This window comes from Carassius carassius, chromosome 40 (assembly GCF_963082965.1).
Source record: "Carassius carassius chromosome 40, fCarCar2.1, whole genome shotgun sequence".
NCBI lineage: Eukaryota > Metazoa > Chordata > Actinopteri > Cypriniformes > Cyprinidae > Carassius > Carassius carassius.
Genome location: NC_081794.1, coordinates 19,203,571 through 19,305,439, shown reverse-complemented (window position 1 = coordinate 19,305,439; position 101,869 = coordinate 19,203,571). Strand labels below are relative to the sequence as shown.

At 38.1% G+C, this 101,869-nt stretch overlaps 1 protein-coding gene across 1 annotated transcript; it reads right to left on the bottom strand.

Moving 5' to 3' along the window:
- Window positions 1-37,486: 37,486 nt before the first annotated feature.
- On the bottom strand, window positions 37,487-101,397 carry tbkbp1 (TBK1 binding protein 1). The gene is made up of 10 exons (XM_059532390.1): window positions 101,168-101,397; window positions 64,283-64,524; window positions 60,012-60,137; window positions 58,169-58,273; window positions 57,376-57,520; window positions 54,965-55,164; window positions 54,122-54,183; window positions 43,605-43,720; window positions 39,526-40,310; window positions 37,487-38,313 (listed from the first exon to the last, which is right to left on the bottom strand). Exons 2-10 carry the CDS (start codon window positions 64,505-64,507, stop codon window positions 38,182-38,184), a joined length of 1,896 nt encoding a protein of 631 aa, XP_059388373.1. The 5' UTR covers window positions 64,508-64,524; window positions 101,168-101,397; the 3' UTR covers window positions 37,487-38,181.
- Between the last annotated feature and the right edge of the window lie 472 nt (window positions 101,398-101,869).

Genomic DNA, 101,869 nt, shown 5'->3' with positions numbered 1-101,869 from the left:
ACTGTTATAAATATGAGTGTGCAATAACAACCTGTATTTCTGTTATTGTGTAGTGTAATTTAAAGTGAATGAAACATAAAATAAACATTAAAATACACTGAACAGTTGTGATAATAATTGTAGCTGAGCACGTCTGTCTCTGGCTCAGTGCCAGTCAAAGCGGGAAAGCAGTGAAAGCTAAAGTTTGAAATTTTGAATTTAGCAGTTGATCACGTGATTTACTGAACGTTCTAATCACACCGGTGTGATCGTACGCTCCAGGGACCAGCCAAGACTGATCACACCGGTGTGATCGTACGTGTCAAAGGGTTAAAAAACATTATTTGAAAGAATATGTAGTGGCTTAATTTTATTCGATTATATATAAAAATACAATTAAATTAAAAAAAACAATAAAATCACACTTATTGTCTTGTTAAATATTTTTTTTTATTGTATGAGCAATTTACAGTTTAAAAATGTTTTAGTTTTCTCACTTTACTTGTAATGTGAAAATGTTAGTCTTGTGTTGACAGTCTTTTTTCGACTTTATTAGATCAGTTGCACTGAAATCACACTGTACATATCATTTGCACAAAATAGTGTGCATTCATAGAAAAGTGTGAAATAGTAAACAAAGAAAATCACAATTCCCCATTCAGCCAACATTCAACCAAATATAACACCCACACACACACACACACACACACACACACACACACCCACACACACACACACACACACACACACACACACACACACACACACACACACACACACACACACACACACACACACACACACACACACACACACACACACACACTTACTCAGTGTCCCCCAGTGTAGGTATGACACAATTGCCTTTCCACACTGTCATTTCTCTAATTCAACTTCCTGTGTCTCTCCTAGCAAGGTGAACTCACAAGGTCAGCAGCTAAACTCATTGGTGTTGACACCCCAGATGATAGCGTATTGTCCCCAGTGACATGTCCACAAGGCCGAGCGGTTATACTCTCCACCTGCCCTGTGGGGGATGACAGGTACCTTTTACTGTAGGCCTTAGTTAAGCTGATCTCCCACAGGCGATGTTCACCACGACTGTTTGGAAGACAAATGGTACGCACAAACACACCTCATCTATTGTATCAGCAATTAAATAAATCACACTTCACATGCAACACGCTGCCTGGCAGCCTTTTAAGCATTTACGCAGCGGCTTTGAATGCCACGCATTCTCAAATCTAGTTGGCGCAGTTGTCACAGATGTATGGCAGTTCTCTGTTCACAGTATGTGGGAGGAGAGATTTTATATTAGCTCAGCTCTTCTTTGGAGCAGTTTCTGTATGTAGCTCTATATGTAAAAGCTGCATTTTTATTGCAGCAATAATTATTCATTTCTTCTTTTCTGTGCGTTGGTGTTCACTCAGTAACACTGTTATCTATTGTACAAGGCGTAAACGATTGCAGCAGAATTTTATGAGGTCATATTCATCTCTGTGGTCAGAGTGACAGATGTACGATGTGATCCGACTTCCTTTTAGATTTGGTGAGATATGTTTGGTTTTGAAAGTCAAGCTCTCCTAAAATCATGTCTTTTCAGTTGATGATCAATCAGAGAGTGATGTGAAAGATTGCTGGATTTCTTAATCACACTTCTCCATGCTGCAGTTTCATGGGTTGAGAGTTTTCATGTGGTGGGTTAGTGTAATGAGATGTTATTCTGACTCATCCTGTGCTAATGTTTTATCTATACTTTTGAGATTTTCCATCAGTAACGATGATCTGTTAAGTAATATAACTTACATGCTACATGCAGCTGTGTTAGTTTCAGTGCGTGCTCTCTCTTTCCACAACAGCGTATGACTCTTGTCTCAGTGTTATGGAGGAAGGAGGAGGACATAAGGGCTAGTTGAAGGCCCCACGGAAACCTGAGCGTGCCTAATGCTCTGATGTTCTCAGACCATGCCTGCCCTCCGTCAGTCATGATATGTGGTACCCTTGTTGTCAAAGCAGCTCTTGTAAAATGTCAAATCTCACTTCCTTTTCCTATTTACTTCATTTTGAACTTTACTCTATTTTTTTTACAACAAATAATTAACATTGCAAGCCTAAATGTGCCTGTTTTATTTTGTAATTTCATTGTCTTCAAATAAAAAAAATGCTTTTTCTATTTTGTTTTTATTTATTTATTTATTTTTTTGGACAGCAAAGAACACACATTTTGTTTATTAAATGATCTATTCTTAGTGTACTTTAGAAATGTAAATTATGACTGTTGCCATTATGCACACTGATATTCAAAAGTGTTTCAAAATGATAAATGTGGATTTAAAAACATTAGCATTATCTATTTTGGACTATCCTTTTAAAATAAGTAACCATTGAATTTCATATCGCTGAATAAACCTAAAAAAGACATGAATCAATTTGTTTCAGATTATTAAGACTTCTGGATTTACTCACAATATCCACTTCTAATTAGGCAATCTCTTGGTGATCCTCAAAAAAATGGTTGCTCATCAGGACCCCAACGGGAAGTAAATGAAATATTTTCAAGCTTGAGCTTTGCATCCTACCACTAATTCATTTTGTAATATTTATGTTTAAATGCCTTCGTTCTTGCAGTATGACACATCAGCATAATAGAAAGAGGAATTTCCCTATTAATAAGCATATAATTAGTTCAAACTTGACTTTTGTGTTTTGCTGCTGTGTCAAAATAGTCCTATGGTGTGACATACTTCTATTTTTAAAAGATTCATTGTCACATCGTAGGACTATTTAAATGAACTAGTAAAAAAAAAAATGGTGACCATTTGCAACATCTAAAGTACACACAAATATGTACATTTTCACTTAATCTTGTTTAAAAAAAATAATTCCATATAATTTCATTAGCAATATCACACTATACACTTTCAGATAGTGATACTTTAATATATGATTTTATCATGAACTCCAAAGAGAATACATAGTTTGACTGGTGTTCATTGAATACAGGGAGCTGGATGAGGACATGAGTATAACATGTCTAATAATCACTGTGTGAATAGCTCTGATTAGAGAGACTTAGCAGCATATGTTTCTTCAAGTCAGCCCTTACACTAGGCCTTCCTGTCAGGCACGGGGACCTAATTAACGCAACATATGTTTGTTTGAAACCCCACTTTGGGTGTGAAAGAAGGCTTTTGGGAGGCACCACCTACAGGGGCTGTGAACGCGGGCAGGGGGGTCGTTGGAAAGGCGGCAGAATTAAAAGGTGTAGAGAGAGAGCATTAGAGGAGTGAGAGACAGACAACTAGAGTGAAGGAGAAGAAGAGAGCGGAGAAGGTAGCACTTAGTGCTCTGCGGAATTCTCACTCAATATCACATGATCTCCTGCAGAAGTGCAAATGTATTGCACTGCAACCCTAGAAACAAACAAGCTGCCACTTCCTTCGTTTATAATTAGCTGGTAATCAATGCTGAGTCTCTTGGAAAGGGGAGAAGACTTGTCAATGTCCATAAGGTGTTTCAATCAGCAGTTTTGCGATTTATGTCCTTAAGTCTTCCAGGACATGTGTGGTGGATCGTTGCATTAAAAATGAGAGTTGAGACCTACTTTTTTAACATAACAATAAAGACGGCCTCATCCATCAAAAGGGATTTTCCATGTGCACATTCATTTTTGAATGCGCATCTGTTCTTGTTTTGGGGTTGGCATTCTCCAACCAGCCTCTGAACCCTGTGTCACCTCCATAAACACAGTGACCGAGTGCAAGCTTGAGGCGCTAAGTTGTACATGGTTAAACATGGAGGGGAGAGACCCACATGGAGACGTATCCAGGGCTCCAGACATGACCTTTCCTACTGCAAGTCTTCTTGAAGATAAAAAAAAGCAGAGAATTCAATACTTTATGTGTGTGTGTGTGTGTGTGTGTGTATCAGTTCTAAACGTCAAGAACAGATTATTATTTTAGTTGCTTAAAAAATTTAAATAAATAATAAATAAAAATAAAGTAAAATTTATTTTATTCTATTTATATTCTATAATGAAAAAATAAAATGATCTCTTTCTCTCTCTGTCTGTGTATACAGTACGTGTTATACTATTTATAATTTTTTTTCTTATGTTTTGATGAAAAAAAAAATAATTTTTGTGCAAACTATGGCTACTTTTGTGTGCATTTTCTTTATTGTGAATGATTAAATGTTATTTGTCTTCATAATTTTTTTTTTTATCTAAAATTGAAATGCAGTAACTTTATTTAAATTTAAATAAATATTAATAATTCAATACCTTAAAATGATTTTTTTCTCTCTAGTACAGTAACTTTCTTTAAAATGAATTCTTCCTCCTACACATGCAGGCTACTGAATGATGTTAAGCAATAGCCAAATAGCTGTTTAGAGAGCTTTTATCCAGCATTTATTCAATCTGGCTCTACTTCACTCAAGATTCTGTTAGATTATAAAAGTAAAATATATTTTCAAATGCAAATTGCACTGACTTAAAGGAATTGACTGCACATTTTCATGTCATTTAAGCATTTCATCAGGAATGTTGCTCCAGTGAATGATGGGAAATACTTAGCACACCCTGAACATGTAGAGCTGTAGTCTGGCCTGAGAAGGTGAGGAGGGGTCCTGCAGACGAAATGCCAAGCTTATCTATTCTTCAGACAGTTTAGGGTCTGCGTTTGACAGAAGAAGACAGCTGTGTTCTCCCGCATTCCTCTGGCTTTCTTCGCAGGCCCCAAATGCCCCCCCCCCCCACCAAAGCATGGGTTCTTCTTATTGGCCAAAGAACCGTACAATCTGCTTTCCACTCCATCACTCCTTAATGTCAGAAACGGGCCCCCCACTGCCGCCCACTTGGCAAACATTAAGAAATCATCACCACTGTCATGTCTACTGTCAGACAGGGGTCATCGCATGTAATGCAGAATCAGCAGCCTCTTGGGAATCGACCAGCAGGGCCACTTGGAGAAAGCTGACTCTTAAAGATGTTAAAAACTGCATAAGAGATCTAATGTGCCCCACTGCGTCTCCTCTGACTGAAATCTTGAATGAGCAATAGTGTGTCTCTGTCTGTATCTGTTGGCTCGTAGCCAGGAAAAAGTATGTGGACCAGTGTCAAGTCTCATTTGCGTTGGTGAGCCGTGACAGCCATAAATCACTGCAAAAGCCCATTAAATCCACTTTTGTATATGGACTGTAACAAGGCAATATGAGCAGGAAGAGTTTTGTATCTTAATACATGCTGGGAGGGAGTGACAGGAGGGAAGCAGGACATAGAGATAGTGTGGAAAAAGACAGAGCAGAAATGGATTGTTGCTGGGCAATGTGCAAGCAAACGTAGGGAAGGACAGAACTAAAGGCACATAAAAAGTGGAAACTGGGCAGTCTGATTAATACAAGCTCTTAGGCAAATAAAACAGATTGGTTTTCAAAAAAAAAAAAAAAAACAGATACTCCTGATGCAGCTTTCCTATCATTCAGTTAACATTTAATCATTTTCCACCTCATGATAGTCACTCATAACATTTTTTCAATAAAATATATATTTTTTATACCCGAGGAACACACACACACACACACACACACAAACAAGGCTAACGCATCTGGTTTCTTGGCATTTTCTTCTCATCACCTATTTACTTCACTTAATGAAATATATTATCATCAATGTGACTATATTAATATTGTATTGCATAATATTATGCATATTGCACTTATTGTAAAGTTTTTTAAAAAATATATTAATTTCACATAATATGCATATACAATATACATATAGGAAGATTTACTTGGCTAGCAGCTGAGTGGACAACACGGATGGTGAGCTGAAGTGAAATACATCTCACTCTCTCTGCTTTGACAGGCTTGTGACAGGTTAAAGGGAAGTCGTAAATGGAATGAAAAATTCACAGGAATGATTTGACCGATAAAGACAGTTTACTGTAAATTGACAGACATTTTCATAGCTATTTGTTTGTTGTATAGACAAAGGCTATTAAAGAGTATGGCTGCAAGAATTTATGTTAAAAAATATTCCATTAAAAAAATCCATCCCTTTTTAAATGTTATAATAATTTACACATGATATAAGGTTTAAGACTTTCGGCTCACAAATCTCAGAATGTGAAAAAGTACAAATATCAATGTAATGTTACTGTGTAAATAAAGCATTTAAAAAAATGTTTACCCCTAAAATCATTACAAATTTTGACAGATTTATGAGCAACTGAGGGTGGCAGCGGTTGTTGTTTTCCTGTTGTGACACTGGACTTTAGTTTCAGTGTAGCTTCTGAATACTGACCTTTGATGGTGACACACTTGGCACAGGTTTGAAGCCTGCCACATTTGGACTGGATCAGAAACACTTTGGCAGGGTGGGTGCAGGATATTTAGTCCACATCCAGGAAGGATCACTGTGGGAAAACGGACCTTCAGAGAGCACACAGATGCATTTAGGGGCTTAGAAAAAGGGAGCATATCCTGTAACGAAACATGTGTTGTCTTCTATTCTTTCTCTTCTGCCTTTTCTTTGAGTTGCTTTTGTGATTTGTTCAACACATTATTTAGTCTTGCTGTATCTCTGAGTTAGTCTACAATTATATTTAATTATACATATTCAATTGAATTTTACTTAAACATACATATGTATCCAGAAGTGTGATAAATCAGACAAAACCTATAAAAATGTAATTTTGGGGATGTTATACAAATAAATAAAATTGTTGTAAAAAGTTTTTTTTTTTTATAATTGTCAAGATTTTTTTGGGTTAGGTTATAACATTTATAAATAGTTATATATTAAACAATAGAAGTATACAGATTCTTCCCATTTAAATATGCACAGGGATGCATTTTGAAATTGTAAACGACATGAAGGTGAGTAATTAATCACCTAATTTAATTTTTTTGGTTGAATCATCCCTTTAAGCGAATATTGCTAACTAGTGAAAAGTTGAGTTGAGGAATACCAAGCTGAACAAATAAGTTATTGATTTTGAATCTCTACCCAAGTAAATGCTGAAAAAAACAATAAATACATAAATATGCATAATAAAAACAATAAACAATTGATTAAATATATATACAAACATATGCGAAATAATACCATTCACAAAAAGTTTCAAAGTTTCTTTAATCTCTTTATTCTTTCTTTGCTGGAGGGCCTGATTCTTAAATTACTGTAATAATCTTCCAATTGATTGAATGATTGACAGACTAAGACATGCATAATGATGAATGACTTAATTTAGGGATGGTGAGCAAATGCAGTGATGGACAGGTGCCCTTTCTGCCTGTGAAGCCATATAAAGTGCAAAGGACTTAGGCATAAAGACCGGGGCAGGACGTTCATGATGGCGTATGCTTGGAGTGCGAAGGCAAATGCGTGTACGAGGGGGTGTGTTACTCAGTTCACCCTCCAGGATTTGGCCTTGGTCACTCCTGCTTTTAAGCTGTGGCATGAAGCAGACATTGATGTGTATGTGTGTGTGTGTGGGCGTGCATAATTTACAGTATTTGTGTGCCTGTGAGTGGCAGCAGGAAGAGCGGGCTCAGCTTAAGGGTGGCCGACACCAGTGCTAAGAGGCTGGGGGTGGTGGGTGTCATGGAGGCTTTAAGCGGCCTTTCATGTGACAACAGCTTGCCAACCAGAGGTCTTGCCTGAGCTGTCTTCTATTTCCAATTCATCCGGTTTTATCAGTACCAATCATTTGAATCATTTATTTTTAGTGGGATATGGTCTCTGCGCTGCTTCCTCGGGCAATGGCTCGCAGCGGCCTGCTAATGAGTGTCAATCTGCTGGCTTTGGCAAATTTATGACAGACACCTCGTATGACAAACGCAGGGCTACAGTCAACATGCATCATTCCTTCTGACACAGAGCTGAGCTGCGGTGTCATGCTCCCTCAGACGCTCTAAAAGAGTGTTTTCGCTTTTGTTGTGAGGATATTTATGTGAAGCGTGTTGAGGTCAGACCGTATTTTGGATTCCTTGTGTCAGAATGTACTTTCGAAGTTGAAAGTGAATGTTTATCAGACGGTCTGTTGAAGTGTTTTTGTAGAGAGCGACTTGATGTTTTATAAAACTCAGTCACATATTCTAGGTCATATGGCCTTGAGAGTTATCAGAAACTTATGAAGATGGTTAGAACTTTGATCCTACTTCATGTTGAACTGATCAGTAATCAATTAATCAAACTGACAAAACGGCTGCACTACTGCTTATTCTACAAACTTTTTTTTTGCAAATGATAGACAGGTAAGCAAACATAATGCTTGTTGCATTGCACTGTTGCAGGCTGCATCAGTCCTTCTACTTACATTTGATAACTTGCAAACCTTTGTTTTCCAGATATATCGAACAATCAAATGTCTCTGTGGACTGTCTATGTGCTATCATGCATACATGCGTGAGATATTAAACTCTTTGATATCTCGATGTTCGGTTTAACCTTAAAGGCTAATTTTCAGCCGTAAATTAGTCCCTGGTGTCACAGAGACGAACCCCGTGATTCCATCTGCTGGCCAGTAGAGGGCACCCTCACCTGAATACTGACACACACGCATCCACCCATTAATTTATACTGACTACACTACATTTCCCACAAGCCCCGTCCTTGGACTCTGATCACCATCACAGGTGCAAACCATCAGGACTAGTGAATATAAGCTGGACTATCACTTCAGTTCAACGCGAAGTCTTGATTTGCTGTGTCTGTCATTTCTGAGCGTTATTACCCGGTTTTGTTTTCCTGTTGCTTATCCTGTCTGATATATTTTACGTACCTTTGCTGCCTACCTACCGACCCTTGCTTGTTTACTGGATATTGATTCTCTGCTATCCCTACGTTGTGGATATTGCTGTTACCGATCATTGCCTGTACGACTACGAGTTTCTGAATAAAGCCTGCAAATGGATCTCATGTCGAGTTCTGGGTCATTATAGAAGACTTCGCCAACACGAGATCCAGCAGCTTATGAAGGTCTTCATACCACCATGGCGGCCCAAGCCAGTCAGATCGCTGCTAACCAGTTTCAGCTGAGTCGACTGACGTCTATCACCAAGAAACTCGTCAAAGCCGTTCAGAGTCTTAATACAGCTCCCGCGGCCACACCAACGGCGGAAGCCTCCGCCATTGCCCACGCTGCAGGGACGCCATCCCATGTGAATCCCCGTCTCACTTTCCCGGAGAAATTCAACGGTGACGCCAGCAAATGTAAGGGGTTCCTACTACAATGCTCATTGTTTTTTGAACAGCAGCCCACGCTGTATTCTACTGATACCGGGAAGATCGCCTTTGTTTGTTCTCTGCTGACTGAGAAAGCACTGGAATGGATTACAACTGTATGGGGCTCCGATGGATCTGCATTCTCTTCCTTTCATGACTTCCTACAACAGTTCAGAGCAGTATTCGATCATCCTAAGGAGGGAAAAGGAGCTGGAGATCGCTTATTGGAATTATCTCAAGGCAGAATGACAGCGGCTGATTATGCCCTACGATTTCGCACACTGGCGGCACAGACCAACTGGGTGAACGACACGTTAAAGGTACTCTTTCGCAAGGGTCTGAATTATGATCTTCAAGCTGAGCTAGCATGCAGAGACGAGGGCAGAGACCTTAATAGCTTCATTGAACTTACCATTTCCATTGACAATCTGCAACGTGCCCGACGATCCAGTTTTTGTCACACTGACCACCCAGTTTTCATGCCGTATAATGAACCTACTGAACCCATGCAGATTAATACTTACCATCTGTCTGTTGAGGAGAGAGATCGACGCATCTCTAATAGACTATGCATGTACTGTGGCTTACCTGGCCATCAACGTAACAACTGCCCTACTCGTGCATCTACCTCCTCACAACGCTCGGTGAGTACTCCTCTCACTTCCATGTGTGATACACAGTGTGTAAGCATTCCAGTTGAATTATGGATGAACGATAAACAAATCATTACCTCTGCTTTACTCGATTCTGGGGCTGCTGGCAATTTCATTTCTGAGGAGTTTGCTAAGAAATATGGCATTCGACTGATTTCATGCTCTACCTCCCTCTCAGTGGAGACAATAGATGGCCGACCACTGGGTTCTGGATCCATCACTCACCTCACTCGCAAACTATTGATGGCGGCTGGTTTACTTCACAAGGAGAGGATTCAATTCTACGTTCTCCCCACATCTCACACTCCCGTGATTCTTGGACTACCCTGGTTACATCTGCATAATCAACAGATTTCCTGGAGAGAGGGCCAAATTGTGAGATGGAGCAATCATTGTCAACAGAACTGTCTTTCTCTGGTCAAACCCATTCCTGTCTGTTCCGTGTCACTCTCTCCAGCACGAGAGCCCATTCTTGACCTTCCAGAGGAATATGCTGATCTTATAGAGGCTTTCAGTAAGGAGCAAGCCAACACCTTACCTCCCCACCGTAAAAATGACTGTGCAATCGATCTTCTGCCAGGGCATTCTCCTCCAAAGGGTCGCATCTTCCCATTGTCTCAACCTGAGTCCGAAGCCATGAAGGATTACATCAATGAAGAACTCCAGAAAGGTTTCATCAGACCATCCACAATCCCCTGCTTCATCCGGGTTCTTTTTCGTGAAGAAGAAGGATGGTGGTCTCCACCCTTGCATTGATTATCGTGGACTAAACGAAATAACTGTTAAATTCAGATACCCACTTCCGCTGGTTCCTTCAGCCCTTGAACAGCTCCGCACTGCCCAGTACTACACCAAGCTGGATCTGAGGTGTGCATATAATCTCATTCGCATTACATTCGGAACATAATCAGTCCTGGAGGGGTGGCCATGGATGAAAGGAAGGTCAACGCTGTTCTTAACTGGCCTGAGCCCGCAACCCTCAAGGAATTACAGCGATTTCTAGGATTCGCTAACTTCTACAGAAGATTAATCCGAAACTTCAGTACGGTTGTCACCCCACTTACTTCAATGGTCAAGAGAGGAACTCACCGACTACAATGGTCCGAGCCCACTCACAACGCATTTCAAACCCTGAAGCAACGATTCAGCAACGCGCCCATCCTCTGCCACCCTGACCCCTCATTACCTTTCGTTGTCGAGGTTGACGCATCAAACACAGGTATTGGAGCTATCCTGTCCAACGTCCAGACCCCGCCGCGAAGCTTCATCCCTGTGCCTTTTATTCAAGGAAGCTCAATTCAGCGGAACGCAATTACAGTGTCGGGGACCGGGAACTCCTTGCCATGAAGGCAGCCTTCGAGGAGTGAAGGCACTGGCTAGAGGGATCCACTCACCCGTTTACAGTACTGACAGATCATAAGAACCTGGAATACTTACACAACACCAAATGCCTTAACCCTCGCCAAGCTAGATGGTCCTTGTTCTTCACCCGATTCGACTTCGCTGTAACTTATCGACCCGGCTCCAAGAACACCAAGGCGGATGCACTCTCACATCAGTTCGAGGAGGAGGACATTTCAATAGATCCAGAACCCATTCTACCTTTTCATGTAGTAGTTGCCTCCATTCAATGGGACAACATGACTCTGCTTCAACAATACAGAGAGCAAAACGAAACCCCAGTGGCCTGTCCAGTCGACAGAATCTTCGTCCCTGAACATCTTCGTGATCAAGTCATCAGTCAAGTTCACTGCCATCCATCATCCGGTCACCCAGGTATCACAGCCACCATTGATCAGCTGGAGAACCGCTTCTGGTGGGAAGCACTACACAAGGACACAGCCAACTACGTACAGCAGTGCAACAACTGTTCCATAAATAAATCATCCAAGCAATCTCCCGCCGGCCTCCTTCAACCACTCCCCATTCCACAACGACCCTGGTCTCACATTGCCATAGACTTCATTACGGATCTTCCCAATTCACAAGGCCACGCTACCATACTTACCATCATTGATCGATTCTCCAAGGCTTGCAGACTCATTCCACTACCCAAATTACCCACAGCTCTCCAGACTGCAGAATATCTTTGCAATTGGGTCTTTCGGTTATATGGCTTACCCGAGGACATCGTGTCAGACCCAGGACCTCAATTCACCTCTCAATTATGGTCAGCCTTCTTCAAAGCCCTGAACGTCAATGTCAGCCTCACCTCTGGTTATCATCCCCAGGCCAACGGACAAGTGGAGAGGCTCAACCAAGAATTGAACCGCTTCCTTAGAACCTACTGCAATCAGAATCAGGACGATTGGGCTAGATACTTACTATGGGCAGAATATGCTCAGAACTCCCTTCTCAAACCCACCACTGTTCTGACTCCCTTTAAATGTGTCCTGGGATTCCAACCACCAATGTTCCCATGGTCAGGGGATCCAACGGACGTGCCGGCTGTGAACGATTGGATGGCGCGCAGTGAGGAGGTTTGGAATCAGGCTCATGTTCAGCTTCAACACGCTGTTCGAAGGCAAAAGGAGCAAGCGGACCGCAGAAGGCGCCCAGGTCCCAACTACCAGCCGGGTCAATGGGTGTGGCTATCAACACGGGACCTCCGTCTCCGGCTTCCATGCCGCAAACTGAGTCCAAGGTACGTGGGTCCATTCCAGATTACCAGACAATTAACCCCAGTTTCCTTCTGGCTAGCACTTCCTAACACGGAGACGATAAGGCGGAGACGTTTATTAAAAGTAAACACAATAATATAACATCAGAAAAATCTCTCTCTCTCTCTCTCTCTCTCTCTCTGTACATACATACATACATTAAATTCACACTCATTAAAATACACAAAAAGCATATTATTTTTGTAAATTTGTTATTATGTAATAAATGTTTTATAATTATTATTATTAACATTAACTGTCATTAATTGCACAGCAAAACATGGCTGATGAAACCAGATCCCTTTTGCTTACAGGAGATGCTTTCCATTATTTGTCATTCTAAAGAACAACAACACACATTTACAGTTTGTAGGAATCACAGACCTTATAATTTTGTTTCATAATTTGGTATTTCTATTATCCTCTTGTTAAAACATGGCATCAACCTTTTTCACATTTGGGCAAACTTCGACAGCAGTGAATGAGAAAATACCCCAAAAATATTTACATTTTTTGCATTCCTATTATCTCATAACGGCAGTCAGAAGAGAGAACAATGCCAAATTTATCATCCCTCCCATAGATGCTGCATTAGAAAAACCCTTGCATTAGTATTAGCTAGTTTTTTCATAATTTGATGCAAAGGTAATATAATACAAAGTTTAGTGTTATAAATGTACATACATAAAAAAAAAAAAACTAAGGATTTATGATGCTGAATGCGTCATAACTGTCTTGTTCATGTATGTTGTACTCATACATAGATATTTAGGTTGCCACTACTAAACGCATAACCTTCTTCTCTAATTAAAGTAGAAACGCCACCGAATCATCACGTAACACTATGCATGTGTGTCTCTGTGTATATTTTGACCCTAGTGCACCTGAACAGCTGTGTCTGTGTCAGAGACTGCTCGGCCACAAGTGGACAGATACATTTTGTCCGTTTACGTATCCTTGTTCCCGGGGTTCTTGGGAGAGTTCAATTTTCTAGTAACTCAGCAGACGTCACAGAGCTATTCTGGCCGGCCAGTTGTGACAGCCGGCCAGCAACAGCAATGCCAGGGCACGAATGCAGCTGGGGGGAGGGTGGATGCCGTTCAGAGGAAGTGGAGAAGAGGGCTCTCCCATTTCACAAGGGGTGGGGGGCAGCAGTTTGGGAGAAGGAGTGTAGCACTGGCTCTCTGGAGAGACGAGGAAGAAAGGGAACAGGCACAGGAAGAGGGGCGGGCAAGGTATTTGGGTTTGGTGCCAGCCGAGCCAGGCCTCTGGCATGCTGCATTCCTAAAGATCAACACGACGGTGTTTCCTTTCAGCTCCCCTGCCTGCTAACCCCTTCAGCTACTCTGCTTTACAACACACAAACACACATGCTTGCCTTTCTTGTCTCGTAAGCAAGCCTAATTAAGGTTGTAATAGTGCTGTGGCCAATTTTCCATAGACGTCTTAGTGCGTGTTATAATCAATAACCACCACGTACACACATTTATGACATTTTTAGAGGGTTATTTTTAGTGCCCTTATAAAATGCATGAAATAAAACTAAGAAACAAGTTAAGGTATATGTGTCAAATTCAGTATTTTGTATTTTTCATAATTTTGTTTATTGTTGATTATATGATCATGGCGAAGAGAAAGCTCTGATCATGTATTTCTTGCAATGTAGGGTTAAGGAGGTTAAAATGCTTGCTGCTGGCAGACTGTTGGCAGCGGGTGTAAATTAAGAGGGTCAAGACCCTGTTAAGGGATCCTACAGGGTAGTGATGAGTACAGGCGTACTGGGTCAATATTCAGTGCTGAAGCTTGATTTGTCAAGTCAACTGGTAAGGTTTTACTTTAGTATTACTCTGTAGAGCAATCTTTACCAAGAACTCCATTGTTGTTCATAAGAATAAAGGTAATGCAATCATGGTATTGTATTGCTGATGGATGAATACTGAGAAGAAATATCAGACAGAATGACCTTTGATGTCACACGTATTGCAGGTTTGACCATCATAGGAAATACTGTCTATAAGACTCAGCCTGCTACAAAGTGTTTTGTTATGAATAATAATAATAGTTAAAATAATTTAAATTTTAGTATAATAGTATAATTAGATTATTGTCATCATATTATTAGGATTATAAAACTTATATATACAAACCTTTTTGCAAAACTAAACTTGTACAACCCGAATTCTGGAAAAGTTGGGACGTTTTTTAAATTTTAATAAAATGAAAACTAAAAGACTTTCAAATCACATGAGCCAATATTTTATTCACAATAGAACATAGATAACATAGCAAATGTTTAAACTGAGAAAGTTTACAATTTTATGCACAAAATGAGCTCATTTCAATTTTGATTTCTGCTACAGGTCTCAAAATAGTTGGGACGGGGCATGTTTACCATGGTGTAGCATCTCCTTTTCTTTTCAAAACAGTTTGAAGACGTCTGGGCATTGAGGCTATGAGTTGCTGGAGTTTTGCTGTTGGAATTTGGTCCCATTCTTGCCTTATATAGATTTCCAGCTGCTGAAGAGTTCGTGGTCATCTTTGACGTATTTTTCGTTTAATGATGCGCCAAATGTTCTCTATAGGTGAAAGATCTGGACTGCAGGCAGGCCAGGTTAGCACCCGGACTCTTCTACGACGAAGCCATGCTGTTGTTATAGCTGGAGTATGTGGTTTTGCATTGTCCTGCTGAAATAAACAAGGCCTTCCCTGAAATAGACGTTGTTTGGAGGGAAGCATATGTTGCTCTAAAACCTTTATATACCTTTCAGCATTCATAGAGTCTTCCAAAACATAACTCCCGAAGACCACGGGCATCCAATAAATGTCTCCGGCCTTGTCCCTTACGCACAGAGATTTCTCCAGTTTCTCTGAATCTTTTGATGATGTTATGCACTGTAGATGATGAGATTTGCAAAGCCTTTGCAATTTGACGTTGAGGAACATTGTTTTTAAAGTTTTCCACAATTTTTTTACGCAGTCTTTCACAGATTGGAGAGCCTCTGCCCATCTTTACTTCTGAGAGACTCTGCTTCTCTAAGACAAAGCTTTTATAGCTAATCATGTTACAGACCTGATATCAATTAACTTAATTAATCACTAGATGTTCTCCCAGCTGAATCTTTTCAAAACTGCTTGCTTTTTTAGCCATTTGTTGCCCCCGTGCCAACTTTTTTGAGACCTGTAGCAGGCATTACATTTTAAATGAGCTAATTAAGTGGATAAAAGTGTAAAATTTCTGAGTTTAAACATTTGCTACGTTATCTATGTTCTATTGTGAATAAAATATTGGCTCATGTGATTTGAAATTCCTTTAGTTTTCATTTTATTAAAATTTAAAAAACGTCCCAACTTTTCCGGAATTCGGGTTGTAAATTAAAATGTAATATATAGTTATATTGTTAAATAATAATAATACAAATGGATAAATATTTCTTCTTTTACTTTATAATGACTCCTAAAATGTGATATATGGGGTGTCATTTTGATAAAAAAAAATATATATACATAAATGAGAAAATGCAGGAACCATGAAGGTTTCCTCAAATAGGTTGCCTCATTATTTTATTCAGTATTTCCATTCTTTTTCTCAATATACTGTAGGCATTAAAACAAATCCATCATTTAAGAGTTTAGATTAAAGAACCAAGCAATTCAGAGATTAATCATATTACAGATGTTATCTTGAAGTAAAAAAAATAAATAAATAAAAAGTTTGAAACCCCTAAATATAATCTGTTATTTTGTCTCATAAAGCATTATGAACTATATTACACTGAATAAATGTTGGTGCAGAAACAGTTTTGACTGATTCTGCAAATAATTACAAGTAACCGCAAGTAATACATCAAATTAAATATGAAATTCTGAAGTGTAGACTATGGAAGTTCTTGTAAAACAGTTTTATTTACAACTTTTAATAAAAATACTTTTTATAGTGTACAACATAAATCAATTAATGGTACAACACTGATTATACATATAAAACATACATTATATAATTATGAAAGAAAAAAGAGTTTATAAGTTATATATTAAAGCATTTTGCAGCCTACCATATTCCTAGGTCAGAAGTTTCTGGAGAAATCAGTCCATTAGCAATTAAAAGATCCATTGGAGGTTAACAAGATGTAAAACAAACAAAAACAAATGGATTATTATGAAAGTAAATGTCAGTTATGTGTATGAGGCCTAATCACACTTGATGAGCTTATCAGTCTAATTAAGTGTTCTGTTGCTGCTTTGACGTGACATATTTACAGATCCTCATGGGAAATCTGAAGGAGGTGTGTTTTGCAGCACCTCAGATGTACAGCACACCTGAAGAAGGCGCTGGCAGGGAGTCTTTATCCTTCTGCTTAACACGCGGCAGCTGTGCTGTGGGAAGGTGAGGAAAGACTGTGCTAATTTGAGGGCTGTTAGTTTGCTTGAGACCAGACTGCTAGCTCCATGCATGTTCACAGACAGTGCTGACAAGTGCATGAGTGAATCTGATGTCTTGCTTATGATGAGCATGATTTTTCTATACCACAATACCAGTCAGAAATTGGGACACACATGGCTGAATTTTTTTTTTTTTCATAAAGTCTGTAATTAGTTTAGCTGGATATATGAAATATTTTTCAAAATATGTTATTAACTGTACAAATCTCTTAAAAAAAGGTGAGAAAAAAGTAATGTTTAGAATGATAATGTTAATAAAAAAATAATAATGATTAATTTTACTTTTATATGAATTTATTGTTATAATGATTTACAAATCATTTTGGAAGTTTAACCTGCCACAGGATCTGCTGAAACAGTTCTACTCCACCATCATCGAATCCATCCTCTGCACTTCAGTAACTGTCTGGTTCAGCTCAGCTTCTAAATCTGACCTCAGAAGACTACAGAGGGTAGTCCGGACTGCTGAGCGAATCATCGGTTCAACTCTCCTATCTATTCAAGAACTGTACTTATCCAGAGTGAGCAAAAGGGCTGTTAAAATCACTCTGGACCCCTCACATCCAGCACACTCCCTCTTTGAACTGTTGCCATCTGGTCGACGGTACAGAGCACTGAGCCCCAGAACGACCAGACACAGGAATAGTTTCTTCCCTCAGGCAATCCATCTTATGAACAGCTGATACACACTGAACACACTGAACACACTACACTTTATATTTATATACACATATACTTAATTTATCTAACACACATACTTAGTATACACTTACATTTTGCACATAATATACATGTACATACATAACTGCATTTTTGTAATATACCTGCCTACAATTGTCAATTTGTATATTGTTATTCCTTATCTACTTATTTGTATTTTTTGTATTTTTATATTCTTTTATTATGTGTTTTATGTTCTGTCGCTGTCATTCTGTTGTACTGGGGAGCTTCTGTCACGAAAACAAATTCCTCGTATGTGTAAACATACCTGGCAATAAAGCTCATTCTGATTCTGATTCTGATTCTGACAAATGTCTTTACAAACCTGAAAATTTAAATTATTATTATTTTAATTATTATACATTTACATTTCTTTGCAAAACTTTTTGCATGTTTTTTGTGTGCAAAAAATGACATTAATAATAATAATAATAATAATAATAATACATATTTCTTCTTATACTTCTTATATCTTATTTTAAATGTCAAATTAGACACAATGTAATTCTTATACTTTCATGTGTGTTATTTTATAGTTTTAAATGACTTTACTGTTATTCTAAAGTGTGGAAAATCATAATATTCAAGAGTAGGGATGTCATTTTGAATTGTCGGTATAGGAGTGTGTGTGTGTGTGTGTGTGTGTGTGTGTGTGTGTGTGTGAATGGGGTGGGGTACCTGTCATTTATTTATTTTTGACAAAAATGGTCACATTATGGGGACCAAATATCTTCACAAGGATAGTAAAACCAGTAAATTTTGATGTCGATGGGACATTTTTTAGGTCTTCATAAAGAATCAAATTTATAAATCATACAGAATGAAGTTTTTTGAAAATCTAAAATTTCCTGTGAGGGATAGGTTTAGGTGTAGGGCGATAGAAAATACGCCATTATGCCTATGGAATGTCTAAAAAATGGAAATATGTGTGTGTGTGTGTTTGTGAGTTTGTGTGTGGTCATTATTTTAAAGTGCACTTTTCAGTGTGTGCCACATTAATTCCGTTGTGCTTTCTTTAGTGAGAAACCTACGTGTCTGTGTCATGTAATGTTGTACTAATCTTGCAGTGTGTGTTTTGATATGTGTGTGTCTTTGTGCTTGTGTGTCTGTATGTGTCAGATTCCTGTCCGTGTGTTTGTGAGTGTACATGTTCTTGCTTTTGTGTGTTTGTTTCTGTCGGCTCAGGTTATGTTGATGCTGAATGCCCACTCCTCGAGGGACTGCAGGCCTGCAGGGTGGTCTTTCTCTCATCAGCAGCATTAGGGTCCGGTGCATGATGGGTGCTGACCCCTGGGAGGGCCATAACCAACCTAAGCTCTCCTCCTGTCACTAGCGCTCACACCCTGGCACCACTCACTCATGCTGTGTGTTACATACACGACAAGCAAGATCTTTTTAAAGCTGTTCTGAAAGTTGCTCCATAAGCTAGTTCAATAAAGGTGAAAAGATGAAAGAGATCTGTATGTTGTGAACAGAAAAGTCCTTATAAAATATCTTTGTAGGGTATCATTGGTAAAAGGCCTTTTTGAATTATTTTCTTCTATACTGAATAGCAACAGAAACCACTGCTATACTTCCTAAACACCTGTTTGTCACCATGCATCGTGAAATTGTCCTGATTGAGGTTGATTTCTGAGGTAATTCTGTCTGAGGTGATTTTGTCTTGGCGTCAGTAATATGTTAAGCAAGAAAGCATTAAATTGATCAAACCTTTATAAAAACCTTTATAAAGTTACAAAAAAAGTCATATTTCAATTCAAATGTGTTCATTAGAACTTTTTATTCATGGTTCTGACTCGAAACTGATATCACAGAATTGCACTACAACTCAGATCCCCCAATACACACAGAAATGAAGTATTTGCATTTGAACATATCTTTTTGATGATTTCAGAGGAATTTATTTCATTTTGTGCAAAAAAACATACATGCTCTAATGAATCGTCTGCAGTAATGACAGAAATTAAGTTCCTCTTTTTCTTTTTTCACATTAACCTTATTAATCTCTCAACGACAGGCTGTTTATTTCGAATCTTGATTTTAAAGATTCTGAATCTTTTTGGACCAAAGATTTTGAGAGGATTTCAATACCTGCTCTTGGGCCAAAGGTGAGACTGAGGCCTGATGGCAGATTGACCATTACAATGGAGCCGACATTAAGGCAAGGAAAGCCTGGAAATGTGAAGTGACAAAGGGTGCCCTTTGTGTGTGAACTGATGGGGTGGAGGGCTGACAAGGTGCTCCCTCTAGGGGTTAACCCTCCAGTCCGGAGCAACTGCTAAATCTAGGTCAGAAAAAAAGAGGGGGAGGGTGTTACATGCATGAATGTTGGAGAGCACAGAGGGACATGTTGAGGAAACAGTGATGAAGATGAGGGCGAGTAGAACACAGAGCAAACGTTAAGCATTTGCATTACCTTAAAAAAGACACAGGTAGGTTGTATGGTGTGCAGGAGGAGCAGATGCTAAAGGTCAATCGGTGGAGGAGGGTTAAACCTAACCCTTTATGGCACATTTATTTACTAATACACTAAATATACATAAATTGATATCGCTATAAATTCTAAAGCCTAAATTACTTCGCAGTGGGTGTGCAATACCCACTGCAGCTCCGCTATATAGCTCCATATAAAGCATCTCAGTTCATACTGAGAAAACAGATGAAGCAGGAGACAAAACAATACCACTATTAGTTTAAGGGCTCTATTTGGCATCATCAGTTATGGCAGAACACTAGAGGAAGCCACAGCTGGGTTCCTCCGCACGCAGAGACAGTCATCTGGCTCTCGCTGCTCTGTTACATTGGCTCTAATAGGAACACGTACTAACAGTCTTCTTCTCACATTAATCACGCAGGTTTCATGAGCTGGGGACATGAAGGGGAAAATTAGTTAACCAATATACTTAAATTAATGGTTCACCTAAAAATGAAAAATGTATGTTTTTGAAAATAAATTATATTTTGTGTGCCACATAAATAATTACTGCAGGTTTGGAATTAAACTAGAAAAATAATTTTTGAGCTAACTGTTTCTTTAAATGATCAGCATGATATGTATTTAAAGGAACAGTCTACCTAAAAATTTAAATTATGCATATTTCATTTGACTTCCATGTTACTCATTCGTCTTCGTGGCATTCGTCTTTCAATGGCACGGATATTATAAGGTATTACAAGGTATTATCACATATACTAAATCTCTTGAAACTTGAAATCTCAGCAATTTTTCTTGAGGGCAAAAGATTTCCTTAAGCAGATTTTGCATTGGGTTCAAGTTGGCCACATTAATTTGCAGTGGTAACAAACAGAAAGCTGATTGCGTCAAAAGTTTCTTGTGAGTTGTGCTTCAGACACCTCTATTGACAATAGACAACGGAATTTTTTTTTTTTTTGCACAAGGATGCACCATTGGCACCTTAAGGCTGCACCCTTAGGTAGTGAGACATTCTGAAAAATGTATCACAACTTGAAACCAGTAAAGTTTGCATGCAAATTCTTGTAAGCAAGGGAAAACTATGAGAATTAGGGTGGATATTCCGTCTTTAAGTAAATAACGACTTCAGTTTGAATTGGTTTCATACACAAAACTGAATTGCATGAGAAACATTTATGAGAAACAGCATTTACTGTGACGTAAGCTGCTCTGATAACACATTATTATAAGAAGCACATGTGTGAATGAACACTCTTCACTCTAAGAGCCCCATTGTTGCATTGAAAATTAATTTTTAGTCTCATTATCAATTCACAAACTGCCATTTGGAAAACTCTACTTTAAATCATATATACATACTGTGCTGTTTATGTACAGCTAGCTTGTTGAAAGTGAGAACTTTAGTGTCGTCAACAGGTTCTTCCAAGTCTTCTGTTGCCAAGAGGTCACAAACTCCAGGACTGATGCATTTTGGTCTCTGTTCAGGGCATTTCATTTTGATGGTGATTGTTGTTGTGGTTTACCTCTTGGTATTTTGTTCACTACACTCTCCACTAGCATTTTAGCACAAACTGACCCTTACATTCTATTAATTAAAATTAGCATCTATCCCCTTAGCACTGACTTGTTACGTCAGATAAAATCAACTTTGTATCAGCAGGCCTGAGGGTCTCAGGCCCTAACGAGCCTAAGATCCTAATTAGGGACAGAAAAACTGAAGGGGAGCGGGGAGGGGGGTAGAGGGCCAGAGAGGGTCCTGCTGGGATGAGCATAGCCACGGGGCTCACGGTATTTATACTTCACGCACCTATGGTACACATGGTGTGGATGAGACCAGAATGGAACTGGACCCAGGCAGCGCCTCACACCCCAGCCATCACAACCACTATCAGTCCAGATGGGAGGATGGAGAGGGAGAACAAGATAGAAAGCGAGAGGGGAAGATAACGATGGGAGGACATATAAGATGAGAACAAAAGACAAAACACTGGGGACAGAGAGGAAGTGAGAGAAACATAAAGAGAGAAATATAGACAAACTGAACACATAGACCAAAGGTTGCGGTGTGGAATAGAATAAAGTGTCTATTGATATCAATGTGGCAGGGACAGACGAAACAAACTTTTGAGTTCTTTCCTTCATTTGTGGTGTGTTCATACATTTACATGCATGTACAATATGTATATGTTCTATTCTTGTTTGATTAATAATAATAATAAATACTACCCATAAAAAGTTTGTTTTGCTGCATTTGAAGGAAGTTTCCTATGCTATGTTATTCCTATATATATATTTACAATAAGTTTATATTATAAATGTCATTCCTGTGATTCCTGCAAAGCTAAATATTCTAGTATTCATCATGATATGATTCTTCAGAAGTCATTATTGAAATCAAATAAATACTGAAAACAGTGTTGCTTTTTAGCTTGTTATTTTTCCTGAATTTAATGAATAGAAAGTTAAAAAACTGATTTTTTTGTGTCAATGTAAGAGTCACTTTTTATCAATTTATTGTTTTGTTGCTGAATAAAAATGAAAATGTATTTATTTATTTTTTCTTGGGGATTTTGTAATAATTAAATAAATAAAAAATCTGCCTTGTTTGCCATTCGTTTGGTTACAGCAGCATCTAATTTCTCTGTGTATCCCTATCTGTGACTGTGACTGAGGCCTTTAATGTGTTCTTGTCATTTAATCTTTTTATATGTGCATGTGAGTGTTAACTCTGAATATGACAAATCCTTTTGCCCCAGTTAAATGGCTCTCGGCTCAGGCAGTAGGATAGCTGCTGAAGTGGGTTCTTCCAACAGGAGTAGACAGGCCAGATGAAGTGGGGAATATGAGCCTAGGACCCGAAAAGACATGTGTCAGTAACACAGGGGCTGACATGGTCCGACACCCTCTGGTCCAGTAGATGTTAAGCCTCTATGAAGGCCTCAACCTGAATGAATGCGGCTGGATCGAGGGTGAGGCTGACATTGCAGCTGAAAGCAGACATCTCCAGATCTGCCCTGCTGGTGTCTTCTGACTCAATCGGGCAGGAAGCACAAAAGTGGCATGGTTTGGTGTGGAAGTGTATATTCAGAGGAAGGAAATCTGATGTTTAAATCACCTAATTTCTTATGAACTCTCGCACCCTTCACCAACAGCCTTTTTTTTTGGCAGACTTTAATTGTCTTTCCTGTTTCATTTCATATCACTCCTTCCTGCCCTTGCACCCATTGTGACTCATTCTGTCCTGTGTTATGAATTTTTTGCTGTTGCGTTAATTTTTGTTGTTTATCTTATTATCTAATTAAACACAGTGTTCATTACAAAGAAAATTTTCAGCATGACAATTAAATTCAAAATATCTTCCATTACAGTAACATTCCATAATGATCAATGTAAAAAAAAAAAAATAGAAAAATAAATAGAAAAAAAATATCACTCTCACATGCTGCTGTTATTTCTAAATTATTTTTCAACACATTTTAACTCAATTATTAACCATTTTAATTGTTTTATATATATATATATATATATATATATATATATATATATATATATATATATATATATATATATATATATAAAGTACATAAATAAAAAATAAATAACGGTTATTTGGACTTTTTTTCTCACAATTCTGATTTACATTTTGCATGTAATCTGTAATCTTGCAATCTGACTTTTATCTCACAATTCAGACCTGTCTTCTTTTATATCCAAGTAGTGAGGACAAAAAGTCTAAACATTTTTGACTATCCCTTTTTTATATAAATCCAGTGGCAGAAACAAGCTTCTATAAATAGCACATTACATAATTAACATTCTTTAAAAACATGATAATCATCTTATCTTTTAATGGGTGGGGGGGGGGGGGGCTTAAAGAAAAACTGATTTTTCCAGTTGGATGTTTGGAATGAGGAGGTTATAGTTTAAAAGTTATTGTTGATTAACAGTTATTGTATGCATTAATTAAAGAACGATTAGTTAATTGTTTTTATTTGTTGCCTGATCGATTGTATAATGTGTAATGACAGAGATGGAACATTGCCTGTTCATTCAGTCATTTTGAAGTTTCACTCGTCAATAAACAACTATGGAAAGTGGGGGAAGACACACTGGGGGGTTGCCATCATTCTAGAGAGCCCCCTTGGGTGGAGGTGGAGAAAAAATACCTTTTGTGGTGACAGAACCTGCACAACAACACATCCTTCACCCTCTTGCTCAGTGTTCCGATCACACCCACAGTTACAGTTAACAGCTGACCAGCACCACGTTTATATAGGTCAATTCAAACCAACCAGCAGATTAGAGATATTAAAGTTTTATAAAATCTATCTATCTATCTATCTATCTATCTATCTATCTATCTATCTATCTATCTATCTATCTATCTATCTATCTATCTATCTATCTATCTATCTATCTATCTATCTATCTATCTATCTATCTATCTATCTTTAAATATATTGAATTAAATATAGGATGTACACACACTAAAATAATACTATTTCTTGTTTTCTTTTTTCAAAATTTGTACATTTTTCTTATAAGTAGGGTTTGCATTATGGTTCATTTGTTATTGGTCATTTCATTTAATTTAATTTTAGTTTGCTTAAATACTTCCAAATAAATAGCTATGTAAATGGTATGTGTGTGTGTGTGTGTGTGTGTCTGGCCTGTATTACTGCCTGAATGACTGCTATAGGACCTCCTGTTTGCCAGCCAGATCTCTGAATATAAGTGCTCTAATTGCTCAGAAAATTACATCCAATGCTGATTGCAAGTGACATGGCCTGGCAGTACAGTGACATTGTGATGCCTCCTATCTTCCCTCCCTCTGTTTCTCCTCTGCTTCTCCAGATCCCTCTCCTACACCGTGTCATTCCCTGGTGACCGCAGCAATGCCCCTGGTGACCGCCTGCTGCCCTCTTCTTGTTGAAGCTGTCGAGTGCTGAGATGTCCCAAAGTTCAATCTTGTCATGTTCAGGCATCGCTTTCTGCCACCCTCTATCCATCAACCGAGCTGTTTGTGAACCATTATGATATGTGTGTGTCTGTGTGTAAGCACATTTATGTGTATGCGATGCGCTCACTGCTCCTTCATTCCTGAACACATAGTCCCAGCTGCTTCACCCACCTGATTTTTTTACTTGCATATCTGTGTGAATGGATTTTAAACATTGAATGTGTCCAGTAAGGGTTGATTTAATTGATTCAGTTCATCCCAATTGTACCCTGAAATTGACCCTCTCAACCCTGTAGGGATATTTAGGTGGATTTATGTGGATTGTGTTGTGTTCTTGTCTCTATGGAGGTTTTACGTGCGTGTGTTTCTGCGCCAGCCCCTGCGGGCTGGGACGTGTCACCCCTTTGTCTCGTCACTGCTAATATGAACTTGAGCATCCAGGCGTGGAGCTGTGACAGATCGGCAGACAGCCCTGCCCCCTCACACTTCCGCTCCCAGCATCCCTGCTACCTATCTAGCTCGCTTAATCTTAAATTAATTTCAGGTCAAAAACCAACCGATCCCTGGCACCAGGCTATGATACCTCACCTGCCCACTGGGGATCACTGGAAGGAAGTGTAACATCAAATTAACAAAATAACACATGACAAGCGTGGGGATTATTTACAGCTGCGAGTCGCTTTATCACCACGTATGGCTCCATTTTTTGATCTTTTAGAGAGTCTGCGTGTACCACGATGTGATTAATAAACAAACCTGTGAATCACATGTGTGGTGCTGTCAGCAAACGCAAAATATTTGTGGCCTTTTAAAGTGACTCCCGATGCGTTAGGTCAAATGGTGTTGGAAGATGATGTTATTTGACGTTTTTACCACTCTTGACCTTTCCAGTAAAATTACGGGAGATCTGCTGAGTGTTTCTGCTCAGATCAGGTCTTGCATGCTGAGTTCAGGGTTGCTAACCTCACTGGCTGGTACTTAACATTTTCACACCACTGACTCAAACACCATGAACTCTGATTTGTAGTACATAGACCTTAAAAGTGCTATAGCATTTTCACACAATAATTTATGTGTGAAATATTTGCAGAAGTAAATCAACAGAACTCAATTTAAAGTTTTCTATGTTATTATGTTTTTATTTGGCAAAAAAAATAAAAAAAATAAGGATCAACAGTAAAATTTTTAATATGGAGGCCACGTGTAAAATAGTTCCAATTACTGTTTAATCAAGGCTGTGATTAGTTAAATCATGACCACGATTAAATCAAAATTTAAACAACAGATTGAATCAGTACAGCACAGCCATGATCATGACATGTCACATTGACCTCTTAACTAAATTCAAAGAATAAACTTATAGTGTATTTCCATAATATTTATTTATTTTACATTTATTGAGTATTTACTATTTAAAAAACATAAACCAACAAACAAACAAACAAAACAATACAGTATGACAAGATATATAGTATATGGATGTCCGTATGTGAAAAAAATTGTACTGACTGATATTGTACTGATAAATTGTATTAAAATTTCATAGAAATGTAAAAGAAACCAATCCCTTTTATAGGGATTGTAATGTAATGTAATTACAATGTAATCCCATTTCTATATCACTAGAACCTTATAATTTGATTGTACTGAAATTGTTTGTAGGAATTAATCCCGTTTTGATTTTTATGTTTGTGTGTGTGTGCGTTTAAAGCTGCCTGACTGGGAAGTTAATGTCAAGCTGATGTGGAGTGACAGTGGGCGCCCTGTCTGCCAGGCCCAGAGTGCGGGCCACCATATTGCCTGGCTCCCCAGGGAGGACAGATCAGCATGCCAGCCTTGCCAGAAAGTGCTAATAGGCGCAACACGTCTTACTTTCACACATTAAGGCAAGCAAAGGGTGACAGATCGGAGCTGTGATACTGCCGCATGGAAAAAAGGTCTGCGCCACCCGTTTGCCATGCGGCAACAGCTAATGATGAGCGCTGCTAAACTGTGCTACATGTCTGCCAAAAACTGAGCTGAAATGCATCCTGACAGATACCGCCGCGACACCGGTCACAAGAACAAATGAAGCCAACTTACAAAAACACCTGGCTGATTGCTAAAAGTTTTTTAAATTAGAGAAATGTTAGAGAAGAATATGTAATAGTTCAGTCTGCAACACTGTTTTTTTTCAGTCATGACTTGGGACTGTGAGTCAGTCTTCCTGTTAGTGGAAACAAACTCATGGTCACACTAACTCTAACTCTATGCATACTAGTGTGTCACCAACAAGAAAAGGGGGTTTGTGAAAAAACCACAGAGCTTGCAATGTGTCACCGCAAAGCCTAATGAAAACACTATGGTTTCCACAGATATTGATTTCATCTATGGACCAGACCTCTAATCTGCTTCAGAAACCAACATTTTAGATTAAGAAAATGTGCAGCTGACATGTTAATGTGATAGGATGTTTGTTTCTTGTTGTGTGATTTGTGGATATATAAGTAATATGCAAATAAGAGGCATGCATGCTACAATATATATGTCTTTGATGAGGTCATATTGTTGGCAGAAAAATGGGGTCACCTGGGTAAAGGTTTGAGCATGAGGAGGTTTCTTTTATACAAGTGCATTGTGCAACATTTCCGGTGTTAGATGTGCAGAAAGTGATTTTCTTATTCAGTGTTTTTGTCTTGTTTTCCAGTACAAATATCTTATATATACTTGAGAAGCAAAATGATGTCAGGTATTTTGGAAAACAAAATGAAAATGTAGTACAAGATGTACACAGAATATTTTGTCGTTTATTTTGAGCAAACCAGGAAATGGCCGGAAATCTTTAAACACCCCTCTCGCCACTGATGTGTTTAGTTGTATAATTGAGGTCAAAGGAACATCAGTCATGGATGAATAACTGATCCTGAAAATAATTGACTCACTTATCAATAACAGATGCCTGGTCATCAACGCTACACATTATTTTATTCTATATATTTTTTTTGTTAACATTTCTTACCTCACAGGCCAGGCCAGAAATGCAGAGAAGAGTGACTTGGCTTCATCTCAGTGTAAAACACTACAAAAAACATCCTTACAAACACTACACTGTTGCCCTTTCCTTTCCCATTGCCCCCCTCTTGCCCCTATCCGTCCCTCTCGCCCAGGCCCTCACTGTGCTTGCTGAAGCGTTATGTTGTAAGTGTGGTAGTGCATGTCCCGTCATCAATAGGAGTGAGTTACACAGGTCAGCAGTTCAAAAGCAGGTCACAACTTCATGCTCCACGTTGATGTCTCGCTCTGCTCTGATTGGCTCATTGCACAAACAGATTGACTTCTGCTTCTCACTGTTTGATCCATGCTCTGTTTGATCCTGGGGTGTACTATCAAAATCATTTTGTTTTAAATGCAAGAAATATGGGCACTTACAGGGGAAATCCAATGTACTGTTGTTTGAATAGTATAAGAATAATGCTACCAATTACATATTTGGTGTTTCAATTGTTTTGTTGTTCATAAATGCTTATAAAGGCTGTAAGGAACCATTTGATGGCAAGTTCCATTATGACAAGTATACAACAATATGATCTATCTATCTATCTATCTATCTATCTATCTATCTATCTATCTATCTATCTATCTATCTATCTATCTATCTATCTATCTATCTATCTATCTATCTATCTATCTATCTATCTATCTATCTATCTATCTATCTATCTATCTATACTCCTTGGAGTAAAGTGTTACATATGGATGATGAAAGAGCTTGTTCTTGTGATCTTCCTGGCCATCTAGTGGAAAATATGGGATACACAGGGTTACAGAAGCAAATGGGATAACGCATGAGATGTTGTATGTTGCTAACTTAAACTATTTGGCTAGTTAAACTGCATGGTATAAAGGAAACAGATAGTTGCATAGTGATATTGTTAGATAGCATGCAGTCAGTTTATTTTTGACCAGGGTTGCCAGGTCAAAGCTCAACGGCAAAACAAAACATGCAACATATTTTATAGTTCCTGTTATGCATTTTCAAATTTGCTTTTCTTTTTAGGCCTACTGTATAGTGTAAGTAGCACTGAATGAAACACAAAGCTTTTTGAATACCCTTATGGCACTGGGGTGCTACTCTTTCAAAATGTCTTTGTAACTTATTTAGCCCATTCTAGTAACTTACAGGTGCATATTTGTACTTAGAGTTTATGGACAGTACCTTCTGATAAGGTGGCACCCCAGTGACAGCTGTTGTGTGTTTTTTTTTTCTGAGAGTGATGTCCTGAGATGAAACAGTACAAAACTGTCACTGGGGTGGTACACTTTAAAAAGTTAGTATATACACTTTAGGTACTAATATGCACTTTTAAAGTACTAATATGTACATTTAAGTTATTAATATGTAGCATTTAGGGGTGTACCTTTTAGATTTTGTTAAAAAGGATTTGATTATCAAGCAAGAAAATCAAAGTTTGAGTTCAAAACCTGAAGGGATTCATACATGGAAGTTATAATGGTTTCATCATTATAGCCCCCATTACTAGCAGGTGCATATAATCAATCATACAGCATGCACTTTTTGTGTACCTTTCCTGTTCCATTATGACAATATGCCTGGGCCCTCATTTATCAATGGTGCTTACGGACAGATTTGTGCGTAGTGAGTGCGTAAGAACAATTTCATGCAAAGTGTAGGATTCACCAAGTTGTACTTATACGTAGAAATGTGTGTAAATATAAGCACACCTCTTAGCATGCTTACGCAGATAATCTAGTGGTAGAATAGCGACACTACACATAAAAAGCATTTAAGAGTGTCACAGTAAGCATTAAGCAATCCACATATGTCCTGTGTTTCCTTTAAAACACTCAATTTATAATTAGTCTAGTTTTAAACACGATGCTTAAAGGCACAATATGTAATTTTTCTGCTTTAAAAATAGCAGATATCACTATATCTATGTTATATATATTTTTTTGTTGTGTACTTACATTATCCCGACAGTTTCCACGAACTTTAAAATCCGGAGAAAATTATAGTTTAATTAGAAGACACGGCACGTTTCTTTATTTCCGTTTTGTCGCCCGTCTATGGCGTCATATAAACTTTGACCCCTCTAGTTTATCTAACTTCCTGCGGAACCGCCAAATACAAAGGTGAACAGAAGCAAAGACGAGACAAAGAAGAAAAAGTACTAGCTAGCCTTGGTCGAGACTATTATATTTTATATTTATATTGTTTATATTCGTATTTATACCTCAATCAATAACTTAGTTATGGATCATGATTATGCTTTGCCTGCACGTTCTGTGAAGCGCAAGCGTACGGGTGAAATAAATGACCTGAGAAGGTTTTGGGACGAAGAAGAAATGAGACACGGGTAAATATTGGAGTTGCATTTCCAAGATAGAGAGAGCTTCGTGACAAGCTGAAACTAAAGAGAGATGCTTGCATTCTAATAAACAGGTATGCATCCATTCAGCTAACTATATCTATCCATATATTTTGTGAAACGATGATGTCTTGTGTAAAACGCAGACGGACTAGCTCTCATGTAGAGTATAATGTAAATCTACATGTGTTCTATATCTAGCTGGATAAAGTAGCTTCAAATGCAGTTCACTATCTTGTTCGATATCATAGTATAAACGTAGCCTAATTATAATTATTAACGAAAGGCAACCGTGTTTTTTTTAACATATATTACTACTAGCTAGATGGAATATTGATTTGATAGGGGTCTGATAATTCATATATCTCTCCGTTGGAAAATACGTGATTGTCAAAATACTAAGGCTGGTGACACACTGGCTGCGTGGCGTCTCTGCTGCGTTCCAGAAGCGTGGCGCGCTGCTGCTGCTGTAGGTGACATAGAGGGAGACCGCCGACAGACCAGGCTCTTGTCTTCATGACAACAATATCTATACTTCATGTTGAACATAAATATAAAGCCTACTGATAAAGGACACCGTCAACAGTATTGACGGCAAAATAGACTTATGTTTGACAGGTGCAATATTTGAAAATCGATAATTATTTATTTATTTTTTAAATTACATTTGTATCTGAATTTATGTCAACCTATAGACTTTCAAACATCAAAATGTCATGAATTGTGTACAAAATTACATATAAACATATTTTCCTATTATATTTTGCCTGGAAACGCTTCCAACACGCGTGCGTGTCGCGTGAAAAATAGGCGTCGGTTCTATTTCTAGCATGCACACGTTTTCCGCGCGGCTCGAGCCGCGCCTGAGACACGCGTCTCACGCAGGCAGTCTGCAAGCTCTAACCTATTAACATGGGAGCCGAATTAAAAACTGACACGCCACGCAGCTGAGACGCTTGTGCCACGCATCCAGTGTGTCGCCGGCCTCAGTTAAAATGAGTGAGGAATGTGGGGAGCGACAGAGCGCGTGTTCCAATGAACAACAACTCCCATGAGCCTACGCTCTTTCCCGACGTCATCAAAGTACGTCTCATGTTATTGTTTTGATTGAGTGACCCCTGGTGGCCAAAAATTCCATACTGCACGTTTAATTGGTGTCAAACCCTATAAAAGACAGATGTGAAATATATTTGTCTCAGTGCAATGGCTTAGCTTGCGTTATTGGAAGACTTGGCAAACAATGCGCTCCGCTGATCTGCTTGGCGAGAGCACAGAGTGGCTTCTAAGTAGGTACCGCTTTCCCAAAAATGTACTGCTGGATTTGTGTCGTGATTTAGGACCAGTGTTGGAGAGAGAAACAACTCGCTCGAAAGCCATTCCCGTGCACATCCAACTCCTGTCCACCCTTGGATTTTTAGCTACTGGCACATTTCAGCGTGAGGTTGGAGACATATGTGGTATATCCCAGCCATCAGTGAGTAGGATCATGCCGGCAGTGTTGGATGCAATTATTTCCTTGGGCCCAACCTACATCCAGTTCCCTTATCGAAATCCTCAACAAGACAAACAAAACGGGACTTTCATGCCATTGCTAGATTCCCAAACATAATTGGAGCTATAGACTGCACCCACATCGCCATAAAAGCACCATCAACCATCGAATTTAATTATGTAAATAGAAAAGGGTTTCATTCTGTTAACGTGCAAATAATTTGTGATGCAAATTTGTTGTTATTAAACATCGTTGCGCGGTGGCCTGGGGGAACACACGACTCGTTCGTTCTGCAGAATAGCTCTGTGAGTGTGCGTCCCCAAGAAGGCACTGTTGAGGATGGCTGGCTCATTGGTGAATTTAAGGCTACAACATGTTTAAAATGCTAGTGTAGGGCTATGTACAATTACTTAAAACTATTTCATCATTAGGTGATCAAGGTTGCCCGCTGAAGCCATGGCTAATGACCCCCCTAACCAACCCGAGGACCGAGCAGGAACAGGCGTACAACCGTGCCCATGCGCGCTCAAGGAGCACAGTTGAGCGCGCAATAGGCCTGCTGAAAGGACGATGGCTGTGTCTGTCAAGCACGGGAGGGACACTGCAGTATCAGCCAGAAAAAGCATGCAAAATCATAATGGCTTGCAGTGTGCTACACAACTTGGCCATCAGACAGGGCATCCCTCTGCAGGAACCCCCAAGACCAGACGGCCCTATGCCCGATGCAGTGCCCCTGCCACCTCCTAATGCCGCTGGCATTCAGACAAGACAGAGGATCATACAGACATTTTAGGTAAGTCTGGCCATTGGTCGAGTGCAGAAACATTACAGCGATTTCATTTTGTGTTTTGCAGCTTCTTGGAAACAAATATCTGAAATCACATTAGTCAGCGGTTTATGGTTTATTAGCAATTGTATTTGCGCAAGAGGCAATCTGTTTCAGAGACTCGTTGATTTGAATCAATACATTCGTTATGTTGCCCAGTTGATCCTTTAGGTCATTAATGGATTTTGTTGTTTCCTCTTGATTTTGTAGCACCGCCTCACTCAGCACTCTTGGCGCACGGCGCATGGAAGGGGCAATGGATGGGCCCGGCTCCTCAAGCTCCTCAGGCATAACGGATGTCGCTATTAAGGAAACACATGTTCACATTAATTTGAGTTTATCCTATGAATGATTTCATTAAAAGTTTACAAATTGAAATAAAATGTATGCAAAGACAATATCCTATTCCAGTTGGTTTATTTTACCTTCACTTTGGGTGTTAGATGGCCCGGTTTGTTCTCTCGCAAGAGCATCAGTGTCACCATCCTTAGTAATCCCGGACAGAGCTGTGTCTCCGATGATGCAGGCTATGCGGTTGTCCAATGGGGAAAGTTCCGTTGTTGTCGGTCCTCCTCCAGTTGCGCACATTTCTCGTCTGTGTGCTGTGACACGATTTTTAGCCAATACTTTAATATCAAACCATTTTTTTTTTTTTTCTGGGACAGTTCTCTCCTCAGACGCAACGGAATTAACTGCATTGGTGACATTCTCCCATGCAGCATTTTTTCTTTTATTTGTAATTCCTCCTGCAGTGAATGAACTAAACAATATCTGTTGGTTGGATTCAACTTCATTTACAAGTATCTCTAATTCTGTGTTTGTGAAGTTCCTCTTCTTTGCTCTCTTTGCCATATTATTGCAGTGAGGAAAAAACACAATCAGGTAATTTTTAAAGGGAAGTGTTGTCACCATATATGGTTAATTGGAGGCGTTTCCGAATGCTAATGACCATGAATGTGAACGAGCATGGTACTTACGCACATGTGGTATTTATCAACAATGATTGCTTACTCATGTGCGTAAGAACTGCGTGCGCATGTTTGATAAATGCGGATTTTCTTGTACTTAGGCACATTCTAAATTTCATTCGTTGGACAAAATATAGAACCTTTTCTACGCACTGTTGATAAATGAGGGCCCTGGACATAGAAGTGATATTCATAAAGAAAATATTTACTGGCGTGAAAGAAATTGACTGTTCAGCAAAAAACCCAAACATGAACAGCAATGAATGAATTGGGATTAATTTAGACGCTGACTGTGATTCAAGGACCTCACTGAAACCTTTGTGTTTTTAAAAGGGGCAAATCACCTCAGCCGTTTTCCAACATCTGTTGGAAAATCTTCCCAGATACAGCAGCAAAGATAGGACCAACTCATTAGTAACTCCAGTGGTTTTGGAATTAAATGTTCAACAAGCACGTATTGATGTGGTTTTTGGATTCCACATATTTTAGGTCATGAAAAGTGTGCGCATATGTTGATTTTTTTTTTAATCCATAGAGATACTAATGTATATATACGCCAAGCCACCTTCACAAAACGTTTCAGGATTTATCCAATTGTTAACGTTTGAGAACTTTAGTTATTTCGTGTAGGGCCATAAGAAAAGTGTGAAGATGACGGCAGCAGCACATCAGAAAATATCTATTTGTGTTAACCACTAACGCTGAACTCTTATCGTGGTCTATCAAGTTGTTTCTGTTTTTTCCCATGAACGTCAGAGAAAAGGTGAAAAATGGCTATGAATGTTTTTTTTTAACAATATATTTTCCCCACTGTTCTCAACAGTTAATATTAAAGATTTAGGCATAAATATTGGCAACAAAATTTTAAAACTATTTAAGGCAATCTTATCAACTTCCCCAAATCAATGAACACATTACAGTTTGTACTTACAGTAATGTTTGAAATTAATTATAATTCATAAATCAACTTGGCTTTGATTTCCCTTTGGGATTAAATTTTAATTAGTCTCTCTAAAACCTACATTTGACCCATATCTGCGGAAATGTTTGAGGTGGAGGCATTTTCCTGTGTGATGTGTGTTTGTGTGAGTCTGTCAAGAAAGAAAAAGAAAGAGAGAGAGCGAGAAAAAAGAGAAGAGGAGAAAGAAAAGAGAGAGTACTGAGCTCTTCACGGAGAGCATGTGGTTTTGAGCGGATGGGCGGGCCATCCTGTGAACTTGAGAGAAGTGCATCTCTCACTGAGTGTATACATGTGATAGAGAAATGACACAAAGGGTCGGAAGTGGGGTGGGGGAATTAGGGGATAACAGATGAGAGTTTTAAAACAGCACTTTTGTCAAAACCAACTATTGTTGCTATAAGTTGAATGAATTGAGAGAGAGAGAGAGAGAGAGAGAGAGACATCTATTATAAGAGATCATCATAAAACATACTTTTGATCAAATCAATAAAAAGAAAAATCAAAATGCCCCAACCTTTTTGAACCCTAAGATTTTATGTTTTTTTTTTTAAATAATTATCTTCTCACCAAGCAGAAATTAACGTTACAAATTATGTTAAAAAATTGACATGTTAGAAAATATTTCTATTTGATACCTGATTATACTGACTGTGATCCAATTTAACTCTTTTCGCTGTGCTAAAATTTTTACTTTATATGATTTGGTATTTGTGGTAAAAAAAAATGACCAGCCTTTTTTTTTTTTTTTTACCATCATTGTTATATTATTACCAAATCTTGGATTCAGTGTTCTTATCAACTTATTATGCATTTCTTCTCAATGCTTATTGATTGTAAGCCTCATTGATCTCTCCTTATGCACCTCCGATTTTGAGTGAAAGCATAATTAGTGTATAATTTTAGCAATATTCACCAAATCAGACAAATTGACACCATATCAGTGCATGTTCCAGTTTATTTCATAATATTTACAGAATATTTTTTGACACATTATGCATTCATTTTCAATGTCTTTTTTTCTTTCTTTAAAGTATACCTTGTTGGTATAACACAATCTTTCTACCCCTTTAGCATTCTCTTGGCTCTTCAACAGATCTGGTGAATTCTCTCATGGTCCCAGTGGAGGTTAGTTGTCTATGGTCAAGGAGCCATATTCACAAAGCTTTATCCCCTGAGTTATATCACAAATAAATCATACACCAAAATACAGGGCAAAAGAGAGACCACATACTATGAGCATCCAGAAAAGTTTGTTAATTTGCCTTTGCATGAGAAAAAAACACTGTCTTGAGGAGCAAGGTAACAGCAAAAGCTCTTTACTGTAAATAACTCCTGAGCGAATCTTAGTGAATAGTGGCTGAAGTTTTACTTTGCCTCTACTCTGCTAAGGGTACAAGACAAGATATTATATATATATATATATATATATATATATATATATATATATATATATATATATATATATATATTTATATATTTATTTATTTATATGTGGAAACTTGTGGGTGATGAGCAGAAATGGACTGTCCTTACACTAGCTGCATCTCTGCACACTATTCATTGAAAATGCTGTTCCACATGTTTCAGTCGCACCATATTTCAGGGTAATGTTCTTAAGTGGTACTTGGTCATCATGTGTAAAGAAATGAAAAACAAGCAAGCTGTGTCTTTGGTTGTATTGATGGCATTTCAGTTTATCCACACTTGTATTTCATGGTATGGAATAGTGACATCATAGACGATTTGTATATTTACAACATCCGGGATGGTATTTTCCAGAATTTTAGCAATTACCACATAAAATTAAATGACCATTTGAATGAAACCTCCCCCCAGTTATTTGACAGACAGCATATAGCTTCTTATTTTGTACTTCGCTATATTTGGCTTCTTAATTTTGCACATGTGCACCGGCGATGACTTCTTTGTGCTACTTTCTCATTTTAGTTCCTCTGTATTTGGGTTAGTCGCAGAGCCAGTGCCCTCGTTTTTACACAGTTTGCAGCATCAGGGAAAGTGGCAAGAAAGAAGTCTTTATAACATAGTATAAGTTACACCTGGAAGAATAGGGAATAGGAAGATAATTAAACACACTCAAATTGTTGCTGTATGGATCACAGCAATACAGAACATTGAATTAGCAGTTCCAGCAGTTTTCTCTTAATCTTCAGCAATCCATTTGCTCTTATCCAAGCTTGAAAAATGCATATCTATATTATATAGGTTAATACATATAATTGGCTTTAAATACAGGTATACATTTACAGTACATTAAAAACGTTTGAACTCATAAAACAGATTGCGCATTGTGATGTGATCAGATGAACACATATATTTTGTTAAAGCTAAAGTAATTACATCAAAAAACAATCCACTAAGTGTACTATGGAAATCACAGTATTACTGTCTTAAGAAACAACAGTAACTGGTGTTTTGTCAGTGGTTGGCTAAACTGTTATGTTATATATGTTATGTTATGTATATTCTGAGAGAAAATTCTTTAAGAATATTTTAAATTATATGTAATACTTAAAAAAAATCTTCGGTCACACTTTATTTTAGGGTCCAATACTATTAAATAACCATTAACTATGACTTTTGCCTCAATTAACTCCTTATTTGCTGCTTATTAATAGTTTATAAGGTAGTTTAGGGTATTGGGTAGGATTATGGATGTCATGCATTATATGTACTTTATAAGCACTAATAAACAGCTAATATGTTAATAATAGACATGCTAATAAGCAACTAGTTATTAGTGTGAATTGGACCCTATACTAAAGTGTTACCAAATCTTCCCTTTTTTTACAGCCAAACACCCCGGAAGACAAACAAAATAGATGTGATTGTGAATTTACAGATAATTACAAAGAATTCAGTTTTGTTAAAGGGAAATCCTGCCAAACTAAGATATATTTAAGGATATTCAAGACCCTGGAGTATTAAAAAATAAATTATTTCTATAAGGTTTTACCTTTTTGCCTCAGTGTTAAACTGGATATTAAGTACTTATATAAAGTGCTAAAATTCAAATGATGCAACCATTGGCCATTATGTCTAATATTCCCTCATACTCATCCTGTATAGCACCCTCATAACTACTCAGTTCTCCAAAAATGGTCACAAAGCCCATTCATAATCGTGGGAACTGTAGTTGAACTGTAGCTGAAATGAGAGCCTTAATATTGCAATATGCTCCGTCAGTTTGATTTAGTGTGTTTGTAATTGCTGATAAACAGTGTTTAAAATAGAACATTAAAATTGTTCAAGAAATGTTTGATGAAAAGAAGCGATATATAGAGATATAAGCCATTCATGACACATTTGAGTTTTGCAGGTAATCACAGATCTCCGTTTCACTTATCAAATCGGGAGACTGGCCACAGGTGCATCGCCTACATTCTGTCTGAAGGCACCCGGCTAAAAATAGCAGGAGCAAAGAATGAATATAACTGTGGAACAACAGAAGGTCATGGCGTGGCTGTGGGTGTCAGATCTTGCTGTTCTCCAGGTGCGAGTCAATGTGCTTGATCAAGGCATCATCAGGGTAACCAATAGGGAAGATTAGCTGGCACAGCGGGCAGCTCCTGACGTCACCCTCCTCCTCTGTCTCCATCCACAGCTGTGAAGAGCACAGTGATTTGTTTGAAAGCCATAATGTTTAAAATCCACATTTTAAAATCTAAAAGATGCAATAAATGTGAAATGTGTATCTTTTCTTTTTCTAGCTTGTTTGTCACAGAGAGCTATATGTAAGTCATGTGAATATTTCTCTGTAAACACTGTGTCTCCATGGTGCTTTCAAAATATTTGTATTTGTTAGAGCAGCCAGACACTGCAATGGTAGCTTAACCAATGGCTTGAGTTTGGGGACGGGGTTATCTGTTTGTACAGCCAATAGCAGACCATGGTTGTGCATTAGAAATCTCCCTTTCAATTCATAAGTTCTCATTTAAATTTAATTGGCCAAACTCTACAGTGAGTTGAATTAGGAATGCAGGATGTGGATTTTAAATTAATTAATTGTTATTCCTCCCTGGTCTACAAATTTATATTAAACACAAAAAGGTATATGTAAATTAAGAAACAAATTTAGGTGACATTTCAAACTTTAAGCCTTTTAAATATTAAGGCATGGCTTTGGCAAACCTTTCTTTTTTGTTGTTAAAATGCTGCACAAGTTTGAAGAATCCAGTCTGAAAACATTACATTTTAATTCCGTTCGGTGACACAAATGGTGTAGAAATTACACACTTCACCTTTGTCACTATATATTCTCAACATAGGTTCATTGGAAAAATGTGCCTCTACCTACATTTCTGCAAAATGCCAAAAACATAGCTATTTATACAGTTCAATGCATTTTCTAGCTCAAATGAACACTAGTGGTGGTAAAACACAAACAACTTTTACTCCTTTTCTTTTTTATGATTACAGGGTATGATTTTCAATTAATTTCATCTTTATTATCTAGAATTTCTAGAACACCATATTATGATCTCAAAACACTTTTACAATAATGCATGATTTGTAAACTGATATATATTTTGACATTACCAACACATGAATTTTTGATGTAGTAAACTTGCTTGGTAGCTCACCAGGTACAGCATTGCACTTTCAATAAGGTGTGTTTGGGGTACAAGTCAGATTTATGTTAGTTTGTTTTGGATAAAACTGAACATGCTTTTACTGCCACTTACTATACATTCTACTTTTAAAGTGTTAAGTAACGAGCCAAAAGCCACATAACATTTTGCAGAAATGACATCACAGGCATATTTCCAATATGTTATTAGGTTATTCTGGCCACTGAATGTGATTTTCTACTCACATTGATGGATGGCCAAGACTGGGCATGCTCTGCGTGCAGGTATCCAGGTGGGTGACAGCTTAAGGTGTTGGGACGGGAAGGAATGGGGAAAGCGGAACAAGAGGCAGGGCCTCTGGAGCTTGATGAGGGGCTCGACACCCCCAGTGTTCGCGGAGGACTAATGGGATGAGGGCAGGACCACTCCTCTTCATCCTCTGAGGACTGTGGAGGCTGTGGGGATGAATGCAGAGGTGCTGGGCTGGGCTGAGGCTCAAAATGCAAGTGGGTCACATCCGAGTGGTGGAAAGACAGCTCCCTGGACAGCCGTGGAGATTCAGCCAAACCCCCATCACCTCCAACCCCAGACTGAGAGCCCTGTCTTTGAACTAACATGTGCTGGCTTCCTCCATGTTGCTGTTGTTGCTGCTGCTGTTGCTGCTGTTTCTTGTGGTAGCTGTCAACATATGGTCGAGGTTTCGGCAAAGTGGATACCGGGTCCAGAGTGAACCGTGGGGGCCGTTGATAAGCCGATGGATCCGCTACTTCAGAGTAACTGCGTCTTCCCTGGAAACTGGCCCTCAAGTGGTGGGAAGTGGGCCTGCAGGAATAGGATGCGGGGCCATCGCTGAGCTCAGGCAGAGGTGAGCGACGATGCATGTCTGGAGAGAGACGCTGCAGCACTGGTGAGCGCCGCTGGGGAACAGGCGAATGGCGCTGTTGTATGGGAGAATGGCGCTGTTGGATTGGGGAATGGCGCTGCGGAACAGGAGAATGCCTCTGGTGAGGGACAGGAGAGTGACGCTGAACTAGAAAATAAACACAGGACATTTAAAAAGAGAAAAAAAATTATCAGCAGAATGAACATTAGACATTAGTTTATATAAGCACACTGAATAAATGCTTGAGATCAGTGTTAATCTTGTCAAAAGAATTACTGATGATATCGCTCTTTAAAGTCAGCCTCATATATTAATCATAAATCATATTCATAACTCAAACTGCTGGTCAGAGGACAGACTTCTCTGTGGTGATGTATGTTGGGCTTTTTCCTCATTTAGTGCACTTAAACTCTGCCCCTGCAAGCTCACATTCATCTACCAGTAATTTTTCAAAATCCAATCAGCAACCAATAAATACACATTTTTCTTTATAATCAATCTGTTAGATTTGGATGTATGTCACAACATAGAAGAATAATCTGTTTCAGATTCAGAAGTACTAATTAGAATGAACAAATTCCATAAGTATATTTATGAGGCTCTGTAGATAGTAAATTTAACAAGATTTTTTTCATCTATTAGTAACGAAAACAAGACAAAAAAGCATTATTACGATATTTATAAAAATTACATTTGAAATACTGTTGATTAAAAATATGACATCATAAGATATTAAAATGCTTTGATATATACATACAGTAGACACACCATCTGCACAATATCATGCGTAAGTGAACTAATTTATGAGTTAGTCATAAAAGTGTAAGTCAGTGAATTTGCTCTATGTAAAACATGGGTCTTGGGTAAAGACATGAGGTTTCTGTTAAATTGATATGGATAAATTCATATATAATATATCTGAATATTTTATTTCATTGAATGTAGCATAGTTCATTTTATTACCGGAAGGATATCTTAAAAGGCGGTGTAAAGAACACAGTCCCTAATGGACAGATAGATTTTTGTAATGACTTCCTCTTTCCTCTCACATTTCCTCTTTGAGATATTTTTGTTTTGTTTTCCTGTGCATTCACCCCAGCACCTGTAGTAGACTACTGCTACAGTACACCACTTTCTGACTAGCAATGGGCACACAAGATCCTGTACAGAAGATGCATGTGTCTCTCAATAATAAGTCTAACGTGCATAGCTGAGCTTCCTGCAATCGTGAGATTGCAATCAGCTATTTAGAGAAATCAGTCCTTCTATCTATGAATCAGTAGGGGTTTTTTTCCCCTCCATCTCCGCTTCTGCTTTTTGGTCTGGTTTCCTATATCAAATGGGTTGTGTGGTTAAGAGCAGAGGTGCTAAAAAGATAAGGGGGGAGTTGTTTATGTTCTCAAACTTTTAAGAGACACTCGACGTGAGAGGTGATCAGAACATGTCAGCAAAAACATTCCTTGGAATTTAACCAGACAGCAAACAAGCATGCAGTGCTAAAAAAAGTGCCAGTTCACCCACCTACTTTGCTGAATTTTTATGAGTTTGACAAATTGGCTGAATTACAAAAGAGGTTTATTAAGGTATGAAAATATGATTATTACTTAAACCAGGTCTTCATTACACTACATGGCAAAATGTATGAGCATCAGTAAATTTAGGCGTTGACAGTGAACGTTCCAACTCATCCCAAAGGATCCATTTGAAATGGGCTTTATCAAATATTTGGAGCTTGTACCTAATTAAGCCAGTTCTATAGAACTCTGTTCTATAGAACTCTGTAAACTGCCTGTGACAAAGCCACATTAAATAAAGTCACTTAGCTCTTTTACCTATACAAACTGGTGATTAGTAGATGTCTACATAGAGATATAGTGTATGTCCATGACTCTGTAAAGTGTTATTATAGTTGTTCAAATATATACAGCTGTGGCCAAAAGTTTTGAGAACGACACAAATATTAATTTTCACTAAGTCTGCTGCCTCAGTTTTCATGATGGCAATATGCACATACTCCAGAATGTTATGAAGAGTGATCGGATGAATTGCAAAGTCCCTCTTCACCATGAAAATGAACTTAATCCCCAAAACATATACAATGTATTACAGCCTTCCCACAAAGGACCAGCTGACATCATGTCAGTGATTCTCTTATTAACACAGGTGAGAGTGTTGATGAGGACAAGGCTAGAGATCGCTCTGTCATGCTGACTGAGTTAGAATGACAGACTGGAAGCTGTAAAAGGAGGTTGGTGCTTGAAATCATTGTTCTTCCTCTGTTAACTATGGTTTCCTGCAAGGGAACATGTGCAGTTATCATTGTTTTGCAAAAAAAAAACAAAAGGATTAACAGGCAAGGATAATGCTGCTAAAATATTTGCACCTAAACCATTTATCATTTATCAGATCATCAAGAACTTCAAGGGTAGAGGTTCAGTTGCTGTGAAGAAGGATTCGGGGCACACAAGAAAGTCCAGAAAGTACCAGGACTGTCTCCTAAAGTTAATTCAGCTGTGGGATCGGGGCAGTTTTTGATGGCCTGGTGTCAAGAAGGGCAGCAAAGAACCCACTTCTCTCTAGGAAAAACATCAGGGACAGGCTGATATTATGCAAAAGGAACAGGGATTGGATTGCTGAAGACTGGTGTAAATCATTTTCTCTGATGAATCCCCTTTCTGATTGTTTGGGCCATCTGGAATAAAGCTTGTCCGGAGAAGAAAAGGTGAGCGCTTCCAGCATGCCACCAGTAAAGCATCCTGAGACCATTCATGTATGGGGGTTTCTTCCCAGCCAAGGGAGTGGGCTCACTCACAATTTTGCCTAAGAACACAGCCATGAATAAAGAATGGTACAAAAACATCCTCCGAGAGCAACTTCTCCCAACCATCAAAGAACAGCTTTGTGATGAACAATGCCTTTTTCAGCATGCTGGAGCACCTTGCCATAAGGCAAAAGTGATAACTAACTAGCTCGGGGAACAAAACATCAAAATTTTGGGTCCATCGCCCAAAACTCCCCAGACCTTAATCCCATTGAGAACTTGTGGTCAATCTTCAAGAAGTGGGTGGACAAACAAAACCCCACAAATTCCGAGCAAACTCCAAGCATTGATTATGCAAGAATGGGCTGCCATCAGTCAGGATGTGGCCCAGAAATTGAATGGCAACATGCCAGGGTGAATTGCAGGGGTTTCTTGAAAAAGAAGGGTCAATACTGCAAGTCTTTGCATAAACTTTTTGTAATTGTAAATAAAAGCATTTGACACTTAGGAAATTCTTGTAATTATACTTCAGTAAACCATACAGTAGTAATATCTCATTAAAAGATCTAAAAACACTGTAGCAGCAGACTTTTTGAATATTTGTGTCATTCTCAAATCACAGCTGTGTCTCTAAATGAATGTATAAAATTGATGACATATTGAGATCCTTGTCCTCCTACCTGGGCTTGCTGGCTCCTGTGAGGCTTTTCGCAATATCTCTGTCTGTTTCGAGGTCAGGGCCTGTAGCTTGCCCAACTCCTCTATTAGTTCAGTATAGGCCAAAGCCAGATTTACTCTGTAGAGAGAGCAAGAGAAAGAGAGAGAATGAGAATGGTGTGAGAAAAAGAGACAGAGGGAACCGTTTTAGTCTCATAACCACCTTAGCTTTGGATCGTGAGTACTTTAAGTAACTGTCATGACCATTTCATTCTTTCTATTTAAAAGAAAAATGTTTGCAGTGGCACACAGATTCACAAAACTAGGTACCAGATGTAATTAACATCATGCTATTACAAAATGCTGATCAGCTAAGATGTAACTGCACTTCATCTACGTATACAGCATGTTAACACATAATTGTATAACTGACAATGGCAAGAAAATTATCACCACTTTTTCCTTAGTACTTAACTGCAACATTTAAAAGCAATAATAAGAAGCATGTACTGTAACAATGGTTGACAATTTGTTTATGACACAGTTGGTAACACTATTTAACTGTGATACAGTATGTGTCGCTCCACCAGTGAGAACATAACGCATGACTGGCGCGGAGAAGAAAACAGCGTAGTTTCAAATCATCTGACTCTGCAGTCACTCACCATGGCAACAGAATTTCTAAAAAGCCTAAGTCATCACAAAAATTGGCAAGTGATTTCCTACATAGCTCTGCAAGTCTTTCGCAGCACTCTGCTGTGTCTTTCTACACACATAATACAGTAACTTCAACACATAATCAAATTTAACGCCCATGTTTTTATTTATGTATATGATACCTAGTCATGTATTAAGCCAGCGGTTCTCAATTGCAGACCTCGCGCCCCACTGCTCTGCACATTTTGAACGTTTCTCTTAGCGCTTCAGACATTTGTTCTATTCGAACATAAGTGCCCTGCGAAGTGGACATCACAGGATATTCAGCCATGATTCCAGTTCGAAGTGAACGTAGCTATATGTTCCAATCAAAGTGCATTGAAGTGTGCAAGACGTGAATTTAAATTGTATTGATTTACAGAGGTATATGATGTCACAGTTGTCCATGTTTAAAGACGCTGCACAGCACAAATCAGTGAATGAATGTTTCGATGTGAGGTAAACTTCAACAGATTTCCCCTGCTCAGGGAGTAGGGAGCAATGAACAATTAGAACACAGTTCATGCACGGAGTTCATTTCTAACGAGCTGATTATCTGAATCAGGTGTGTTAACAAAGAGAAACGTGCAAAATATGCAGAACAGTGGGGCGCGAGGACTGGAATTGAAAACCGCTGTATTAAGCCATCATTCTTTCATTATCAATAATAAAATAAAGCAGTGTGATTTAATGACTGTGCATTATCTCTCACTTAACTCACAACCTTCCTTCCATTAATACTCATTAATTTTAAACAAAAAAATTGATCAGATTGTGTCTTGGTTTTATCTAGCTTGCTCAAAAAATACAAAATTCAAATGCACATCAATCACAAAAGTCTGACACATTTATGATAACCATCAAAAAGTAAGTTTTATGGTAAAACAAGCCAGCTAACTTAGATGCAAAGAAACAGAAACTATGTCATCAGATGGCCTTTATCTGATTATACACAGACCAAATTCACAAAAATCTTCAGTGCTTTATTATAAAAAGACTCATATTTTTTGAGATGGTGTTAGATATACCAGGAGAGACATTTCAGTTTTACACTTCAGCAGGCACGTGTGACCGATCACTTTTTTGACGTGTACATTGGCATGAATTTGACAACCACAGATAAGTATATATAGTATAAGCAGTATAAACATCATGCTGTTAAATGAATTTCAAGTCAACACCATTATGAGTGTCATTTTTTTAAAAATATTTTTAAAAGTAAATGTAAAACAGTTCCCTGCAAAAAAAAAAAAAAAAAAAAAAAGGTAAAAGCTTTAAAGGTCAACTACCATTTTGACTATATAATATTACCAGTATGTTTACAGCACATTTTGATTATTTGCAAATGGCAATAATGACTAAATATAAAAAAAAGCATCATGAACACAAGAAGGGGCCAAAACGAATGAAGAAGTTCACTGCATTTTAATAAGACGAGTTAAATGAGTCATCCGCCACCAGAGTGGTCTGGTGCAAGGTCACATCTTGTCAATTTACTCTCTCAGTTAGTGGAGGATTTAGCTCTCTGCCTCTTTCTCATTCCCACACACATGCACACACACACATACATGCGCAAATTACCATATGGGCCAAAGAAATCTGCTTTAGCTGAGAGAACCAACAGCACATGTGCATAATCTTGCCTTCTATCTGTTTATATTGAGACTATACTTAATACCGAAGAACAAACTAACATCAATATAGAAAAAGTACTGGATCTTTAGTCTTAACCTTTATATTCGTAGACCAAAGATCAAAAGAAACCACAGGCCAAGCAGTGTTAACCAGTTTGCTCCACCAGTGATCTGCTAAGTTGTTTTCTGTTGCTGGCCAATGAGTCATAGCATTGGATATTCTTACCATTGTGCTAAGTGTGTCCTTCATTTGGCCCTCTGGGCTCCTGAGCATCCACAGTCAGGCTCAAGCAGCCATGTGTTCATTGATAATGAGTTGTCTTTCTCCTCAGTCATTATCGACGCATGAGCTACAACTCATCTGTCCAAGTGGCATCCTCATTTGATAGACACTATCTATCAAAGAGGTATTTACAGCAGATTTAGATGATGTGTGACACTTTTTTTTTTCTCACCTTCTCACATGCTTGCTTTTTCACACACACACACTTGCATGCACAGTATGAATCTTAGGAAATGGCCTATGAATGCATCACCTTTTGGACTGTTCAGTGAAACATTATCTGAATGTGTGAACATCCTCCTATTAACATAAATGAAATGAAGCAACAGTAGTGTTGCCTGAATATCCTGTCTCTGTCTGTCTGTCTCAAACTCACATATGTGTGTGTATACATTGAAAGGTAAAATCAAAGCTCTTAAAGTATGAAAAAATGATTTTGTTTAGCATCTGCAGAACTATTGAGCACAAAAAAAAGAAAATGTAAAAAAAAAAAAAAATGAGTGGGAGGATATGTGTGTGTGTGTGTGTGTGTGTGTGTGTGTATTTGTGTGCTTTTTATCTGAATATTGATGATGATTCTAGTGTGGGAGGGTATGTGGGCTGCTTGAGCGATGTCTGACCTTTGTGCTGAAACTAGTATCTATGATATTCGTCTTCTTTATGCAAACAAATGTTGGCTGTATGAATTTATCTTCTATTTTTCAGCAAAACTTTAATCTAAAGCAGCCAAATAACTTAATCAGCACAGCCCACACTGCAGATAATAAATACTATGTAATCAGAAAGAAATAAGTACTTTTTGCCACATAGTATTATTATAAACATACTTCTCAACCCTTCAAATCAGTATGTTTGGGTGGTAGGCGGCTGCATATATGAAAATAAAACACCTAACCCTAAAAAAATTCTAACAAAAGGTTTCTCCGCTGTTTTTTGTAGTATTAGGTGTCCTTAATAACATACTAAAAGTTTACCAAAGTTTGACCACTAGAAAGGTGTAATTTTCAAGATGGTGTCCAAGATGGGCAGGGAGCCCTTAAAATATCCTAACTCCTTCATTATTCGACTTAGTCAAGTAATCTTGGTGTCTAACCCCATGTTTTCTGGGTCTATGAATCTAAATTGCACTGACATAATTACATACTTATGAAATACATGATTTTGTTAGAATACTGTAAGGTTTTATCATTGTTTGGGGTGAACCAGAGATGTATGTCATGTCATGTAACTCCTACTCAGTACCTGTTTTTTTGCTAAAACACAGACTTAACATTTGATGTAAAAGTTATTGCACCCAAAAGTAACTTAAATTGGAGTTGTATAACTTTGATCATAACTTTGATCATAAACAACCCTTTATTAGCCCCAACAGAGGCCTGTGTGTGAAACCTCTAAAATGGTCACTCATTTCAATTTTAATAAGGTAATACATATGTAATGCATCCTCTATAGATGTTTTTGAGTATAAAGGTGGCATTAAACTAAACCCAACAAAACTAAATTCACAATTTTCAGCAATTCAGAAGATGGTAAAATAGAATTTGATATTGCTTGACTCATTGTAATGTTGTTGGCAGCACAGTGTATATTATTTTGCTCAAACAAAATTCATCCTTGACTACTTTAAAAAAAAGTTCTTTATTTTTAGTAATTTGATTCAAAAAAGTAAACTTTTGTATATAGAAATGTTTCAATTGTTTTTTGTTTTAATTCTGTTTGTTACGACTTACAGCTAAGGAAAATAAAAAAAACAGTATCTCAAAAAATTTGAATATTCCATTTTGAGCTTGATTAGTTTTATTAATTATGAGTATAAATACTGGGTACCTCCTGAGCTAGTTCAGAACATGCAACCACAATTATGGGAAAGATGACTGACTTGACAGTTGTCCAGAAGACAATCATCAGCATCCTCCACAAGGAGAGTAAGCCACAGTAGGTCATTGCTGAAAGGACTAGCTGTTCACAGATATATATAATATATATATATATATATATATATATATATATATATATATAATAAATATATTTTGATACAGCTGTTACAGTGCTGTATCAAAAATATATTTATAGAAAGTTGACTGGAAGGAAAAAAGTGTGGTAGGAAAAGGTGCACAAGCAACAGGGATGACCACAGACTTGAAAAGATTGTCAGGAAAAGCAGATTCAAGAACTTGGGAGAGCTTCACAAAGAGTGGACTGAAGCCGGAGTCAGCGCATCAAGAGTCATCACGCTCAGACATCTTCAAGAAAAGTGCTACAGCTGTCACATTCCTGGAACCAAGCCACTCCTGAACCAGAAACATCATCAGAAGCATTTCACCTAGAGTAAGGAGGAAAAGAACTGGACCGCTGCTCAGTGGTTCACAGCCCTCTTTTCAGATGAAAGTAAATTTTGCATTTAATTTTGAAATCAAGGTCTGGAGGAAGACTGGAGAGGCACAGAATCCAAAGTCCAGTGTGAAGTTTCTGAAGTCAGTGATGATTTGAGTGCCGTTATATCTGGTGGTGTTGGTCCATTATGTTTTATCAAGTCCAAAGTCAATGCAGCCATCTACCAGGAGATTTTGTAGCACTTTATGCTTCCATCTGCTGACAATCTTAATGGAGATGCAGGTTTAATTTTACAGCAGGAATTTAGCATCTATGTCAGGGATCTAGGAGGGAGGACCCAATTGCAGTGTGAGGTAATACGTTTTTATTGACAAAACAGACTGATACAAGAGGGTAGTGAAGTGAACAATAGATACCACAGAAAAACAGTAAACAGGAACAGCTAGGGGAGGCCATTGGGAAAGCTTCAGGAAACAATTGGCAGAATACTTGGCAACAGAGGGGGCAGCAAAACCAGGCTGATGGAGAAGACCACACAAGGCACCATAGAGCAGAGCTCAGGCACTTGTTGACCACTGACTCTGAAACAGACCAAGTGCCAGGTAGGTAGAAGCAGGGCAGGACACACAGGGACAGGTCAGAAACTCGAACAAAAACAAAATTAAACTCAAGACAAGGAAAGATATAAGCCAATGAACTAATAAAAGGTTAAGTAACAAAATAATAAATTACCAATTTAACCAACTTAGAATAAATCAATCAAAACCAAGAATCAAAACTAGAAAAACGAAATAAATATTACAAATAAAAGCCAAAAGCAAGAACAAACTAATTACTAAAATAAGGAGCAAGACAAAATCATAGAACTACAAAGACTAGACAAGGGCTCAAGACCAACCAGACATGGACACATATTCAGACAGAGAGAGAGGGGGTGAGAATGACCACAGACCAGCAAACACAAAAGGGTAAGGGGCACTATAAATAGGGAGGAATATACATGAGGGACAGGTGAGCACAATAAGACTAACCTGGCTAACAAGAGGGTGTGGTCGAAAGGAAACAAGGAGGAGGGGCTAAAGGAGCACATGGCCGAGAAAACAATTAACAAGGCCATGTGCTGACACTAGACACAAGAAACAAAACATAAAACAAAGTGACAGTGCAAAACCCTGACAACCTACCCACAGTGCCAAAACCACTTCCAAGTGATTTGCTGACCATGATATTACTGTGCTTGATTGGCAAGCCAACTCACCTGACCTGAACCTCACAGAGAATCTATGGGGTATTGTGAAGAGGAAGATAAGTAACATCTGAAGGCCGCTATCAAAGCAACCTGCAGTGCCACAGACAGTAATTGCAAAAGGAGCCCCAACCAAGTATTGAGGGCAGGCTCTAAGATGGTTTAGATCCTACCTGTCCGATCGCTACCATTTTGTTTACTTAAATGGGGTGTCATCTCATTTATCATCAGTAAAATATGGAGTGCCACAAGGATCCGTCCTAGGTCCCCTTCTATTTTCAATATACATGTTGCCCCTTGGTAATATTATTAGAAAATACGGAATTAGTTTCCACTGTTATGCTGATGATACTCAGCTATATATCTCAACGAGACCAGATGAAACTTCCCAATTATCTAAGCTAACAGAGTGTGTTAAAAATGTAAAAGATTGGATGACAAATAATTTTCTCCAAATAAATTCGGATAAGACAGAGATATTAATTATTGGACCAAAAAACACCACACAGAATCTTGTAGATTACAATCTGCAACTAGACGGATGTACTGTTACTTCCTCTACAGTCAGAAATCTGGGTGTTATATTAGACAGCAATTTGTCTTTTGAAAATCATATTTCCAATGTTACAAAAACTGCATTCTTCCATCTTAGAAACATTGCCAAGCTACGAAACATGTTATCTGTTTCTGATGCAGAAAAGCTAGCTCATGCATTCATGACCTCTAGACTGGACTATTGTAATGCACTTCTAGGTGGTTGTCCTGCTTCGTCAATAAACAAGCTACAGGTAGTCCAAAATGCAGCAGCTAGAGTCCTTACCAGGTCAAGAAAATATGATCATATTACCCCAATTTTACAGTCTCTGCACTGGCTACCTATTAAGTTCCGTATCAGTTACAAATTATCATTACTTACCTATAAGGCCCTAAATGGTTTAGCTCCTGCATACCTAACTAGCCTTCTACCACGCTACAACCCATCACGCACCCTAAGGTCACAAAACGCTGGACTTTTGGTAGTTCCTAGGATAGCAAAGTCCACTAAAGGAGGTAGAGCTTTCTCACATTTGGCTCCCAAACTCTGGAATAGCCTTCCTGATAATGTTCGGGGTTCAGACACACTCTCTCTGTTTAAATCTAGATTAAAAACACATCTCTTTCGCCAAGCATACGAATAATGTATCTTTTAAATTGTGAGTGTAGTTGCATCTGATCAAATGTGCATTTTTATTCTTTAGCTAGGGGTTAAACTAATTTTACTTTGTTGGATCAGCAGCTATGCTAATGATGTCTCTATTTTGTTTCTATCCCGTGGTAACTAGGATTTACACAAGCTCCAGTCTGGATCCAGAACACCTGAGAAGACATGATGTTGACCCTCAGAGGACCCCAGATGATCCTAACCTTGAATCAACAAACAGAACTAACAATTATTGCTACATGTGTGACTGCATCATATAATAACTATTAATTAATAATATTGATAGTTCATCGTCTAGCTGACTACGTCTTGTATTATTATTATTATTTTTTTTTTTTTCTAAAATCCTGTCAAACGTGCACAAACTACTAGCTACTACTAAATATTGTAGAAACATAATTTTCTGTAAAGTTGCTTTGTAACGATTTGTATTGTAAAAAGCGCTATACAAATAAACTTGAATTGAATTGAATTGAATTGAGTGCATAATTAAACCTACTTTGGAGATCTTGAACAGTTCTGTTTTGTAAATCTTTTTTTGATTGATCTTTGAGAAAATATTCAAATTTTTTGAGATACTGAAGCTGCAAGTCGTAACCATCAGAACTTAAAACAAAAAACTCTTTAAATATTTCAGTTTGTGTGCAATGAATCTAGAATATAAAAAAGTTAGCTTTTTTAAATTAAATTACAAAAAAATAAAGAACTTTTCCTTAATATTCTATTTTTTTTTTTTACATGAACCTGTACTTAAGGGAAATTGTACATATTTATACCATAAATATGCTTGTAACCAACTGCTTTAATATATAATTGGACTTGTAATCACTTATCTATCATGCAAATATGCTAATTAGAATATTACATGGCCAAAACATGTATCAGGCACCAATATTTCTGGTCTAGGAGGAATACAAAGGAGTAATGGTCATTTTAAGAACCTGGCGGCTGCCATTTTGAAAACGGGGCCTTTCTTGGAGTCAAACTTTAGTAAACTTTTAGTATGTTTTTAAGTACATTTGATACTACTGTAAACCACTGAGAAACCTTTTGTTAGAATTTTTTTGGGGTCAAGACATATTTGCAGCTGACTATGGTACCACTTTAGAATATTGTTCCATAGTTAATAAATAATTGCTTAAGAACAAATGACTAATGCACTGTTAACATTCTATTAACTATATTAATTAACAAGAAACTCTGATGATTTAGTAAGTAATAGCGCTCAGTTCAAAGTGGTAGTTTACTATTAGTTAATCAGTAACTACTATTTTTTTCATAGATCCTGAAGAACTATTATATACAGGTTCATAAATAATGTGAATTATGCATCATGTACAATTAATCCTAAAGTAAAGATCATGATAACGCTCTAGTAATGACTTGCGTTACCACATTCAGCAAAAGGAATTATCCAGAAAGATACAAAACCCCTAATCACGACAATTTTAGTCATAACAAGAGAGTCATCATGTTATTCATTTTAGAATACTGATCCAAATAATTAGTAATTCCTTTTTAAGACTTTGGTAATATTTGAGTCATTACAAGTCAGTTACCATGACCTTCAGTTTAGAATTAATGATATATTATGCATTATTCATAACAATTATGGACTTGTATACAGACCGGCATTCTTAGTTCTAAGGGAGGTATGTAAAAAACAGTAGTTACTAATTAGATAATAGTGAACTGCCATATTCAACTAATCACTATTTCTTATCAATTCATTAATACAAGTTTCCTGTTAGTTACTAGAGTGTTAATACTGCATTACTTATTTGTATCTGTGTAGTTATTCATTAATGACGGAACAGTATTCTAAAGTATTACCGTTTGTGTAAATAATGCACTTTTAAGGAAATGCTGTCTGATATCAAACCAAACAACTTAATGAAAGTCAGATACATGCTAAATGTTAGCATCTCAAGGAAAGCCCTTTTTGCATGCATAGATAGATAGATAGATAGATATACACACACACAAACACACACACACACACACACACACGTATATGTAATATATATTACACACATATATATATATATATATATATATATATATATATATATATATATATGTGTGTAATATATATATATATATATAAATATATATATATATATATATATATATATATATATATATATATATATATATATATATTCCACTGAAGTGACACTCTCGGGTTTATGGTTGACAAGTTGGGACAACACCTTTTTACACACAGAGACTGCTAAGTCAATTTAACTGACAAGGCTTTAGCTAGTTTTCCATCCAATAATTTTACATCTAAATGTTTAGATGATGGAAATGCCATGCATCAATACAGTTTCTCGAGTGTTGATGACTCAATCATGATTTAAAATCAAGACTTTACACTGATGCTGACTGCAGTAGGTCAACATACAGGTTAATTGTACATGATTAACACCAAAAGGTTGCCATTAAAATTGATATGATCTGTGCTCTTTTAGTTAAGAAAAAGAATATAACATCTACATACAGTATGTGAAGCAATTAGCGATACAAATTTCAGTTAAAATAAACCTGAACACCGTGGAGATAATCTTTTGCCTTTTCTTTAGAATCAGTGTATGAAAATGAAAAACCTTTTCCCCAATAACCCCCCCCCCATCAGAAAACAAGACAAAAACATCAAAAACTACCAGCATAAGAATGTCTGAGTAACTGCATATTAGGTTTTGGCCGTTTTCTGTTAAATCACGACTTTTACAAGAACCAGTTCAAACAGAGGGGGAGTAGAGTGTGAAACTGTGAGGTACAAAAGAGAAGTAGGCATTACTTATGACCTTCTTTTCCAAGAATCCCCATTTGACTTCAACACAGGTAGCTTTCAGTTAACCTGTATTCTCTTTAGTGTCATTTTAAGAGAACACTTTAGACCACTTCTGTGAGAGAGAATACTTTAGACCACTTCTGTGAGACTAGAGATCTGGAGGCTTGCCAATAGCTATACTGCCCTCTACTGGAAAATATTCATTGCCCACACATCCAAAGGAAATTAGCCATGCAACTTCAGCAAATTCTACAGAAGCAAAATTTAATCAAACAGATTTACAAAAGCAATAACTTAAAAGTTAATACGCACAGCTGTTAAGATTTAAATCAATGAAACAGACACTTACTGTTCATCTCCAACTTTCTTTATCCACTCCACATCACACTGTCCACATGTGGAACTCACATCCTGTGCAAAAGAGCACCATGTCATGCTTCATACTTTCTGTATATTATTCATATGCAATCAGAGTTATGTGTGAACCTACACACCCTTTTAAAAGTTTGGAGAATTGTATTGTTTTTGAAATGTCTTAATGCCACATTTATTGGACCAAAAATTCAGTCAAGACATTATGGAATGATTACAAATTTAAAATAATATCTTTTTTTATATAATTTAAATTGCAATGTATTCATGTGATGGCAAAGCTGAATCTTCAACTGCCATTACTTCAGTCTTCAGTGTCACGTGATCCTTCAGAAATTATTCTTAAATGCTGATTTGGTGCTCAAGAAGCATTTCTTATTGAAAAATAAATTGCCTTCTTAATATTTTTGTGCAATTTAACAAACCCTTGCTAAAAATTTAATTAATTTTAATACATTAGCTTCAAGCAAGCTAACTAATTAACTAACAAACTAACTCTTAGAGATCCTAAACCTTTAAATTGTAGTATATATGGCTTGAAAGCTTAAACCTAAAGCCTTAGGCAAGAAAGATCACATCACAGCTGGATTTGAAACAAATTCAAAGACAAAATTAATTTGCTATGCCATAAAAGTACAAATATTTTTAAATGTTTTATTACTTATCGCATTTTCCCCCTCTGAATCAGAGAGTAGTTGAGACAAAACTGTCAGTTACAGTATATATCAGAGTCTAAGAGACTTGACTTCAAGCAACAATCGATTTTTCCAATGTGTAGTTCCTATTTGAGTCTTTACGCATGTTTGTGTTTGTTACTGACCCTCTGTCTCTGGTTGCTTTGCAATTCTCTCAGTTCTTCCCGTAACCTCTCACATTCAGTTTTTAGCTCCTCTTCCCTCTGACACGCCCCCTGAGCCTCGTGCCGAGCCCCCTCAAGCTCCGCCTCTAGACGCTGCAGTTTGAGGTCAGAGAGGGTGTCCAGACTTCGGGAGCTCTGTAAGGTCATGGGGCAGTCTAGCACTAGAGATATAGGATGGTTATTTTGAGCAGACAAGTCAAACATAAATAAAAATCAATGTTCGTTCAGTAAGGATAGCAGAATTGCACATTAAAAGGTTAAAATTAACTCCCCACCTTTTCAAAATTTAAGTGGAGTTTTAAGTGGAGACAGAAATTGACGATAATGTTAGAGGAATATCAATATATTTCTGGTGTTCCTCAAACATCCTGTCATACGAGGCTGCAGACAAATTGTCCAACAGCATGTCTTTGAAGCAACAGATCTGATCTCATCTGTCAAACAGACCAACAAATATCTTATTTGTGTTTCTTTATGTTACATAATGGGAAATTCTCTCCTTCATCAGCCGAAGGGAACAGACCCCAACTTACAAATGTCTGGACAGGAGGTTTGGTGGCCGCCTCAGGGCCAACATTGTTAACAGGGCTGAAATCCAACCTAAAGTCCCCCTACACATGTCCTTTACTCCATGTAGCTTTGAAACCTTGACGATGGAGAATGCAAGATGGAAATTCTTTCCTGTCAGAGCGTCCTGCTCCTCACCCCCGGCGTGGGCATGGTGATTCAGCAGCTCATAGAAAAGCCGTCCTTGAGCCAGCAGCTATTGTGACAGTTCAGCAATAAGCAAGCTGAAAACACACATCCCTGCACGCCTACATCTCACACCAAAACCGCAGTGAAATGATTTTTATTCTTCTTTTTTCATATTTGCATGTAATATTTGTATTCATGATCGCACACAAAATTGACATCATTCTGGTATTATTTTCTGACAGGCTAACAGAACATCTCTGTTATGTAATTTACATAAATACATAATTTGCTTGAGTTCTCTGGGATTATTTGATTCCTGTTGAGAGCTTTGGAGTTTGACTGAAACATTTTAGATCCCGGAAAGGGGTCACAGGAGTAAAGGTGTGACCTTCTCACAAATATGATTTCCGTTTAGTTACATAGTCTGTTTGTGGTGAGAGTCTTTTCTGAGCCTCAGAGACAGTGAAAGGAAAGAGAGAAAGGATGTGGGAAATGGGGTAAAATGAGAGAGAGATGCAACACAACACTGTCATCGGGGGAAAAACAAAGAGGACCGCCGCTTGGCCCTGTTTGAAGTCCTTCATAGGAGAGGTGCTCTTTGAAAAAAAAACAAAATTAAGCTTGATTGAAAACTGGATAAAAAATGTGATGCATACAAAATGAAAAAGGACACTTCAAAGACTCCAATATACAATCTTTTTTGTTGGAGTGAAATACAAATGAAGGAGGCACATAAAATGACGAATAATGAATGTGGCTGTATGCTAATAAACAACCCTCACTTTGTTGCAGAGTATTTTCTTTTCCCCAAACATGCTAGTTAATTTTATTAGACTAAAATTTACTGACTTTGCTCATACAGGATATACTTGTACATTTTCCCCACCTTGTTACACTTGTTACACAGTTAAAACTTAGCAGCCTAAACATTGCTTATAAATTTCCCATTTTACTATATATTTATATACAGTATACAGTACACAGTAAGGTAAATTATAATTGCCTTATATAATATTATGCAAAGTAATTCAAAATGCTTTACACTGGTAAGCTACAGCCAAACAAAAAAGGCTATTTTCTATTATGGGGCAGTGGGACTGAGATTTTTGTTTGATTTTGAGTTGATTTCCAAGTCATATGACTCATATGACATATGACTTTTTTTTTCCGCGGGCCATATTTCATCTTTGTGGTGTGCTGTTTGTTGTGCAGTGTATATGGTGTAACAAGAGAATATTAACCTCACCCGACTGTCAATTGGATATATACATTTCTGACATGTCCCACATTTATTTCAAATGTGCAGTATGGGTACAACTCTAAATTATTCAGTTTATAAAATTAGTCTGAAAAAAATCCCCATTTAAACTTATGTTTACAAACCTAATCCAAATCATATCCATATGTGATACGTGACTCTGAACAAACTTCAGATCGTTTTTCGTTTTTTTTGTCATTCAGGATGTGAAACAACTGTAAGATCATGCAAAGTGCTATAATGTCTGAATGCACTCACTTTTGTTTCACTCTGTCTTGTATAGTGACCTATGTGACAATAACTAACTGTGCAGTGAATGAGTCAGCGGCAGAGGTTTCAGGCACACATCCAAGGGTTCTAGGCCACTGAGTGATTTATAAATGAACACCTGCATGCATACAGACAAAACAAGACTTACTATGAGAGTCAGGGTTGTGTAGTTGCAGATACTGCATGTCTTTATTGTGTAGCTGTGTGTTGAGTTTGTGCAGTGAGCTCTCCCTCTGCCTCAGAGCTGCCTCTAAACTGTGGATCCGCTCAACATGTTTCTCCACCAGAGACGTCTGAGCCCGGAAAAGAGCAAGAGAAGAAAGAGACAAGAATAGAGGGAGAGTGAAAGGGAAAGAGAGATGGGCACAAAAGTAAAAGATTATAAAATATTAAAAATGAAACACCAAGAGAAAGAACAGAGAGTAAGGCAGGCGATGAGGGACTGATCAAAAGATACACAAGGGCAAAGAGGCCATTCCTTCACCATGCAGATTTTTCCGGCATTCGTGTCCATGAGGATTTTTTTGTCAGCAATAAGAGATGAGAACGTGTAGATGTAACAGCTGATAGCTCGCTGAGTGTTTCAGAGAGGCGAACGGCACAGATGCTCAAACGCTTGCATCATGCAATTTTCAAAAACTCCAAATACATTCAAAGCCATTTGAGACCCGTGTTTAAAACTGAGGATGCAAATGCGCATATATGATTACAGATATCCAGCATCATCCACTTATATGAGGGCTTGGCTGGGTAATATAAGAGCCCAATTACATTCACACAGCCCCGTTAGGACGTACGAGAGTACAAGAGTAATCAAATGGACACCTGGTTGGATTAAAGCCTGAAGCACATGGAGAGGCTAATTATCGCAACTGCCCATCCGCTCGGCAGCCAAACTTAGCATGGATGTGGTGAAATGAATGTTTTAGGAGAGTTCTCACCATCTTGTCGAGGTCTCGCTGAAGGCTGGACTTCTCCATGTGGATTTTCTCATAAGCCTGAATGACATCTTCAAGCTGCTCCTCTCGCTCCTTGCCCTTCTGAAGCTGGAGAACACAAACACTCCTATCATTAAAAGGACTTTCCTTTGGCTTAATGGCTTTATACACACCTGATGATATTTAAAAATCTCGAATTCTCACAGACATTTTTTTGCATTTTTACATTTTACATTAGTTTGTATAGACTCTTGAATTATAATAACAGTTGAGATGTCCTCTGTATAATGACAAGCTGGTGTAATATAAAAATATATGAAAAACATTTGTGAGTAATTTCTTTTCATATTACTTTTTACTGGCTTGTATATTACTGTTAAGGATTTTCTATCTTTCCAGTACGCCACTTATATCAGTTCTACTGATAGATGTCTGGTTCTAGACATATGACCTAAATCTCAGTCCTTTATTAACTCCTATCAGATGAGATGTACTGTAGTGCCAAATCAAGATGTTTCCGGACCCTTTAAAATATAATTACATAATAACAGGACTCAGGTAAGGAAAAAATTATTTTGCCTTAGTCAGCCAGTAGTTCTGAGTGATGCATTTATATTTTTAGCAATTTATTTTATATTTACTATCAATATTTTTTTCAGATATTTAGACATGAATGAAAAATAACATTATAAAAAAATAAAGTAATAAACAATTAATATAAAATAATTTTTTAATAAAACATTTTACTTTAAAATGTGCTATTATTGCGATTTCAATAAAACTTCTGATAACAAAGATGGTTTCTAAATTAGCAACAGAAAACGAAACAATTTTGTTTTTAAGATCAACAAAATGTAAAAGTAGAGCATCCAAAGGGCAAGTGACTGTTCTGTAAACTGTTCATGTTACATACAAGTTTCACTCTTTGACAAATTGCTTGTCTCTTGAAACCGACATGGTGTGAGAGAGAATAAAAACATTATTTTGTTCTACCTTATATATAAAAATAATAAAGTGAAACGTATGCACTCGTGTTGTTCCCTGCACCTTCATTTTAATACAAACACACATAAGCATCTACTTCAATTATAACACACCTCTTTGCAGTGATCCTTTGGTTCCACAGATAATAGTAGCTTATTTTCAGAAAAAAATAACACATCAGGGTATTTACTTTCAATAGCGCTGCATTAGATCTCAGCAATTCCTCATGACTGCAAAGCTCTGGGTGTTGGAAAAAAATTGGAAGAATGAAACACAAGAAGACACAACTCGAGAAGGAGGGCCACAGTCAAATGAGGAGAGTGGGGAAGAATAAGGAACGTACACACAAAGTACCAAACGTCAGCAAAAGCGAGGGAGGTGTGGGAGAGAGAAGAACAGATGACAAAGAGAAATCTGGCTCTTCGACGGAGGGAAGGCTGCTGGGTGACTATGGAAACACATAGCAAGCATCATTAATTAATGAGACGCTTCACCAGGCAATGAGCCAAGAGATGCAGAGAGAGAGTATGATCTTCCCATGTACACTCCAGATCACAGCCAGTCGGGAGAGACGATTGAGAGCCGGCTTCAGGCGCGCAAAAACGAACGCTCATTCGTGGTCTAGATTACATAAGGCCTTTTGTCATGAATGGCCGGGCATCTGAAGTTGTCCTTCATTACCCTACTAATCGTATTACCACTCTAATCTTTCCATTTTTTGATGTATAAATTACATGGCGTAATCCAGATTTACAATACAATATAGCCAAGTCACAATATAACAGGCAGTTGTAATTGTGAAATTAGCAAAATATCAGACGAAATACAGTTCAGAAAGAGGTGGGTGTGTGTGTCCTCTCACCTCGAGGGTCAGCATGTTGACTCTCTGTTGCAGACTGCCATTCTCTGACTGGAGCAGCGCTGTGTCTTTGGGCTCAAAGGAGCAGTAGGAGTTCCTGTCATCTCCAAACTCGCTTATCATGGGAAACTGTACACACACATTTGCAAAAAAAGTGACACAGGGGTCATCACATGCACAAACAGCCATTGCATAGAATAGTTTATGGATATAATACAAATTGGGCCATTTTTGGAGCAAGAAATGTCACATTTACTAACAACCGGCAATCTGATTAAACAGGGCACTGTCTGGACTGGTTTAAAACTGTGAGTATTTAAATGAAGTCGTTGCCATTCTTTTCAACACAAAAATGCAAATGAGGTTTACAGATTATTCACCAAATTCACCAAAGTTAAAGTTGTACAGAGAGCAGTTGGTAAACAATTTTAAAACAGATGTTTGTGAAAAATCTCTTGCAGTTCTAATCTGGAAAAAAATGGTGTAGGGTTTCCTTTTTCACTTAGAAATTGTTGTTAAATTTCACAAATAATTACAATGAAACTGAAAGTAACACATTGAATTAAACATGAAATTTTGAAGTATAAAGACCAAAAAAGTATTTTCTAAAATGTACTCCAATCATTTTTTATTAACAACTTCAAAAAGAAATTTTTTAACAGTGTAAAAGAATCGAGAAAGGCTTCATAATTGGATATATAATTATGATACAATGGATAGTAATAGTGTGGTCAAGTTCTCACATCCCCACTTTCCTGCCTATACTTTATTTTCCAATGAAAATAAAGGTAAAAAATAATAAAATCAAATACAAAATGAAATCAAATCAAAGGTACACTTTTATTTCTACAAATATATATATATATATAAATATAGCTTTTATTTAGCAAGAATGCATTTAATTGACATAATAGACATAATAATTTTACAACATATTTATATTTGAAATAATGTTTTCATTTTCAAAAGTGACACAAATGTTACCACCATTGATGATTATTAGAAATGTTTCTTGACCACCAAAGCAAATTTCTGAAGGATCGTTTAACACTGAAGACTGGGATAATGACTGCTTATAATTCAGGAATAAATTACATTCAAAAGTTACTTTAAAATGTGATAAAATCACAGGATCACTGTATTTAGTGAGTAATTTAGTATTTAGTTTTTACCCTCAAATGACCTAGAGAGCAATATATGAATATCCATTCAAAAACATATATACAGCCAGTATTAGTTGTGTGTTTTAGGTAGTTGCCAAAATATATAAGTAATTTGAGGGTTTTATTAGTCAGTTGGTATCAAACAGTCCTTTGCATTTAGAGTGGTCTGCTCTTGTAGGCTAAAAGTTCAGCTCCTACATCATCTTCTACTCCACTACTGGCATCAATAGACGCTGTGTGCTTTGATGTGCAGGATCTCATATATTTTTACTCCTACAAGCTTTAAGAGCTGTGTGCATTAGTTCCCCACGTTTAGCTCTTTACTAGGCAGTGAGCCACGCTGAACTCAGAACCCTGGAGGCGCTCTCTCTCGCCTTCTGCAAAAACAGCTGTTCTTCAGAGGCTAGCTGTCATGGTGTGTATACATGCATATGTTTGGGCAGAGCCAAACCAAAAAGCTTTAAAGATATCCAATTTGGAGCAACTTCTACCTGCAGTTCCCCAGAGGCCTGGGAGCAGCCCAATCTACCTAGCTGTACTCAAAAATCACATCAAATGAACCAGAGTTTTGTACGTTTATTTACATAGCACTTTTCACGATATATATTGTTCCATCATGTCCAACATCAAATTTTATTTATATATTTCAATATTTCTAATATTGGTAGATGATACCAAAATATCATGCATATAGTGTTTTCATGCTCAATCATTGCTGTCAATTCTGAGCACTGATTATTTTTGTAAAAAAATACTCAATAATGTTTAAAGAATAATAGAGATGTGATCTACTTTCCTTACAATCGTCTGATCTAAAGAGCATCAGGAGCATCTTGTTTTGTGTGGATAAGTGGCTTTGTGAGTTTTCGTGTGAGAGCCTGACATGGTAATTATAGAGAGCATGCATACTTGTTTATGTACTGCTCGGCTCACGTGTCAGCTGGGCTATAAATAAAGCTCTTCAATACATGAATGAGGCACAGCTCTTAATGAGTGCTGTCCAGCCACAGTATTAAGCTGGTGAACACTCATAGATGGCCATTTTCACATGGAAATGGCAAAGAAACTCTATAATAGTTCAATAAAACATTTGGCCTTCACTCTTAAAAATAAAGGTGCTTAAAAGGTTCTTCACTGCAATGCCATAGACAAACCATTCAGTCATCTTTTTCTTACCTTTTTATAATCTGAAGAACCTTCTTAAACCACAAAGAACCTTTTGTGTAACAGAAATGTCCGTCAGATGTAAAAAGGTTCTTATAGGATAAAATGTTCTTCTATGTATGGCATTGGGAAGCACCATTATTGAGGGTTTACCAGAATCAATGGCATATTATAATAATAATTTCCAGATTTTTATTTTATTTTTGAAAGTAGTCTCTTATGCTCACTAAGGTTGCATTTATTTGATCTAACATACAGTAAAACAGTTATATTGTGAAATATTCCCATTTTTAATTTTCAGTTTTCTATTTAAATAGATTAAAATATAATTTATTTATGTGATGGCAAAGCTGAATGTTCTAGTTTTCAGTGTCACATGTTTCTTGAGGAGTAAATCAGCATATTACAATAATTTCTGAATACTCAAAATGAAATTGTGTTGCTTTAAAGTTTTTTGGAAATCATTTATTTTTTAGGATTTTTAAATGAATAGAAACAACATAATTGAAATATATTTTTTTAAATTATTGCTTTATGCTTTTTCTCATTGCAATTCTCTGCTGTGTGCTAGATATCCATATTGTTGCTTGCTATGTGCGTCCACTCTGCTCTACTCTAATTAAATGCCCTATATAGTAGGTCTGTGACCATGTCACTGTCTCTGCATTAATGTGAGTTGAGGCAGCGAGGAGCAGGAGAAAGGGTTCGGGGCTAACAAGGATGTCTACATCCCATTTCTTACCTGGATAATTATGTCATATATATATATATATAAAAAAAAAAACTACACTTGTATACTAACAACTACAGGTTAGTTTAATAGGTTGTGACATTTGAAAATGAGTCATTTTGTTATTTTAATAAGCTTAATTACTATTTTATTTACAAGTTTACAAGACCAGATTAAAACTCTAGGATGTTTTTCATCCTGGAAATAAGCTGATAGTTTTAAACAAAGAAAGTTACATAATAGTGATTTAAGATTCTGCCCTATTTCTAGGTCACTAATCAAAAGTTCTTTGTGCTTCCACTGAAGCACAAGATGCTTTGTAGATCATTTTCAAAATTAAGCTGGATAACATGATCATCAGGCTTTACACAAAGTGCTGCAGTCATATAAAATAATTGCTGCTGAATTTTGTAGCATTTTCAGAAATGGTGTTTTAAGGAAATTCTGTCATTAATTACTCACCCTCATGTTGTTCCAAACCCGTAAAACCTTTGCTCATCTTCGGCACACATATTAATATATTTTTGAGATGAAATCTGAGAGCTTTCTGACTGACAGCAATGCAACGTTCAAATCCCAGAAAGGTAGTAAGGACGTCGTTAAAATAGTCTAACCTGCCTTTCCCACAATCCCCACCAGCTAAATTTAAACACATTCATCAAAGACGGTGGTTGGAGACATATATGCATGAGGTGAACATTTTCTTGATCATTATTTACTGGTTAACTCAGACAGCTAGAGTGACACTGAACCTTTTTCCTGTGGAATCTTGGGAGAGCTAATGTCATAGAAAATGACAAAATGAAATTTTTGGAATTTGGACCCCAATGTATAATTGAATGATTTTAGAATATGTGGCTTCCATGGATGATATGTTTATAAAGTATGAGAGAAATTAGCTATAGAAGAGACTAGTAATGTTAGACACTTTATAAAGATATATTGTACAGTATAAAGGGTGTATAAAGATATATTGTACAACAGTAAAAGGTAAAAACTTATTTTTTTTGAAGTTGTTGAATTATTGGAGTACTGGAATCATAAAGTGTTTCAATCTACTTAAAAACACTTTTAAATAAATGTGTTACTTGCCATTTCGTTGTACATTTTTCTTTTTTAATTTGCTGCAATTTTTCAGGGAACTGATCTACCCACACTGGCAGAAGTCCCGCCAATGACCACTGACATCTGTTGCAGCATCTAAGACTGTTTTGTACCTTTATCTCGTAAATCTTGAGTTTTCTTTTGATGTCTGCATTTTCTCGCTCGAGGCCTGCCAGTCGGGTCTTAATGTCCTGGTAGGCGCTGATGAGGGCGAAGTGGGAGGCAGAGTACATGTCTTCTGATAAGGGAGAGTTCGACCAGCCCACCCCACAGCCATCTTCTTTAAGACCTTCGTTACCCCCCAGCAAGCCCAACTGGCCCCCGAAGAGAGACTCCATGACCCCTGATACTCAACCTGTGAGATGCGAGAGAGAAAGAGAAAGGTTGTTTATTTGAATCAAACATGTGAGCTAATCAGCTTTGGGAGATGCACTCTTTCATCTTGAACATTATTTTTCACTTCTTCAATGGTTTTGTTGTCGTGCACAAGCTCCACTTCACTGCACTCAGGACAATTATTTTCTTTCGCAACTTACGCTTCTTCTCATTAGTATTGACATCCACACCACAGTCTGTTTGTACAAACCACCAAACTGCACCAGACAAAAACCAAAGGCCAGGGAGGTTTTCTTTTTCTCACCTACGTGTTCTTTATCTTCCCTGGACATGCTTGGTCTTTTGGTTACACTGTGGACTGACCACAGTCATTAAGACAGTATAAATTATTCAGGAAGACAAAGGCTTGAGATATTCGAAAGAGTGGAGCTGCATGACCTGATTCAAGTACACGCTGTGCTGCTAAGAGAATGACTTCACCGTCTAGCAACAGTCCCTGAGATCACCTGTATCACTGCCATTTCCTAAAATCTCTTACAGGGTCAGCGAATTTTGTTAATAGAGCATTCTGATGAGATTAAATGTACTGGAGAGAAAAATATGCGCTGCACAAATCTGCTATCAGTTTCATTGTTTATTGATAGGGTACATATAAACGGTGTTCCCAAACCCAATGAGCTGCCTAGCTGTCTTCTTCTTAGGCAGCATCTTAACTGAAATGAAACCTCATAAGTGACAGATTTGGAGCGCTCTATATAGGAGGACCTCTGTGCGTCATATAAATAGTGCTCCTCATACAAACCACACAGGAGACATGACTCATAATTGATTGCAATAGTTTGCTGTTAGCATGTTGCTAAGCTAACAATCCAATACATAGCTTAAGCAAATATTATACAGTATATACTTAAAATTGTATTTGGCCCATTTTTTGTTAGACCGAAATAAATAAATATAGATATAACGTTCATTCTTTTCATGTATTGATTATGTACAGTAGCACGAATATAGTTTAAGCTATTTCCAGATAACATCACTTTGGACCAATATTAAGTTTATGGACAGCCATGTTTGTAGAAGTGTAGCTTTATTACTCCACTGTGTGCTGCCTTCATGCTCTTCAGTCCCCAGAGCCCACTGTCCACACCATGACCAATCGCTCCACTGCTATCACCAACACTCATTCACAACATACAGCACTGCCTCAACAACAAGGCAAGAACACAAACGAATAGATAATATGGAGTAAGCAGAAAAAAACCTAACATCTTCACTGTAAACTGGGTTTCGTAAGATGATATGGATATGCATGCAGCATCAGGTTGGCAATCTGATACAGCACGGAGGTGTGAGGAGATTTTACTGCACACAAAATGAGTCAGATGCTCCTTACTTAGTGAGCTATTTTTGATCACTTGCGTACCAATGCTCAAAAACGTACTAAAAACCTTGGACCTCTTCCTGGGTGTTCTCTCGGTTCTACGCTCTCTCTTTGTCTTCATCCATCAGGGTAATCCAGAAAAACACCCACTCACACCGATACATTTGCTCAGGCATGGTTAAGCAGCATGGCCATGGGGGGGGGGGGGGTAGTAGATTGCTGTTCTGATGAAGGTGTGAATGTGTGTAGGTGGAAGAATATCACTTTAGAGACATTCCAACCCGTGTGTTCTCACCCAGGGTTCTCTCTATGTTAATAAGGAGATGCAGCACAATGTACTTATCTTGTAACATCATTCTTATTGCAAACATCTTGAAAGGTCATGCAGATATATTTATTTCTCTGATTATGAAGTTGCTTGATTATCATAGTTAAAAAATGTTTGGCTTTAGCTCAGCGGCCAGAAATGTGTAAACTTGGTCAATCCCTGTCAAATTCTAACGGATGAATTGTTATGAAAATGTCAATTTGGCTCTTTTTCATACAATAAAAATGCCATTCACTGGCTCTCAAGTTGAGCTGAAATTTGCATAATGTATAAAAATAAATATGCAATACACATATTCGGTATTAAATATAAAATCTTCTATAATATAATATACAGGGGTGCACATACATTTTTTAGCTTGGTTCTCATATGAGAACCTGGAGATTTGGTTTGGTCCTCACATGGCAGGCCACATGGTGTGACACATCAAATATAACTATACAAAATAAATTAATAATAGTGATAATATTATTGCACTTTATTTTTTTTTATTAATAAAATAATAAACTAAATAATAAACTGTGATATAATAATAAGGGAGTATTAAATACAAATACAATTATTTTATAGTAAACTTAAAAATAAAATCCTAATATTTTTATTGTTATTATTATTATTATTATTTTAATTTGAATTTTAATTATTATTTTTAAATTTAAATATTTATTGAAATATTTTTCATTTTCATTTTATTTTGGCAGATTGCTGGCAAGTGGTGACGTGGCATAAAGCCAAGTATGCTGGCCCATACTCAGAATTCATGCTCTGCATTTAACCCATCCAAAGTGTACACACCTGGAGCAGTGGGCAGCCATTTATGCTGCAGCACCCAGAGAGCAGTTGGGGGTTCAGTGCCTTGCTCAAGGGCACCTCAGTAGTGGTATTGCCAGCCCGAGACTCAAACCTACAACCTTTGTCAAACTCTCTAACCACTAGGCCACAACTTCTCCCAAATCAGTGAATCATGTGCCTGCAACATATTGACAAGCGTGCTGCTCTGACACAAACATACAGCCATCCCAGCCTCAGTGAAAACAAGAATTTAATTATAGGGATTAAAACACGGCTATGACAATTTGTTAGGGCTCAAAACCCTGGCAAGGTGCAAGAGAAAACCGACAAACGGGACATTCTTTGCATGGCTAGCTCACTAGACATCTATCATCCCATCTTACTCCGTCTCACCTATTGTCTTGCTCTCATCTGCACCTAATTTTGCGAACACTTACACTCTGCGCACACATATTATGATTTCCACAGCTCTCCTCCCTGCCTCATTAGAGCAATTACCACAGGAAGTCATTTGTTACCTGGGGCCTAGATGGCACTGGCACAGAAACGGACACACACACACAGATTTCTACAGAAATATTTTCAGCACCTCATTCGCAGCTCATCTATGGTGACCAGGAGGTGACATGTTTGGTTCACTTAGTTTTGTCATGCCTATGTCATAACTGGTGGGAACGTGAAAATATGTTGTGGCCACAAAATATTAATTAATGGGAATGTCATATTAACTCGTTGGAACGTGACCACAAGATCATTTTGTCAAGGTAACGACATCCTTGTGTCGTGGCCTGGAGATACTGTGTTGAGGGAACCACATCCATTTCTCATGGCCACGACTTCTTATGTTGAGGGAACAACATATTTCTTTTCATGGCCATGAGTTTAATGTTTAAACAAATCTGCGTGACCATAGCAACCCCAGGATGATCAAAGAAGGTTTTTAATAACATTAAACATTTAATTTAATATTTGTATATTATTATTATTATTATTAAATACATTAGGGCTATATTTTTATATTTATTGTACATGCTTATTCATGCTTATTTCAATTAGTTTATCGCTTTGTCTAGTTAACATTTTGTACAATTATGCTAGTATTTGCTAGCCTACCATATATTTAGCAAATAAACACCTGACAATTATGCCAACAAAATTTTGACTTTATGATTGTATTTATGCCCATGAGTAAAGATAAATGAGCGTGTTGTGTTTACATTTACAAATGAATCTACGTTAATGATTAGTTCCTCAACAAATCACTACAGTGTTTAAAATTATGGTCTATTAATTATCAGGAATAAAATGAAATATATGTTACATATAAACTACGTTCCAGCAAAAAATTCCAGTCAGTATAATCAAAGCCTATTTTGGCATGTCTAGCATTTAAAGTAGGCTATTATTTACAAAAGTATTCAGAACATTAAGTAAAGAGATTGAAACAAAGGGAAAAATTAATTAAATTAAAAAATTAAAATTAATATCAAAATATAACACCAATAATAATAGGTTAATAATAATAATAATAATAATATACAAAAATTACGGAGAAAAGACTATCAGTTAATGGACTTACAAGACTGTTGGATGGATAAAAATGTTTTCTTGTAGACCTATTTTATATTATGCACTTTACAGTATGTACCTGTAACATTTATTCATGATAAACTTCATTTGAATGCTGACTATCGCACTTAATACAGTCCGGTAACCAAGACCAATGGTGCCACGGTGTCTGGGTTGTGTTCCCTGGGTTTCCACTAGGTGTCCTCCTTTTCCACGGTGTCTATCATATTATCACTTCCTGTCTCCTTATTTGGTCACCTTCCTCCTTGTTTAGTTAATTGATTGTTCCCCACCTGTCTCCTGTTTTCCCATTATCCTTTTGTGTATTTATACCTGGTCTGTCTGAGTCTTTGTCACGGAGTCCTTGTTGTATGCGTGATACTTCCCTGAGTCTGCCCTGTCTGTATGTTCTTGTTATGTTTATTGGATATTCTGGTTTTGACCCTGCCTGGACTGTTTACCCCTTTTGGATTGCCCCTCAATAAACCTCGTACCTGCATTTGCTTCTCTCCCTTGTTTCTTGTATCAGCGTACGTGACAAATGGTTAATATAATAGCTGAATAATGGAATAATTTCTATAATAAAAAAATCTAATAATGTCTTAATTCAAAATAAAATATTAATGAATCTATCTCTGATAATCCTGGGTTATGGTCACACAGGTTTCTTTACACATTAAACTCATGGCCACAAGAAAAATATGTCATTCACTCAACATAAGAAGCTGTAGCAGAAATGACTCGAACCAGACAAATTAAAGAGTCGATCAGGGCTGTGGTTGAAACACGAGCCGAATTCCTCAGTAAGGCAACAGGAAGTCTTAAAACATTCTGTGCCACAAGTCCCAAGCAAGATAACCAACCAACCAACACTTTCACAGAACAGCTTTCAACATTAACACCACTAGAACAATTATTGACAATTTCAATTCGGAGAAGAGATTTGTCAAATTTGTTGTTCGTAATTGATAGGCAACGCCGACATCACGTGTAAACCCATGAGAGTACTACACAAGATCTTTTGACTTCCCCCACCTAGCAGAACCAGACTGAAATTCCTAAGGGGGAGGGGCCTTTGAACCTCTGGTCTCCACAGAAATCTTTGTCATGAGAATGGCAAAGAAACTGTCTTTTCTACATATATATGGACCAAAATGAACTCAAAAAGACTTATAAATGAATATCAGTCCATCGCTTCACTCCATATTCATTTATATGTAACCCACACATTTGACTATCATGTTATAATCACTTATTGTGTATGTCTTTTAATAACTATGGGATAGCTTAAGGATACCTATTCATGTCTAGTATCTATGTAATCGAATCTGCTTGCTTGAAATAGTCCTGACCATCAGTTATTTGTCAAATGTATCATATTCTTGTTATAGGAATCATGTCCAAAATTAGACCCTGCAAGAGCGGGAAAATTCGGACCACATGCTTGGTAAGATAACATATGATTTATGATACCCCCGAGCCAAGACAATATCTGATTGGTCAAGGCAACATTTGAGGTGTGGCCAACAGGCCAGTTTAAATACTCAGGACACCATAAAATCTTGCTTTTTAGTTGTTAGCTTTGCTTCTGCTACTAGTCATGCCTGCTTTTAGTTTTTAGCTATGCTTCTGCTATTAGTCATGCCGGCTTTTAGTTTTAGCTCTGCTTTTGCTATCAGTCATGCCAGCTTTTAGCTTTGCTTCTTAGCTTTAGCTTTTAGCCATGCTGTTTGTCATCACTGTTCTTTGAGCGCGGTTCCAGCGTGCTTCAGCCTGCACGCCTGCTGCTACTTAGCCACGATGAGAAGAAACACCACCTAGTCTCGTCAAACTTTACTTTTTTCTTTTCCGTTTGAGAGTTTCGTGTTCTGAGTTAAGTTTTGTAACGCCGTCTGACCTCGCCTGCCCGTTCAACTTCAACCAGCCACACAACTCTGCATCTTCAGCCAACGCCCAACCATGGGCTTCCCAAGACGTCACTTCAACGACTACTGAACTTCCAGCCAATCAGCGACATCGGGGGAACCCCATTTCAACGACAACTTTACACAGGCAATGTACCTTCAGACATTTGTACTGGTGTATCTAATATAATTTTAACCTCATTGAGGAAATCAATGCGATGGTTAATTAAGTGATTGATGGTTGTTCATGTCTGTGCAATTTAACGTATTGCTGTGAACTTGGGATTCCACATTTCCATTCTCTTAAACTCATCTTTCCCTAACTTTCGAGCTTCCTGCAACTTGTGTGAATGTGTGCGTGTGTGCGTTTATGTGTTAGATTAGTTTATATGTCTTAGATTTATCTATAAAGTCTTATTCATATTGAAAAGAGAAGTATCTTGTGTTTTGTGCTTATAAGTTAATGTCTTAAACTGCCGATCTTGCTACTGTGCTAATTGATAGTGTTTTCACTATAGTTTGGATATTAATATCCAGCGCAGATTTGATGTTAAACGGCTCGTTCAGTGAATCACAGGGCGTCTCAGTGATCAGCCGTGAAACAGTGATTCTGTTCAAATTCCCTTTAAAATCTTAAATGATTCCCTTTGAGCTAAATTGACCTGTTTCCCTTACAAAGCCATGTCCACGATAAATGAATGTCATTGCCTCGACAAAATGAGCACGTGGCCATGACATATCACGTTCCCACGAGTTAATATGATGTTCCCACAAATTAATATATTTAGTGGCCACGACATATTATCACATTGCCACAAATTATTATTTCATGGCCATGACAAAACTAAGTAAACCGAACATGTCACCTCCCAGTCACCGTATTTATCATTATTAAATGAGAAAAAATATTTATTTAAAGCTCTGTTGTGAATTATGTCACACTACTGCAATCCCAGACTCAGTGGCAATTAATTAATTAATACCAGAATTTTTATGTAAATACAACATTTTTTGTTAAGATACAGTATGTACATTTCTTTATCATTGTGTCTTGTTTGCAAAAGGAACCCTTTATACTTCAAATGTGCTCATTATAAGTCCAGTCAAATCATTATTAGATAATTTGCCTTGATGTTGTGGGCATCACGAATTGTCGAAATGATGCTAATCATTGCATTGAGATCGTCACATACAACCTCTGAATTATTTAATAATCTCTCAAACCATCCAAAATTTAGGAACGCCAGCATCCAACTCTCTTCTGCAGACAGTGCTATTGCATAATTTCCCTCAGTCACACTTGCTCATGAAATTGGCTGGCATCCTAAACATTTATCACAAGCCGCATGCAATTACAGACAGCAGGACACAGTTGTATCGGACTCAAGCCCATTTTGTCACAGGGAATCTGGCTGCTATAATGCAGATAGCATGGCACACACACACACAAACAGACACACACACACACACACACACCTGTTATTTCAATGGGGTGTGTATGTGTGTTTCTGGCATTATTTGTGGCCCCTCACTTGCTGGGCGATTAGCAGGGCTGCACACACACACAAACAATAATTCATATGCCTACACACCTCTATGCATCCCACAATTTATTGAGAGAAACAACCATAACGCAAGCGTGACATTTTTTTATTGGATATATGTGATGGGGTGGCAATAAAAGTGCAAGATCATATGTTTTAAATCCAAAAACACAATGCAAGTGCCAAACAAAGCATCTTTCATTGTTTGGCACATATTTCAAATATAATATGTCCTGGGGCAATGAAGCACAGCTAGTAATGGGCAGCGAGTAGATCACATTTGGCTACACCACAATAATAAAAAATATATATATATTTTTCATATAAATGAAAAAACTGGACAATCGTGTTGGGACACAGCTGTAATTGATTGAATTCAGGGTTTCAATCAGACCCATTACCTCAGGTGTTTAAAATAGTCATGCAGTCTACATTTACAAACATTGGTGAAAAAAACGGGCTCTACTGAAGAGATCAGGTGAATTCAAGCATGGAACTGGGATGCCACGTTTGCAATAAGCCAGTTTGTGAAATTTCATCCCTACTAGATATTTCATGATCACCTGTAAGCGCTATTATTGGAAATATGTAAGGGTTTAGGAACAGCAGCAACTCAGCCATGAAGCAGAAGACCATGATAAGTCAGGTGCATAAAAGTTTCCAATTCTCTGCTGATTCCATAGACAAAGAGTTCTACATGCATTAATGGCAGCACAAAAATGTGCAGGTGGGAGCTTCATGGAAAGGGTTCCCACTGTTGAATAGCTGCATGCAAGCCTCACATCACCAAGTACAATGCCAATCGTGGAATGGAGCGGTGTAAAGCATAATTGCACAGTTAAAACGTGTTCTGTGGAGTGATGAATCATACTTCTCTGTTTGACAGTCTGATGAGTGAGTGGAGGTTTGGCAGGTGACAGGAGAACATTACCTGCCTGACTGCACTGTACCAACTGTAAAGTTTGGTGGAGGAGGAAATGGTATGGTACTCTTTTTTTGCATCTTACTTCCAGTGAACGGAGGGAAATCTTAATGATTCAGCATACAAAGACATTTTGGACAATGCTTACAACTTTGTGCGAACAGCTTGGAAAGGCCTTTTCCATTCCATCATGACTGTTCCCCAGTGTGCTAAGCAAGATCTGGTTAGTTTGGGGTGGATGAACATGACTGGGCCCACTGGCCCACTTGACCTAAAACTCCACTGAACATTTTTGGGAAGAAATGGAATGGAGATTGTGGGCTAGGACTTCTCGTCCAGAATCAGTGCTTTACCTCACAAATGCTCTACTGGAAGAATTTGCAAGAATTCCTACAGAAACACTACAAAATCTTATGGAAAGTCTTCCCAGAAAAGCTTTTATAGTAGCAAAAGGAGAATCGATTCCATATTAATGTCTGTGTAATTGCAATGCAGTGTCCCTGTTGGTGTTATGATCAGGTGTCCCAATTCTTCTATCTGTATAGTGTCCAACAAGTAATGTTATCTGATATAATAGCTAGAAATTGTACAGTTATAATGTACTGTAACCGCTCAACATCACTAAATCTTTATTATTAATGATGATGATGATGATAATGATATTCATATTCATATCACAGATCATTTACTTAATTTCAACAAACCTTATCTATTTAAGCCAGCATGATAATCTCACATTTGGTAATATTTAAATTAGCTGGATTCTATGATCTTTAACGGTCCCATGACATGAAAATTTCACTTAATGAGGTTAATTAACATTAATATGATTTTCCCTAGCCTGTATATGGTCCCCCAGTGGCTAGAAATTTCAATAGGTGTAAACCAAGCTCTGGGTGTCCTGCTCTGCCTTTGAGAAAATAAGAGCTCAGACGGCCCCTATCTGGAATCTTACCCTTATGTCGTCATAAGGGGAAAGGTTACCTCGCCTTTCTCTGCTTTGCCCGCCCAAGCATTTACATAGAATTCAGTCCAATGTCAGCACAGGCGTTACAAACAGACTTTTACGATATGAATTGGACAGCACTGCCACAAACAGTGAGTAACAGTGTTCATTAATGCCTGATCTGTGATCAGTGAATTCTGATGTAGCTAATTATTCATGTTCACACAGACTTTCTTTCTAAATCGTTTAATACTGTTTATGCATCTGTGAATCAAGCCAGTGACTAAACCATCAACTTCATGTTGTTTCTCTTCGTAGCATAGCATGAAACAAATCTGTTTTTTAAATTGTGATTTAATTACAGAGAGCGATTAAAGTAGGCTCCCTTTATTTTGTTCGGAGCTGTCAATCACAAATCGCGAGTATATCTGCACACTTGCCCAAAGTGCCGTTATAATGAATGATGCTGTTATGCTGCACAACAAAGCTCTTACTGTATTCATGTTGATATTGTGTTTGCTGTTAGTTGTTTTGCGAGAGAAAACGTGTTGCAATGACGAGATCACAGCATTCACGCGATAAACAGACTCTGTCTACTCATACTCATCACTGCAGCCTTTCATGTGATGGGAAAAGATAAAAAAAGTAATGCTATAATCAACACTTCCACGATTCATTAAGCTCGACAGCTGTAATGGTAAAAAAACAAAACAAAAAAAAAACGTAGTACAAGTATTTGGTTCCACATGTAAGCATTTCGAATGCAAATATGTCAGCCAATCACAACAGTTGGTGTTTACTCTGTGTCTCACAGCAGACACGCCCCTTTAAACAGAGCATTCAAGCCAGAGGGCTAAAATCAGGATATAAAAATGCCTTTTATTCCTAAATTTTAAATTTAACAATCATACTAACAATATAAGTACACCTCAGGAAACATTAAAAGAGCATTAAAAAAAGAAAATAATACACGTCATGGGACCTTTAACAGCTAGTACATCAAAGTAAATCAAGTGTTTATGCTTGCAAGGCATTCAAATACAAATGGTGTATATCAGGGATCCTCAATTAGTTCCGAATTCTGCCAACAATACCAAGCCAAGGGACACTGACCTATATAATACTGTATATATATTATTATTATTATTACAATTACTATATCATTGTTGCTTAATATAATCACAAGATGGTCACAAGATTTTTTCTCCAGTATTCTGTTTTATTAAAGCAATTATGAACATTTTTGCATTTAGATACAGAAGAACTTTGCCTGTTGAATACTAAAAACAAATGAGCAAACAAAAAATCTAGATCTCCATGTCTGCCATGAAAATAAACCCCTTCCTGCTCATTCCCAGACTGGATCTCTTCTCTTCACTTTCCCTTATTGCATTTGTCAGTATTAATCTTTTTTTACTTAGATTTTTTTTGGAGGGGGGGGGGGGGCAAACTGTAACACGTGTTCCAACCAGACACGACACAATAAAAAGTATCTTTTCTATGTAGATTTTGTCCTAACCACCATTTAACAATACGCGACATGGTATTCTATTTTACAAATGTTTTTTATTTTCTGAAATGTCGCAACATACATAATACGACAGTGATGATCTCAAGTAATGATTATGTGCTTTATTCAATATTGTTAAAAGTGTCTAATGTGAGTTTGAATATTATTTTGCGTTATCTTTATAGCTATAGTGACAGCAAAAATAGATAGCCTATTTTACCTCATATCTTGAAAATAAATTAAAGCAAACTTGTACGTTAAAACTGTGAACTCACTGCGAACCAACACATGTATTCCACACAAAGATATCAGTCACTCACACACTCACTCGCTCACTCACTCAAAACTGTTCAGTCCATTCACATTTGACTCATCTATTTTCCGTGTCCACTTTTCTTTTCTACACATTCGGTATGTCGCATTGCAAATCATTTGAACGTTGTGTCAGAGCGTTATAAATAGAACTAGTCAACAGTTTACTGTCAGGGATTTGTCGTGTTGCACCACATCCAAGATAACATCACTGATTATAACGAGTTCTATTGTGTGTTATTGCATTGCGCTGCATGTGTCTGGTGCATTGTAGCTTTCTGATGCTGCGTTTGAATTTTCATGCCACATTATTTGAAATTAGCAAAAGCCAAACTTTTTTCTCTCACAGGCCGGATGTGGCCTGTGGGCCACCTGTTGAAGAACCCTGATGTATATGCATACAAATTACCCAGTTCCATCAAAGTATTGTAATGCAAATTAAAAAATTGTGCTGAAGAAACCTGAATGTAAATGCATATAAACTTGTTCTGAAGTTTAGCATGAAAAAAAGTGCATTTAGTGATAGAAACAGTGTTTTTCGGCGGCATTTTATTATTGAGCAATAATTAGTTAAATTGGTAATGTCACTGTACCTCAGAAAATACATAGTTTTGGTTATCCTCACCGTTTTTAGTAACTTAGTGACTTTAGAATGGCTAACTTGAAAGCAAAACTTTTAACAATCAGAAATGTATCTTACTGTAATGTCATTTTTGCTGCATCGGAGGTAGAACGAGGCTCCCTGTGAGTAATTCACTATGCATTGGGCTTTCTGCATTGACCATGTTGATAGCAAACGCCTCCATTTGGAGTGAAGATTGGGATGGCACAAGTTGGCACGAGCAGCAACACAACTGAGTGGGTGTTGCAGAGTGACTGTGGTTGAGCCTCGTGGGCAAATCAGAGCATGTACACATTTATTTTTACCATGGAGTGGGAGTAAGGGAGGTGTCGATTTTACAACAGTCACAACTGCAAACTACAGGCTAATGTGCTCTTTTTGGTGTTATAACCAAGCAAATTTGTGGCAGACTCATGTAGAAACATATGAAGCATTAAAGAGGTTTGTGAAAGTCAATGTGATACAGTATGTCTGTGTGTCACATTGAAAGATGGTGTTAAGTAGCATGTACTGTATGTAAACAAAGGCCATACGATTGGGCTTTTAAGCAGACAAACGAATGCATGTGTGATGCATTCAAGGCAGAGAAATAAATAAAGAAGGTGAGCGGTGTGAAATCAAGGCACAGCAGGTGTGGGTGCTGCATATGTAGGTGGAATTGAAGATGGATGGTGGGGAAGAAAGAAAAAAAAGGTTAAGCTACATTTTACAGATCACTATGTAGCTCTCCTTTTTCTCTCTTCACTATCCTGCTTCTAGTCATCCTATTCCCGGGTTTAGCTTTTCCTCACACTCTGTCTATTCATTTACTTACGTCTTGACCTTTCTCCCTCCAGCTCTTCTTCTTCTTGTGCGTATTTCCTCTTTAACTGTTAGCCTCTATCTTCCATCCATATTTGGTATGTAACTAGAAACCTACCCATCCCCTGGTATTAAAAGTTCAGCAATACCTTGAAAAGAGAAAATTTTACATAAGCCACTAATGATCCACTCAGTAATTTGTTCCTCATTAAAAAGTTTTACCCCTAAAGTCAAGAATAGTGCTTTTGAAAATCATGTACACTCACAAGATGAGAGAGAGTCTAGAAAAATAACTGAAAAATACAGACTATTTGATCAGAAATCATACTAATATAAAAGTTACAAACTATTTGTTTGTCTGTCTGTCTGTCTAGAGAATAATGAACTAAAATGCAAATGTTTTACTTACACGCTAAAAAAAATCTGGTAAGGGTAACAACGTTCCATATTAAAATTTCCCATATTGATTTTGTCCACGTGTTTTGCCTGTCTGCCTATTTAGAATTTTGTACTGCATTGTGTTGTGTTTAATTTTTAAATGTCTGTAAAATGAATGGATAATGTCCTTGAAGGAAATTTCCTGTACATTTATTGGTTTTAATAGTGTGAAGCAAAGCCTTTGAATGTTTGCTAGAAAAATTTAGAATTTTAGATTTAGTTTAATTTGAACTTTTCATAATTTTAATTTTATTATTTGAATATATCTATCTAAGATAGATAGATAGATAGATAGATAGATAGATAGATAGATAGATAGATAGATAGATAGATAGATAGATAGATAGATAGATAGATAGATAGATAGATAGATAGATAGCAAAAGATGTGAGAAATGAACATGGTGGACAATGGAAAGTTAAGTGGAGAACACATGCAGCTCATGGATACATTAGTCAAAACAAATGTAATATATTCAGTACTGACACACATAAATAAAACGAGCCTTCCCTCTCCGCACCTAACAGCATCTCTGTGATGATACAAATTCGATAAGAGAAGTCAGCACCCTGAGCACTGTTCACTAGGTGTTCTAGTCCATTGTTCCATCACATAGCAACTTCAGCAAAAGGAGGGGCATGCGGAGGAATGAATTATCGGAAAACATTGGCATGCTCTTGCAGAATGCACTCTCTTCATATATGTGTGTGTCGTTTTTTTCAGCTCTATGTGTTGATGTATTACTGCATTACCAAAATGAAAGCTCTGAAGTGTCCTTGGCAAGGACATTTAACACTTCCAGTAAATGTCTCCAAAACATTCACACACAAAATCAAGCTTCAGAGAGTATAGAGAGGGAGAGAAAAAGAGGATGAATTAAGATAAGAAATAAACAATTGGCTCTGATTAAACAGCCATGAAATGGGTGTTACAAAAAAGAAGTTGTAGTCTCACACCCACACCAGTGAACCCTGCAGAGAGGAACACATTGCAATGAATGCCTCGGAGAGAAACAGAGACAGGCAGGCGGGTTCTGACGTCACACACACGCATGTGGAGAGACAGTGTGATCAGCATCTGCTCCGTCGTTTTTATTTTATTTTTCTCTGAGAGAAAGGATGAATGTGAAGGAGGGGGCCTGGGGATGGCTGGTCGTGCAACACTCCAAGAAACATGAAGATCAGAAACAAGGAGTTGAGAAGATGAAACTCATGCAGTGATTGGAGAAGTGTGAGTGGCGACAACATGATGGTTGCTCACCGATTCCCACGCACAGAAAACGGCATAAAAATAAGTCAACAGCCATTTCACAATATATGCACGTGTGCATGCAAACAAACAAACAAACAAACACCCACATATACATGCATATATACATAACTATATATATAGATAGCAGCCTTCAAGAGCCAAAACCAGACGCTATTTTATCATAAGAAAATGTCAAAAATAACACTTTGGCGAATCAAGCTGTTGCATAACTGTAATGTTTGTTGTTATGCAATTTTCATAAAATGTAAACCAACTGAGACCCCACATACTCTTATAGAGCACAAAACAAACAAACAACAACAACAAAAAATTATGGCTCTCATGCAAAGACACCAACCACAATAAATTTTTAACTGTCATTTAGGGGCAAATTTATCTGAAACATGCCTACTTCCCTAAGTAGGCAAAAATCTGTTTGGAGAGTATTCATAAAAGAGTAGTGGAAAAGTACCCAGAAGATATACAGCTACGCCAGAGGTGGGTAGTAACGAGTTACATTTACTTCGTTACATTTACTTGAGTAATTTTTTGGGGTAACGAATACTTTTCGGAGTATATTTAAAGATGGGTACTTTATACTCTTACTTGAGTAAATTTTTGGGGAAAAATCTGTACTTTTACTTCGTTACTGTGTGTTACGCTCCTCTCGTTACTTTATCTTAATGCAATAAATGTTATAATGCTTCAGTTTATTCCAAACGCGCCGTCTACTTTTCTCTGGGCAATGAGCGATGCCCATTCGCGAATGATTCATTCTTTTGAGTCAATTCTGTTCAAAGGCTTGATCAAACCAATTGGCAAACGAGTGAATTGGTTCATGAATCAGTTTGAATGAGTCGTTCAGTTCCCTGCCGCACGCGCTGAGCATCTGAAGTGGTTCACTCGGAGTTGTAACGTTTAAGAACAGAAAGGGCGTTGAAAACGTGGCTGGAACTGCACTGAATTGAAATCTGCAAAGGCTATTATTTGCTAGCGATGGAGATCCTTATTAGATGAACACCGCGTGTGCTGTCTACTGTTTAACAGGTAATAACTTGGGCTACATTCGATTACAGTACACGATACCACTGTGACATTAGTTTGTTGTACGTGTGTGGCTTATAACAGAGGGGAGTCAAGTTGAATGCAGCTTCCAAAAGACAAAAAATAGCCGATTAAGATTTTATTAATTTTAATACAATCACACATGTGCAAGTACGTTCAGCGAGTCATATTATCAGCTGCTAAATTCAGATCTGTGATTGCTTGCTGGCGCTTAGCCAGAGATAGATGCGTTTATACAGCGCTGCGCATTATAACCAATCACACATGATTCTTTTGAGCTTATTAAAGCATTGGCCAATCAGAGGTGTTCCGATGAGTCATCGCTAAAATGCCGGTGCTTCCTTCACTCGCTCACTGACTGGAGACCTCTTTCTGGCGAATTCTCTTGCAGGAACAACAAAGTGCAGATGTGTGTACGAATCTTTAATTAAGATATTGATTTCACAGTGTTAACAGTTTCAGTGATTTTAATGGGAGTTTCTGAGAGTGATTGAAATCTAGACTGTCAGTGAAAATGATCTTTAATAATGTAAATGTTATTTGCTCTCTTTCTGAACAATGAAAGATTAGTAGCAATATTTATATCACATTAACTTTCAATGTTAAATTCACATTTAATATAAAGTCAGTCGTATTAAAAATATGTTATGGCATGACACCTATATCTGTTACTTAAGTAAACAGACAGGGTTTTATAATAAATTACATAAATTGGAGTAAAGGCTGATAAAATATATACATTTATACACGCACACATACATTACATACATTTTATCTATATATCTAAATAAAAATAGGCTCAGTACAGTATATATGACCCAAAGTAACTAGTAACTAACTACTTGAGTAGATTTTTTATCCGATACTCTTTTACTCTTACTCAAGTAACTATTCAAGACTAGTACTTTTACTTTTACTTGAGCAAATATTTCTAGAAGTACTTTTACTTTTACTTGAGTACAGTTTTTGGGTACTCTACCCACCTCTGAGCTACGCAAAGAACCTGAGTGCCTACTCAGAGACAGTATAATATTTCAGAGATACCTAAAGTCTTCAGGATTGCTTGAAAATGTTAGGCAGGTGTGTTTAGTTTGTGTCAAGATGAGGGGTTTGTATCTAGTATATAATGTTAGCCTCAGAAAGTGGACAAAAACATAGTGTATATATATTAATCATATTTTTATATATAATATATAATTGTATATATAATATATATATATATATATATATATATATATATATATATATATATATATATATATATATATATATATATATATATATATAATATAAATATATAATTTAATAAAAAATTAATACTGCATAATTTATGTTCTCTTCATGCCTTTGTCAGCAACACATCCAGACCGTCAGGTTCCATCACCACGCCCACTCGTTCCCAATCACCCGCCTTCTGATCACCTGCACCTGCCGCTCCTCATCAACGCACCTCCATATATACACAGCACTTTCATCAGAACACTGTCAGATCTACTCGTTAGACACTGGACTCAAACTACTCTCTTCTACCACAGTATTATCTACCAGTCTTCCCGCCGTTCTGTCTGTCTACAAGTTAAGTTTGTTCCTGTTTTATGTTTGCTTTTGCATTATTTCTTATGATGTGATTTATGTTCTGAATGAAACCTTTCTGTTTTGAGTTTATCCTTTATTATTAAATACATCTCTAAGTTCATTTACATCTCTCTCTTTCTTCCCTCTAAGCGTGACAGAAGATCTGACCTAGACAAGATACAGATCCTTCACTATGTCAACTCGCCCCACTTCCGATCCTCTCCTATCAATCTTCCAGCCTTCACCGAGCACTTCCCCCTTTACCTCTGGAAGTCCCATGGCCTTACCTGCTTGCTATTCGGGCGAGGCGGACAAATGTAACGGCTTCCTCCTGCAGTGCACTCTGCATTTTGAGATGCAGCCCCAACGATTTCCCACGGAGCGATCTAAGACGGCATTCATCACCAGTTTGCTGTCGGGCCGAGCGCTGGATTGGGCTGATGCACTATGGCAAGCGGAAAATCCCATAATCGGTAATTTATCTGCATTCACTAAACACTTCAAGGAAGTTTTTGGAAGGACTACCGGATCCTTATCAGTCTCGGATGAACTGTTACGCCTGCGTCAAGGCTCTTCTTCGGCTGGTGAGTACACTCTCCGGTTCCGCACCCTAGCAACCCTTAGTGGATGGAATGAACCAGCGCTCTGCTCAATCTTCCGTCAGTGGTTGAATTGCAACATCAGACAGCAACTGGTGATTTTCGACGATTCAATCGGTCTCGAAGGGCTCATCCAAAAGACCACCCAGATCGCTCAGCGCCTGTTTGCATGTTCTCCTGACACCATCTCTCTGCCAGCCGCCTCGCCCGTTCCTGGACATTCCCCTCCAACACCAGAACCAATGCAGACAGACTCCTATCATCTATCCGCTGCTGAGAGATACCGCCGTGTGTCCCAGGGGCTCTGTCTATACTGTGGAGGCAAGAACCACACCATCACTTCCTGTCCTATCAAACCATCACTACCTTCTGTGAGTATTCTAAATATCTTCCCAGACGTAACTAACATGAGAAAACTTTCGGTCATTCTGCGGATTAAAGACTCTGCTTTCACAGTCCAAGCTCTCATCGACTCGGGTGCCTCGGGGAACTTCATCTCCCTCAACACACTGAGAACCCTCAACCTACCAGCTTTACCTCAACATCCTCAATATCAGATCAACACCATCAGAGGAGAGCCCTTGGGATCCGGCCAAGTGAAGCAACGTTCGCCTGACTGCCAACTTCAAATCGGCAACTTCCACGTGGAGGACATCTCATTTCTGGTGTTGGAGGGTGCTACAGTGGACATCGTCCTGGGACGTCCCTGGCTGATTAAGCACTCCCCTTCCATGGATTGGGAGAGATGTGACATCCTCGAGTGGAGTTCTAAATGCCACGAATCCTGCCTTCGACACCTACCCATCCCAAAACTCTCTCTTCAGTCAACCCTCGTCGAGAGTCCTGAATCCACCAAGTGCATCTCCATACCGGAGGACTACAGGGCGTTCCAGGACGTCTTTAGCAAGCAGGCTGCTACCAGATTACCACCTCATAGGCCATGGGACTGCGCCATTGACTTGCTGCCTGGAGCGAAACTTCCCAAGGGTAAGATCTACCCTCTGTCCATCCCGGAGCAGAAGGCCATGGAGGAGTACATTCAGGAGGCTCTCCACCAAGGTTTCATCGTGCCATCTACCTCACCAGCCGCCTCCAGTTTCTTCTTCGTGGGGAAGAAGGACGGAGGTCTGCGACCTTGTATTGACTACCGTGTCCTGAATTCCCAGACGGTCAAATTTCCATACCCCCTGCCGTTGGTCCCAGCTGCCCTAGATGAACTGCGTGGAGCCCGCATCTTCTCCAAGCTGGACCTGCGTAGTGCCTACAACCTCGTTCGTATCAGCCCTGGGGACGAATGGAAGACCGCCTTCATCACCCCTACTGGCCACTACCATTACCGGGTCATGCCCTATGGCCTGGTCAACGCGCCTTCTGTCTTCCAGGGCTTCATGAACGAGGTGTTCCGAGAGTTCCTCCACCGTTTCGTCATCGTCTACATCGACGACATCCTCATCTACTCTCGGAACCTGGCCGACCATCGCTACCACGTTACGCAGGTCCTCTCGAAGCTGAGACACCACCACCTGTACCTCAAGGCTGAGAAGTGCGAGTTCCACCAAACCACCATCCAGTTCCTAGGCTACGTCATCAACCCAGCTGGGATCAGCATGGACACGGACAAGGTCGCAGCCATCAGGGACTGGCCCCAACCCACCTCAGTTAAGGAGCTTCAGCGCTTCCTCGGATTCGCGAACTTCTATCGCCGCTTCATCCACCAGTTCAGCCTTCATTCAGCCAGCCTCACCAACCTGCTTAAGGGCAAACCCAAGACCCTCACCTGGACTCCTGATGCCATCCAAGCCTTCACCTCACTCAAAAATGCCTTCTGTACGGCTCCGGCCCTCATCCTTCCAGATCCTACCAAACCCTTCATCGTGGAAGTAGATGCGTCCACCGTCGGGGCTGGAGCCGTACTCTCACAATACTCCGGAGAACCTCCCAAACTCCATCCATGTGCCTTCTTTTCCCGGAAGTTTTCCCCAGCGGAACAGAACTACGACATCGGCAATCGGGAACTCCTGGCCATTAAGCTAGCTCTGGAGGAATGGAGGCATTGGCTCGAGGGAGCTACACACCCTTTCAGTGTCATCACCGACCACCGAAACCTAGAATACATCCGAGAGGCCAAGCGGCTGAATCCTTGCCAGGCTCGGTGGGCCCTTTTCTTCTCCAGGTTCTGTTTCACCATCACCTACCGTCCCGGCCACAAGAACCTGAAGGCGGACGCATTATCCCGTATCTACCAGCCAGACCCGCAGCCAATCTCCGACCCTGTCCTTCCTCCAGAGCTCTTCCTCAACCCCATCGTGTGGAACTTGGACCAACAACTCCAGGAAGCCATATCCCGAGAGCCAGTTCCGCCGGGAGGTCCAGAAGGGAAACAGTACGTCCCTTCCTCCATGCGCTCCTCCCTTCTGGACTCCATCCACTCCTCTCCGGGCTCTGGACATCCAGGCAGCAAGCGGACCCTCTCACTTCTTCGTTCCCGGTACTGGTGGCCCAGGATGGCCCGTGAGGTTGTCCAACATGTCCGTGCCTGCTCGGTCTGTGCCATGACCAACACTCCACGACAGTTACTGCCCTGTAGGAAACTCTGCCCCCGTTTCATCGGACCGTTTTCCATCCAGAGGCAAATCAACCCCGTCATCTACCAGCTCCAACTCCCTGCACACTACCGTATTCACCCTATATTTCATGTTTCCCTACTCAATCCTGCCACTAATCCTCCTCTTACTCCCTCCACAGAACCTGGCGGTGCCGAGGTGCCTCCTCCTCCGGAGGTCCAGGAGGACCCTTCGGTCTACTCTGTCCGGGAGATCCTGGACTCTCGGCGGCGAGGGGGCTTGCTTGAGTACCTCGTGGACTGGGAGGGCTACGGCCCCGAGGAACGGTCCTGGGTTCCTCGCAATGACATTCTCGATCCATCTCTACTCTCGGACTATCATCAACAACATCCGGATCGTCCTGCTCCCAGACCTCGCGGCCGCCCTCGCCGTCGTTCCCGGGCATCGGGAGCTGCCCGTGGAGGAGGGGGTACTGTCAGCAACACATCCAGACCGTCAGGTTCCATCACCACGCCCACTCGTTCCCAATCACCCGCCTTCTGATCACCTGCACCTGCCGCTCCTCATCAACGCACCTCCATATATACACAGCACTTTCATTAGAACACTGTCAGATCTACTCGTTAGACACTGGACTCAAACTACTCTCTTCTACCACAGTATTATCTACCAGTCTTCCCGCCGTTCTGTCTGTCTACAAGTTAAGTTTGTTCCTGTTTTATGTTTGCTTTTGCATTATTTCTTATGATGTGATTTATGTTCTGAATGAAACCTTTCTGTTTTGAGTTTATCCTTTATTATTAAATACATCTCTAAGTTCATTTACATCTCTCTCTTTCTTCCCTCTGAGCGTGACAGCCTTAAAGTTGGCAAAGCATGAACATTTATAAATGAATTAATAAAATGTAGAAATTAATTTGAACTACTCTTCTATGTGCATGATTTTTTTAAATAAAGCTTGCCACTTGCTTTCCAGTTTTGTGTGCAAAAAGAATCAGACTGTGGGTTGAGGCTCAGACTTCGATCAAACAATGTTCAAACAACTCGCTTGAGCTCCAGTTCCAAAAAGACTCATGTAGCTGTGTTTTTTGATCACTTCTTATGCAGTTGCCTAAAATTCTTTCTGCCCTACACCATCAGAATGTTTTGAAATGATTGCAACACACATCCGCTTTTTTCCTCTGTAAGTATATCCATTACAATGACACTAACAGACAACTCCTGGAGACATCTCTTCCTTTCCACCTCTATATGGGGCATCTGCTTATAGCTAACAACAATTTAAAAAAAAAAGTATCACAATTTGCAGAACAGGTATCTTGTTATTTCTGCAAAAACATAGGCCTACTCATAAATACAATTCACTGCAATTTCAAGCTGAAATGAACACTACAGGCATTACAGCACCAACAGCTTTTATTCATTTTCACATAAATGATGATTGGGAGCAGAAGATCTTTTTTTTTTATGCAGTTCCTCGCACTATACTATGTTATGACCTCAATACACTTTTACCATAGAGCATGACTTGAAACTAATATATTTTGAAATTTATACCACATAACCAGCTCCATAAGTATGACTTTTCTGACGTGGTAAACTTGCTCAGTTGCTCACCCGGTTCAGCCCTGTACTTGCTACAGTATACAGAACATTCAGGTATAAATGCAGTAAAAAAAAAAATTCACAATAAGAGAGCTGAAATAAAGAGTTTCAGCAAATGCATTTTTTCCCAGGTTTTGTCTTTTTAACACAGATGCAGACAAACGTCAGCAGACGCGTTTGGTCAGAGTGCGACCCCTGTTGCGTTTTGTTGGCATTAGTCAGTGCTTGGTTTATCAGGTCTTGGAATGTCTAAAAAGTGATGTACTGCATTCTGGTGATTGTCAACATTCGTCTGTGTTTGACAGTGTAGTGTGAATTGGCCTTTAAATGCTATAAAGCATTAACCTTTCAGCACCACTCACCAGACATTTCATTTCCGAACTGTGATATGAAGAACATTCAAGGTATTAAAACGTCGCAAGATTCACGTTCTGTTTTGGATAAGAAATGAGCATGCTTTTAGTGTCGTTCAATAGCCAATTCATTTTAAAAGTGTCATGAAATGTGCAAAAAGCAATGTAATATAATTTTGTTGAAATGTCACCACATGCACATATTTCCAATGAGCCTGGGTTGCTAATAACTCTGCTAGTTTATTTGTGTCAATTCTGTGTGCTGGTGGTTGCAATATCCGTCATTCCCCCGATAACATCTCTGTCAACAATGTGCACTGCCAGAGGGATAGTGAGAAAGACAGAGGAAACACTGTGGAAAATGGACTCTGTTATTTTTAGGGCTACCTGGGGGAATTATAGCAGTCCGGCAGCAAGAGCAATGCAAGTGGGTAACCTGGTTTTCCTTGAGAGAGAAACACGATGAGAATATTTCCAGAGCGATGTCTAGCAAACACGTGCTGTCACTGTCATCCTACATCTCTCTTCCTTGTTCTTTCACCTCATTCTGCCTCATTCTCTCTTCTCTTATCTCGTTACTTCCTTCCTAGATTCATTTTTCACCCCAATATGTGTCTCATAAACTTGCCCTCCCCCTTCTCCCCCACCTGCTCTCCTCGCACTTTCTCATTTATAGATACATGGATATATTAGGTTACGCCTCCAAAGTAAGGCCTTGTGCTTTGTGTGGGCTATATCTTCACAGAGCAATATCACTTTCACACAGGCAACCCATTAGCCAGGGGTACTTACTGATAATTGGAAAATCAGAAGCTTGGGTTTGCATGTACGACATCACAACCACAACATGGCATTATTGAGGGCAACAATGCTAAGCAACTCGATAACACTAAGCAACTGCTTCTAAAGAAACTGTTGAACATTAAAAGCATTGGGTAGAAGTGTGTCTGAATGCATTTTAAAGGTCATGCAGGCAACAACACAATCGATACCTCCTGCGATGCAGCACAAAAGCATACATAAAGGCCTGGGTTAGGTAAAGATGTATATTTATATATATATATTTTACTTTTGGTTTATATACACATACAGATGGATATACATTATCATTCAAAAGTTTGGGATCAGTAATAATACAGAAATTAATACTATTATTCAGCAAGGACAAATTAAATTGATAAGTTGACAGTAAACACTTTTAAATTGTTACAAAAATATTATATTTTAAATTAATGCAGCTCTTCTGAACTTTATCAAGGAATCCTTTAAAAAATAATAATAATATTTAGTTTTTCACAAAATATTAAGCGGAATAACAATATTGTTTGTGCACCAAATGATCATATTTTTCCGAAGGATCATGTGACACTGAAGACTGGATTAATGACTGATAAAAAATCCAGCTTTGCCACCACAGGATTACATTATATTTTACAATATATTTTAACAGAAAATAATAATTAATGAATTACAAAAATATTTCACAACATTACTATTTTACCCCCAAACTTTTAAAAGATATTTCAAAACTATGTTCAGACCGTTTTGTTCCATTTTGTTCATCTGTTTAAAACATAAACCTGCCTAATTATAAAGGGGTTAAGACCTAATAGTCTAGATAACTCTGATTATAAAAACATGTTTGTTTGTTTGTTTGTTTTTTTATCTGTGGTATGTCATTCAAGCCAGATTCAGATACTGAAGAAAGCAAGAGATAGCAGTTCCTTTGGCTTGCTTATTGCCAGCAATTCCCAAAGAAAGAGACTGTACTGAACACATAGGAGAATGAAGGTCATAACCTCTGATTCCAGTTATGTAAGATAAATGGAAATACACTGTGGGGATGTGGAGGGAAAATGACAGAGCACAACAAGCAACGACTATCAGAGAAAGACAAAATGGTTAGGTAGATAACAAAAACGCGGAGAATGAAATGGAAAGAGAGGAGGAGGTAATATATCCCCAGGAGCATCAGAATTTTGAAAGGGAGAATACGAAGGGCATCTGTCTGTCCACCCAACCACATCCAGAGGTCATTCTAAAGTACTCTGAATGTCCTTTGGCTGGTTCCATGTGATAAATTACTAACTATAACACAACAGCATGGTGGAGGACCATTTGGTCGGGCTTCAGTCAGATGACTGTAACCTTGCTATTGACCTGCATTCAGAGTGTGTGGACACAGCATTATCGTGACACGGTGATGAATGCAAACTGCAGGAACGGCATAAGGATGGGGGCAGGATGGAGATGTCATCTTTGAAAAATCACTCCATGTGCTTGACTCTGATATGTTGAAGTACTCACAAATGAGAAAAAACTGTTTCCTGCCAAGCAGTCCGGCCTTTGACAATCCGGCAATCCATCAGTTTTGTCAAAAAGGTTTCAAACTGAAAAAAAGTTAAATAAATAATAATAATAATATCAGTTTAACTCTTGACTAAAATACTTTTTTTCAGCAGACCTGATCGGGTCAGTTCAAATTTCTATTGGCCCTGCTACTACTTTCTCTGGTCTGGTCACAAATATGTTAAAGGCAGGGTAGGTAAAAAAAATGTATAAAAAACTTTTTTTTCAAATTTGTTTAAACTTTATTTATATATCAATACATAATTAAAATGTAAGTACTCTGAAAAAGAAAGTATAAAAATCGAGTGACTGTAGACCTCTCACGACTGTTTTAAAGACAGCTCATTATTTCCATTCACTCCACCCCCTCCCTTCTGGGCTCCTTCCAAAGCCTCTACTATGGCTCGCTAAGTAATGTTATGTTAGCTATATTACGCAGCTACGTGTGCTAATGACACATGCTTCATGAAAAAAATATGTATGATCAAAATACAAAAAGAAAGATTTACCTGTCCAGCAGAAATAAAGCCATCAAGGAGTCACTTTTCAGCCCCTTGAGTTCCCTCAGTTCTCGCCATCGCTGGAAAGCCACGCCGATTTTAACTCGCGTTTTATTTCTTTGTTTATCCAAAGACTTTTTGTTCATTGCCTTTTCTTGTACTGTTACTGTCTTCCTTTTTTTGCCTGGTTTGCCTTCACTAACTGCATAGGCTGGTACTGTGAATTTTGCTTGCTGTTTCTTTGCCATTGTTTTGGTATTCCTAGGATCCGTGCCTGTTGAATCAAACGTGCTGTTTCCTCAAATCAAACGTGCACGCGCAAGTGGGCAGGTCATGTGTGGCAAAAGGGTGGTTGCCATGGTTGCGAGAGAGTGACAGTCGCCTAAGCCAATCCTATGTTTCGTCCCGAAATGGAAATAATGAGCTGTGTTTAATACAGATTAAACGGTCTAGAGTCACTCGATTTTTATACTCTTTTTATCAGAGTACTTACATTTTAATTATGCATTGATATATATAGAAAGTTTAAACAAATTTGGAAGAAAGTTGTTTATACATGTATTACCTACCCTGCCTTTAAGTAGTAACATGTGCCAGGAAAAAAAAATAAAACATTGAATTAAACTTTTATTACTGTTCTTGCCCACTGAAAAAGCATTCATTCATAAACATTATTTTCAATGCTGGAAAATTGAAGCATTTATCAGGGTTTTTCAAGGGCTTTGTTTAGTGTGTTTGTTTGTTAGAAATGTGTTCATTTATTTTCCATTATAGAGCTTTAATGTCCTGTCAGTTCACTTTTTACTTAAACAAATGTACTTAAACAAAATAATAAAAAAATACTTCTACATGGTGATATAATCAGCCATAACATGCTTTCAAACAAACAATATTTCAAAAATACTGTAAGACTTTATCAATGGATAATACAGAAGTGCCAAAGAAAGGTTAATGGAAGGTGAACTGGACTAACTAAACTTAAAACCTGAAACTTAAAACACTTACACAATTCAATACAATATTTCTGTAGAATGTTGATGTCTTTGTGTTACTCCAATATTTACTCACTTGCAATACAGACTAAAAACAGCATCCATGCTTGCCTGCGGTTCATTTCTGAGTTTCTCTTACGGATCTCCAGAGGACTTATAAGCTGTCCTAGATTTAGGAGCTGCTTCTAGAATAAAAAGCTTTGTGAATTGCTTTTAGATAGAAAATGTACTATTCCTAAATTTAGGAGTTGCTGCTTAATTTCTGTGTTAGGATCGACTTCTAGCCTTAAGACTTTTTGTGAATACAGCCCCAGATCATTAGATAATTTGCATTCAAATAGTAAATTTTTTTTTTTTCATTTTTTATTATTTTGTTCATTTTTCTTAAACATAAAGGTGCTTCAAAAGGTTCTTCAAGCGATACCATAAAAGAACCATTTTTGGTTCCACAAAGAACAATTCAATCAAAGGTTCTCTAAAAAACCGCCTCTTTCGTACCTTTTTGTAATCTGAAGAACCTTCTTTTGACACAAAGAAACTTTTGTGAAACAAGAGGTTCAACAAAGGTTTCTTTATGGAATTATTTAGACAAAAAGGTTCTTCTATGGCATCGTGAAGCAACTTTATTTCTAAGAGTGTACATTTACAGATCAGATCAGAAGTCATTCTTGCTGTTTTAGCCAAATTGATAACTTTACCTTGCTGATGTATGTTAATTAGGGGTGTAACGGTACGCAAAAATCACGGTTCGGTACGTACCTCGTCACGGTTCGGTTCATTTTTGGTACAATAAGGGAAAGAAATGCAAACATTAAACTGCAGGTTGTTTATTACTATAAACTTTTCTTTTTACAATTTGTTTACACTTGTTTAAATATTTTTTAATAAAATATATATAAAATAAAAAAAGAATAAGAAATAAAATACTGCTGCAAAGTTCTCCACTAAATAAAATACTCTCAGTCTCAAACCAATATTATATAATAAAATATAATGAAAAATATAAATAAATAACTATGATAACAGTGCAGCATTACCAATCCCAGCTTGTAGGCCTGCTCATATTTAAAAAATATATATAACTTTTCCAAAGTGTAAAGTTGCAGCATCAACAGTTTCAGTTTTTAGACCTGCTCAGATTTTGTTATTGCGTTGGCCCGATTGGAATTAAGAGCAAAGATCTGTTTAAATGCCGACGGGACTTGCGTTTGAATTACAATCATTTTTTCCTAGTTGTAGTGATGTTCACACTCGCGTGATGCCTTTTGAAAACCTTAGGCGGGTGACACACTGGCATATTGCACCTGTCAAACATAGTCTATTTTGCCGTCAATACTGTTGATGGTGTCCTTTATCAGTAGGCTTTATATTTATGCTCAACATAAAGTATAGATATTGTTGTCATGAAGACAAGATCCTGGTCTGTCGGCGGCCTCCCTCTATGCAGGGCCGGCCCGAGGCATAAGCGAACTAAGCGGCTGCTTGGGGCCCCCTAATCGTTTTTTTTTTTTTTTTTTTTTTTTTTACAATTAAATAACTTAAACAAGTGATATAAATTAATGAATATGAATGAATGAAGGAATTATTCAAGAAAATAAAAATTTGTCGACAACTGCTGCTGTGCCTGCGTTTGAGTCATGCGCATACACGATAGACACCTCGCGACGGCTGTCACGACAACTCGCGCAGGCGCGGGCGCACACGCGGAATTGCACGTCACTCGTCACGAATCTAGCCACCTGCCATGTCACAAAAAAGGACGTATCCCTCAGGTGCCGAAAAAAGAAAAAAGAAAAGGACCGAGGAGGAGAAAAAAGAGCGAGATAAAGGTATGTTTGCATGATTATTTACAGTATGTTTTGTGCAGCAGCAGCACAAATTGTGCTCACGTTACTTGAGTTAACGTTAGCAGCTAGCTAGTCATGACTCATGATATTTATAAGCCATCACCAGAGCTAAATCCCCGCCATCAACAGTGAAATGTTATTAATATACATTTATCTATCTAGGTAGCAGCTAGGTGTGTATTTCACATTGATAGATATCTGTTTAAGTTGGAGAAAACACAGATGCCAGCTTAACCAGCTTGGCATGAGTGAATGTTCCAGCTTCATAGGCAATGCACATGCGCTCTCTGCTCTAAGATCTTTGTGAGAGATGCGGTATTTATCTTTATGAAAAAAATATACCAAAACCATGTTGGTGGGTGGGGAGGGAGACTTCAATTAATATGGTGGCGATTGATGTAACGTTAGCAGTGCTATCCTTATAATTATAGGCTGCAGTGTAGTAGATCACCATGTTAAGTTTTCACCATACTGCAATTATGCCTCATTTGGCAAATAGCATATGAAATGTTAGGTGTGTTGTGGAATTGCTTGTTGTGTAAGTAATGATGGCAAAATAAACTCATTCTGCTCGATCAACTATGCATTTATGAAATGCTATTTTTTTCCCCAGGAACACTGTTGAAGTATTTTGGAGCACAACCAACCCTACCTGCCCCTAATGTTTCATCAAGTGTCAGAGCCTCCTCAGGTGATGATACAGCAGGTGAGGTTTTTCTTGATGGCAAATGGTTACATAGCCTGTTAAAGGACAATTACGGGGGAATTAACACATGGTTACTGAGTCGATCGTTCCCTGGAATGCGTTTTCATGATAATCGAATGTAAAGATTTTTATCTCTAAAAACAGATGATCTTATAACGCTAGTATATGGGGCACAGAGTAAGTAAAAGTAAATCGCTAGTTAATACCACTAACAAAGCTCAAAATAGCCTCACACTAACACGGTAGCATAATGAGGGTCCCTACATGCAAACCGAAGTATTGAGAACTTTGTAAGTGTACAGACAGTTTAATAAGAAGATACTTTATAAAGACTTTAAATGATACTTTATACTTACTATGTGCCCCATATACTAGCGTTATAAGCTAATCTGTTTTTAGAGATAAAACTCTTTACATTTGACCATGTGTTAATTACCCCTAGGTTCATTTTTCACTGGAATTGTCCTTTAATATGACATGACACATTTAGCTTTTTTTTATTTATTTGTTTGTTTGTTTGTTTATTTTATCATTGCTGGTTCATCCACTGCAGAGTTACATGCGACTGAAAGCGAGGAGCAGTTACAAGTGACTGAAAGCGAGGAGCAGTTACAAGCGACTGAAAGCGAGGAGCAGTTACAAGCGACTGAAAGCGAGGAGCAGTTACAAGCGACTGAAAGCGAGGAGCAGTTACAAGCACTTACATTCACTGGTACATCGGTTTCAACTTCAGCCGGCATGACAGGTCAGTTAATCTAAAAGTTTTTGTTTTGTGTTGGCTTTACTATAAAATATTCTGTGTTATGTTATTTTATAATTCTATTTTTTTTTTATCTAATGTCCCTACAGGTCCTTCTACATCTGCAACCACTGCAATAGATTTCCCATCTACTCCCTCAACAAGCTCCAGCTATCAAGATCAGCTATCAACAGCTCCTCCAGTTGACCCAGTTGAATGGTCAGCATTCCTGTCAGACTCAGAAAGGACTGATCTGGTAAGAAGAGGGCCAGTGCCAATAAGTGACACCTTTACCTTCCCCAAGAAATCAGATGGACGAAGCTTTCACTACCACTACACATACAGACAGTTAGTTAATGGGGAAAAAATCAAGCGAAGCTGGCTGATTTATTCAAAAAAAAAAGATGCGGTTTACTGCTTCTGTTGCAAAATATTCTCAAGAAAGTCCACAAAACTATCAACAGAGGGACAGCGTGATTGGGTAAATGTAGGTGCTTTGCTGAAACAGCATGAGAATAGTCAAGATCATTGCAATAATATGGTGAAGTGGAAAGACTTTGCCCTCCGTCTTTCTAAGCAGAAGACTATTGATGCAACAGAAATGGCCCTTTTGGAGGCAGAAAGAAATCGTTGGAGAGATGTTCTCATCCGTTTGATTAGTATAATTCAGTCTTTGGCAGAGAGGAATCTTGCACTCAGGGGGTCTGTCGATACTTTGCACCAGGCCAACAATGGGAACTTCCTTAAAGAGGTGGAACTGATGGCAAAATTTGACCCGGTGTTAAAAGATCACATCAGACGAATTGATAGTGGAATGCAGCACAACACGTACCTGGGTAAGACTATCCAGAATGAGCTGATAGAGTGTGTCAGTGACAAAATAATTGAGGTAATGGTGGCAGAAATCAAGGACTGCAAATATTATTCAATTATTTTAGACTGTACACCTGATGTTAGTCACCATGAACAAATGTCTGTTGTGGTGCGCACAGTCACTCTGGGCAAAACACCAGAAATAAAAGAGCACTTTTAAGGATTTCTGATAGCTCCAGAATCCACTGGCCTGGGTTTGTCCAATCTAATCCTTAACAGGCTTGAGGAATTGAACATCCCTTTTCAGGATTGTCGGGGGCAGTCCTATGACAATGGGGCTAATATGAAGGGAAAAAACAAAGGTGTGCAGGCTAGGCTATTGGCTAAGAATCCAAGGGCTTTTTACGTGCCTTGCAGTTCTCATACACTAAATCTGACAGTTTCAGATGCGGCTAAAGCATCAACGGATGCTTCTTGTTTTTTTGGAAATGTGGAGAAGGTGTACAATTTGTTTGCTGGGTCCACTCAAAGGTGGGCCATCTTACGGAAGTTTGTTGACATCACCCTCAAGTCCTGGAGTGAGACACGCTGGGAAAGCCGGATAAAAACACAGAAGCAGTGCTGAAAGAGAAGCGATTGCGTTCTACAAAAAGGCACTTTGCCTATGAGGCTGCAGATGAGCCAATAGTGGATGCTATGAAGAGGCTGGAAGTGTCATTTTTTAATGCTGTAGTGGACTGTAGCATTCTGTCATTGGAGGATAGATTTAAGTCTCTAAGTGAGGTTAAAGAGAACTTTGGAGTGCTGCTCAATTTTAGGGAGCTAGATCGAAAGGTCCAGAGGGAGCAATGTGAGCTTCTTGGGGAAAAACTCTCTTGTGGAGAGGAGGCTGATATTGATGGTAGCGCACTGGCAGTAGAGATAGAGAGTCTTCCTGAACTTCCCCAAACTATGATGACTGCCTTTGAGCTTCTCACATACCTCTCACAAAATGAGATGTGTGAGCTTTACCCAAATCTTTGGGTAGCTCTCAGGATAGCCTGCACTCTGCCTGTGTCAGTTGCCTCAGCAGAGAGGAGCTTTTCCAAGCTCAAATTGATAAAAACATACTTGAGATCATCAATGGCCCAGGAAAGACTAAGTGGACTTGCAGTCATTAGTATTAATAACAAAGTTGGCCAAGCAATACCATACAATGATGTCATCAGTGACTTTGCCTCCAGAAAAGCAAGAAAGGAACGATTTTGAGGTCATTGTTGTACAGTTGTGAGGTGTCATTGTTGAACCCTTGCTGTTCTTATGTTTGCTTTCATTATTTAAGGATCTTTGTTTTTGTAACATTCTATTTTTTATTATATTGATGTCTATTTTGGTTTTATTTAAAAGATTGCACATTTAATGCACATTTGTAAATAGTTTATTTAATGTTTTGTGACAGATTGTATTCAGAAGTTTTAATAAAAGAGTGAAATATTTTAAGTATCGTTTTTTTTATTTATTTTGTATTATAACCTCACTGTATACGTTTATAATATTCGCTATAACATTATAGCGTGACATTTGTGTCAATAATCTAGCACAGGTGACTCTGTGTGGTGGGAGGGGGGCCCCCAAATCAAATTCTGCTTAGGGCCCCCAAGAGGCTCGGGCCGGCACTGCCTCTATGTCACCTACAGCAGCAGCAGCGCGCCAGCGCCGCGTCAGACACAATTCTGGTGTGTAAAGACACAGAAAATGCGAAGCAGCCATCACGCAGCTGACAAACAGCATAAACGCCATGCTCACGCCACGCAGCCAGTGTGTCACCGGCCTTAGAATCAGCTGCAGGGCGGGATTTGCGCTGAACGCGGAAACTTCCGCCACTTAATATGTTCGTTTGGAAACACGAAAATGTACCTATGTTCCGCACACTAAATATTGCATTCGGTCATTCGGTACACACGTGCACCGCACCGAAAGCCCTGTACCGAAACGGTCCAGTACGAATACACGTACCGTTACACCATTTGTAAGGTTACATCAACTGGCTTGAAACACATTTCGGTTGAGTTTGGATAACCCTTGATATAAACAGACTGTGTCTTCAAACAACCAGAGCATGTTTGTGATTCATGCGACAGCCAGAAAACTCTTGAAACCTGAAAAGAAGATCAAAAGGGACATTTTACCATCTGTTCTGTACTGAGGGACCTCAGGCTGAAGGATGGAGAAAAAGCAGCACATCACCTTGGACTCAACGACTCATTCTTTTTCAGTTTTAATCTCACCATATCTCTCATATCGGTCTGCATAACCTGCCCGGGCGTTCATGAATATTCCATCTTAATGGAGAGCTTGTTGTGAGTTGCTAAGGCCCACAAGCAAAAGTTTGCCAGACTGCAAGTGCGTTATGTAAACGTCTCCCTAAATTATGCACGGGAGGTATGAAAAAACTAGAGAAAGTAATGAAATCATACTAGTTTGGTCATGAATCATAATTATCTGTCCATGGGGTGCTGAAGTACTTTATAAGTGTATTACAAGTGCGCATGCTGAAGTGCTTAGCTCTGTATTGTTCATGGCTCAGTGAACTGAATCCCACTAGGAAAGATCTTAAATGAGAAACATTCAGATTTGAATGAAACCACCTTTGGTTCAAAATATAATTATAAGTGATCACTTCAATCGAATTGTATTTATTTATTCAAGTGGGTGACAACTAATTAACCTGTAAGTACAAAACTCATGATATAAAAATAAATTCAAATTCAAATTTCCAGTGACAAGCTATTTTCTTAACTATCAAAATTGCTATGAGATGTGACACATTTACAGACAATCAGAGAATATTTCGTATTTAAAGACCCGATGTGGTAAAAAAAAAAGAAAAAAAAAGAAGATATGTTTCTGATGTTTAGATATCTTTCTGGTGTTTTTAATACGCTTAAAGACAAATCTTGTGTGCAAATTCATCAGTCAACACCACTACTGAACATTTTCTCCTTAAAATTAAAATGTATCAAAGACAGTCTCAAAACTGTGGTTTGAAACAGCCTATTTCCTTTCCATTTCCACAAACATGGAACCAATCTCGTCAACTTGTGAGTGGGAGCCACTGATCTATATATGTATCTATATTATAGATCAGTGGTGGGAGCAGATATATGAGCTGGTGTGATTGCGTGCATCTTCATGGAAGAAAACGTTTCAATAAGTCATTTTGATTATTAAAGATATGTTTTAAGAGATAAAATTAGTGACTGCAGGGGGACTTAAATGTAGAATTATGAGGACAGGATTGGTCCAAGATTAGGGACCAATGAAATTTCACAGTGGGCGGGGCTAACAAGTGTAATGCAGCAGATATGGAATGCAACAGTCATGTTCCAGAACTAAAAATGCCATTCATTTTCTCCATAGGGAAATAGTATTTTTGACAGCAACTTACAGACCTTGAAAGACAGACTTATTGCAAGCTCTAAGCTTGTTAATCAATGGTATTTGCTTTTGTTGAATCCAGCAATTTGCATTATATCAACTTATGTTTTAAATAGTCATGTTTTACAGTGGTGAAGATCTACATTATCCATGATGCTGTAAAGAAAATTTCACTAATCAGAGAGCTCTGCTCTGCCTTCACCCATGAAACACCACAAATGGTTTAATAGAGTTGGTTTGCTCACATTCTAAAAACACTTAAATATTTGAATATACATTTAAATATTTTACAATAAAATGAAAATATATTGTTTCTTTATATAGTCAACAACTTTAAATGGATAATTGTTTATTTTTTTATTTAATTTAATTCTACTGTTTTTAATTTATGTTATTCAGAGTGGTTCACAGGATTGGTTGGTTTGGCTCATGGCTTGTAACTCTTTAATGAAGACTTTTTAAAATCCCAATAGGACAAAAAATAATATAACTAATACTTCCCAAACAAGGGCCATTTTGCACTCAATAGAGATGACTAAATGTCCTGTCACTCATTGCTTGTTATGGTCAGCTGGGACAAAAACGTATTAAAATGGCAGTGATTTTATTACATCATGTCTGGTTAGCACTCAAGGTTAAGCTGTTTTATTATCATAGGAGTACAACAGAAGACAATCAGGACCTGCCTATGGGACTATGACTGCACTTTTAGACATTCGGATTAAGAAAGATTAAAAATTAATGCAAGATGAAAGCCACAAATTTCCTAGTTTCCTGTCTCTATAACACGCAGCTCAAAAATGTTCTTCTAGCTAGCTTTTTGTTGTTATTTAGCTCAACACTAAATTATGCCACTTGCTTTTATGAACAAGAAGAAGTAAAGTACTTTGCAGTCAGGTCTGAGAGTATTTCTAGAGGAGGCACGGGTGGCAAGGCACGTCTCTCGCCACTTACAAATGACCCTCTTCAGAAATTCAGCCGATTTCTCAGCCAAACTGATCCTTTCCTTACATACTTTCTGACCTGCTCACAGCTGGCTATTTTCTTATAGGTGAATAAAAAAATAATGGAAATGCAGAGTGTAGAGGACAAAACGATGTATATTTTCACAGCTCTGACAAAATCCAGTTCAAAGCATCATAAATCATAATTACATGTTGCAACAATGAGCAACATGAGAAGTGCTTTGTGACTGGGAATAGCTGAGAGGCTAACGTGATTCACCTCCCAATGTCAGACCCTTAAAGACTGCAGACAGTCTCCCACCAATAAAAAAGGCTGTGCTGCTAATTAAGTGCATAATAATCAAGTCAAAAGTCCAAACAGAATGGAGAAAAATGAAAAGACATGGGGGAAGTACACCGTTATTTTTCTTTAATATACATTTCCTTTTAAGGAATTCCTAAAACATGATTCGGTCAGCCATCCTACATCGCTTTTAAACACCCAGTGCAACTGAGGAAACATAATGCCTGTCAGAAGTGGAAATCAAGCTTTTCAGAAACAAAGCTTGTTTAGAAGCATTGTTTCGTGGCATATTCAACACTGTGTGCGTATTTTTTTTTTTTTTTTTTTTGTTAAATTGCAAATGAGTTCAGCAGACCTATGCAGAGATCAGAGAGAAGAGAACTTTTCAAAAATGATTCTATTATTACAGAAATCATTAAACGATTTTGGAATAACATTGTATCAGGCGGCATCTTTTGACTGTGTTGTAACTCCACATTAAAACAATACCACAATCAGAAGCTAAGGTACATTTGTTTTTGTTAAACTGCCAGCTAGTTTCCAGAACTTAAAAATACAGTGATAATGTTTGAGATATTACAAGATTGAATTTTGGCGACTGCATTACAATTTCGAACTGTGTATGTCATTAAATCATGTACTATTAATATGCTATCAATAAAATAACACAATAATCAAGCTGATACATATGTCCTGTCTATCTCTCAAGTATATAAATTTCACCATTAATAAATAGTTTTAACATGCAGTCTTTAACTGTAGCATTTTAGCATACTTTGTCCATTGAAATTTTAATAAAGATAATAATTAAAATTAATCAATTTTGTACACATTTTACTCCTGTTTCTGTTGTTTTTATTAAAAATAAATTTCCATCAGTTCTGAGCATGTCATTCCTGTTTATCCAAGTCAATCTTACATTTGTTATCCACGTCTGAACGACTACACTCGGTTCAGCACCTGGAGCTGTCCAGTGCATTATTACCGATGACCGTCTGCTAAACCACATTGCAGACGCCCTACACAAAACTAAGAAAAATCTAATCTAACTGTATTTCATCAATATACCAACAGTCTCTCAAGAATAAAAGTCTGCCAGTCTTGAACAACTCAGTGCTTTGAAACAATTATTGTTAAGTGGGATTAGCTACCTATCAATCGCCACATCAGCTCATTGTAATGCGGTTGTGCAGGGACTGTTGTTGTCTCATTACACAACACAGCGAGCCTGCTAATGATGCAAATGATTTATTCCTTCATGGCTAAAGTTTTATATTTTCACGCATTTTCCGACATATAGCAGTTGTAAGTTATCATAAGGTTAACCATTCCTTCGATAAATGTCAAAACCGAGTTTTGAAATATCATCTTGAACATCATCCTCCAAACACAGTAAGGAAAAAGGAAAACTCTACAGTAGGGGAAAAGTTATTAATAGTGTTGTACGGGACAAACCACATCATCCGCTGTTATTTCTCCCTATAGACTGGTTGTTTATTCTATTCTATAATTTAATCAGGTTTTTAAATCTTGCTCACCGTCTGAGACAAGTCATTAAATATAATATCCACGGCCGTTTAGTCTAAATCAGCTGTGCTTTCGTAAAGATCATAACCGTTCCAGCGCAGTTTTTGTTGCATTTGACGAGCTGCTTGCAGCGGCTGAGCAATGCCGATGTCAAACCGCAAGCGTCTTCTTTTGTTTCAAAAACTGTCTATGCTTATTGCATTTACATAAAGAAGAGACCATAAAGACAGTTATGTTCAAATATGTAAATGCATATTGAACATGCAACGCTTCCCGTGTCGTCTTGCGTTGAATTTACACGGACATTTGTAAAGCACTCTGTAAAACATGGCTGTGCACTGTTTGCCACTGTAGAGCCCATAATGATGTAACCCGCACTGCAATACTCCGACCATACACAGCAAAACATATATTCCATGAAAAATAAGGGAAAGAGCACTCACGGTATGTACTAGATGCGTCCTCTGCTGACATGTCTTCGGTGAAGGGCCAGGCACCCCAGAAGTACTGGTTAATTGGATGAGGCTGATGCCCGCTGCTCTTCACTGCTGTTGTTGGTTCAGATGCTCTCAGTGACGAATCAGAGAGAGTTTGAGCGCCACAGCTGAAGATTCAATATTAAACATCACCGACACAGCACTACATAACCCTCGTGTCCAGTTCAGATGGGCTTTACTTCCTGCTTGTTACGGGTCCTACAGACTCCTGTGCTGTGTGGCGACCCTTACGCACAGGAAATATATTTCTATGTGCCTATTATTAACGATCACAATGGAATTATTTTATATAACAGAATAATATGTTGTGTTAATATATTACAATATAATGAATGATACATAAGAAAAATTGCAGTACAGTAAAAACAAGTAATATCACACATGGCTGCTGCGTAACTGTGATTCATTGTGTCTCATATTCAGTACAACAGCAGGAATATGTGTGATCTAAATACATTTCCATTTTTTTTAAATCTTGAGCAAAGTATCTACTGAGTCTTAGGTAAAGGGTACAACATTTTTGCACCTACACACAGGGGGCAGCTGTGGCCTAATGGTTAGAGAGCCGTAGTTACCAGAAGGTTGCTGGTTCGAGTCTCGGTGCTGGCAGGAGTTGTAGGTGGGACGGAGTGAATGAACACTCTTCCA

Excerpts from the sequence above, each read along its gene's own strand:
- tbkbp1 (XM_059532390.1), bottom strand. The coding sequence starts at position 64,507 with ATGGAGTCTCTCTTCGGGGGCCAGTTGGGCTTGCTGGGGGGTAACGAA. Across the intron at positions 60,138-64,282 it reads TCAAGATTTACGAGATAAAG|TTTCCCATGATAAGCGAGTT; the intron begins GTACAAAACAGT and ends GTGTGTGTACAG. Across the intron at positions 55,165-57,375 it reads ACACAACCCTGACTCTCATA|TGCTAGACTGCCCCATGACC; the intron begins GTAAGTCTTGTT and ends CTATATCTCTAG.